The sequence below is a fragment of the Hypanus sabinus genome, unplaced genomic scaffold (genome assembly GCF_030144855.1).
Source record: "Hypanus sabinus isolate sHypSab1 unplaced genomic scaffold, sHypSab1.hap1 scaffold_262, whole genome shotgun sequence".
NCBI lineage: Eukaryota > Metazoa > Chordata > Chondrichthyes > Myliobatiformes > Dasyatidae > Hypanus > Hypanus sabinus.
In genome coordinates, this window is record NW_026780749.1 from 195,580 (window position 1) to 339,758 (window position 144,179).

The 144,179-nt window shown below is 45.3% G+C and overlaps 2 protein-coding genes, 2 long non-coding RNA genes and 3 other non-coding genes across 13 annotated transcripts; 4 read left to right on the plus strand and 3 right to left on the minus strand.

Annotated features, from left to right (window-relative positions):
- The first annotated feature begins 911 nt into the window (after positions 1-911).
- LOC132388071 (zinc finger protein 229-like) lies at positions 912-5,532 on the plus strand. The gene is made up of 2 exons (XM_059960430.1): positions 912-1,048; positions 3,977-5,532. The coding sequence occupies exon 2, from the start codon at positions 4,298-4,300 to the stop codon at positions 5,501-5,503; it is 1,206 nt and encodes a 401-aa protein (XP_059816413.1). The 5' UTR covers positions 912-1,048; positions 3,977-4,297; the 3' UTR covers positions 5,504-5,532.
- Positions 1,044-21,920, minus strand: LOC132388074 (uncharacterized). Of its 2 annotated transcripts, none has more exons than XR_009510136.1 (3): positions 21,829-21,920; positions 17,714-17,881; positions 1,044-3,043 (listed from the first exon to the last, which is right to left on the minus strand). It is a non-coding gene; the product is annotated as an uncharacterized LOC132388074 (long non-coding RNA). The 2 variants fall into 2 exon arrangements; XR_009510137.1 differs by lacking the exon at positions 21,829-21,920 and adding an exon at positions 20,945-21,041.
- A 3,069-nt stretch (positions 21,921-24,989) lies between these two features.
- LOC132388067 (uncharacterized) lies at positions 24,990-63,841 on the plus strand. 6 transcript variants are annotated; one of them, XR_009510134.1, is made up of 4 exons: positions 24,990-25,149; positions 30,407-30,583; positions 39,269-39,558; positions 41,179-41,260. It is a non-coding gene; the product is annotated as an uncharacterized LOC132388067 (long non-coding RNA). The 6 variants fall into 6 exon arrangements; XR_009510133.1 differs by lacking the exons at positions 39,269-39,558; positions 41,179-41,260 and adding an exon at positions 63,717-63,841 and having other exon boundaries at positions 24,991-25,149; XR_009510129.1 differs by lacking the exons at positions 39,269-39,558; positions 41,179-41,260 and adding an exon at positions 51,011-51,178 and having other exon boundaries at positions 24,991-25,149.
- Positions 51,322-54,276, plus strand: LOC132388069 (gastrula zinc finger protein XlCGF26.1-like). The gene has a single exon (XM_059960428.1). It carries the CDS (start codon positions 51,416-51,418, stop codon positions 53,288-53,290), a length of 1,875 nt encoding a protein of 624 aa, XP_059816411.1. The 5' UTR covers positions 51,322-51,415; the 3' UTR covers positions 53,291-54,276.
- A 14,250-nt stretch (positions 63,842-78,091) lies between the features above and the next one.
- Positions 78,092-78,164, minus strand: trnav-cac (transfer RNA valine (anticodon CAC)). Its single transcript has one exon. It is a non-coding gene; the product is annotated as a tRNA-Val (tRNA).
- A 5,248-nt stretch (positions 78,165-83,412) lies between these two features.
- Positions 83,413-83,494, plus strand: trnas-uga (transfer RNA serine (anticodon UGA)). Its single transcript has one exon. It is a non-coding gene; the product is annotated as a tRNA-Ser (tRNA).
- Positions 83,495-85,086: 1,592 nt separating this feature from the next.
- trnae-cuc (transfer RNA glutamic acid (anticodon CUC)) lies at positions 85,087-85,158 on the minus strand. Its single transcript has one exon. It is a non-coding gene; the product is annotated as a tRNA-Glu (tRNA).
- Positions 85,159-144,179: the final 59,021 nt, after the last annotated feature.

Below are 144,179 nucleotides of genomic sequence, written 5' to 3' on the forward strand. Positions count from 1 at the left end.
AAGTTTGTTCCTCTCCCCACAGCTGTTCCTTACCTGCTGAGCATTTCTGGTAATTCCAGCTTCTTTTTATTACATTAATCCTGGACTGGTTTATATTTTCCAATATGGACCTGATTTAACCTGGGAATGGAAATGGCTCGTTCTGTGCTGGTACAACAGTGAAGAAAGCACAACTTTCCCTATCAATTAACCTGGTACCAATTTGTCTGTTTTTCCTGGAAATGTGTTCAGTGCAATTGTTGCCAACAAGGTTCACATGAATGATCGGCTTTATGTATGAGGAGCATTTGATGGTTCTGGACCTGTGCTCAATGGAGTTCAGAGAGACAGTGGGAGTGGTGGAGGGATGTATGCTTAAGTAAAACTACAGAATGCTGAAAAGCCTGGTTACAGTGGACATGGAGAGGATGTTTCCATTAGACAGAGAGTCTGTGATATGAGAGCATAATCTCAGAATAAAGATGCTTCCCTTTAAAACTGAGAAAAACGTTTTGTCCGACAGATGTCTGATCTGTGGAATTTGTTGCAGCAGAGGTTGGTTGAGGTATATTTATGACAGAGATTGATATATTCCAGATGGCTAAGTAGCTGCAGGGTTACAGGAAGAAGGCAGGAATATTGTGTTGGAATAAAAATTAACCATGGTTGAATGGTGGGGCAGACCAGATTGATTGAATCATCTACTTCTGTTCCTGACTGAATGATTGCTCCTTATCCCATATCTTTTTGTGACGTGTAAGGGACAATAAAAGATTGTTTGCTGAGATCATTATATCTGCATTCAACTTTTAACTTTCAGTGAGTTTTGTTCTTAGTAATATTAAGCAGAAATGTTTGGTTCTCCTTTTTATTGTTAATGTGCTTTATTATCTCTCTGGTTAAAGTTCGACCTGCGGTGAGAGGTCTATTGGAAGAAAGGCCCCAACTGGAAGCAAACAACGGCTGAAGACGGGAACAGCAACAAGTGAACCAGCGCGAGGACTGAGAGCATCAACGAGAGAACACTCCTGACTCAGAGTTTCCATTGATTCAGTCAGGAGAAAGTTTGGTGAGTCTCATTTAGTCAAACATTGAAGTCATGGTTGAGCATGGTACGATGAATGTGCTGAGCTGTGTATATCACAATGCAAGAAGCATCGTAGGAAAGCCCGATGAGCTCAGGAAAGGGAATTATGATATTATAGACATTATTGGAACTTGTTTACACCCAATAGTCTGAGGGATTTAGAGGAACAAATTTGTAGAGAGATTGCAGACCATGCCAAGAAAGAAAAGTTGATTCAGTAAGGGATTTTAACTTTTGATATACAGGCAGTCCCCGGGTTACATATGAGTTCCATTCCTGAGTCCGTCTTTAAGCCAGATTTGTACGTATGTTGGAACAAGTACATCCAGTATTATTTAGTGTCAGTTAGTCAAACGTTTGTCTTAGTATACAGTATATATTTTACTTTTCTATGTATATAAAACACTTATAAGTATGTATTCCAATAATTAAACTATTGTGTGGCTTAGTAATAATTATAGCTTTCATCGGGGCAGGGACTTTCACATGCTCCATTATTCTCACTTTATCCATTATCATTTAAAATTGTTACAATAGTTGACCGACTGTAGCCTAATGCTTTTCCAGTGACGGATGGCATTTCACCTCTTTCCAAATGCTTTCTTATTCACACTTTATTTTCAAGTGCGATTGCTTGCTGTCAGTGGAACAGAAACACTGCAGGCGGTGGGTGCTGACCTCTGTCAGCTCCAAAGCTTCACTGGGTCCAAAGAACTGCAACACTAAATTCCCCAGGTCCTAAACTGTACACTGAGACAGGTTAAATGGGACAAGTGGGGGCTGTGCTCGGTTTGGGTATTTGATCCTCCACAATGTTCTGTGTGGGAATTTAAACTGGAGGTGGCAGTGTTTTTTTTACAAGGTCGAGTCGCGAGCTCAACATCAACCCTGCATGGAGGGTACGGGAGTCACTGGATCGACATCAACCCGGCACGGGAGCAGTCTGTCACTAAAACAAACTCGAGAACCTCCGTTCTCTAGCCCAGTGCTGAGCTGACTGCGCCACCAGCTGACAGGAATGGTGGGAGGGGTTTGTGGTGTCAGGGTAAATCTTACTAAGAAAAATTTAAGCCCAATACAAAGTTAAACACTCAACACAGTGTTAGAGGCAATGACTTAAAATGGTGGACTGCATTCTCCTTCCTCGGTTCGTAAGTACAAGTTGCTCGTAAGTCGGACATTTGTAACTCAGGGACTACCTGTATTGATTGGGACTCGAATAGTGTAAAAGGGGTAGATGGGGTAGAGTTTCTCAAATGTGCCCTTAATCAGTATGTAAAATTCCTGACGTAGAAGTGTGCAATAAGCTGTTAGGAAATGATCAGGGCCTGTGACAGAAATTAGTGATCATAATGCCATGAAATTCAAAATAAAGATAGAGAAAGAGAGGTCTGGACCACGGGTTGAGATTCTAAATTGGAGAAAAGTCAATTTTGATGGTATCAGGAAGGATCTGACAAGTGTGGCTTGGGACAGTCTGTTTCCTGGCAAAGGAGTACTTGGTAAGTGGGAGGCATTGAGAAGTGAAATTTTGAGAGTGTAGAGTTTGTATGTGCCTAAAAACATAAAAGTTGAAACGTAACCAGTGCAGGGAACCTTGATTTTCAGGAAATATTGAGGCCCCGGATATTTTGTTCCTCTAAATGCCTCAGACTGTTGGGTGCTGCCAAGACTCATTAATGACTACAAATCATAATTCCACTTCCTGCGCTCATCTGACTTTTTTTTAGTTGTCTTCTGTTAGGTTCTAAAAGCTTCCAAATAATGTTTGCTCTTTTGTTTTCCCCTCTCTTTGGCTTTTATGTTGTTTTTGGCTTCTCATTTCAGCCACGGTTGTGTCCTCCTGCCTTTCCAATGCTTCCACTTCTTTGGGATGCATCGATGACTCAGCTTCCAAAATGCTCCCAGAAACTCCAGCCATTGCTGCTCCGTTGTCACTCCTCCCTTTTCCCTTCCAAACAAGCTTCAACAGCTTCTCTGTCACAGAAACATGGAGAAGTTCAGTAGAGAAATAGGCTATTTGGCCCATCTAGTCAATGCTGAAAAAAACATTTAAGCTGTGCAACTACCTGCACTGGGACCATCGCCCTCCATACCCCTACCATCCACACTCCCATCCAAACTTCTTTTAAATGGTGAAACCGAGCTCATATTCACCACTTGTGCTGACATCTCATTCCACCCTCTCACAACCATTTCAGTAAAGAGCTTTTCCAAATGTTCCCATTAAATTTTCACCTTCTCCACTTACCTATGACTTCTGGTTATCATTGCACCCAACCTCAGTGGAAAATCCTCCTTCCATTTAACCTATCTTTACCCTCATAATGTTGTATACTTCTGACAAATGCACAAAGCAATGTATAATTTAATTTTTTATGTTTAGAGCATTTTTAGGTGTATAAGCTGATGAGGGGTATTGATCATGTGGATATCCAGAGGTTTATTCCCAGGGCTGAAATCACTAACACGAGGGGACATAGTTTTAAGGTGCTTAGAAATATATACCGAGGGGATGTGAGGGGTAAGTTTTTTTACACAGAGAGTGGTGGGTGCGTGGAATGCACTGCCGGCTATTTGTGTGAGAGTGTTTCAGTTACTGTGGGGGAGGAATCCATGCATCTCAGTGGGAACAGGGAATAATACCAATCGAGAGAGTCAAACTGAGGCAGGTCACAGATTGGAGATGGCAGAGATGACCCATTCTTATAGAGACAGGAAGAGCATCAGAGAGTTTAATGGTCATTCCAGATACCTGCACTGTGCCCAGTTAGAAGGTGATTTCTCTCTCCAAATTGGGTTAAACTTCACTGTAACAGTGTGATGTCAGAACACACCTTGACAATTCAAGTGATCTCAGCTGAAATGTTGTTCTACACCAATTGATGGATTTTGTAAATCTTTTCACAGGTTAAAAATGACAAGGAATTTGTCTACGGGAATGTATAACATAACACACACGTTTTGCTGTCTCTTTTGATATTTAAGAAGTGGAGCAAGGGATTCACTCGATTATCCTTCCTGCTCAGACTGTGGCGAGGGATTTACTCGGTCATTTCAATTGAAGGTACATCAGCAAGTTCGCACTGGGACAAGGCCATTCACCAGTTCTGTTTGTGAGAAAGGATTCAGTCGTCTTCCCACCTGTGGACACACTAGTCAGATCACACTGGGCAGAAGCTCTTCATCTGCTGAATTTGTGGGGAAAGATTCATTTTGTCATCTAACCTAATGGCTCACCAGCGAGTTCACACCAGAGAGCGGCCATTCACCTGCTCAGACTGTGGGAAGAGATTCACTTGGTCATTCCAAATGAAGGCACGTCAGAGAGTTCACACTGGAGAGAGACCACTCACTTGCTCAGACTGTGGGAAGGGATTCACTCAGTCATCCGACCTACTCACACACCAGTCAGTTCACACTGGCGAAAGGCCATTCACCTGCTCAGACTGTGGGAAGGGATTCACTCGGTCATCCCAACTGAAGGTACATCAGCGAGTTCACACCGGAGAGAGGCCATTCACCTGCTCAGACTGTGGGAAGGGATTCACTCGGTCATCCCAACTGAAGGTACATCAGCGAGTTCACACCGGGGAGAGGCCATTCACTTGCTCAGACTGTGGGAAGGGATTCACTCGGTCATCCCATCTGAAGGAACATCAGCGAGTTCACACCGGAGAGAGGCCGTTCACCTGTTCAGACTGTGGGAAGGGATTCACTTGCTTATCCCAACTGAAGGTGCATCAGCGAGTTCACACCGGGGAGAGGCCGTTCACCTGCTCAGAGTGTGGGAAGAGATTCACTTGGTCATCCCAAATGAAGGTACATCAGAGAGTTCACACTGGAGAGAGGCCGTTCATCTGCTCGGACTGTGGGAAAGGATTCATTTGCTCATCCCATCTGAAGGTACACCAGTCAGTTCACACTGGGGAGAGGCCGTTCACCTGCTCAGACTGTGGGAAGGGATTCACCCGGTCATCTCAGTTACTGAGACACCAGTCAGTTCACACTGGTGACTGGCTGTTCACCTGCTCAGACTGTGGGAAGGGATTCACTGAATCATCTCAACTGAAGGTACATCAGAGAGTTCACACTGTAGAGAGGCCATTCACCTGCTCGGACTGTGGGAAGGGATTCACTCGGTCATCCGACCTACTGGCACACCAACGAGTTCACACCGGGGAGCGGCCATTCACCTGCTCAAACTGTGGGAAGGGATTCACTCGGTCATCCGACCTACTAGCACACCAGCGAATTCACACCGGGGAGCGGCCATTCACCTGCTCAGACTGTGGGAAGGGATTCACTCGGTCATCCGACCTACTAGCACACCAGCGAATTCACACCGGGGAGCGGCCATTCACCTGTTCAGACTGTGGGAAGGGATTCACTCGGTCATCTAAGCTGAAGGTACATCAGCGAATTCACACTGGGTAGAGGCTGATCACCTGCTCAGACTTCGGGAAAAGATTTCCTCAGCCAAATCAACCAAGTAGGCATCATTGAGTTCTTACCGGGGAGTGTCCGTTCACCTGCTGTGAATGTGGTAAGCAATTAACTCAGTAATCAGACACAGACATACTTTATTGTTCCTGAGGGAAATTGGGTTTTGTGACAGTCGTACCAACCAAGAACAGGAAATATAGCAATATGAAACCATAAATAATTAAATAATACTAAGTAAAGTATGCTGTTACGTACCCAGTAACTGGGTTAACAGACCAGCAGAAATGGACAGATACATTGGTGTCTGGTGGTACTTTAACTAAAGGTGTTTATTAGTAAAATAAGCCAAAGAGTATCAATAATGCAATATACATATAAAACAGGTTAGCAATAATAAACAAGCTCTATCAATATCTAGGGGTAGATGAATAGTCATAAGAGAATATAAAGTTCAGTTCAGTTCGTCCATGCTGAGGTAGCTGTTGCTGTGCTGCAATTGGAGAGAGAGAGGGGGGGGGCAGAAAGCGACCAAGAGATTGGGCAGCTGCAGCAAGCAAACCTTCTGTTGTCTTCTTATTCTGTTGTACCATTGTGGTCATTCGGTTATGACCCCTCCGTTCTCAGCTAGACTGTTCTTCAGTGGTGGACTCATCACCCTGGCATGACTGGACAAACACACAAGTCCCCACCAGCCCTGCCGTCACACTGTGAGCCTTTGTGACCGATCTTCTGATTCGGTCCTCTAAGCCCCCACCTTCCTGTGGGTGCACAACACTCGGTCAGTGTCCACTGGTGTGTTTGAAGAGTGTCTCCCCAGACCCGTCTTTTATCCCCACTGACGGGGTATCAGCCATCCATCAACTCAATATGTCTATGTCCATCAAACTAGGCCACTCCTGCTGTCTCTTCAGGAATGTTAACGAGCAAAGAAGTGTCCCTGCAGCAAAAGGTTTCGTTTACCTGTCCATCAGTGAAGCAGCCATAATACCTAAATCAGTCGTCTCTCTCTTATCTGTAGCAGATATCTCTACCTCTGTTCTTCATCTCTCTCTCACTCTCATTAGCTGCATAGTCCTCAAAAGGTGGGGGGGGAAGGGTCAGCTCTGGACCCCATTTCCATCAGGTCTGTTCAGCACAAATAGCACCCCCACCCTTCAAAGAATCTTCACCGGGTTGAAAATTCACTAGTAAAGCACATTACAGAGTCTAATCTAATACAGAAGTGGTCTTTAACTACAAGGATAACACAGGTATACTTTCAAATCTGCAGATGCTGGAAATTCAAACAACACACACACAATGCTGGTGGAACACAGCAGGCCAGGCAGCATCTATAGGGAGAAGCGCTGTCAGCGTCTCTGGCCGAGACCCTTCGTCAGAACTAACAGAAAGGAAAGATACTAAGAGATTTGAAAGCAGTTGGGGGAGGGGGAAATGCAAAATGATAGGAGAGGACCGGAGGGGGTGGAGTGAAGCTGAAAGCTGGACAGGTGATTGGCAAAAGTGATACAGCGCTGGAGAAGGGAAAGGATCATGGGACAGGAGGCCTAGGGAGGAAGAAAGGTGGAGGGGAGCACCAGAGGGAGATGGAGAACAAGTGGAGTGATGGGCAACTAAGCTTGTCAGGGATGAGGTAAGAAGGGGAGGAGGGGCATTAACGGAAGGTACAGAAGTCAATATTCATGCCTTTCTTTCTCCCTTATCACTATTGCTTTGATTTTTTTTTGTATATGAATTTGTATACAAGTTCCCTCTCTTCAGCAAGAGTCATTCCTTTGCCGCCCGGCTGGCAGTTTCCGCAGCCGCAACCCCCGCATTTTTGCTCGCATGCTGCGGCAATACTATCCCACTTCCGATTTCCATGCTCGATTTCCATAGCGGTTTTCTAGAACACAGAAGATGTCATCTGCAGTTTTATAAGTTTTGAGGCGAAGGTCTCTTCTGACTTTGTCGTCAAGACTGTCCAGCAGTTGAACCTTTTCCACCTCTCTTGAACCGGTTGGCTCTCTCTGCCTCTGGAGTGCTTCCCAGTCCTTTCTCCACCTGTGAAAATCACGTCTGCCGCCAGTAAACTTGGGAAGGGCCGTCGGTTTCAGTCTGATGGCTGGCGTGGGAAAATTGGAGGAAAAGCCCAATGCCGTCGGTGTTAGTCTTTCAGCATCCTCCTTTCTCCTTGCCTGTATGAAGTGGGCCTTCTTGGAAACTAGCTTGGGGATTTGGAGTTCGAGCCCCTTTAGGCGACTCTGAAGGTGCTTCCGATCCCCTGGCCGGTTCCATCGTTCCCACCTCCTTCGCTGTCTTTACCAGTCCTTGCAGATGGTTAAGCATGAAGCCATACGCCTCCTGGTGGCCATCGGGTTGTACAGCAGCGACGTCTTCACATTCATCCTCTGCTGCTTGTAGTGCTATGAGCAACTCAACATTTCCAAAGTTGGTCCAAAGAGTCTCCCGGATCAACCTCTCATTTGCCATCTTTGCCAGGTCGGCTTTTTGCTGTTCAGTTAACACAGCTACTTTCTCTGTGTTCAGCTTCACCTCCCGTTCTGCAGTGAGTCCGGCCTCCGCATCGTCATTGGCTTCCATGACTTTCTCGGCTTCTATTGTGAGTTTATTGAAACTCACTCTGAGCTCCTCTTCAGACATGTCTTCATAGGTCCTGGTAATACTGTTGGCCAGACGAGAAAACAATCGTTTTGCTGTCATTCTCTCTAGCTTGAGTTGCTCAACTGATTTCCCAATAGCTTGATCAGCCATGTCTGATTCCCTCTGCAGGTGAAAGTACAACTTTTTAGTGATGCTTTGATGTTTTTTTATCTCAACTTGATTTCCTTCCTTTTTCAGGACTCCAGGTTATTGCTCTTGCTGTTCCAGCTCAAAGCTCCCAGATTTCTGTTTCCTGGTCAAACAGTTTTGTCAAGTCTGAGCAGGTGAACGGCCTCTACCCAGTGTGAACCTGCTGGTGTTTTTCGAGACCAGATGACCGAGTGAATCCCTTCCCACAGACTGAGCAGGTGAATGGCTTCTCCCCAGTGTGAACTCGCTGATGTACCAGTAGGGTAGATGACTGAGTGAATCCCTTCCCACATTCTGAGCAGGAGAATGGCTTCTCCCCAGTGTGAACTCGCAGGTGTTCAAGTAGGTGGGATGATCGAGTGAATCTCTTCCCACATTCTGAGCAGGTGAATGGCTTCTCCCCAGTGTGAACTCGCTGATGTACCAGTAGGGTAGATGACTGAGTGAATCCCTTCCCACAGACTGAGCAGGTGAACGGCTTCTCCCCAGTGTGAACTCGCTGATGACTCTGTAGTTTGGATGACTGAGTGAATCCCTTCCCACAGACTGAGCAGGTGAACAGCCTCTCACCAGTGTGAACTCGCTGATGTACCTTCAGATTAGATGTGTAAGTGAATCCCTTCCCACAGTCTGAGCAGGTGAACAGCCGCTGCCTGGTATGAACTCGCTGATGTTTCAGTCTGCTGGATGAATCAGTGAATCCTTCCCCACATTGTAAGCAGGTGAACGGCTTCTCCCCAGTGTGAACTCGCTGATGTCTCTGCAGGTTGGATAACTGAGTGAATCCCTTCCCACATTCTGAGCAGGAGAATGGCTTCTCCCCAGTGTGAACTCGCAGGTGTTCAAGTAGGTGGGATGACCGAGTGAATCCCTTCCCACATTCTGAGCAGGTGAACGGCTTCTCCCCAGTGTGAACTCGCTGATGTCTCTGTAGGCTGGATAACTGAGTGAATCTCTTCCCACATTCTGAGCAGGTGAACGGCCGCTCCCCGGTGAGAACTCGCTGGTGAGCCATTAGGTCAGATGACCGAGTGAATCCTTCCCCACAAATTCAGCAGATGACCAGCCTCTACTCAGTGTGAACTGACTGGTGTGTCCACAGGTGGGAAGACCGACTGAACCCGTTCCCACACACAGAATAGTTGAATGGCCTTGCCCAGTGTGTAGCTTCAGTTGAGATTACTGAGTGAATCCATTCCCAGTGTCTGAGCAGGTGAACGGTCTCTCCCCTGTGTAAAATGACGGACGTGTCAGTTGGTCAGATGACCGAGTGAATCTCTCCCCACAGTCTGAGCAGGAATCTCTTGCTCCTTAAGTATCTAAACAGAGACAGCACAACTGGTGTGTTGTGTTTGAATTCCCATAGACAAATTCCTTGTCGTTTTTAACCTGTAAAAAAAATTAAAATCCATCAGTGGGTGAAGGACAACATTTGATATGAGATCACTTGAGTTGCCAAGGTTTGATTTGGTATCACACTGTTACAGTGAAGTTCAACACAAGTTGGAGAGCGAAATCATCTTCGAACCGGGCACAGTGCTGGTATCTGGAAAAACCCACAAACTCTCTGATGCTCTATAAGGGTGGGGTACTTCTGCCATCTCCAATATGTGACGGCTCAGTTTGACTCTCTTCAATGGTATTATTCCCTGTTCCCTCTGAGCTGAAAGGGTATCAGGCCCCACAGTAACAGAAACCCTCTCATGGCGCATCAGCGCCAGACTTTGAGATGAAAGGTCCTGAGTTCGAATCCAGCCGGCTCCCCTGCACGCATTCCATCCGTGCTGGGTTATGAGCTGGTGATCTCTTTGGCCCCTCACCCAGCAGAAGGTAATGGCAAACCACTGCAGTAACTTGCCTCAACGTTAGAGAGACATGGAGAAACTCTGGAATTGAGGATTTCTCCTACTCAGATATATGGTTGGTCTGCACAGCTCTTAAAGGAATTCGAGTGAATGATAGTATTATTTAAGGTTCTTGTCATGGAAAAGTACAACACAGAAACAGGCCCAGTTGGTGTTGAACTATTTAAACTTTCTACTCCCATACCCCTTTCATCCAAGTACCTATGCAAACCTCTTAAATTTTGAAATTGAGCTCGCATGCACCACTTCTGCTGGCTGCTCATCCCACACCCGGATCTGTGTGAAGAATATTCCCCTCATGTTCCAATTAACCTTTCACCTTTCACCCTTAACCCATGGCTTCTGGTTGTAGTCCCACCCCATCTCAGTGGAGAAAGCCAGCTTGCATTTACCCCATCTATAACCCTCATAATTGTGGTATACCTCCATCAAATCTCCCCTCAATCTTCTACATTCCAAGGAATAAAGTCCTGACCTGTTTCAGTCTCTCCTTATAACCCAAGTCCTCCAGACCTGGCATTTCTCTGAAATCTCTGAACCCCTTTTACATCTTTCCTGTAGGTTGATGACCAAAACTGCACTAAATACTCCAGATTAGGCATCACCAATGTCTTGTACAAAGTCAACACAACATACCATCCAGTACTTTGGTTTATGAAGGACTATGTGCCAAAATCTTTCTTTCCGTCCCTATCGAACTGTGACACCACTTTTAGTGAAACATAGGCCTGTATTCCCAGATCCCTTTCATCAACAACACTCCTACATGTCCGACCAGTCACTGCGTAACACCCACCCTGGTAGGTCCTACCAACATGCAACATCTCGCACTTCTCTGCATTGAATTCCATTTTCCATTTCTCAAGCCATATTTCCACCTGGTCCAGTTCGCACTACAAGCCATGATAGTCTTCTCACAGTCCGCTGAATCCCCAGTCTCGGTTTCATCCTCCAATTTGCTGATCCCTAACCATCTTATCATCCAGATTACTGATATAGATGACAAACAACAACAGATCCACCACTGATCCCTTTGGCAACCACCAGTCACAGGTTCCAGTCAGAGAGGCAACCATCTGCTACCATACTGGCTTCTCCCACAGACAGTGTCTCATCCAATTTACTGTCTCATCTTGAATGCTGAATGACTGAACCTTCTTGACCAACCTCCCATATGAGACTTTGTCAAGTGCCTTGCTAAAGTCCATGTAGACAACATCCACTGCCTTGCCCTCAGCCACATTCCTGATAACTTCCTCGAGAGACTCTGTAAGACTGGTTAGACATGACCCACCATGCACAAAACCATGCTGTCTATCCTTAATCAGTCCACATCTATCCAAATACTTATATATCCGGTTCCTGCACATATGTTCTAATAACTTTCCCACTACTGATGTCACGCTTACTAACGTAACATTTTCTCATTTATCCTTAGACCCCCTCTCGAACAGTCGAACAACATTGTCTGTCCTCCAATCCTCCAGTGCCTCACCTGTCACTAAGAATTATTTCAATATCTTTGCTTGGACCCCAAAAATTTCTGCACTTGTGTTCCGCAGGGTCCTTGGGAACAACTAGTCAGGCTCTGGGGATTTATCCATGCTAATTTGCCTTAAGCCAGCAAACACCTCCACCTCTGTAATCTGTCCATGCTCTCTGAATTTGATGCTGCCTTGCCTCACCTCTATCAACTCTGTGTCCATCTCCTGAGTAAATACGGATGCAAAACTACTATTTAAAACCACCCCCATCTATTTTTTCTCCCATATAGATTACCATTCTGATCGGCCAGAGTGGGCATGTTTCTGTTCTGACCTTCTCCATGTTTCTGTGACAGAGAAGCTGGCCAAACCTGACTGGAAGGGGAGTCTGGTAGGAATGACGATGGAGCAGCAATGGCTGGAGTTTCTGGGAGCAACTCGGGAGGTGAGTGATAGACACATCCCAAAGAATTGGAAGCATTGGAAAGGCAGGAGGACACAACTGTGGCTGAAATGAGAAGCCTAAGCCAACATAAAAGCCAAAGAGAGGGCAAATAATAGAGCAAAAAACATTGGGAAGCTTTAAGAAACCAACAGAAGTCAACTAAAGAAAGTCAGATGAGCTCAGGGTGTGGGAGTATGATATTGTAGTCATTAATGTGTCTTGGTAGCACCCAACAGCCTGAGGAATTTAGAGGAACAAAATATCCGGGGCCTCGATATCAGTTGAAAACAAAGGTTCCCTGCACCAGTTACCTTTCAACATTTATTTTGGTAGGTGCATACAAACTCTGCACCCTCAAAATTTCACTTCTGAAGAACCCCCACTTACCAAGTACTCCTTTGCAGAAAACAGCCTGTCCCAGTCCACACTTTTCAAATCCTTGCAAATACCATAAACATTGATCTTTCTCCAATTTAGAATCTCAAGAGAGGTCCAGACCTCTGTTTTTCCATACTTACTTGGAATCTCATGGCATTATGATCACTATACACAAAGTGTTCCCATTCACTAATTTTTGTCACCAGCCCTAGATCGTTTCCCAACAGCTTATTGCACAATTCTACGCCGGATGTTTTATGTACTGATTAAGGAGCATTTGACAAGCTCTACCCCAGCTAGTCCTTTTACAGTATGGGAGTCCCAGTCAATATATGGAAAGTTAAAATCACTTACTATATCAACTTTTTTTTTCTTGGTATAGTCTGTGAACTCTCTACAAATTTGTTCCTCCAGATTCCTCAGACTGTTGGGTGCAACCAATTCCCAGTAATGCCTACGATATCACAATTCCATGCCCTGGGCTCTTCTGGCTTTCCTACAATGCTTCTTGCATCGTGATTTCCACAGCTCAACACATCCATCGCACCAGGCTCAAGCATTTGATGCTGACTCTGTCTGAGCTCTGAACAACAGCTGTCTGGTGTCAAGAAAACAACCTCTCCCTCAGTCAGAAAAACCTCTGACGCTGAATTTTGTGGTGAGGATGCAGGAAAGGTTTTCTTCTGATGACTCTTCCATGAAGGTCATGTTTGTGCAGGTGTCACTGCACAGTAGAACAGTGCACCACCACTCCAGAGTCTGCTAAATCTTCCTGAATGTTTTTTACAGTCAAACGGGGGTTTTGATTTGCCTTTCCAGCAATCCTACGAGTAGCTCTTTCGGAAAGTTTTCTTGGTCTTCCAGACATCAACTTGATGTCCACCGTTCCTGTTAACTGCCAGTTCTTAATTACATTATGTACTGAGGAAACAGCTACCTGAAAATGCTTTGCTATCTTCTTATAGCCTACTCCTGCTTTGTGGGCATCATTTATTTTAACTTTCAGAGTGCTCAGCGGCTGCTTAGAGGAGCCCATGGCTGCTGATTGTTGGGACAAGGTTGGAGGAGTCAGGATATTTATAAAGCTTTGCAATTTGTACAGCCTGGCCTGTCCTAATGATGATTGCAAACAAGCCATAGCCCTAACAAGCTAATTCAGGTCTGAGACCTTGGTAAAATTTAACTGAGAGTTCAAATCTCTTGGGGTGCCCGAACTTTTCCTTGGTGCTCCTTTCCCTTTTTTCTCCCACTCTAAAATTGTACAAAACAGAAATAATACACTAAACTCCTGATGAAGGGTTTCGGCCTGAAACTTCGTTACTACCTCCTCCCATAGATGCTCTCTGGCCAGCTGAGTTCTGCCAGCATTTTGTGTTTTTAATAATACACTAATCTTGCTTAAAATGTTGAATATTTTGTCTTTAATTTTGAGACTTTTGGAGACCAGTTCACCTTCTACTCACTGAACTATTCACAGTAACAGGAAGTTTGACCAGTGGTGCCCAGCCGTTTGCATACCACTGTATGGGATGGGGTGGAAAGCGTGGGGTGTGACGGGAGAGAGGAGGAGGAGGAGTGGGACTGACAGGGAGCGAAGAGGGAGAACGCGTGGGGTGAGTGGTAGATTTAGAGGGTGAGAAAGAGGGGAAGACAGTGTGGGATACGGGAGGCAGCGGGGAGAGTGTTTGAGAGAGGTGGGAGGGTGGGATGTAGGGAGAGAGAGAGAGAGGTTGAGAGCTGGAAATGGAGGTGGTTACAGAGTGGCGGAGGTGAGTGAGTGAGAGACAAGTTTGATTGAGGTGCGTGAGAGAGGAGGAGATGGAGAGGGGAAGACAGAGGGCGACTGATATTGAGAGTGGGATGGCGGGTGATAGGGGTAGGGACAGGGATTGTGGAATGGGAGACAGAATGGAAGAGAAACAGATGGAGAGATGGATAGAAGGGGAGAGAGTGAGAGAGAAATGAAAAGAGGCATGACAGAGTGAGGAGATGAAGAGAAACAAGAGAGAGGAGTACAATTTATTACTAGAGGGGTAGAGAGAGTGGCAAAAAAGGAGAGCGCAAGGAAAGGGGTGAAAGAGAGTGGGAGGCTGGTCAAGTAGCAGTGTAACTGAGAGGGATAGGGAAGAGAGAAGCGGGAGGGAGAGAGGCGGTGAGGAAGCACGGATGATTGAGAGGGGTGATGATAAGGAAGGGGTGAGGGAGAGTTGAGAGTGAGGGAGAGAGGGAGCAGGAAGGGAGGGCTGGAGTAGAGGGCCCTATGAGGAAGACGGACTGTGAGGAGGATGTGGTGAGGGAAATGGGGTAAGTAGCTCGGGGTGAGGGAGAAAGGCAAGGAGATTGGTGTGTATGATCTGAATTGTTAGATTAACTATTTATCCAGTACCCAGTTGCAGGGTCATTAATCACGTATGTTCACAAGTCACCGAACAAATCCACCATGCGATTACGGTTCCATGCTGGGAATTATGAGTGTGAGGGCAGCTTGCTGTTCTCGGTGTCGGATGTGGGAGGTCCTGGAGTCTCCCAGCCTCCCGGACGTTCACATTTGCGCCTGGTGTGTCGAGCTGCAGTTCCTAAGGGACTGTGCCAGGGAACTGGAGCTGCAGCTCGATGACCTTCGTCTGGTCAGGGAGAGCGAGGAGTTGATAGAGAGGAGTTACAGGCAGGTGGTCACACCGGGGCCATGGGAGGTAGACAAGTGGGTCACCGTTAGGAGGGGGAAGGGGAAGAGTCAGGTACTAGAGAGTACCCCAGTGGCTGTACCCCTTGACAATAAGTACTCCTGTTTGAGTACTGTTGGGGGGGGGTCAGCCTATCTGGGGGAAGCAACAGCGGCCGTGCCTCTGGCACAGAGTCCGGCCCTGTAATTCAGAAGGGTAGAGAAAGAGAAGGCAGTAGCAATAGGGGACTCAATAGTTAGGGAGTCAGACAAGCGATTCCGTGGACGCAGTCAGGAGATCTGGATGGTAGTTTGCCTCCCTGGTGCCGGGTCCGGGATACTTCTGATCGCGTCCAAGATATCCTGAAGTGGGAGGGTGAGGAGCCAGAGGTCGTGGTAGATATAAGTACCAATGACATAGGTAGGAAAAGGGAAGAGGTCCTGAAAGGAGAATATAGGGAGTTGGGAAGGGATTTGAGAAGAAGGTCTGCAAAGGTAGTAATCTCGGGATTACTGCCTGTGCCACGTGGCAGTGACAGTAGTAATGGAATGAGGTGGAGGATAAATGTGTGGCTGAGGGATTGAAGCGGGGGCAGGGATTCAAGTTTTTGGATCATTGGGACCTCTTTTGGGACAGGTGTGACCTGTACAAAAAGAACGGGTTGCACTTGAAAGCTAGGGGGACCAATATCCTGGCGGGGAGATCTGTGGAGGCTACTGGGGAGACTTTAAACTAGAATGGTTGGGGGGGTGGGAATCAGATTGAAGAGACTAGGAGAGAAGAGGTTAGTTCACAAATAGAGAAAGCTTGTAGACAGTGTGAGGGAATCTAGGAATAATGGTGCATATTTCCCTGAAGGAGAAAGCTCATGTGGTGATGAAGAAAGCTTTTGGTATGCTGACCTTTGAGCATTGAGCATTGAGCATTAGGATGTAATGTTAAAATTGTACAAGGCATTGGTGAGGCCAGATTTGGAGCATTATATACAGTTCTGGTCACCAAATTATACGTAAGATGTCAACAGAGAACAGAGATTTACTAGAATGTTACCTGGGTTTCAGCACCTAAGTTACAGAGAAAGGTTGAACAAGTTAGGTCTTTATTCTTTGGAGCGTAGAAGGTTGAGGGGGGACTTGATAGAAGTATTTAAAATTATGCGGGGATTGATAGAGTTGATGTGGATAGGCTTTTTCCATTGAGTGTAGGGGAGATTCAAACAAGAGGACATGAGTTGAGAGTTAAGGGGCAAAAGGTTAGGGGTAACATGAGGGGTAACTTCTTTACTCAGAGAGTGGTAACTGTGTGGAACGAGCCTCCAGTGGAAGTGGTAGAGGCAGGTTCAATTTTTTCATTAAAAAAAAAATTGTATAGGTATATGGACAGGAAAGGAATGGAGGATTATGGGCTGAGTGCAGGTCAGTGGGACTAGGTGAGAGTAAGCGTTCGGCACGCACTAGGAATGCTGAGATGGCCTGTTTCCGTGCTGTAATTGTTATGTGGTTTTACCGCGTACGATTCTGGTCTCCATATCCGATAGTGGGGAGTTTTAACTCATATGGGGACCAACTGCAGCTCAACCCCAGCTGATGCGGGTGTTTCCCCTGTTCAGGTGGGGGTGAGGAAGGGGTTAATCTCGGGTTTGTGTAAATCGAGGGCTGGTTGCTGTGGGAAAGGGCCGGGACCGAGCCGGACAGCTGGAGGCTCCGGGCTCTCCAGTCTTGCATCCCTGGTGTTAGTTTTGCACTGTGTCGGGATCGCGGGATCAGTTTGTTGTGGTTCCCCAAGCTGGGAGGGTGGACGTGGGTGAAGGGGGCCTGTCTATGTGTTGGTGTGGGATGAATGGTCAGAAGGGTCTGGGGCCACTGGCGGGACGGAGGGTGGTTGGGGTACTGTGGGTTATCGGAAGTAACATGACCTGGGTGGATGGGCAAGGGGTAAATTACGTTGTCAACGAGGGTGGATCTGGTCCAGTGAATCAGACAGCTCAGCTCGCCTGTCCTTTCAGGAGGCCACAATTCTCTCATCATCTTAATCACTGACTAATCTTCCGGTTAACATTGAGTTTGTTACAGAGCCCCAGAGTCTGGGAATGGCTGGGTGGTAGGAGGCAGAGGGTGATGGTGAGAGGCTGTTTCTTGGACTCGAGTCCCGTGCTTAGTGACGTTCCCTGGGGTTACACCCATTGCTACTTGTCATCTATGTCAATAATTTGGTTGAGAAAGTACAGGGTATGGGTAGAGAGTCTGCAGCAAGTTCAAACAAATACTGTTTTTGAAAGACAGTCAGTAAAAACACTCCCCTCTCTTTCCCTCTCCCCACTCAGATCTGACCAAAAGCTACTTCAGAGGATGCAAGATCTTTTACTGAGTAACCACTGTGAGGGAATGGGAGTGGTTTCAAAGGGCTGGGCTGCTGGAAGCACATTACCAGACCTGGAGTGATTGCAACTGGGTCTGACAGAGGCATAACTGGTTCTGCTGGGCACATTCAGTCTCACTCCCAACTATTTCCTACCTTCCCTTGTACAGGAATGTAATGTCTAAAGGACCAGTGTTTGAGTGAATGAGACTCACCAAACTTTCTCCTGACTGAATCACTGGAATCTCCGAGTCAGATGGGTTCTCTCCAGTCGGTGCTCTCAGTCCTCGGGCTGGTTCACTTGTTGCTGCTCCCTCGTCTTCAGTCGTGGTTTGCCTCCAGTTGGGGTTTTTCTTCAAATAAATCTCTCACCACAGGTCTAACTTTAACCAGAGAGACAATGAAGCACATTAATAATGAAAAGGAGAACTAAACATTTCTGTGTAATGTTATTAAGAACAAAACTCACTGAGATTTAAACACTGAAGGCAGATGTAATGACCTCAGTAAACAATCTTTTATTGTCCCTCACATCTCACAGACGATACGGGATAAGAAGGATCCATCATCCAGTCACGGTAAGACACAAGACACAGGAACAGAATCAGGTGATTTGGTCCAACTGGTCTGCCCCACCATTTAACCATGGCTGATTTTCATTCCAACACCACATTCCTGCCTTCCTCCTGTAACCCTGAGCTGCTCAGCAATCATCAATATGTTAAACTCTGTCATATGTATACCCAAATGGCAGCTTCAACCAACCTCTGTGGCAACAAATTCCACAGATCAGACATCTTCTGGCCATAAATGTTTCTCATCTGAGTTTTAAGGGGAAGCATCTTTATTCTGAGACTGTGCTGTCAGATCACAGACTCTCCGTCTAATGGAAACATCCTCTCCATGTCCACTGTATCCAGGCTTTTCAGCATTCGGTAGGTTTATTAACCATACATCCCTCCACCACCCCAACCGTCCCTCTGAACTCCATCGAGCACAGGTCCAGAACCATCAAATGCTCCTCACACATAAAGCCGATCATTCCTGAGATTATTCATGTAAACCTTGTTAAGAACACTGTACTGAACACATTTCCAGGAAAAACAGAAAAATTGGTACCAGGATAATTGACAGGGAAACGTTGTGCTTTCTTTACAGTTCTACTATCACATGTGCTGGCGCGTGGCCAAGTGGTTAAGGCATTGGTCTAGTGATCTGAAGGTTGCTAGTTCGAGCCTTGGCAGAGGCTGCGTGTCTGTCCTTGAGTGACAACACCGGTGCCAAGCTGTGTGGGTCCTAATGCCCTTCCCTTGGACAACATCGTTGGCGTGGAGGGGGGAGCCCTGCAGAGACTCTAATGGAGGCCTACAAACTATCACAGCCATTTTCATTTCCAGGTTAAAACAGGTCCATTTCATGAAATATAAACCAAGAAATAAAAAGAAACTGGAATTACCAGAAAGACTCTGCAGGTAAGGAACAGCTTACAATACAATTCAATTAATAACATTTCATCAGATTGAGTTCAAACATTTTCAGTTTTTAGTGCAGATCTCCAGCACAGCTGCCTGATTTCCACTGTGTGATTTCCAAACACAGTTTGAACACCAGACTCAGGGTCTATTTCTACTGTTGTAAACATGGAACAGCCCATTTACTCACAGCCTCTCCCTGTGAGGATGGAATGGGAACTCATCCTCTCCTCAGACTGGCAGTCATTGCTTCCAAAGGAACTCCAGAAACAAACATCTGATCCCAGACCAGAAATACTCGATCAACAGCTCACAAGCCCAAACAGCTCGATCCCTGATTCCACTTTAGCTGGATTAAAAACTATGATATCCCAGGACCCAACACAGCTGAATCTGCCACTCACTGACCCTGAGAGTCTCACACATCGTCCCCACATCTCACACTGGATAGTGCAATCTGGGATTTCCCCACAGCCAATGTCCAGCTGCTCGACATTTCTGCTTCATTGCAGGATGACCATCCGGCCCATCTGCAGAAGCTCAAACCAAAGTCAAAGCTAAAACACCAGCAGTTCCATTTGCCTGGAAAGCCGATCACAGGATTAGAGCCCAAGCACCAACTCTCCCAGTACTCTTTGCTGCCAGTAAAATGCTGCAGTGTGTCAGCCCGTCACTGTTCATAAACGAGCACCTCCACACCAATGCACAACAGACCTGGGACCCGATGACCCTCCGGCATTCCAGCTAACAAAAACTGATTCTGGAAATGACTCAGCGAGGCCAAAGGTACAAAAGAACACTTCACAATGAAGACAGAGGTTTGAAGAAAGATTGCTGATATATAACATTGAGCTGGTGGGATACAGGGTGGACCGAAGATGACCCAGATGGGAGATGTAAATCACTGAAGCAGGAAGATGGGTTTAGGAGACTGCACAGAGGTTGAACAAGATGAGCAGAGATAAGCAGATGGAACCAGGTGGGAGAAGGGATCATACATTCAGAGGTGCAGTGCTACCAGAGCTCACCGGACAACCGCTCCGGCACCTCTGTAAAAAAGTCAAAATAAACAAGCGGGTAATTTAACAGCGGCCACATATTAAAAAGAGGGAACTCTACGGAAGCAGGGGTTGGGAAGTGGGGGTGTTGGCTGGTGGGGAAAAGTGCCAGTAATAACATTAGGATATTTGATCGTTTTTGGTGAAATCCTGGAGCTGTGACTGTTTTTTATTTAGGTATTTGTGTAATTCCTTCTCGCTCGACCCGTTGTCCTAGGAAGCTGAGAAATAGCTGCACACAAATGCAAGCATTTTCCCGCTCTTTCCAATTTGTACCGTTGGATACCAGGAAGCAGTTATATTAAGCAAGGTATGAACATAGAAACTCTAGTTTAAAAGTTGAAAACAATGAAAGAAAAATTCACTGCTCGCTCATCTTTGTCCTGATTCTGATCAAATACACAAGCTAATCATCCAAAATCCTCTTCTACACCTGGATAAATTTAGTTTTGTTTTACAAGCTAAATGGAAAAAAAACATTTCTGGGCTATAAGCTAGTTTTACGTCATTTCAACTATCATTAATAGCGGATCAACCCCTTGGCCTCGCTCCACCAACTGTAGCTGATGGGAAAGAGGCTCTTTTTCTCTTTGTGTTGATAGGAAAAAGAGTAACTTAGTGAGGCAATGAACGAGATGAAATGCATTTCCAAAACTCCCAAATGGTTGCTGTCCTCCCCTGTTAACATTTGTCACTTCCAAACTACGAGATTTTCTATTTGTATAAATGCGATAACAATTTATGTAAAGATTCAAACTTCTTTAACTTTTTATATATTTAAAGACTAAACAGGATCTGTAAAGGTCAAACTATGTAACACCCAACGTGTGAGGAGATTGTATCGACACTCACACATACACTTCCCGTCCAACCATTTCTGCGAGAGAAACGGTACGAGGCAGAGTTGCCAACCTACCACTTTTGAGACTAGTATTCAGCAATATTCGTGGCTTTAGCAATAGTTCATCACAGTTTCTTTTTTCATACTTGATTACTTGGTTCCAATTTAGGTGGCTAAAAGTGTAAAAAAATGAATTGCTTTATTTCTGTTATTTTTATACTTCTGAGGAACACTGCTAAGCGCTGCGGGCCCTGCCGTCTGCTCCGAATCAATCGTATTAGTAAGGCTACATCTATGGTGGTCCGTGAATTACCCGCTAATCCTAAAGTAAATTTTTCTCACTAACAACCCTTTGCTTCTAAGCAAAGTTATTTTACTTGCTTGATAATTATATTCTATGATAATAGGTTAAGTGCAACCATGCAATACTTCGTCATATTATTAAATTAAGTATTATATGTTTAATCTTACCAGTTATACACTGAAATGTAATGATAGGCTGTAATCTTGTTAATGTCTTAGCTATCACTATATTTCTGTGGATCTCTGGAATTCATATATTTCTTTCACCTTGGTTTACTGCTTGACATTATAGGAAGCCCTATATATGTCACATCAAATTTGTGCACCTACTCATTGCACGAATGGGGCAAGGCAGTTGCCCAGTAAATGAAATGAGCATGTATACAAATTGGGTTTCACAAACTGGGGGTGATTGATAAGTTCATGGCCTAAGGTGGAAGGAGTCAATTTTACAAAACCTAGCAATTTTCAATTATCTGAAACAAATACCACAAAAGTTATTAACTTCAAACTTTCTGCATAATCACTCAAAGAGTTGAACGAAACGTGCAGGTACCGAGAGCTGTATAAGTTCAGAACTTCCAAATTAGGCCACGAACTTATCAATCAATCTCCCGCACCCCCCACCCCCACAGCTCCGGCAGCTAAAACATTACCACTGCAGCCATGCTCCAGCCGTCCGGCAGAGCTCGGGCCCGGCCCTTTCCCAATGCAACCGGCCCCAGAGTTACACAACACCGGGATCATTCCCTACTCACCCCTGCTCGAATCGGAGAACCGCCAACAACAGCGGCAGTCGGCACCGCGCATGCGTTCAGCAGGCGTTTCTTCGCAGCGCCACCGGCTGCCGGAGGTCTGCACATCGTCGCCGAAGGCCGGAGATCCGCACAGCGCCACCGCTGGCCGGAGATCCGCACAGCGCCACCAATGGTCGGAAGCCGGAAGGACAACGGAGAGGTAAATCACAAACGAGACAAAGTCTGCAGATCCTTGAAATCCAAACCAACACAAACAAAATGCTTGCCGAACACAGCAGGCCGGGTAGCAACGGGAATGGAAATCAGAATGAAAATGTTTGGACACGGGGAACTCCCGCTCGGAGCGGATAGTTCAAAGGTTAGTTTACTATGAAAGCAGGTATCCATAAATAACAGGGAGTTTTTGTTTCTCCATAGAACCACGAAACAAAGAAAGAGCATGAAAGTCGTTCACAGAGAAAAATCAAACTTCCACCCCACCCCCCAGATCAAGAAGAACGGGATCCCAATCATCAAACCCCAAAACCCACACCTCACGCACAAAAGTGAACAATAATATCGACCCCCGATAAAAAAAAACACCCCTACACCGCACAACTGCGGAGGAGACGGTGTCATCACTGTCGAGGCGGCCGCATCGGGAGCAGCGGACACAAGAGGCGACCCCGGAAGATTCACAGGTGAAGTGTCGCCTCACCTGGAAGGATGTTTGGACAATGGAGAGAGTTTGGCCGTCCGGCCCTTTCACTGTGACACCCCGAACTCCACATCAAATCCGTCCAAACGAATCTGGGTGAATTTAATGACCAATAAATATATTTCCTCTCAGCGATCAGCTGTCTGAATGATCCCCTGACTCTGAGAGGAAGGGGTATCTATGGTCCACACTGTCAGGGTGTTGAGTTTACCAGGAGACAAAGACTGCAGGGACGAGAGGTTTTCTGTTGACTAATACACTGTGTGTGGACCCCGCTGGCAATTCTGGTGTTGTGACCCGAATCGAGACAAGCACCACGCTGCCCACTCCACCAACAACACGGCACAGCCGGACACATAACAGGGGACATTACATCCCACAACACTGGATTCAGTGATGAAACCCATGATTAATGTTGTTGTCCCACGGAAAAGTCCATTAAGGTGCTTTTGAATGCCAGCGCTCGCCCACAGGTGACGTCACACAGCTCCTCCCCTCACGCGCCTGACGTCACACGGGCTCCCCACACCGGGATCTGCCCTCACGTGCGCGGTATCTTACGTCACCCACGCGCTGCTGTGCTCGAGCTTTATCGGTTTAACGGCTGGGCTAATAAGCACGTGACCAGCCCCTCCCCCACCGCTGTCAACAGAGGATTCAGGAGCTGCGCTATTCCCATTGGTGAGAAGCGATGTCAATCACTCGTTACAACCAGTCGCGGAGGTGGACAAGCCGAGTGGGCGTTACCCCGCTGAGTTCGTCTCCCGCTCAAGCGCCGACCGCCTCCTCAGAGCGGAAAAAACCTCAAAGTTAATGTCCGCTTTCTGATTTATTTCCATTTCCCTCCGAGGGAATTGGGGGGCGTTTGTGAACCGTCTCCTGCGGCCGGAGTCTGATGTATCGCTGAGAGGTAGGAGGAGACCGCTCGGCCCGTCAGTTTGATGCTGGTTCCCCGGGGAGGTAGACCGGGGATTTTATTGACAGGATGAAGATGGCGTGAGATGCTGAGAGAGGGTGTGGACAGGATGTTTGTCCCGGTGGGGACAGGAGGGGCTCATCTGGGGAAATGTCTGAGCCCACGGTGGTGCCGAGCAGAGGGATTCACCACATTGGGGGCAAACACCGGCAGACTGTTGCCCTGCAAGCGGGGCCAATGGTCCGGGCAAAGTGACAATTATTTGTGCTTTGTTGAGATTGTACCTGGAATATGCTGTAAAATCCCGCTCCCCAAACTAACACGGGTTATACAGACCAAAGAACAAACTGCCGGAGGAACTCAGCGGGTCGGGCAGCATCTGTGGAGGGAAATGGACCGTCAACATTTCGGGCCGAGACCCTCCCTCTGGACTGAGAGTGGTCGGGAAATAGTCAGAGAAAAGAGGTGAGGGGTGGGGATGGGGCAAGAGCTGGGGAGTGAGAGGTGGATCCAGGTGAGGGGGAGGTGGGAAGGTGGAAATAGTGACAGGGGTGCGAGGTGAGTGGTTGGGGCAACACGGGGCTGCAGAAGGTGGAAATTAATTCCATAGATGATTCACAAAGCGGTTAGAGAGTATTTGTTACCGAGAGTGCAATGAATACTCACCTGACTGATCCCTGGGGTGGTGGGGTCATCATGTGAAGAAAAATCAAATGTGATAACCCTTTCATTCAGAGAATCGAGGACTGAGAGGTGAACAAATTGAAATGCACAACATCATTACCAGTTGAACAGGGATCCCAGTATCTGAAAAAAGGGGTGGACTGGCCGGGACTGAGATGAGGGGAAATGTCTCCACTTAGAGGGTGTTGGATATCTGTAAATCCCCTCCACAGAGGGTGGTGAAGACTCGGTGATCGTCCTCACATTAAACAGAGGTCGGCAGATGTGTGGAGACGGAAGGGATCGAGGAAATGAGGATCGGACAGAAACATGTCGCTGAGATGGGAGAGCAGCCGCCATCTTGTTGATGGTTAGAGGGGCTGAATGGCCTCCTGCTGTTTCTCACTTGAGGTCTCTGTGTTCTAATCCAGTCATGCTCCGGAGGAACTTAGTGTTTACAAACATAGACTGATCTAAATGAAACCTGCACATCTCCTGTGTGGGTCTGAATTGTGTGTCGGATCTGGATGGGAATCGAAACTCTAAGGCTGAGAAGTCTGTGACCTGAGAGTGGAGGGAAAGGGATCGGGGAAGATATGGAGGGAAAGAATTAAAACTGTTGCTTTTATAATACGGGAAATAATGTAGGAAACGCGGCGGATGGGTTGGACAGCGTGTGGGGGGCGAGGAGCGGAGTCACCGGGTCACGTGGGAGACCCTCCGGCCATCACGTGATCCAGTTTCACAGCGGATCCGCAGCATCCGCAGGTTCGACTCCTAGGCCCCGCCCACCGCCCTGATGACGGGCTGACGACATCGCGCACGCTCAGTTCTTTCCGTTCTTTGTTCAAGCGGATCGGCATCGGGAGGGGTTCCTCGCCCCCAGGGTGGGGAGCCGGGAACGAATGGTTCTCTGCGGGGCGAAACCTACGATTTTCTATTGGTGAGTGTTGAAGCCGGTCGCGAGTGGCGTAGGGGATCTGATGTTGGGCAGTGAGTCCCTTTAACTGTTCCGAACTCAAACAAGAGAAACCTGCAGATGCTGGAAATGCGAGCAACGCTCACAAAATGCTGGAGGAACTCAGCAGGCCGGGCAGCATCTCGGAAAAGAGTACAGTCGACGTTCCCGGCCGAAAACCTTCGGCAGGACTGGAGAATAAAAGGTGGGGGTGGGGAGGGAGAGAGAAGCACAAGGTGATCGGTGAAACCTGAAAGGGGAGGGGATGAACTTTCCCGAACTGGCGGCCTCGCCTCGCTTCCTTCACAGAATCTGCCGGGGTCGGTCCGGGTTGTGAGACCTTCACAGCGAACCGTCTGAGATGAACCGCCGCTCAGCCCCTGTTGTTCTGGTCCTGTTAGCAGGATGAAGTAAAACATGTTTCCATATTGACACTGACGGAGATTTTGTATAATTTGTGTTCCGTGTGTTATCTGAATGTACTTGCCTGTGATTCTGCTATAAGTCAGTGTTTCTCTGTACCTGTACCTTCCCGTACTTGTGCACTGGGCAGTAAGTTTCGGGGCTTTGGAGCGGGTGCAGAAGAGGTTTACCAGGACACTGCCTGGAATAGAGGGCCTGAACTACAACGGGAGGGTTAGGGTTAGGCCACATCTGGAGTGTTTTATACAGTTGTGGTGGCTATCATTCTCTGAAGGATATCGGGGCTTTGGAGCGGGTGCAGAAGAGGTTTACCAGGACACTGCCTGGAATAGAGGGCCTGAACTATAACGGGAGTTTGGACAATCTTATGTTGTTTACTCTGGAGCCGTGCCGGCTGGGGTGAGACTGAATAGACGTTTAGAAGATTACCAAAGGATTAGAAACAGTGTCTCAGAAAGGCAGCGTCCAGTATTAAGGAACTCCAGCACCCAGGGCATGCCCTTTTCTCAACGTTACTATCAGAGAGGGAGTTAAAGAAGCCTGAAGGCACACACTCAGTGATACAGGAACAGTTTCTTCCCCTCTGCCATCGGATAGCCAAATGGACATTGAGCCCTTGAACACGACCTCACTTTTAAAATATATAGTATTTCTGCTTTTTGCACAATTTTTAATTTATTCATAGAATAATAGAAACTTACAGCACAGTACAGGCCCTTCAGCCCACAAAGTCGTGCTGACATGTCACTACCTTAGAAAATACTATGGTTACCCATAGCCCTTTATTTTTCTAAGTTAGTTTTTTCTCCAGTGCCGCCAGGTTCCTATCCAAAAATCTTTGAAAAGACCCTATCATGCCCACCTCCATAACCGTTGCAGGCAGCCCATTACACCACTCTCCACCACTCTCTGACTAAAAAAACTCACCCCTGATATCTCCTCTCTATGTACTCCCCAGCACCTTAACCCTATTCCCTCTTGTGTAACCAATTCAGCCCTGGGAAAAAGCCTCTGACTATCCACATGATCAATGCCTCTCATAAACTTGTATACCTCTATCAGGTCACCTCTCATCCTCCGTCACTCCAAGAGAAAAGGCCGAGTTCACTCAACCTATTCTCATAATGTATGCTCCCCAATCCAGGCAACATCCTTGTAACTCTCCTCTGTACCCGTTCTAAGGTTTCCGCATTCTTCCTGTAGTGAGGTGACCAGAATTGAGCACAGTGGAGTGTGACCAGGGTCCAATATAGCTGCAACAAAATCTCTCGGCTCCTAAACTCAATCCCACGATTAATAAAGGTCAATGCACCATATGTCTTCTTAACCACAGAGTCAACCTGCATAGCAGATTTGAATGTCCTATGGACTCGGACCCCAAGATCCCTCTGATCCTCCACACTGTGAAGAGTCTTCCCATTAATGCTATATTCTGCTATCATGTTTGACCTAATAAGTTGAACTACTTCAAACTTATCCGGGTTGAACTCCATTTGTGACTTCTCAGCCCAGTTTGGCATCCTTTCGGTGTCCAGCTGTAACCTCTGACCGCCCTCCACACTATCCACAACACCTCCAACCTTTGTGTCATCAGCAAATTTACGAACACATCCCTTCACTTCCTCATCCAAGTCATTTATAACAATTACAGTGAGCAATGGTCCCAGATATACATATACTGTAATTTTAATTATTTTATTTTGTTTTATTTTTCTTCTATATTATGTATTGCATTGAAATGCTGCTGCAAAGTTAACATAGTTTAAACAACATGACAGTGATAATAAACCTGATTATGAATCTGTGTGGACAGATGATATATTTTTCCTGAGAGTTCAAATATCTAATACACTTATGGGGAGACGAAATGTAAATGGCAAGTTTGTCTCTTTCCACAGAATGGTTGGTAGCTGGACTCTCTGCCTGGGGGGGGGGGGGGGGGAGACCCCGCCAGTCACGTGATCCTGTTTGCCCCTCCCATTTATCCACAGATGTAACTAACTCTTCGCGCATGCTCACTGTCTCCGGTTGGGTGGTGTTTTCCTTTCTGCTCAGTGCTGAAGCGGATCGTCTGTGGGATTGGGAAAGGGTCCTCCCCTCCTGGGTCAGGAAGCCAGGGATCGGATCACAGTCTGCGGGCCGAAGATATCGTTTTCCCATCAGTGAGTATTGAGACCGATCCCGAGTGGGGAGATCCAACGTTAGCCATGAGTGCTGAACTGAGGGCCAATTACTCATTTATTTTCCAAATATCTGGGCTCTTCAAAAATATGTAGATGTCACTTAATCTGTATTGAACGATCCAAACCAGGAGCCCAGGCTGTTTATTACCACAGAGTTGAAATGGGAGACCCACCAACAGGACACATGAGCCTGTTTAACACTGATCTACCTCGCCCTCTGGTTTGTGACTCAAGATCATGTGGTGTGCGGTCAGAGTCCCCGGATGTGAGGTGATGCTTCCTCCATGTTGTGTTGGGGAATCTGATGTTGGCCACTGAGTCCCGTTAACTTCCCCCAGCTTGTCTCATTTCCTGAGCCTCCTCGCATTTGTCTTTGAGCTTTATGGCTGGTGTCTTCTCCCGGACTGGGGTGGGTGAGGAAAGAGAATGTCCCAGGCAGTGGGAATCTTTGATTTCACTACCTGCTTTCCTGTGGGACTGAGAAGTCTAGTGTGAGAATGGTTTCTGTGTTGTGCTGATCTGGATCCAAAGGTCTTTGCTGTTCCTCGCAGTCATGGGCAGAGCATTTACCATGAAAAGCATGAAGTGTCTGAACTTTCTAAGATGTGTTGAGAAAAATTTGGTGAGGGTTCAAAGTATATATGGCAAAGTTCTTGTTGTTTGTTCTAACTGTCATTTTAAGATCCTTTATACAGTAGTGTGTACTATTAATTCAGTATCTGTGTATTGCTGGAGAACCTTAATTGATCGTCCTTGATTTCTTCTCCCCCTCATTCTATCTGCTCATTCCCTGCCCATCTTGTTCAGTCTCTCTCCCACCAACTTCAGTGACATGCATCAACTATCTGGGTCAAACTTGGTCCACCCTGTATCACACCTCTTCAATGATATATATCGGCAATCTTTCTTGTCTTCATTGTGAGGTATTCTTTTACACCTTCGGCCTCGTTGAGTTATTTCCAGAATCAGTTCTTGTCAGCTGGAAAACCAGAGGGTCATCAGGTACCAGTTCTGTTGTGCATTGGTGTGGGAGAGCTATTTTGTGAACTGTAACTGCTGACACACTTCATCATATTACAGTCAGCAAAGAGTACTGGGAAAGTTGGTGCTTGGGCTCTAGTCCTGTGATCAGCATTCCAGGGAAATGGAACTGCTGGTGTTTTGGCTTTGACTTTGCTTAGTGCTTCTACAGATGAGGCTGGATGGATGTCCTTCTTCGAGCAGCTGGACATTGGTTGTGGGGAAATCCTGGATTGCACTACCCTGTGTGAGATGGGAGGACAATGTGTGAGACTCTCCGGGTCGATGAGTGGCAGATTAAGCTGTGTGACTCTGTGAGGTTGGGTCCTGGGATATCATAGTTTTCGATCCAGGTAAAGTGGACCCGGGGATTGAGCTGCTTGGGCTTGTGAGGTGTTGATCGAGTATTTCTGGTCTGGGATAAGATGTTTGTTTCTGGAGTTCCTTTGGAAGCAATGACTGCTAATCAGAGGAGAGGATGTTCCCATTCCATCCTCACAGGGAGAGGTTGTGAGTAAATGGGCTGTTCCGTGTTTACAACAGTAGAAATAGACCCTGAGTTTGGTGTTCAAACAGTGCTTCGAAATCCCCCCCTCACTGTCATCTGTCTGTCACTCGGTGGAAATCAGGCAGAATCCCAAGTTGCTGGAGATCTGCAATAAAAACTGAAAATGCTTGGTCATTCTGACAAAACATTATTACCCTGAATTGTAAAGTTTGTTCCTCTCCCAAAGCTGTTCCTTACCTGCTGAGAATTTCTGATAATTCTAGTTTCTTTTCATTACATTTACCTTGGAATGGTTTATATTTCCTGAAATTAACCTGGAAATGGAAATGGCTCATTCTGTGCTAGTAGAAAAATAAAGAAATCTCAACTTACCCTGTAAATTATCCTGGTATCAATTTATCTCTTATTCCTGGAAATGTGTTCAGTACAATTGCTGCTAACATGGTTTACAAAAATAATCTCAGGAATAATCGATGTTATGTATGAGGAGCGTTTGGTGTTTCTGGACCTGTGCTCAATGGAGCTCAGAGGGACGGTGGGAGTGGTGGAGTGATGTATGGTTAAGTAAACCTACTGAATGCTGAAAAGCCTGGACACAGTGGACACGGAGAGGATGTTTCCATTAGACGGGGAGTCTGTGATCTGACATCACAGTCTCAGAACAAAGATGCTCCCCTTTAAAACTGAGATGAGAAGAATTTTTTGGTTAAAGGATGTCTGATCTGTGGAATTTGTTGCCGCAGAGGTTGGTTGAGGCTGCCATTGGGTATATTTGTGGCAGAAATTAATATATTCATGATTGGTGCATAGCTCAGGATTGCAGGAGGAAGGCAGGAATATGGTGTTGGAATAAAAATCAGCCATGGTTAAATGGTGGGGCAGACCAGATGGATCAAATCACCTAATTCTGTTCCTGACTGTATGATGGCTCCTGCTTATCCCATATCGTTTTGTGATGTGTGAGGGACAATAGAAGGTTGTTCACTGAGATCATTATATCTGCCTTCAACATTTAAATTTCAGTGAGTTTTGTTCTTAGTAACATTCAGCAGAAATGTTTGGTTCTCCTTTTTAATGTTAACATACTTCATTATCTCTCTGGTTAAAGTTAGACCTGCGGTGAGAAGTTTATTTGAAGAAAAACCCCAACTGGAAGCAAACCACAGCTGAAGACGAGGGAACAGCAACAAGTGAATTGGCCCGAGGACTGAGAACAGCAACTGGAGAGACCAACTTTGCATCAAGAGACTCGGATTTCCCAGTGATTCAGTCAGGAGAAAGTTTGGTGAGTCTCATTTACTCAAAAACATGTACTTTGGACATTACATACCTGTACAAGGGAAGGTAGGAAATAGCTGGAGTGAAACTGAATGTGCCCAGAAGAACCAGTTATGCTTCTGACAGACCCAGTTGCAATCAGTCCCGGTCTGGTAATGTGCTTCCAGCAGCCCAGCCCTTTAAAACCACTCCCATTCAGTGGAAGTCGAATCTGGATAAAGTCACTCAGAGACCGTACGGTACAAACTCTTTGTTCCAAGCGCCCGGGGCTTACTCAGTTAGTCACTCAGACAGGAACAGACTGTGAATGCTCCCACCCTATCCACCAATTCCCCTTACACATTAGATGTATCTGTCCAGATACTCCCCCACACAAGACCGGATGGAGCCAAAGTTATTTACTGTGACAGCCCCTAAAGACAAATTACAAAATAGTCATAATGGCTTACACACACAGAACAGACTGATGCTGTCCTATCTCTACACATGAGTGCACAAGGAGATAAGCATCCTGAAACCGTAGCTCGCTACCCTCAAAAAGAAATATGGCTCAGCATGGCTTAGTACATCTGTTGATCATCAGGAGTTTCTTTCAGAAAAACAGGCTGTTATAGTTTAACGAAGTGTTAACCCTTTTACATACTTTATCATTCCCTTCTTTAGATCATTACATGATCAACAAAGCAGTAACTTTTTTACAGAGAAAGCAACTGAGTACAGCTTTGACTTCTCAGTGGGGAAAAACAACATACATCAGTAATTATAACAATGATATGTACAACTTTTAGGAAATAGGATTAGGACTTTGCCCCACATATTACCTTACAGGCCTTTGAAGATCACCATTTCAACCCTTCGGTGAACCCGTGTAAATCCTGCCCTACTTTCTTGATGCTGTCAATCTCCTTTGCAGTGTGCTTGGAGAGGGATGTAACGTTAGTAGACTCATCAGGGATATAGGTGCTGCATTCTGTGTCAATAATAGCACAGGTTCCCCCTTTCTCAGCTGGGATAAAATCTAAAGTCGTACGATTCTGTACGACTGTTTGCCAGATTGCAATCATTTCAATGGATGTTTCTGTTACTTGGGCCTGTGTTTCTGTCACAGGGCCCCTGCAGCATTGTGGCCAGCTCCTGAAGTTCTTATAGCCAAATTGATTATCTCTCATGAATTTCTGGCTACGCTATAGGAGAGAAAAACTATCATCAAAAATCGCTCAGTCTCAGTTATTCCTCTCGGCTGCTGGGCTCCTGCAGATATGGCCAGGATGCATGTTTCCCAGCGTAGGAAGTTCCGCTTGGTGGGGCCCTGAGACACCATCCCTCAAAACACTGACAGCCACTGACAGCCACAGACTGGACCACAGTTCCTCACTCTCTTCCCCGGGTGTTATTTGAAAAAGCCCAGGCAGATAGTTCCTCACTCTAGTTGAGCAGGATTACTGACATTTGAATCATACTTTTACCATACCGAGGAATTTCAGCACAAACCCAGCAGGCCCCTGGTTCTACCTGCTTGGCATAGGTGTGACAGAGAGACAGAAAGGTGTTAACATGGGGGCCCCCGGGTGCTGGGGTGAGCCCTCTTAAAGACATAAACACGAGCAGCACTGTTACGTACCCAATTGGTTTAAATGAACCAGCAGCTATAGACCACACCTGGAGTCTGGTTTTGATGTTAAAACCACTCTCTTTATTCGTATCTACTTATAATATAACAAATTAAGCAAAATAATCAAAAGTTAAAAAGTGTTATGAGTACACATACGTGTAAATATAACTCCCAAACCTTTGAGCTCAGGGAATACCAAGCTTAAAGTCTTAAGATGGTGAACTATGAAAGTTCAGTTCAGCCATGGAATAAATGACAGGTTAACAGTCGCTGTAGGTTCTATCCGTCGTCGTTCTAAATCTACATACAAATTATCACTAGAAGCAGCTTATCACAGGCGTACTGTCTTCAGAAGGAACTACCACACAAGCAAGGGTTGACACACAGGTAGATTCCACAAGGTACTCCCAATCCAGATCCAACACACAAAGTATTACCGACAGTGATTTCCACAGAATATCCCTTCTCACAAGTGGTTACCACATAACACACCCGAATCCGGCTAAGGGTTAACAAAAGTGGTAGCCGCGAGATACTCCAACAACATCCCCATATGGATTATACGAATTATCACCAACAGTGATTGGTCACAGGGGTACTCTCTTCAAGTGAATTACCACACCCAGGCAAGGGTCAGCACAAGTGGTCTTCACAGGATACTCCCAAACCAACAGATCCACTCCTATGGATCAAAGTGACAATCACACATTCAGTACACGCTGGATCAATAGTCAACCCACCTTGTGGGCATAGGAGAGTCCAAACAGTGGCCTTTGGCCACTAGGCCCTTTGTTTCGAACCTTCCATCTTCTTTCTTTCTCTCTGCCTGACTGTGTTTGTGACTGTCCTTGCTTAAATAAAACAAACTGTGAGCTATATAAACACAAGTGTAAACATGCTGCATAGTCAAATAGTTCTGCCCCCCTCTCTCTCTTAGTAAGAATCAAACAGGAGAATATTAGTTTCCTTCGGGGTTGATCGGGATTCGAAAGTTGGGTCCCAAAAATATGTCGAAGCTCGTCACATTCGATTTCGGTCATTGTCAGGCCAATCCATATTATTTGTATTAATAATGTTGGCTAACTTAGTTGGTAAGCATTGGAGCAGTAAGTCATTAATAATGGGTATTTGTCCCCCCAGTTTAAAGGCTTGGTCTCCTGTGAAACTGCCGTAGCAGGCCACAAGTCACATCCACCCATTCACGCTCCACTTTTAGCAGCTCCCAACCTTTGGCATTCCTTCTGCAGTACATACCTCTATCCCATTCCATTATTCCTCCAACTTGCTGATAATATACTGTTCCACTTTAAACGTATGTCACATCCGGAGCTTTTTCCAGTTAGCCGAGGATTTCCTTCCACGCCGCTGTGCGGTGTTGGGAAATCATGTACAAGGCAAGTTACAGCAGTAGTTTGCCATTGCCTTCTGCTGGGTGAGTTGTTTTGTTTAAGAGATCACCAGCTCTAACCCAGCACGGATGAAAGTGTGCAAGGGAGTCAGCTGGATACGAACTCGAGACCTCTCGCCTCAAAGTCCAATTCTGAAGCCAGTAGGCCATCAGTGGCATACCTGGCAAACTTCCATTTTACATCTGCCTTTTCCTTCCATTTCCTTTTCAACGATTTCCACTTCTTTCCTCAGTTCTTTTTCCATATCAGATTTACTGCTTGTTCTCATGACGTAATAACCCAGGCTCCCCCCCCCCCCCCCCCCCGTCCGAGGCCACATTTTGTTCCCCAATTTCTTACTCAGTGCTGCACTGAACATTTGAAAATCATTTTCCTCGTCCGGAAAACTCTCACACAAAGTTGTGTAGGGCTGCTCCTGGCACACTCGTATCAATCGACTGCAATTAACCGATTATCTCTAAGTAATTTATCAGGCACAAAGCCTCCAGCTCAATTAACAATCAGATAAATTTACCCAGCAGGCACCTCCTGCTCAATTGATGAATTTACCTGACATGTCTGCTTCCTGCCCACTTAGTAAAGTTTACCCAGTACCGCCTCCTGGCCACTTAGTAAACTTTATCCAATACTGCCTCCTGCCCACCTGGTAAAATTTTTGCCTACCTTATACTAGTCTCCCAACAGATTTTTTTCCCGATCCTGTCAAGGTATGTGATCAGCCTTGGGCAAGGCACCATACATCCAAAGGAACTAACAGTGAGCGACAAATTTAAAATACCTATTGGGCTCCCGGTCAGTCCCCACAGTCCCCAGAGTGGTTCAGCTGCTTACTCAGCCCATCTTCTCAGTGCTCTGTAGATAGAGATCCTGATCATGATGCCAAATGTTAAAGCTGAATCTGAATAAAACTCGAGATACAAGCTTCTTATCGACACCACAGTTTATTGCACATTCTCCTGCAGGAGTTTGAGCCCCAGTTGTCACAGGGAAGGCACTTAAGCACTGCCACTATCTGACAAGTTGACTGACTTAGGTTACAGCCGTGTATTTATACACAGTACACCCCATGCATCACTATTTCAAGATGTTATTTGAACTGGTATGCCCACCAAGTGTGTTGCTGCAAATCTTAATTACTTAGATAACAGAGTTTGTTATATTGAGGTTTTAATTATGGATGGATGTACTGTCCACTTATTCCCTTTGCAAAGCCCTGACTTAATTACAAACAGATGTTCATTCCTGTCCTTATCAGTGAGTCCTCCGCCCCTTACTCAAATGAGGGTAGAATGTATAATGGTATCAACTAACAACGGTACAGTATACAATGTTATCAGCTCTCAGTGTGTCTCTCTGCAAGCCACAGAGAACTGGCAATGAGCCTGCCTTAGCTAACCACTGAAGACAGTGTTTACTTCGGTTCAAATATTCATATTCAGTCCCAATTATTCTTTTAGCCAGAGATTACATAGGTTACATAGGTTTTTTTTTTATATATCCTCAATTCCTCAGGAGGGTTCAGGGGAAATATTTATGTCCAATATAGAAACTGGTGTTACCTGTGTGTATTGAAGAATGAATTGGGAGAAATTGTTATGGGAAACAGGGAAATGGCAACAGAATTTAATGCGTACTTTAGATCTATCTTCACCAGGGAGGACACAAGCAATCTCCCAGATGTATGGATGGGCCATGGTCATAAGATATCAGAGGAATATCAGAGGGGACAGATTGACATTAGGAAAGAAACTGTGATGAGTAGACTGGTAGGACTGAAGTTTAATAAATCCCTGAGTCCAGATGGTCTGCATCCGAGGGTTCTAAGAGAGGTGGCTCAGGAAATTGAGGATGCATTGGTAATCATTTTCCAATGTTCCTTAGATTCAGGATCAGTTCCTGAAGATTGGAGAGTGGCTAATGTTATCCCACTTTTCAAGAAGGGAGGGAAGGAGAAAACGGAGAACTATCGCCCTGTTAGCCCAACGTCAGTCGTGGGGAAGATGTTTGAGTCCATTATTAAGGACGAAATAGTGGCACATCTTGATGGCAGTAATAGGATTAGGCTGAGCCAGCATGGATTTACCAAGGGCAAATCATGCTTGACTAATCTGTTGGAGTTTTTTGAGGGTGTAACAAGGATGTTAGATGAGGGTAAGCCAGTGGATGTTGTGTACCTAGATTTTCAGAAGGCATTCGATAAGGTGCCACATAGGAGATTGGTGAGTGAAATCAGAGCTCATGGCATTGGGGGCAGGGTTTCAACATGGATAGAAAACTGGTTGGCAGATAGAAAGCAAAGGGTAGCAGTGAATGGGTGTTTCTCGGACTGGCTGGAGGTGACTAGTGGGGTACCACAGGGCTCTGTATTGGGACCACAGCTCTTTACGATTTATGTCAACGATTTAGATGAGGGCATGGAAAACTATATCAGCAAGTTTGCTGATGATACTAAACTGGGCGGCAGTGTGACATGCGAAGAGGACGTTAGGAGAATACAGGGAGACTTGGATAGGCTGTGTGAGTGGGCAGATACTTGGCAGATGTCATTCAATGCGAACAAATGTGAAGTTATCCACATTGGAAGCAGGAACAAGAGGGCAGAGTATTGTCTGAACGGTGTAGAGTTAGGTAAAGGAGAAATGCAAAGAGACCTAGGAGTCCTAGTTCGTCAGTCAATGAAGGTGAATGAGAAAGTGCAACAGACAGTGAAGAGGGCAAATGGAATGTTGGCCTTTATTACAAGGGGAATTGAGTACAAGAGCAAGGATGTCCTTTTGCATTTGTACATGGCCCTGGTGAGACCACACCTGGAATATTGTGTACAGTTTTGGCCTCCAGGTTTAAGGAAGGACATTCTGGCAATTGAGGAAGTGCAGCGTAGATTCACTAGGTTGATTCCTGGGATGGCAGGGCTGTCTTACACAGAGAGATTGGAGAGATTGGGCTTGTACACGCTGGAATTGAGGAGATTGAGAGGGGATCTGATTGAAACATATAAGATTATTAAGGGATTGGACAAGATAGAGGCAGGAAATATGTTCCAGATGCTGGGACAGTCCAGTACCAGAGGGCATGGTTTGAGAATTAGGGGTAGGTCATTTAGGACAGAGTTAAGGAAAAACTTCTTCTCCCAGAGAGTTGTGGGGGTCTGGAATGCACTGCCTCAAAAGATGGTGGAGGCCAATTCTCTGGATGCTTTCAAGAAGGAGCTAGATAGATATCTGATGGATAGGGGAATCAAGGGATATGGGGACAAGGCAGGGACTGGGTATTGATAGTGAAAGATCAGCCATGATCTCAGAATGGCGGTGCAGACTTGAGGGGCCGAATGGTCTACTTCTGCACCTATTGTCTATTGTGACAATGCAAGAGGTGCTGGAGAATTTGCAAGTGGAAAGACTTGGAGTAATCTTTGCAAACCTGACTTTTTAAAGCATAATTTAGCAAGCAAACCACATATGAACAATGTGCAAAAGCTCTGGTGAGATGATTCTTCATTACTCGTTACAGGCCTGCTACATAGTTTGTGTGAGAGTGCAGATGAATTCCATCAAACCCGGGGGATATCAAAGTATTTATCGACAGTGATTTGCTCGCTGTGAAAATGATTACCTCTCTGTATAAAATTCACTGTGCACATGTCACTGGGCAAAAAAATGCACGGTACATGATTTATGTGCACACTGGTCATTACAAATTAGGGGGGACATTGTGGGAAAGTGGGGAGACCTCCAGTGTCCCTTATGCCCCCACCTACAAGGTGTGCATCCAGCTGCAGCTTGTAACCCTGCACCTTAAGGAGTTGGAACTGGAAATGGATGAATTCCGGATCATCCAGGAGTTGGAGCAGGAGATAGATATGACATGAAGAAAGGTGAGTTACACACAAGGTGCAGGACACAGAAAACTGGGCGAGAGTCAGGAAGCGGAATAAAGTTAAATAGCCATCACAGAGAACTCTTGTTGTTATCCCACACAACAACAGGTGGAACACTTTAGAAACTGTTGGGGTGGGGAGGATAGATTACCTGACAGAGAAAAGTCAAAGGGGTGATAGTGAATTCATTAGTTAGGGGAACAGAACAGGAGGGGACTGATATCCTCGTGGTAAGGCTTGCTAGTGCTAGTGTGGGTGGAGAGTGTGGTGGTTAAAATAAGTTGCTGGGGAAATGGGAGCCAGAATGACAGAACAGATAGTGGAGAGGGTGAATTGAATTGAATTGACTTCACAATGTACACTAGAAAGGCCACTCGGCCCATCTGGCTCCGGCAGTGTTTCTGTTCCATATCAGTATATCAAAATCTACCCCTGCCGTTCCTCTCTCACTCTCGCTGAGATGACAGGCTGCAACTAGTTACCACTCCGTGGGATAGGAGATTTCTCTTTAATTTCATAGAATCATAGAAATCTACGACACATTACAGACGCTTTGGCCCGCAATGTTCTGCCGACTATGTAACTTACTCTAGAAATTGCTTAGAATTACCCTCCCGCATAGCTCCATGTATTTATTAAAAGACCCTATTGTATCCGCCTCTACCACCGTCGCTGGCGGTGCATTCCACACACACACCTCTCTTTGCTTAAAAATCGTAGCTCTGACATCTCCTCTGTACCTACTTCCAAGCAGATTAAACCTATTCCCCCTTGTGTTAGCCGTTTCTGCCCTGGGAAAAAGCCTCTGGCTATCCACACGACCAATGCCTCTCATCATCTTATACACCTGCATGAATTTCCTGCATGATTTTCTCCAGGCTGAACAAGAGGATGAGCTCACGGTGGTTGTGACGTTGTTCAGGGCTCCGGACGAAGTTGGTTAAACTCCTTCTTCCCCGCTCTTTTCAATGTTTTGGGTCATTTTCAAGAATTTTAAAGGACTGTGCCTCAGACAGCTGGGTTGTTGCAATTGTTACGTACCAGCAGCAACAGATCACTCATGGAGTCTGGTTTCGATGGTAAAAACACTCTCTTCATTAGTATCTACTCCAAATCTAAAAGATTGAATGAAAAATACAGCAATTAACTGTGTTATGCGTATATATAGCTCCTAAACTATCAACCTTGGGATACAATGCTAAAAGTCTTCAGATGGTAAATTGGAAAAGTTCAGTAATCCACGGAATAAGTGAGTGAGAGGAGAGATTTGTAAATCCTCACGAAAACGTAGAGAGAAGGCAATTACGAAGAATTCCACACACATTCCACGCTGGGTAAACGAGAAAACAGTCGCCGAAGATCTTATCCGTCGATTAGTTCCGAAATCCACTTAGAAAGATCACCAGGTGACAGTGACAGTGACAGGAATATCGTCAAGTGGTTACCACAGAACACCCTGATTCCAGGCAAGGCCCAACAAAAGTGATACCACAGGACACTCCAACAAATCCACACATATGGATTATACGAAGTGACATCCAGACATCCGTTGTGCACTGCGTGCCGATGATCAACCCAATCTTTTGGGCGTAGCAGTGACAAGCTGAAGTCTCTCTCACTCTCACTCTCTTCCTCTCCCTCTCGCTCTCTCCCTCACTCTCTCTCTCCCCCCTCCCTCTCCTCCCTCTCTCCCCTCCCCTCTGTCTCTCTGTCTCTGCTGCTGCGCGTTTGTGAAGTCACAGCCGCGCCTCCCTCAGGCACTTAAAGCGACACTCACTCCGCTGTATCTGTCAGTTCACCAGCGCTTGAATGCCGCCGATCCTTGAATGTGGAGGCGGAGATGCTGGAGAAGACAGCGCCCCACTCGCTACAAGGAGAGCTCGAACACGTGTCCATGTCCGTGATCTGATTGGATACATCGCCATGACGTTCAGAGCACTGTGACGTCTTCACTGGCTCTCATTTTGGAACGGATTCAGTCGGCCTTCGCAGATACACCAACAGCTTCCCACTGGGAAGCGGCTGTTCACCTGCTCCGTGTGTGCGAAGAGACTCATTCAGTTAACCCACCTTGTGATGCTCCGGTGAGTTCACAGTAAATAGAGGCCACATTTCTGTCCGGAGTGAGCAAAGAGTTTTACTCACTCATCCCAGCTGCTGCAACACCAGCAAATTCACATCAGGGAGGAAGTTCAAATCAGCTCCGTGTGAAAGGTTTAACCATCACGGTGACTGAAGGCAGCTGCAGGTTCATGAGGGACTGTTACTGTCAGATTCTGCAGTTCTTGCGGCTGCTCATCGCACCCAGGACTGAACCCTGATCACTGAGCATTGGAGGAGTCTGTTCTGCTGATGTTAGCCTTAAACTAGACTGGCGTTTAATATTGTGGATCTGTGACAGATAAATCACTTCTGTATCAAATTCCGTTTCTCACTAGAGAAGTCCCTGCCGATGTTTCTGTTCCATATCAGAATATCAAAATCTACCCCGGCCATTCCCTTCTCACTCACCCTGAAATGACAGGTTGCAACTAGTCACTACTCTGTGGGAGGAAGGATTTCCACTGAATTTCATAGAATCATAGAAATCTGTAGCACATTACAGATACGTTTAGCCCACATGGTTGTGCCGACCATGCAACATACTCTAGAAACTGCCTAGTATTACCATACCGCATAGCCACCAATTTTCCTAAGCTCTGCGTACCTATCTAAGAGCCTCTTAAAAGACCCTATTGTATCCGCCTCAACTACCGTCGCTGGCAGTGCATTCCACACACACACCGCTCTTTGCTTAAACAAAACTTAGCTCTGACATCTCCTCTGTACCTACTTCTAAGTAGCTTAAACCTATTCCCCCGCGTGTTAGCCGTTTCAGCCCTGGGGAAAGCCTCTGTCTATCCACACGACCAATGCCTCTCATGACCTTATACACCTGCATGATTTTCTCCGGTTTGAATAAGACGATAAACCCACTGTGATTTTGACGTTCTCTCCCCCCTCTCCATTCTCCATTCCTCCCCTCCCCCTCTCCCCTTCACCTCCTCCCCCCTCCCCTCCTCCTCTATCTCTCCCCTTCTCCCCTCCTCCCCTCCTGTCCTCCACCTCTCCTCCCTTCCCCTCCCCTCCCCTTCTCTCTCTCCCTCCGTTGGTGTTTCACGTCACAGACCCACCTCACTCAGGCAATTAAAGGGACACTCACAGTAAACGAACCTGCGGTCTCCTAACACAATGCACCTCTAAAGTCTGACAGCAGATTAGCGAGTGAATCTTCGATGGTGTAGAGTCAGAAACCAAAGAGCTGCCAGATTGAGTCAGACTTTAGGGCTGCAAAGAGGAGGAAGAGGAATCAGACCAGCAGGATGTGGCAGCAAAAGAAAGATTAGAAACATTTGGAAACTGGTTGATCGAAAAAAAAGGTGGTTAATTTCTGCAAAATACTGGTGGCAATCAACAGTCAGGCAGCAATTGTGGAGAGGCATAAAAAGGCAACGTTTAGACCGAGCCCCTTCAGCATGCCTAGCCTGTGTACTCCGCTGCCTAGTTGCTGCTTGAACTGCAGAGTTCCTCCAGCATTTTGTATGTGTGCGTCTCTGTATTCCCAGCAACTGCAGAATCTCCTGTGTTTTATAACTGCATTTTACTTAGATACACATTGATATTGAGTATATTGCTTATGGAAACCGCTTTCTGCGTTAAAACAGCTGCAGATTTTTCTATACACACGAAAAAAATGAGGTATGGACTTTGAACCGGTGCTTGCAGAAATGTTTAATGGCATCGTGATTACCCATAGGGCCATGCGTTAAGAATTCTGCCGGCGCTGAAGCGCCGATGAAATGCGCAGGCGTCAGGCTGAGGACGTCCCTGAGTTTCACGCATGCGCGCAGTGCACAGAAGGCCTTGAAAATGTCGGCTACAGGTAAGAGCGATTCTCCGTGTTTTTATCTTAAACACCGACTTCAGAGCGATTCCTGTGAAATCCGGAGACCGTGGCCAACAATCCCGGGACAGTCCTGCCCTCTTCCCTCTCTCTCAGCCCCACGATCCGTACACGGGCCCCGGGGAGCTCCCGGCTGATGAGGGAATGGGAACCGATGGATTCTCAGACAGAGCTGAGCTCCAGCTATCTAAATGCAAGGATGAGGAACTCGGAGAAAGGGAACAAAATCTTTTACATCAGCAGTTGAGAAAATCACCTTTGTTCTACCTCCCATCACAAAGAAGAGGAAATCTGCAGATGCTGGAAATCCAAGCAACACACACAAAATGCCGGAGGAACTCAGCATTAGTACTCTTTTCCATAGATGCTGCCCGGCCTGCTGAGTTCCTCAGCATTTTGTGTGTGTTGCTTGTTCCACCTCCTCTTGTTCTGAACTTTTCTACAGGCGAGAACATGTTTTGACCCATTCGCTCTGGGTACATGATTATATCTGACACCTTTGCCCTGGGCAACAAGTAACTTTCACGTCAGAAATGTGCCAGACTCCAGTGAGACAGACTACTGCCCTTCCCTTCATATTCATTGTCATTGCCATCACAGAGTTCATCACCGTCTGTCATCTGGAGAGGGTTCAGGGGAAATATTTATGTACAACACAGAAACTGGTGTAAAAAAAATACACGGTACATGATTTATGTGCACACTTGTCATTACAAATTAGAGGGGACGTTGGTGGGAAGGAGGGGAGACTTCCAGTGTCCCTGATGCCCTCACCTACAAGATGTGCATCCAACTGCAGCTTGTAACCCGGCACTTTAAGGAGTTGGAACTGGAAATGGTTGAATTCTAGATTATCCAGGAGTTGGAGGGGGTGATAGATATGACAGGAAGAGAGGTGAGTTACACACAAGGTACAGGACACAGGGAACTGGGTGACAGTCAGGAAGGGAAATTAGGTTAAATAGCATCACAAAGTACTCTTGTGGCCATCCCACACAACAACAGGTGGAATACTTTAGAAAGTATTAGGGGGGATTACCTGGCAGAGGAAAGTCAAAGGAGTGATAGGGGATTCATTAGTTAGGGGAACAGAACAGGAAGGGGACTAATATCCTAGTGGTACGGCTGCGAGAGCAAGTGTGGTGGAGGGGGGTGCTGATGTGGTTAAAATGAATTGTAGGGGGAATGGGAGCTAGAATGACAGGACAGATAGTGGAGAGGGTGAATTGAATTGAATTGACTTTCTTACATACATCCTTCATGTAAATGAGGAGTAGAAGTCTTTATGTTACATCTCCATCTAAATGTGTGGTGTAATTTATAGTAATTTATAATAAATAGTTTGTGCATAGAACAGTCAGTATAACATAGATATGCAATTGTATTAGCATGAATTAATCAGTCTGATAGCCTGATAGAAGATGATGTCCCGGAGCCTGTTGGTCTTTTTGCTGTGGTACCGTTTCCTGGATGCAGGAACAGTTAGTGGTTGTGGTGAATTGGGTCCCCAATATCTTTTGGGCCCTTTTTCCGCACCTGTCTCTGTAAATGTCCTGAATAGTGGGAAGTTCAGATCTACAGATGAACTGGGCTGTCTGCACCACTCTCTGCAGGTTCCTGAGATTAGGGGAAGTACAGTTCCCATACCAGGCAGTGATGCAGCCAGTCAGGATGCTCTGTAGAAAGTCCTTAGGATTCCGGGCCCCATCCCCAACTTCTTCAACCATCTGAGGGGAAAGAGGTGCTGCTGTGCTCTTTTCACAACACAGCCGGTATGTACAGACAATCTGAGATGCCTGCTGACGTTTATGCTGAGGAACTTAAAGCTGTTCACCTTCTCAACCCCAGATCCAATGATGTCAAGAGGGGTTAGAGTGTCTCCATTCCTCCTGTCATCCACAACCGGCTCCTTTGTTTTTGTGACAATGAGGGGGAGTTTGTTTTCTTGACACCAGTCAGATATTGTTCAGACCTCAGACAGAGTCAGCAATCAAATGGTTGAGCATGGTGCGATGAATGTGCTGAGCTGTGTATATCACAATGCAAGAAGCATCGGAGGAAAGCCAGATGAGCTCAGGACAGGGAATTATGATATTGTGGCCGATATTGGGGCTTGTTTACACACAACAGTCTGAGGGATTTAGAGATATTTGTAGAGAGATTGCAGACCATGCCAAGAAACAAAGGTTGTTCCAGTAAGTGATTTTAACTTTCCATATATTGACTGGGACTCCCATACTGTAAAAGGACTAGATCAGGGGTCGGCAACGTTAGCCACTAAAAGAGCCAATATGGACCCATTTCCCACAGAAAAGAAAACACTGGGAGCCACAAAACGAAATAACACTGCATACAACGGGTTTTTTTTGCCTTTATGCTATGTATAAACAAACTATAATGTGTTGCATTTTTGAAATTGATGAACTCCTGCAGAGAAAACGAAATTACATTTCTGCATGCAACAAAAACATTTTGAACTCCGAAAAAAAGACGTTGGGTTGAAGGTTACTACATAGGTAGCCTACCTTGGATCGAAGAATTAAAAGAAAGCGCGCACTGGCGGGTGTCAGGCATTGGCAGTTGTGATGTATATTAATAGCGATAAAAAACACGTTGTAGCGATGTAGCGCTACACGCAGCGCTAAAATAAAGACTGCAGTCAAAGGTAACTTTATTCGAACAGCCTTGCTTTAAAGCCTCCCTCAACCCGTCCCCATGGGCGCGGATGCTCCAAAAGACACGTACTCACAAACCCCCGTAGGCTATCTCCCTTAGTCGGAACGGTGGCTAATTGTTCGGATGTGCCAGGAAACGGTGTCTCCGCAAAGTACAAGATCACCATAATCTTCAAATTTCGAATTACATTTCAAAAGCTAACAAACCACGGGGAGCCGCATCACAGAGATCAAAGAGCCGCATGTGGCTCTGGAGCCACAGGTTGCCGACCTCTGGACTAGATGGAGTAAAGTTTGTCAAATGTGCCCTTAATCAGTACGTAGAATTCCCGACGTAGAAGTGTGCAATAAGCTGTTAGGAAATGATCCAGGGCTGCTGTTGACAGAATTTAGTAAACATCATACCATGAGATTCAAAGTAAAGATGGAAAAAGAGAGGTCTGGACCACGGGTTGAGATTCTAAATTGGAGAAAGGTCAATTTTGATGGTATCAGAAAGGATCTGACAAGTGTGGTTTGGGACAGGCTGTTTCCTGGCAATGGAGTACTTGGTAAATGGGACTTGTTCAGAAGTGAAATTTTGGGGATATAGAGCTTGCATGTGCCTGCCAAAGTAAAAGTTGAAAGGTAACTGGTCCAGGGAACCTTGATTTTCAAGAGAAATTGAAGCCCCGGATATTTTGTTCCTCGAAATGCCTCAGACTGTTGGGTGCTACTGAGATCCATTAATGACTACAAATCACAATTCCACACACTGAGCTCATCTGACTTTTTTGTTGTCATCTTCTGTTAGGTTCTAAAAGCTTCCAAATAGTTTTTGCTCTTTTGTTTGCCCTCTGTTTGACTTTTATGTTGGCTCTGGCTTCTCATTCCAGCCACTGTTGTGTCCTCAATGTTTTCACTTCTTTGGGATATATTGATCACTCAGCTCTTGCTTGCATTTGCCCTTTCTATACTCTCATGGTACTATATGCTTTTAACAAGTCGTCAATCCAGTGTATAATTTCTTTGTGTATGTTTGGAGCCTTTTTTAGGTGCATATGATGATGAGGGGTATTGATCGTGTGGATAACCAGAGGTTTTTTTCCCAGGGCTGAAATGGTTAACACAAGGGGGCATAGTTTTAAGGTGCTTGGAAATAGATACCGAGGCAATGTCAGGGGTAAGGTTTTTTTTACACAGATAGTGGTGGGTGCGTGGAATGTATGCCAGCAGCGTTTGTCAAGGCAGATACAATAGGGTCTTTTAACAGCCTCTTGGATAGGTACATGGAGCATAGAAAAATAGAGGGCTGTGTGCGAGGGAAATTCTAGGCAGTTTCTAGAGTAGGTCACATGGTCGGCACAGGATTGTGGGCCAAAGAGCCTGTAATGTGCTGTAGATATCTCTGTTCTATGTGAAGGAGCAAAGCAACTTCGGTTATTCGCCAATCCTCTATTACCACCCCGTCACTAAAGATGACTTAACTATCTCTGCTGGGGCCCCTACAATTTCTGCTCTTGCCTCCCACAGGGTCCGAGGGAGCTCCTGGCCATACCCTGGATCAGGATGGGTGAAAACATGCTTCCACCAATTCTGTCTGGCTACATAATGATATCAAACACCTTTGCCCTGGCCAACAAGTAGCTTTCACATCACAAATGTGCCAGACTCCAGGGAGACAGACTACCACCCTGAAAGGCAGTATTCCTTGGCATTACCATCACTGAGTTCACCACTGTCAGTCACCTGGGTGAGACTTCAGGGGAAATACTTATGTACAATACTGTGTGTATTGTGGTGATGCAAGAGTTGCTGGGGAATTTTCAAGTGGGAAGAAGAGATATTTGGAAATCTGAAATTGAAAGCATCATTTAGCAAGAAAATCACAAATAGGTGGTTTGCAAAAGCTGTGGCGAGTAAATCCTTCATTAACCTGTTACATAGGTTGTGTGAGAGTGCAGATGAACTCAATCAAGACTCAACCAGAGGAGATTAAAGTTCTTACTGACAGTGACTTGCTCGCTGTTGAAATGAATACCTCTCTATATAAAATTCAGTTTGCACATGTTGTTGTCACTGGGTAAAAATTGTACAGCACAAGGTTTTTGCACACACTGGTCATTACAAATTAGAGGGGATATTGGTGGGAAGGCGGGGAGACCTCCAGTGTCCCTGACGCCCTCACGTAGAAGGTGTATATCCAGCTGCACTTTAAGGAGTTGGAGCTGGAAATGGATGAATTCCGCATCATCCAAGCGTCAGAGGGTGTGATAGGTATGACGTGCAGAGAGGTGAGTTGTACCCAGGGTGCAGGACACAGGAAACTGGGTGAGAGTCAGGAAGGGGAATGAGGTTAAATAGCCATCGCCGAGTACTCTTGTTGCTATCCCACACAACAGGTGGACACTTTAGAAACTGTTGGGGGGAATTACCTGGCAGAGGAAAGTCAAAGGGGTGATAGGGGATTTGTTAGTTAGTGGAACAGAACTAGAAAGGGATGAGTATCCTAGTGGCAAGGCTTGCTGGTGCTCCCCCTGTGGGGTGGGTGGTTAAACTAAAGTTGCAGGGAGGATTGGAGCCAGAATGACAGAACAGATAGTGGAGAGGTTGAATTGAATCGAATTGACTTTATTACTTACATTCTTCATACATGAGTTGTAGAAATCTTTATGTTACGTCTCTGTCTAAATGTGCAATGTGAAATTTATAATAGTTTATAATAAATAGTATGTACAACAGGACAGTCAAGATAAATAAAAGTACAATTGTATCAGCATGAATTAATCAATCAGAGGGCCTGGTGGAAGAAGCTGTCCCTGGGCCTGTTGGTCCGGGCTTTCAGGCTGTGGTACTGTTGCCCAGATGGTAGCAGCTGGAACAGTTTGTGGTTGGGGTGACTCTGGTCCCCAATGATCCTTTTTACACAGTGGCCCTTTTTACACACCTGTTTTTGTCAATGTCCTGAATAGTGAGAAGTTCACATCTACATATGCGCTGGGCTGTCCGTACCACTCTCTGCAGAGTCCTGCAACTGAGTGAAGTACAGCACCCATACCAGGCAGTGATGCAGCCAGTCAGGATGCTCTCAATTGTGCCCCTGTGGAAAGTTGTTAGTATTTGGGGCCCCGCCCCACACTTCCTGAACCGCCTGCGGTAAAAGTGGTGCTGTTGTGCCTTTTTCACCACACAGCCAGTATGTACAGACCCGGTGAGATCCTCGGTGTTGTGTGTGCCAGGGAACTTAAAGCTGTTCACCCTCTCAACCCCAGATCCTGGGTCAGCCTGTCTCCATTTCTCCTGTAGTCTGCAGCCAGCTCCTTCGTTTCAGTGACATTGAGGGCAAGGTTCTTTTTTTGACACCAAACAGATGTCATTCAGACCTCAGGACATGAAATTACGATATTGTAGCCATTACTTGGACTTGCTTGCGCCCAACAGTCTGAGGGATTTCAAGGAACAAATCTGTAGAGAGATTGCAGACTATGCCAAGAAACAAAGGTTGATAAAGTGAGTGATTTTAACTTTCCGTTTATTGACTGGAATCCTAGGCTGTAAAAGGACTAGATGGGGTAGAGCTTATTAAATCTACCTTAATCAGTACGTAAAATTCCCGATGTAGAAGTGTGCAATAAGCTATTGGGAAGTGATCTAGGGCGAGTGACAGAAATTAGTGTATGGGAACACTTTGTATCTACTGATCATGAGATTCCAAGTAAATACAGAAAAGCAGAGGCCTGGACCTCTCTTGAGATTCTAAATTGGAGAAAGGCCAATTTTTATGATATTTACAAGGATTTGACAAGTGTGGATTGGGACAGGATGTTTTTTAGCAAAGGAGAACTTGGTAAGTGGGAGATCGTCAGAAGTGAAATTTTAAGGGTGTAGAGTTTGTATGTGTCTGACAAAATAAAAGTTGAATGGTAACTAGTGCAGGGAATCTTGGTTTTCAAGAGATATTGAGGCCCTGGATATCTCGTTCCTCTAAATGCCGCGGACTGTTGGGTGCAACCAAAACTCATTAATGACAGCCATTTCATAATTCCACTCCCGAACTCATCTGACTTTCCTTTAGTTGTCTTCTGTTGGATTCTAAAAGCTTCCTAATGGTCCTTTGCTCTTTTGTTTGCCCTCTCCTCTGATTTTATGTTGGTTTTGGATTCTCATTTAACCCACGGTTGTGCCCTGCTGCCTTTCCAATGCTTCCACGTCTTTGGGATGTATCGATCACTCAGCTCTCGAATTGCTCCCAGAAACTCCAGCCATTGCTGCTCCATTGTCACTCCTACCTTTTCCCTTCCAAACAAGTTTGGCCAGCTTCTCTGTCACAGAAACATGGAGAAGTTCAGTACAGAAACAGGCTATTTGGCCCATCTAGTCAATGCCAAAAACATTTAATCTCTCTAATGCAACTACCTGCACTGGGATCATCACCCTCCGTACCCCTACCATCCAGGTACCTGTCAAACTTCTCTTAATGGTGAAATCGAGCTCATATTCACCACTAGTGCTGACATCTCATTCTACACTCTCACGACCATTTCAGCAAAGAACTTTTCCAAATGTTCCCATTAAATTTTCACCTCCCCCACTTACCCATGACCTCTGGTTGTCATCCCACCCAACCTCAGTGGAAAAAGCTGCTTGCATTTACCCTATCTTTAACCTCATAATTTTGTTTACTTCTAACAAATCCTCAGAGCAATGTATAATTTCCTTGTTTATGTTTGGAGCCTTTTTTAGGTGTATAAGATGATGAGGGGCATTGAGTGTGTGGAGAGCCAGAGGATTTTTTCCCAGTGTTAACATGGCTAACAGGAGGGGGCATAGTTTTAAGGTGCTTGGAAATATATGCGGAGGGGATGTCAGGGGTAGTTTTTTTACACAGAGAGTGTTGGATGTGTCTAATGCACTGCCAGCAGCGGTTGTCGAGGCGGATACAACAGGGACTTTTCACACTCTCTTAGATAGTTACATGGAGCTCAGAAAAATAGAGGACTATGCGCTAGGGAAACTCCAGGCAGCTTCTAGAGTAAGTTACATAGTTGGCACAACACTGTGGGCCAAAGGGTCTGTAATGTGCTATAGATTTCTATCATTCTATGAAATTCAAGGGAAATCTCCAAACCCACGGAGTGGTGACTAGTAGTGAATATTGGGAAAGTTACTGGAACGTATGACCAGGAACCGGAAATATAAGTATTTGGATAGATGTGGAATGATTAAGAATAGGCAACATGGCTTTGCGCAGGATAGGTCATGTCTAACCAATCTTATAGAGTCTCTCGAGGAAGTTATCAGGATAGTGGATGAAGACAAGGCAGTGGATGTTGTCTACATGGATGTTAGCAAGGCACTTGACAAAGTCTCATATGGGAGGTTGGTCAAGAAGGTTCAGTCACTCAGCATTCTAGATGAGATAGTAAATTGGATGAGACACTGTCTTTGGCAGAAGCCAGAGTGTGGTAGCAGATGGTTGCCTCTCTGACTGGAGGCCTGTGACTAGTGGTTGCCACAGGGATCAGTGCTAGATCTGTTGTGGTTTGTCATCTATATCAGTAATCTGGATGATAGTGTGGTTAACTGGATTAGCAGATTTATGACCACCAAGACTGGTGGTGTAGTGGACAGCGAGGAAGACTATCATGGCTTGCAGTGCAATCTGGACCCCCTGGGAAAATGGTTTGAGAAATGGAAAATGGAATTTAATTCAGACCAGTGTGAGCTGTTGCACTTTGGTTTGACCTACCAAGGGAGGTCTTTCACAGTGACTGGTCGGGCACGGAGGAGTGTTGTAGATGAAAGGGACCTGGGAATACAAGTCCTTAATTCACTGAAAGTGGTATCACAGTTAGATAGTGACGGAAAGAAAGATTTTAGCCCATTGGCTTTCGTGAACCAAATCCTGACAATAGATGGATATTATGTTGACTTGTAAAAGAGGCCTAATTTGGAGTATTGTGTGATGTTTTGGTCACCTACTGACAGGAAAGATTTAAAAGAGATTCAAAGATTTCAGAGAAAATTCACAAGGCTGTTGTCAAGTTTGGAGGACTTGGGTTATAAGGAAAGATTGAACAGGTCAGGACTTTATTCTTTGGAATGTAGAAGATTGAGGTGAGATTTGATTGTGGTAGAGGGGCATAGATAGTGTAAATGCAAGCTGGCTTTCTCCACTGAGATTGGGTAGGACTTCAACCAGTGGCCAGGGGTTAAGGGTGAAAGGTGAAATGTTAAGGGGAACATGAGGGGAAGCTTCTGCACACAGATGGTCATCTAGGTTTGGAATGAGCAGCCAGCACAAGTGGTGCACGCGAGCTCGATTTCAACATTTAGGAAGTTCGTGTAGGTACCTGGATTGTAGGAGTGTGGGAGGGGCAATTTAAATAGTTCAGCACAAGACTAGATGGCCCAAAGGACCTGTTTCTGTGTTGTACTTTTCTACAAGAACTTGAAATATTACAAAAATTCACTCTAACCCCTTTTACCAGCTGTGCGGACCAACCAGTCATCTCAGCAGGAATTTTTTTATATGGTGTTAAAGCTGTAGCACTTTAAATTAATAATACATAAAAGAATTCCCAGATGCACATCCACAAAGACAATTTGCGTGAGACTGTTTCAGTTACTGTGGGGCCAGGCACCCATGTAGCTCAGCAGGAACAGGGAATAATACCAATGGAGAGAGTCAAACTGAGCCAGGTCACAGATTGGAGACGGCAGAAATGCCCCATTCTTATAGAGACAGGAAGAGCTTCAGGGAATTGATTGTCATTCCAGATACCAGCACTCTGCCCAGTCAGAAGATGATTTCTCTGTCCAACTTGGGTTGAACCTCACTGTAACCGTGTGATACCAAGTCAAACCATGGCAACTCAAGTAATCTCATCTGAAATGTTGTCCGAAACCCATTGATGGATTTTGTAAATGTTTTCACAGGTTAAAAACGAGAAGGAATTTGTCGCCGGGGATCTCAAACAGAAAACGCCAGTTTTGCTGTCTCTGTCTGGATATTTAAGAAGTGGAGCGAGGGATTCAATCGACTATCCTTCCTGCTCAGACTGTGGAGAGGGATTCAATTGATCATTTGACCAAATAGCAAGCCAGTCATCTCACACAGGAGAAAGGCTGTTCACCTGCTCAGACAGTGGGAATAGATTCACTCAGTTATCACAATTGAAGGTACATCAGCAAGTTCACACTGGGCAAGGCCATTCATCTGTTCTGTGTGTGAGAAAAGATTCAGTTGGACCTGTGGACACACCAGTCAGTTCACACCACACCTGGTAGAGGCTGGTGATCTGCTGAATTTCTGGGAAAGGATTCACTCAGTCATTTGACCTTATGGCTCACCAGCGAGTTCACACTAGGGAGAAGCCATTCACCTGTTCAGTCTGTGGGAAGGGATTCACTCAGTCATCCAACCTACGGAGTCCCCAGCGAGTTCACACTGGGGAGAGGCCGTTCACCTGTTCAGAATGTGAGAAGAGATTCACTCAGTCATCCAACCTACGGAGTCCCCAGCGAGTTCACACTGGAGAGAGGCGCTTCACCTGCTCAGTCTGTGGGAAGAGATTCACTCGGTCATCCAACCTACTGGTACATCAGCGAGTTCACACTGGGGAGAAGCCATTCACCTGCTCAGAATGTGGGAAAGGATTCAGTGAGTTATCCAACCTACTGGTACATCAGCGAGTTCACTCTGGGGAGAAGCCATTCACCTGCTCAGTCTGTGCGAAGGGATTCACTCAGTCATCCAACCTACAGAGTCATCAGCGAGTTCACACTGGGGAGAAGCCATTCACCTGCTCAGAATGTGGGAAAGGATTCAGTGAGTTATCCAACCTACTGGTACATCAGCGAGTTCACTCTGGGGAGAAGCCATTCACCTGCTCAGTCTGTGCGAAGGGATTCACTCGGTCATCCAGCCTACAGAGTCATCAGCGAGTTCACACTGGGGAGAAGCCATTCACCTGCTCAGAATGTGGGAAAGGATTCAGTGCTTTATCCAGCCAACTGAGACATCAGCGAGTTCACACTGGGGAGAAGCCATTCACATGCTCAGAATGTGGGAAAGGATTCAGTGAGTTATCCAGCCTACTGAGACATCAGCGAGTTCACACTGGGGAGAAGCCGTTCACCTGCTCAGAATGTGGGAAAGGATTCAGTGAGTTATCCAGCCTACTGAGACATCAGCGAGTTCACACTGGGCAGAAACCGTTCACCTGTTCAGAATGCGGGAAGAGATTCACTCAGTCATCCCAACTACAGAGTCATCTGCCAGTTCACACTGGGGAGAGGCCATTCACCTGCTCAGACTGTGGAAAAGGATTCACTCTGATATCCCGCCTACAGAGACATCAGCGAGTTCACACGGGGGAGAAGCCATTCAACTGCTCAGTCTGTGGGAAGGGATTCACCCAGTCATCCCACCTACGGAGTCACCAGCGTGTTCACACTGGGGAGAAGCCATTCACCTGCTCAGTCTGTGGGAAGAGATTCACTGTGTCATCCCACCTACAGAGTCATCAGCGAATTCACACTGGGGTGAAGCCGTTCACCTGTTCAGAATGTGGGAAGGGATTCACTCAGTCATCCAACCTACGGAGTCATCAGCGAGTTCACACTGGAGAGAGGCCATTCATCTGCTCAGAATGTGGGAAGAGATTCACTCATTCATCCGCCCTACAAAGACACCAGCGAGCTCACACTGGGGAGAAGCCGTTCACCTGCTCAGAATGTGGGAAGGGATTCACTCAGTCATCCTACCTACTGAGACATGAGAGTGTTCACACCGGTGAAAAGCCGTTCAATTGCACAGAATGTGGGAAACGGTTCACTCTGTCATCCCACCTTCTGGAACACCAGCGAGTTCACACTGGGGAGATGCCGTTCCCCTGCTCAGAATGTGGGAAGAGATTCACTCGCTCATCCGACCTGCAGAATCATCAGCGAGTTCACACTGGAGAGAAGCCATTCCCCTGCTCAGAATGTGGGAAGAGGTTCAGTCACTCACGCTCCCTGCAGAGACACCAGTCAGTTCACACTGGGGAGAAGCCGTTCATCTGCTTAGTCTGTGGGAAGAGATTCACTGAGTCATCCAGATTACTGGAACATCAGCGAGTTCACACTGGGGAGAAGCCGTTCATCTGCTTAGTCTGTGGGAAGAGATTCAATAACTCATCCAGATTGCTGGAACATCAGCGAGCTCACACTTGAGAGAGGCCATTCACCTGCTCAGAATGTGGGAAGAGATTCACTCACTCTTCCACACTACAGAGACATCAGCGAGTTCACACTGGAGAGGAGCCATTTACCTGCTGAGAATGTGGGATAGGATTCACTCAGTCATTCCAACTACAGGCACACCAGTCAGTTGTTATGAATCCCTAGGTTTTGTTTGCTGTGGACTGTCATTTTAAGAGAGAGAGATTAAGAAGGTGAATCAGTCTGACTTGCAGCTTGTTTACATCACTCACAGCTTGTTCAGTTTTAACTGAGGACACAGACACTCAGAGTCAGACGGAGATGAAGGAGGAAAAATGGAAAGATCGATACAAGGGAAATAGGTGCCAAGGGTCACTGTTTGGAATTTTCCTATGCCCGCAAGTATGGGTTAATTATCGATTCATCGTACACCGAATGTGTGGTTGTCACCTTGTTTGATCCATAGGAGTGGATCTGATTTGGGGTATCATGTGAAGACCACCGATGTGTTAACCCTTGCCTGGGTGTGGTGTGGTAATTCACTTGAAGACGATACGCCTTGTGACAAGTCACTTTGGGTGATAATTAGTATGTGGATTTGGAAGGATGACAGATAATATCTACAGTGACTGTTCTCTTGTTTTACCACCATGGAACCTGTGGAATTCGACATAATTGCCTTCTCTCGACATTTACCCTGGATTACATATATCTCTCTCATCACCTATTCTGTGGTTGAACTGAACTTTCATACTTTACCATCTCAAGACTCCAAGCCTTGTTCTCCCCAAGCTCAATAGTTTTGGATTTATATTTACACACATATATACACATAACACTGTTAACTTTTGTTTATCTTGCTTAAGTTACTATATTATAAGTCGATTCTAATAAAGATAGTTTTAAGATCAAAAACAGACTCCTGGTGTAGTCTCCACGAGGAAATCTGCAGATGCTTGGAAGTCAAACACACACAAAATGCTGGTGGAGCACAGCAGGCCAGGGAGCATCTATAAGGAGAAGCACTGTCAACGTTTCAGGCCGAGACCCTTTGTCAGGCAGTCTCAGGCAGTCCTGATGAAGGGTCTCGGCCTGAAACGTCGACTATGCTTCTCCTTATAGATGCTGCCTGGCCTGCTGTGTTCCACCAGTATTTTGTGTGTGTTGTTCCAGGTGTAGTCTATTGGTGCTGATTCGTTTCTAAAGCTTTACGATTCATAACAAAATTGGGGCCTGCATCTGGGATATGAACAGCTATGGGGGCGTAGTCATTAATTATCGATTTCATTGGGGAAGTCCCTTTTGATATATTTGTGTGTAGAAAATCAGCAGCGGATGCTGATTATTGTTTGGAAGCAGGAACCTCTGAGGCATTAGAGGATGCCAGATGGATTGAGTTGTTGAGTCTTGCTAGAAGGTTAAAACTTGCTATGTTGAAATTGACAATGAGGAGGGAACAGATGCAGAGGGTAATAGCTGAACATTATGTATCTGAGGGTGTGTTTAAAGTGGAGGAGTTGGACGTGTTTCCTGGAAGTAAACCTAGTGAGCTTGAGCTCCAGGACAAGTTAGAAAAATTAAAGATGGAGGCTGCGGAAAGGCAGAGGCAATTTGAGGCAAGAGAGGCAGAAAATCAGAGAGGAGGCAGAAAAACAGAGAGGAAGCAGAAAGACAGAGGCTATTCGAGCTGGAAAAGATACAGTGGTTGCAGCAAAGGGGTCTAGCGTTAGACTCTGGTGATGAGTTTGAGGCCAGTCAGGAAATTAAATTGGTACCTCCATTTGATCAGAAAGAGGTTGATAAATACTTACAGCATTTTGAGAAGGTTGCTTAGAATTTAAAGTGGCCAAAAGAGGGTTGGTTCTCTTACAAAGGGGGAGGCTCAGCAAGCCTATTCTGCTTTGACAGTTGATGAAGCAGCTGATTGTGACATAGTGAAACAGGCTGTGCTCAAAGCTTACGAGTTGGTCCCAGAATCATACAGGCAAAAGTTTAGAAATTTGTGGAAATCTGTGAACCGGACATATGTAATTTGCTTATGAGAAGTCTGTGTGTTTTGATCGCTGGTGCACATATATGATGATATATATGATGATGATAAATATATGATGATTTTAATAGCTTGAAAGAGTTAGTTTTAATTGAAGAATTCAAAAAGTGTGTCCCTGATGACATAAAAACATATTTAGATGAAAAGGATGCTGCCACTTTGCAGGAGTCTGCTAGATTAGCAGATGAGTTTGCTTTAACTCATAAGGTTAAGTTTACCCAGAATAAGAGCTTCCAAAAGAGTAGCAGGGGTCACCAGGGTAAACGCGAAATTATAGCTGGAACTAGTGACAAGTGTAAGGATGAAGGGAAGCAGTTGAAAGAGAAATATTCTGGTCTTGCTTGTTACTATTGTAAGAAAGCTGGTCATATGATGGCTAATTGTTCTGTCCTGAAGAAGAAAAAGGAAAAGGTGTCAGTCCCGAATACCTGTGATCAGTCTGTTGAAGCACCTATCAACCCACAGGGTTCTGAACATTCTGTTGAGGCTCAGTTATGGACTGAGAGTTCTGACCGAATTAAGAAGGCTTTTGATCATTTTATGTCAAATGGGTTTGTATTAGTAAAGGAAGGGTGAACCCAAGAACCAGTGAAAATTCTTCAAGTTACTGGCGATTCTCAGTCACTTATATTAGCCAGCGTTCTAAAGTTTGGTGATGAGACTTAACACTGGTGAGGTAAATCTTATTGAAGGCACTGGGGGTGGCATGGTTTCTGTGCCGTTGTACAAGGTAACTTTACTGTCAGGGTTGGTTTTGGGACCTGTTAAAATCGGATTATGCTCCATTTTACCATTGGAAGATGTTGGTTTGCTGTTAGGGAATGACCTAAAATTGTTCCTGCAGTGCTATTGACAACTAAGACAACCGCTGACGACCCACAGATGGATTTTAACATTTATCCTTCCTGCGCAGGAACTCGAAGTATGGCTAAGAAGTCTGCCGATGCAGACGGTTCTGTGCAGCATGATTCTGATACCCATGATAGCCAAAATCGGGATTCAGGTTATGATGTCAGGGAATTTCTGCCTTCATTGTTTTAACAGGATTCAGGTCGTAAGTCTGATGAGAAAGATGTATCCCTGTGTAGGAAGGAGTTTATAGCAGAACAGAACCGAGACCCTGAGATTGAAGCTTTAAAAGAAACAACTTTCTCAGATGATGAGATTAAGAAAGTGCCAGCAGGGTATTATCTCAAGGATGGAGTGTCAATGAGGAAGTGGAGGCCACCTGCTATACCAGCGAGTGAGGAATGGGCAATTGTTCACCAAGTTGTAGTTCCTAAAGTTATATGGCTGAAATTTTAACTTTGGCCTGCAGTATGCCATCAGGTCGACATTTTGGAGTGAATAAAACTGTAAACAGTTATGAAATAATTCTACTGGCCTAATTTGAGGAAAGATGTTGTGACCTTTTGCAGAATCTGTCACACTTGTCAAGTTGTGGGTAAACCGAATCAGGTCACGCTAGTGGCCTCACTCTGCCCTATACCTGCATTCGGTGAACCCTTTTTAAAATTTATAGTGAGGGGTCCTTTGTCCTTGTTAAAGGAACAGTGGATTGATGGGGATGTACATCTTAACTTGTTAGACATTGTGTAGAAGTTCAAGAATAAACTACAAGTCTGTAGTCCAGTGAGACAAAACTTAAAGATTTCTCTAAACAAAATGAAGTGTTGGTTTGATAAGTTGGCTTTGGAAAGAAAATACCAGGTTGGGGATAAAGTGCTTGCTTTATCTCCAATATTGATGAATCCACTTCAGGCTAAGTTCAATAGACCGCATGAAATAGTCTCTCAAATTAATGATCTGAATAATGCTATTAAAACACCTGACCAACGTAAACTAACACAGGTGGTGCACATAAATATGATAAAGGCTTATTTTGACAAGCAGGCTCCATCTGTGAGTGTTGTTGTCAAATCATATGAATCTGGCAACCCTGAGAATGAAACAATTGACTTGTCTGAGACTTTTCACAAGCCAAACATGGTCCCAGATAGGCTAATGAACTCAGTTGTTCCAGAAAACATTGTTAACAAGTCGGCTCATCTGCAGCCAAGGCAACAACAACAGCTGAAGGAAGTAAGCCTGATGTTTAAAGATTTATTTCCCGATGTTCCCAAGCAAACCACGGTCGCAGTACATGATGTAGATATTGGTCAAGCCAAACCGATTAAACAACACCCATATTGTATGAACGTTGAAAAATGTTAAATTGGCTGAGCAAGGAATTGAATATATGCTGAAAATGGTATTATGAGTCCTTCAGCATCAGATTGGAGCTCACCCTGCGTTATTGTGCCTTATCCTGATGGTGGTGTTAGATATTGCACTGATTATGGGAAGGTAAATTCAGTAACAAACAGATTCCTCTCCTATCCCTAGGGAGGATGATTGCATCATTAAGGTTGGAAAAGCTAAATTTCTTACAAAGATTGATCTGTTGAAAGAGTATTGGTGTGTTTCATTGACGGACAGAGGTAGAGAAATTTCTGCATTTGTGACACCTTCTGGGTTGTGTGAATACAATGTTTTCTCTTTTGGAAGGAAAAATGGTCCAGGATCATTCCAGAGAATGATTGATTCTCTAATTCGAGGGTTAGAACATACAGATGCCTATATTGATGACTTAGCCACAGGGAGTGGCACTTGGGAAAAGCATATCACTGCAGTCGAGAAGCCGTTTGACAGGCTTTCCCAGGACAACCTTACAGTTAGCTAAGAGTGAATTTGGCCATGCCACTGTGACCTGTCTTGGCTATGTTGTTGGTCAAAGCAAGTTGGCTCCTGTTCGGGCAAAAGTCCAGACAATTTCTCAAGTTCCTATTCTGACTGCTAAGAAGGCTCTTAGAAGGTTTCTGGGAATGGATGGATATTATCGTAAGTTCTGTAAGAACTTTGCTGCTATTGCTCTTCCTCTGACCAATCTCCTGAAGAAGCGTGAAAAGTATGTTTGGACTGAACCTTGTCGGGAGGCATTTGATCGATTGAAAGTTATTATTTGAGGTTAGGCCAATCAATGTAGTGCTGTCAGCCAATTTCATTAGCAGGTTGGAGCTGTGGGTGGCAACACAAGTCATGGGTGCACAGAGAGTAAAGGAGAGGGCCAAAGAGACAACCCTGTGGGTTATGTGTGCTGAGGGTCAGAGAGACAGAGGAGATGGAGCCCACTCTTACCACCTGCCGGCGATCTGACAGGAAGTCCAGGATCCAGCTACACAAGGCAGGGTGAAGGCCGAGGTCTCTGAGCTCCATGTCGATACTTCACGCCTTCGTCTGGACTCTCCCTACACTTCCCCTCCCTTGGAAAAGCAGGCCATGCACTCAAAGAACCTCATAACCTGGACATTCTCGCTGCAAACCCGCTCCCCCATCGGGGAAGAGATACAAAAGCCTTAAATTGTGTAACACCAAGCTGAAGGATGGCTTCCTGTCTGCAGTTATAAGCCAAATGAATGATAAAATGGACTCGACCTCACAATGTAACTCGACGTGACCCTGCACCATATGTCTATCTGCACTGCACTTTCTCTGCAGCAATAATGCTTTGTTACAGTTATTGTTTTATCGTATATCAGCTCGATGTACCGTTGTAATGTATCGATCTGTGTGGATGGTACGTCAGGGAAGATTTGAACTGTCGTTCAGTACATGATGATAATAAACAAATTCCCCATTTTAATTGTGTGCAAATATTAGACAGACTGAGCTTCTGCTCTGGAACCACAGAAGGAAACTGAACAGTTCTCTTTCTGAGGAACGCAAGTAAATAGAAAAGGCTTTAATCTCTCATTACGATCTGCTGTAAGTGAGATCAGGTGACTGGTGGTGGGTCTCCCATATTAATATCAGAATCAGGTTTAATAGCACCGGCATATGTCATGAAATACGTTCAGAAGTAGAACCTAATTTTTAACCATAGTTTTTAACAATTGTGATTTAATATAAGAATATAAATATCACATTGTTAAATTATATAAATAGTACAAAATGAAAAAAAAGATGTAATAAACTATTTTAACTGTGCCGACTGTTTGACTGACTGGGTTGTTGCTTTGGAAGTAGTGGAGTGAAGCTTAACTGAACTGCACACATTTATGAGAAGCTCAGATAATTATAAAAAGCTAAATTCTCACATAAGTGGGTCAGACACCCAGAAACATCGGCAGCACTTCAGCAGGTAAAAACAGTGGAATGAAACATGGTGAAAATATTGCCGAAAAAAAACCATATTGTCCACCACAACGAGAGGACGTGACAGATCCGGATCTCACCGCCTTGTCTGAACGGGGAAAGATGAAGCTACACGTATAGGTAGAGCAGTGACCCGCAGATGCTGCAGATCTGCAGAAAACGTGAACAGGAAACGGGATCACATGGCCGCTTTGGTCTCTCACCCCCAGACAGATGTCCGTTTACCCACTACTCTGTGGAAAGACACAAACGCCGCTCACATCTCCACTCACCTTAAATGTATTAGACATTTCAACCCCCAGGGAAAATATATCGACTGTCCACTCTATCTATTCCTCTCGTAATCTTATTAACATCCATCCAGTCTCACCCCAGCCTGCGCCGCTCTGGAGAAAACAACACAAGTTTGTCCAGCCTCTCGTTATAGCTCATGCCCTCTAATCCAGGCAGTGTCCTGGTAAACCTCTTCTGCGCCCTCTCCAAAGCCCCGACATCCTTCCGAGAATGTGGGCGACCACAACTGTATGAAACACTCCAGATGTGGTCTAACTAGTTTTATAAAAATGTGTTCCAACTGTGGCGTTTTAGAAACGAACCAGCAGCACTGGAGTTCACACTGGAGTCTGGTTTTGATGTTAAAACCATTATCTTTAGTAGTATCGACTTATAATATAGTAACTTAACGAAATGAAGGGAAGTTAACAGTGTTATGTGTATATGTGTGTAAATATATCTCCCAGACTATCGAGACTGAGGGAACAAAGCTTAGAGTCTTGAGATGGTAAAGTAGGAAAGTTCAGTGTAATCCACGGAATAAATGATGGGAGAGAGATATTTGTAATCCAGGGTGAAACGTAGAGAAACGGCCGTTACTTCAACCAACCGCCGTCGAAGTTCTTATCCGCTGAATCTGTCCAGATACGAGTCATCAGCGAATGTGACCTATCACAGGAATGCCGTCTTCCAGGGGTTACCACAAGAACATGCCCAGGCAAGGGTTAACACAAGATATTCCAAAACCCACTCCTATGGATTATACGAAGTGACAGCCACACACGTTCGTTGCGGTTCTCTGTACCGATGATCAACCCACTCTTGCGGGCATAGGAGAGTTCCAATCCTCAGCTGCGACTAACTGAAGCGATCAGCTTTTCCAGTCTTTCTCTCTCTCTCTCCCCCTCTCCCCCTCTCCCCCCTCTCCCCCTCTCTCCCTCTCTCCTGGCCGACTGCCTGTCTGCAGATCGCTCTCTCTCTCTCTCTCTCTCTCTCTCTCTCTCTCTCTCTCTCTCTGATGGTTCAGTCCACAGTCAGCGCTGTCAGCCTGTGACTGACGTCATAGTCCCGCCTCCTCACGCCGGCGCTCTTAAAGAAACAGTCACAGTACGACCGCAGGCTCGAAACAGCTGCAACACAACTTCCCGACTTTTGAACTCGCTGCTTCAACTAATAAAGACAACCATGTCATTTGCCCTCTTAACCACCCGATCAATCTGTGCAGTCTCTCTCAGGGAGCGATGAACTTGGAGTCTAAGATCCCTCTGATCATCGACAATGCTCAGGGTTTTGCATTCAACAGTGTACTGTCTCATACATTCGACCTACCGAGCTGCCAAGATGATCATCACTAATCAAATCTCACTGAGATTTCTCAGGTCCTGTTGAATTTATTGCCAAGTGCTCAAGTACGGGAAGGTACAGGGACAGAGAAACACTGACTTGTTGCAGCATCACAGGCAAGTACTTTCAGATAATACGCGGAACACAAATTATACGATTCTCTGTCAGTAACAATCTGTAAATATGTTTTATGTCATTAACGATATATAAAATACATTGTGTCATGATCAATATTAAAATGTGCATTTTGTGTCAATAACAGTCTTGGAAATGTTGAATTAAACTTTCCCCACGGTCTGCCCCGCTATCCACACGTTTCCATTTCTCCCTCTCGAACTGTCGCTGTTTTTCTGCTTCGTCCCCCTCCAACTTAATTCTCTCCAGTCGCATCTATTCTAGACGTAACTGGACCTCCCCTTTCCCTGCGGGAAAGTGTTCTAACACCTCCGCCTTGAATATCTGCATCGTGACATAATGTTCAGCTATCTTACGTTGTATCTCAGCCTTCGTCATCCCTTTCTTCACCTCCGTGAGTTCCAAGGACTCCAGCATTCCCCACAACTCAGACTTTTTAGCCGTCTTTAAACCCACAGGGTTCGGACTTGACAGACACTCGTCAACATCCATTTCTGTTGCCTGCCTTTCTGGTTTTTCACACAACCAGATCAGATAAGGGAAATCTATCCAGATTCACCGGCACCCCAATTTGCGAATTCAAATCCCGAGACGATGCACCAATTTGTTACGTACCCCGTGACTGGGTTAACAGACCAGCAGGAAAGGAATGATACGTTGGAGTCTGGTGGTACCGTCACTAGAGGAGTTTGTTAGTAAAATAAGCAAAACAGTGTCAATAATGCAAATATACTTATAAAACAGGTTGGCAATAATAAACATAGAAGTGTAGGAATAATAATCAATAATAAGAAACAAGCTCTATCAATGTCTCGGGGTAAGTGAATTGTCATAGAAGAATATAAAGTTCAGTTCAGTTCAGTTCGTGCTGAGGTAGTTGTTGTTGTGTTGCAATGTTGGAGAGAGAGAGAGAGAGAGAGAGAGAGGGAGAGAGAGAGCGAGAGTTGAGCAGCTGCAGCAGGCAAACCTTCCATAGTCTTCTTGTTCCGTTGTACGGTTGGGGGTCATCGGTTATGACCCTTCCGTTCCGGGCTAGACCGTTTTTCTGTGACGGATTCGTCACCCAGGCAAGGGCGGACGCACACAAGTCCCCACCGGTCTGCCTTCATCCACCGTGCTCCGGACCGATTCTCCTGAACCGATCCTTCAGTCCCCCACCTTCCTGTGGGTGCCCAACACTCTTTCAGTGTCCACTGGTCTGTCTATCTGTGTCTCCGCAGACCCGTCGTTTAACTCCCCTTGATGGTGTATCAGCCGTCCATCAACTCAAATGACCATGTCCATCAAACTCGGCCACTCCCTGCTGTCTCAGCAAGAATGTTAACGAGCAAAGAAGTGTCCTTGTAGCAACTGATTGTTTACCTTTCCATCAGTGAAGAAGCCATAATACTTAAATCATTCGTCTCTCTCTTATCTGTAGCAGTTGCCTCTACCCCTGTTCTTCATCTCTCTCTCTCTCATTAGCAGCATAGTTCCCGGGGGGGGGGGGGGGGGGGGTCAGCTCTGGACCACATTTCCATTTGGTTTGTTCAGCACAAGTAGCAATTGTCCTTCGATACAGACGAATGCCATCGTCATCTTATGGTCTTATTGGTCAGTTATAAAGAAGCCAGTGCAGCCTTTCGGTTTTATTAGACGTTTGCAAAGATTCGGCACGTCATCTAACAAAATTATGTTTGATACGCGGTGGAGTGTATATGATACTCAGGTTCATCAGCAATTTGTACCGCTCAAACCTCAGGACCCAACAACTATCCCTACTGCCCGCTACTAGTAACAGACTTATAAATCAGTCCCCGACTTCTCAATTGGTTTTCATTAGTCTCCGTTCCACGGGCAGACAGCAAAATCGCTCTTCCCCGAATCATTTTGTGCTTGCAGCGTTGGAGGAGATCTTCGGCCGCAGGGAACCTAACCTGGGATTCTTATTCCAAAAGGAGTGGCAGTCGGTAAACAAATTAGCACATAAACGGTGAAATCCCCTGCGCCGAATGTTGTAAGGTGTTGAGGGCGACTACCCCCGGGACACTGGTCAGATACAGTGTGGAGCTTTATTCATCACCCCCAAAGTGTGTCCCCAAACGGGAAATGTTAGGGAGTTGTGGTTACTGTGTCCGATATGCTCAGCAACGGAGAGACTTGTCACCTGATCCGGTTCATTGTGTGATACCAAACCCCACATGGTCACTCCGGGGTGGGAGGGCGGGGAAGGAGTGTGGTATCCATGGAATACGTCCAATAGTGTGATTGTTCCTGACCTGCTACAGAGGCTTGTGGGTCTGCTAATTAAAACCGAACAGGTGTCATTCACCAGTCTTCGTTTAACATGACAATAATACTTATGGATAGACCGCTCAAATGAGAATTTTTTTCCCCAAAAAAAATCATGGCATTTCACCATCGATTGCAAAGGATGACAGATTGGTTATTTCCCTCCTTCAGGTGTCTCCATTACGGGAATGAACAGAACTGTTGCCGCTCCAGTGGTACATCACTGGCCACACTGGTATCATCACTGCTTACTCGGACCTGTCAGCAACCACACAGATAATGTCCCTGCTTGTCCGGTTCGCTCTGTAACGCAATGTTATTGGGTCTCACTGCTGGACACAGAGAGAATGTCACTGCATATTCAGTATCCCCTCTGGCAAAATTTGTACTTTCGTAGCTCGTCCAGTCTGTTGATGGACATAGCGAAAATATCCCTCTTTATAAACATGTTCCTCAACGCAATCACACTGTCAGCGATGATGCCCAGTCATCTGATCACATTGACACTCGATATTGGCACACATTGGTCATGAATTTATTGGTCATTCCCGCTCCGTTGACAGCGAGTAAAAATGCTGGCAATGCCAAAACTCACAAACGGCAGAATCAATACTTCAAAACTACAGCCATACATGGAACTCGTGATCGGCTGCAAAGAAGGAGATGACAGGCAGAATTTCCATCCCGTGGAACGTGTCGATTTCGATTGGAGTTTACCGGTAATATAGTTTAGAGGCAGAGGTGTGAGGACAATGTACCAACGATCGACCAAAATGACAGCAGAAAATAAAGACGTTGAACTTGCATTTTGTTACTATTTTAAAGAATGACCAGGTGGTTAGCGAAAATACTCTTTTTCTTTGTGTCATCATTTTGGGCCGTGCTTACATTTCGAGGCCACCAGGGAAAGAGAGTGATTTTCCGGCAGATTTTTATTTTTGTATATCTAAATGAAATTCGGTGTTATTCATTTATTTTCAAGACGTCTTACGCTCAAATATTTGCGGGCTCCGGGCTCGATGCAAACCGCGGCATTATTCAGTGGATAAAGAACATAATTTAAGAAAATAGGTGCGCCGTGTTGCTGATAATGGAACCATCGGAGAGCATTAGAATATCGAGACGACATCATTTACAACTTTCACCCATGTTTACTAGACGATTAATACAGTTAACATTTGAACAAATGTATATTGTATGCTGCGATAAATATACAAGTTTTTGTGATTCCAAACAGGATGTGTAGCAACAACATCAAGGGAGAATTGTTGCACAATCCTAATCAGATTAATTACAGTCAAGAAGCGACGTAGTTAATTCCTTATAGTATGGATACGTAGAACAAGCGAACAGATTTATTTTAGGAACATAGAAACGAAAAAACTACAGCATCACAAAGTTGTGCCGAACATATCCCGTTAGAAATTACTCGTCTTACCCATAGCCCTCCGTTTCTCTAAGTTCCACGTACCTATCTAAATAACCAAATAACCATATAACAATCACAGCACGGAAACGGGCCATCTCGGCCCTCCTAGTCCGTGCCGAACTCTTAATCTCACCTAGTCCCACCGACCCGCACTCAGCCCATAACCCTCCACTCCTTTCCTGTCCATAGACCTATCCAATTTTACCTTAAATGACACAACTGATCTGGCCTCTACTACTTCTACAGGAAGCTCATTCCACACAGCTATTACTCTCTGAGTAAAGAAATAGCCCCTCGTGTTTCCCTTAAACTTCTGCCCCCTAACTCTCAAATCATGTCCTCTCGTTTGAATCTCCCCTACTCTCAATGGAAACAGCCTATTCACGTCAACTCTATCTATCCCTCTCAAAATTTTAAATACCTCGATCAAATCCCCCCTCAACCTTCTACCCTCCAATGAATAGATACCTAACTTGTTCAACCTTTCTCTGTAACTTAAGTGCTGAAACCCAGTTAATATCCTAGTAAATCGTCTCTGCACTCTCTCTAATTTATTGATATCTTTCCTATAATTCGGTGACCAGAACTGCACACAATATTCTAAATTTGGTCTTACCAATGCCTTGTAGAATTTTAACATTACATCCCAACTTCTGTACTCAATGCTTTGATTTATAAAGGCCAGCGTTCCAAAAGCCTTCTTCACCACCCTATCTACATGAGACTCCACCTTCAGGGAACTATGCACTGTTATTCCTCGATCTCTCTGTTCCTCTGCATTCCTCAATGCCCTACCATTTACTCTGTATGTTCTATTTGGATTATTCCTGCCAAAATGTAGAACCTCACACTTCTCAGCATTAAACTCCATCTGCCAACGTTCAGCCCATTCTTCTAACCGGCATAAATCTCCTTGCAAGCTTTGAAAATCCACCTCATTATCCACAACACCTCCTACCTTAGTATCATCGGCATACTTACTAATCCAATTTACCACCCCATCATCCAGATCATGTATGTATATTACAAACAAATAATGTCTCTTCAAAGACCCTATCTCCACCACCGTTGCCGGCAGCCTATTCCAAGCACTCACCACTCTCTGCGAAACAAATCTTATCCCTGACATCTCCTCTGTACCCACACCCCAGCACCTTAAAACTGTGCCCTCTTGTGCAGCCATTTCGGCCCCGGGAAAAAGCCTCTGACTATCCACACGATCAATGCATTTCATCATCGTTCACACCTCTATCAGGTCACCTCTCATCCTCCGTCGTTTCAAGGTAAACAGGCTGAGTTCACTCAACCTATTCTCATAAGGGATGCTCCCGATCCAGGCAACATCCTTGCAAATTTCCTCTTCAGCCTTTCCACATCTTTCCTGTAGTGAGGCGACCAGAACTGAGCACAAAACTCAAAGTGGGTTTTTACCGGTGTCCAATTGAGCTTCAACATTACCTCTCGGGTCCTAAATTCAGTTCGACGGTTGATGAAGGTCAATACACCTTATGCATACTTAGCCCGAGAGTCTACCTGCACAGCTGGACTCGGACCCCAAGATCCCTCTGATCCTTCATGCTACAAAGAGTCTTACTATTAATACAATATTCTGCCAACATATTTGACCTACCAAAATGAACCACTTCACACTTATCTGGGTTGGACTCCATCTGCCACTTCTCAGCCCAGTTTTGCATCCGATCAACGTCCTGCTGTAACCTCTGACAGGCCTCCACAGTATCCACAACACCCCCAACCTATGCGTCATAAGCAAATTTACTAACCTATCCCTCCACTTCATCATCCAGGTCATTTATAAAAATCACAAAGAGTAAGAGTCCCAGAACAGATCCCTGAGGCACCTCACTGATCACCGACCTCCATGCATTTTGTGAAAGATCTTGAAATAATTTGTAAATATTGCTGTAATTAGAGAAAATGAAAAGAATAAAGTGGTCTCTGCAGATGGGGATTGAAGTGAAACACAATTTGATGAAGGTGCTTAAACTGTCCAGCAAGCGCACTCACCCACATCTGTCTGATTCTCTGGAGTATCACTACCTGGACAGGGATAGCACGACAGCTGACATAAAGCCGACACCCTGACTGTACTATTGAACTGTTTGAATGATTACGTGTCTGGTTTATTGCTCATATAGATACTTCCGTTATATAAGTTGAATGGTCTGCACCGCGCTTTGATTAACACGTCACTTGCCACTCTGATGTTATCACTGCTGCTGCTGCTGCTGCTGAAGATGATGATGAGCTGAGATGATGATATCATTTCTGGCAAAGATGACGGCGTCATTACTAATCCACGCCCATTGTTGACCATTATGATAATGTTTTCTCCTGCACAGTTGCTGACCAAAGTGATGATGTCACAGCGTACGCTGGTCATTCACCGAAATGCAGTCCTAAGAATCCATATTTTAAATTTATCCTCTTTGTAGAATATTCAGCTAGTGATTTATACAAATCCGTGAACGATCGTTGCAGTCAGCTGATCGTCCATGAGCTAGATCAAAGGGATCAACTAAGTTCATACCTGTATTTTAGGCATTTCTGTTTCTCGTTATTGTCTTCGATGGCTTTACTTCTCGGCATTCGCATTGGCATTACTGCCGCAAGCGATAGCGCAAATAACAGCTCAAGTAAGAGTTAGACCAGATGTTCCTGTTCTGCAGCTGCACCGCCAACCACCAGTGCAGGTCATAATCTTTCCCCTACATGGCTTTCCATTCCATGTCTAATTAAGTCGCTACCCCAATGCAAGTAGATTCCAAATTGTCAGAATGCAACTGATCCCATTTCGAGATGGATAAGCCACGTTAATTACAGTCGGCAAAATTTAAAAAAAAAGCTACGAGGGGCCACGAAACAAGAGCGAAATGCAACTAAACACAGCGGTCAACAATGTATACTTCATGTAGGCAGAGTGAGAGCGAGGAATGACCGGTTGCGGACGGCTGTTTCTATGATAGCACAATGACGGTGGTTGAGAGCTGGGGTTGAATAGGCTGTGGATGACGAGTATTCACTGGGTGGCAGGGTAATCCCACTAGCTGCGTTTAGACCTGCATGTGCAGGCTTGGAGATGTCATCGGGAGCAGAATTGGCAGGATCCCCGCAACGAACGACGGCCGATCCTTAACGTTCCAGGATATTCCGGATCCATTCGATGGAAATCATCGTTGAGCGAAGGATCCAAGATGCAACAACGGCACCCAATAAACACCATCCCTTATATTCGATCATCCAACAACCTGTGAGTCGTGTACACTGGAGCACATTTAACCGTCCGAGGTTCCGGAGGTGCGGAATCGGGTAGGTTGGGCCGTCTTGGGGTAGACAGCTGGCTTGGGGTAGACCTTGTGGTTGTTAGGTGTGATCTTGAGGGGCGGTGCCGGCTGGAGACGGTAAGTGACTGGGATGATGCGTTGGATTATCTTCAAACCGGAGAGAGAAAGTAGTTGTGCAGGGGCGGATATCAAGTGGACAGCCAGACAATTCCCCAAGCCTGTTAGGTCTAGATGGGCGGCAGAGCAATTCTCATGGCGGCAGTAGGCATAGATGGCGGCTGGAATGGCCCTCCATGTCTTCATCGAAGTACTGAGCAGCAGCGTACCAGGACTCTGGCTAACGGAACCTCCAACGCGGGCTCCTCCGCAGGGAACAGCGGAGGCTGGTAGCCAGGAAGACATCAAAGGGTGATATACAAGTTTCAGAGTAGGCGTATAGCCTGTGGGACTGCTCGGTGAAGGGAACATACTTCTTCCATGTGAAAGGTCAGAGACGGTATATCATTGAAAAACGCATGCAATTGCTGATTTGTTCATTCTGACTGACCGTTGGTCTGCGGATAATCACCAGAGGAGAACTCCACTGATGTCGGATGAGGAAATAAAAGTTTCTCTAGATCGGAGACGAATTCGGATCGTCGGGCCTGCATACTGTCCTGACGGAAGCAATGGAGGTGTGCTAAATGTAGAGCTAAGATCACCGGCTCATCGGCTGACGGAAGCCTGGGTAGGACAATTAAATAGCCGGTTTGAACGACTGATCTACCACTCTCATGACCACGTGGCCCCATCAGAAGGTGCTAATCCCATTATGAAATCCATGGCGATGAGTGAGTTTGAGCGTCGAGGTAATGCTGGGCACCGCAGGAGGTAACAGAGCCGCTGGTTGGACACACTGAAGGCAGAGATCGATGAACTGACGTACATCTGCGATGATGGAAGGTTACGAGAGCCGGCGACGCATGCTCCAGAGTAAATCGAGAATACGTGGCGAAGTTAAGGAGGCTCTAAACGGCGAATCATTTGCTTGCATCTTCGGAAACAGTTCTATTTCCATCTTTAATGTCTTTATTCTTTTCCTTTCAGAATATTTTGAAGACCCTGCCCTGGAGTTACACGCTGACTTCGGTTCTTCGAGGAATGGGACCCGTTCTCGGCATTTCAGGGCTGACCGTTTCTCAAACGACGCCGACAGGAATTAGTCCTGTTTATTTATTCTCCTTGCTTCCTGTCATTCAGCCAATCTTCTATGCACCATAGCATCTTTCAGTAATACCTATGGCGTTCTACCTTCTTTAGCACTCTCGTGTGTGGCATCTTGTAAAAGGCTTTCTGAAAATCCAATGAAACAACATCCATTGATCTCCGTTTATCTCATCTGCCTTTTGTTGTTGACAAAGAATTCCAACAGCTTTCAGGCCGGACTTTCCGTAATTCGGCCGATTTTATTATGTGTCTCCATGTCACCGAGACCTCATCCTTCATAAAGGTTCGTCTTTTCAACTTCTGAGGTCAGGCTACCTGCCGTATAATGTTCTGTCTATTGACCATCTCTCTTCGTAACAAGTTATGTGGATTGACGTTTCCTATATTCTAGTGATGTGGACTATTCCAAAATCCAATTGGTATTGAAAGTTCGCCGCTAATGCTTCCACAGTCTGGCAGATCCCTGTTTCGGAATACTAAAGTCTCTTCCGTCTGGTCCAGATGACAAATTTAACTCCACATCTGTCAGCCTCCCAGGCTCCTTCTCCTCAGTAATAGCAACTTCTATGGCTTGATAGTCTCGTTCGACTGGCATACTGCTGGCGTCTCTCACGGTGGGAAAAGACAGGAGTTATTGAATTCGTCCGCTATTTCTTTGTTTCCTCATTCAGAGGAACGAGAGGTTATGTTGGTTATTGCATTAACAGCAACATACAAACGCCATATTTCTATTGTTGTCGCCTGTAACAGAAGCAATTTCCGGAGTGAAACAGAGCAAACCATGATGTTACACCTTTGATGACGAAATCGATGGACGGCAAAGCCTTGGAATGGACCAGATGAGCAACAATCATGAAACCGAGAGATGAGCCGGAGAGCGTTTCCCAACAACGTTCACTGACTTCTCGAATCGTCTTATGAGATTTTGCAATTTTGTGTCAAGCTACCCACACCTCATCACAATTGGGATTTCACTTGAATGAAATCATGTTTATTTTTACCCTATCTGTTGGGCAATAAAACGTCAGCCTTGTGCAGTATTGAATATTCAGTGTGCTGGATCGAGTATAAATGAATGACCGTGGAGATTCATCAGCTCAGAGTTTCTTCAGCGAGATCGCGGGCAGCTGGAAGACAGGCTGAATCTCACACAGAATGCTTGAAACATTTTACCGTGTGAGAAAGATATATTACCTGATCGTTTCCGTTATCGGTGTTCCTGGTAAGGACAGAGGCGAACTAACATTTGCAGATTTGTGGGCACAGTACTTGGACTCGGTCAATTACCGACAGCGTTGTGATGCCGGTGTATCAGTGAGTGCGGTGCAGACACTGCGGCCAAACTGCATGTTCGTTCAGCAGTCCCCTTGCAGTGCTCTCGGCTGAAAATAAACCGGTAGCTTAAAGAGATGTAGAGCGGAAGATTTGGCAAGTGGATTCATGCAAGACAGTTTTGATTTATCAATGGAAATTCGCTGGCAAAGTAAACTCTGATAGTTCATCGTGACCGGTACCTTTACGGCCTCCTTGGTGTTATTTCGTATTGATCAAGCACTGTGCTTCAAATTCAATTTTAAATGTATTGCGCTGTTTTTAAGGAATTGCTGCAAGTTTGAATGGAACGGGTAAAGCTAATCACCGGCGGGATTCAGGGGAGACCGGTAAACATCGTTTGTGATTCAAACTCCGAAACATCGGGAGCATAGAAAATTCAAATCAGGGTCTGTGGGTGTTTTACTGTAACAGGGTTAGTTTGCATATTCTATTTTTCGTGTAGTGGGGTGGGAGTTAAGAGCCAAACCAGCGGTGTTTGTTAAAGGTCAGACGGCCTGTGTTACATGTGATACTCGGCTCAAAAACGAAAATAATTTAGAATAATCTGCAGTGTTTTGAGGCAAACTCCAAAGGAGAAACTGCTGCGAAGCATCTACATTGGCGTTGCTTCAGAAATTAGATGCTTTAACCACCAAATGAAAGATGTCTAAAAAGTCCAGAATATTTAAAAAACGAAACTGGGAATTTTCTGATACAATGAGAAGGAACCGCGGATAAGAGCAGTTGTAGAATTTAAAAGAAGCGAGCCTCTGGGTGGGGGAGAAAGGAGAGTCGAGGAGGAGACGAAGACATGCGAACAGGTGAAATCAACGCTTTGAATTTTGTAAATCATCCGAGGCGGAGGGAGAGGGACTCCGCCGTATGGAGAAAGTGTCAGGAAAGGGGGATCTGAACATAACCCCTGAGAAAGTTGCCGAGGTATCCAGCCTTTACACATCAGTCGAAAAACTGATGGCAGGAGATTTATATTTATTTCTCCAACGCACACTCAGCGATCAGTTGACAATGCATCCTTCCCAAACGCAGCTCTTTATCCAGTACAGAAAACTGTTACCTTTCACCCAGCAGGCACGCGTGTGTGGCATCTGCGTCTCCCGCTTTGCAACCTTTAAACGTCCAGAAATGAATAGAGTCCAAAGTTCCAGCTTGTCTCTGCCCTGAGACCCACGGAACGGAGAGACAGTAATTCACTCTTTCTTTTTGCTGTTCCCTCAGTGAATTTAGTGGCGATTGCGATCCTGTCCCGGGGAAAGTGCGGCATCTCTACCTGCACCACTCGCTACCTGGTAGCCATGGCGACGGCGGATCTACTAACCATCATCTTTGCGGTCATATTGTGGCGGATCAGTTATTATTACTTCCCCGGGACTTTCCTGGACATCACCCCCGTGTGCAGTTCAATTTCTGTCCTGACAGAGGCAGCCACTGACTGTTCTGTCTGGTTCACCGTCATGTTTACATTTGATCGGTTTGTCGCCATCTGTTGTCAGAATCAGAAAGCAAAATATTGCACTGGGAAAACTGCCGCTGTGGTTCTGACAACAACCGGCGTCCTGCTCTTTTTTAAGGATGTCCCCTACTTCTTTCGATATCGTCCTTTGATAGTGATCGACAATATACCCTGGGACTGTATTACAAAGCCGGGCTACTATACGGACCCCGGGTGGGTGGGATATGACTGGTTTACCACAGTTCTAACGCCATTACTCCCTTTCCTATTAATACTACTGTTCAACGCTCTGACAGTCAGACACATTTTAGTGACGAGTCGCGTCCGTAAGGGGCTGAGGGGTCAGAGCAAGGCGGAGAACCACAGTGACCCGGAGATGGAGAGCAGGAGGAGGTCTGTGATCTTACTTCTCACCATCTCCGGAAGCTTCATCATCCTGTGGTCGGTGTATGTTGCCGAATTCCTTTATTATACCATCGCCGGATTGGATCAGAATAATTACAACGATTCGGAATACATATTTCAACATACTGGAGACATACTGTTGGTGTTCAGTTGCTGCACAAACACTTTTATTTATGGAATAACTCAGAGCAAGTTTAGAGAGCAGTTCATCAATGCTGCGAAACAGCCGCTCATGTCAATTATTCAACTAATTAATAAACAAGCTATTTAAGTTCTTCTCAGAGGCAATCACAGTGTTGTCCATCTGCACACTGTAGAACGGGCTGTCACAGGAGAGTGGGGTTGCAGGGAGCATAAAACTGGTTTCGTGCCCGAGCGACACAGCACGGGAAAAGACCCACAGCCCGCGACGCCAACCCCCTACGAGTTATTAAACTCATTAAATTTATTTTCCTCATTTTTCCTCATGTTCCCGTTTTCCTTACCGCCATCCTTCTTTTAATAATGTATCCCTCATCCCAACGTAAATACGCAACACTCAACTGACCTACAAAGCCGTTGCATCTCGGCGACGGAAAGGAAACGAGTCTCCGAGCGGAAATACTGCCGTCATCCGGAGATGGGGCGGGATTCACTGAGCGCCCGGTGATCAGATCGGGACCGGCTCGGATTGCTCAGATTGCTCAGGCAGCACCGCAGAGAGAGTTAGCTGATGGTATCCAACATCCGCACGTCTCTCAGTTCTCAGTCCGCTGGCAATATCCACGTCTACCGATATCCTAACTTCAACTGTCGAGTTTACCTGTGTTCAGTGCGATGGTATGAAATTTTAGATGTGTTCTACTCACAATATTCTGCTCAAAGTCGAATTATCATCTGAAGCGAGTCAATTTCTAAAGGTTATTGCCTGAATTTATGAGGAAGGAACCTTCCTTCTTTGTTTCCCTGGGTGTACTTTACTCAATAACAAAGAGGTGTAATGACCGCAATGTAGCAGAAGCCACCGATAGGCAATTTAGTAAGGCTAGGTGTGAAGGCCCGATGGTTGATTCAGACAATCTATTGACATGGGATAAAACAATTAATCCACAGGATATCGGAATAGAAGTAGGCCATTCGTTCCATCGAATTATTTCACCAATCCTTTAGTGGGTGATCTGTTCCTCAACCTCAATCTCCTTTCTCCCATAAACCGTTAGCAACCTTTCCAATCAAAATATTTAAACCCTTTTCTTCACTAGACCCAGTGACTTGGTCTCCACACCTTCCGAGGCAGCAAATTCGAGTCCCCTTGAAGTGAGTGCCCGCATTGCATTTGCCTTTATAACTCCGAAATAACCTGTAAATTAGCCTTCAGGGTATCTAGAACAAAGACCCAAAAATCCTTATGTATTTATCACTTCTGAATTTTCTTCAGTTAGAAACGTTTCGACACATTAACCTTTCGTTCCGAAGTGTATCCCTCACACCTCCATACACTGAATTCCACCTGCACTTTGCTCACTCTGTCAAGCTCACTGCATGTCAGCGATACTACTTCTCTCTGCAGGTAAATCCTGCCAGTCCGAACCCCATCCATTCGCCGACTCTCTACTGCTGTAAAGCTGTCCAACCAGTAGTTCCCTGGCTTGTATCTTGCTTCCCTTATATAAGGACACAACATTAGCTGTCTCCCGCACTTTCAATACATTAGGTTCTGATAAGGATTGGACAAGGATGGACCTCCACGGGAGGATTGTGGGATAGATGGCAGGAATGTTATACCAGGGCACACAAATCCCTGAAATACCCGGCAAGGAGAATTGATTCCAAACAATTTCTTTATTGTTTATTACAGAATATCAGTCCGGTGCTTCCGCTCCTTCCCCACGCCCATCAGCTTTTCCCTGGAATCTCCTCTCACCCTGCCCCCCTCCCCACTCTCAGACTACAATTAAAATCAATGTATGAAACAGGTTTATCATCACACACATATGCCATGATTTATTTTCGGCAGCAGTACAGTGCAAATATTAAATTACTACAGTACGGTGCAAAAGTCGGTGGCACCCTATGTACATATGCTCAAGAATTTTGTACAGTATTTTAAAGGCAGTATTTCACGTTTCTCTTTTATAATTTAAAAAAAAGAAATATTCATGGATCTACTAAAGTGCTGCCATGACCCTTTGACGTCACAAGGACCTGTTTTGTTCCAAGCTGCCTGTATCTTGAAATATCTGTTTATTTCTTCCATGATCATTGCCAAATGAACTGCCCTAATTTTGTCGTCACTGCCCTTGACTCGAACACGAAAATACTTCCACTGTTTTCCTAAAGGTTGTACACTTTTCCGGCGTCATTTGCGATTTCCTTCCCCATGCCACCTAAACTACGGTCCGCGCGTTTAAGGTCTTAGACTTCAATGTCTGCAATCAGTTCTATCTGTTCTCTCTAAACACCTGTAAACCAGCAGAGTGATGGCCATCGGTCCCAAACAACTTCCACGCTAACACATCAGCCAATCGAACAAACTCATTCCTTCAACGGTGATCGAATTCAACCATTTGACTTTTAGTATCATTTTTTATTTAACCTCTCAAAGCATTCCTGGGAACAATTAACGCACTTCAGCGAATCTAAGTTGTTGACGCTTGGGCAGTCCCTCGCAGTATTTCGGAGGACAAATTCATCAAGTATTACACCCTATTATGTTTAATGTATCCCCCCTTACCTCCCTATATACATCTATCTCTACTTCCTGCTAATGATCGGGCGTCCTTTTGCGCTTTTTCGTACCTTAGGCCATTACATGTAAAGAAACAGTATGTTCGTAATGTTGAGATTCACAGCAATATTCATGAGGAGACGGTTCTCGGGATCCAGGTTCACACTGCACTGAAAACGACTACACATGTTGGTAGGGTGGTAGAGAAGGCGCTGTGGGATGATTGCATTTATCAGTCGATGAATTGACTATTAGGTAATCGACAAATTTCTGACGATTCTTTATAAAATTATCATTAGGCTGCATGTGGAATTTTGCATTGAGGTCTGGCCTCTGTATTTCAGACAGGATATGGAGAGTCTGATAACGGCGCAGGTGATGTTTTCCAGATGATGCCTGAATTAGAAAACATGCGCTTTCGATGATTTTGGACAAAATTAGGTTTCATTTTTTTGTATAACCGAGTGGATTTATTGATTTATCAGATTCAGAGTCATAGTTAGACCAGAAAGTCAGTATCAGCCTGACAGGTTTGAAATGACTATCACCAGTGTGCATGCATTGAGGGTTGTAGGAGGAAATTTCACAGATAATTTATGCCTCTCAATCCTCGGTGCCCTCGTCTGTTTTTCGTGGATGTCTACAAACAGTAAAAATTTCAGATTGTATACTGTATACATTCTCTGATATTTAACCAGAACCCCTTGAAGCATTTTGTTAAACATTCTGGATTATGTTCTGCATTTACTTATTTATACTTTCCCGACTGGGATTCTCGTTTCCCTTGACGCAATTCCGAGATCAGCGCGCATGAAACTATTGATACAAAACACCGCACCAGACATGCTGAAGGGAATGGAAAAGGGAAGCCAATGCAAAACAAGGCTGGAGAACAGTGTGATTCATCAGCGCTGGCACAGTCCTGATAGGAAAAAAGAGACCAAACCGGCGAATGAGAGACAATCTTATGACTAGTGACTAGAGATGGGCGACGTGGACTCATGATATATAGAGGCAAGGGTACAGAGGCAGTTCGCTTCGCATAACGATAGTAAAATTCGGGACGTCGGATTTAATTCCGGCTTCCTCCGTGAGAAAGATTTTGTGTTCCTTCCTATTTGGCATGGGATCCTCGGGAGTCTCCGATTTCCTCTCACAATAAAAAGATTTACCTCTTATTAGTTTCATTGATAATTCTAAATGTCCCAGTGGTTAGGCCAGGGTTAATAGGTTGGTTAATAGGTTGGCCAGGGTTAATAGGTTGGTTGCTGGACAAAACGGTCTCAGGGGTGACGTTATATAAGATTTGGTGAGGCCTAATTTGAGTATCGTGCGCAGATTCGGTTATTTCTCTACAGGAAAGGTATACACGGGGTTCAATGAGTACAACAACATTTCACAAAGATATTGACTCGTATGGAATTATTGATTATAGGGCAAGTTTCAATCGGTTAGGACTGCATTCTTTACAAAGTAGAAGTTGGAGAGGAGATTTGGCAGAGGAATTGAATATCATGAGGGCACAGATGTGGCAAATACAAAAAAAAAGTTTTCTCCACTGTGGTTCGTGGGGACTACAAACAGATGTGATGGGGTAAATTTGAAAGATAAGTAGTTCAAGTGGGAAGAAGTGGGGGATGTTCTTCACTCAGAGGATCGCGAGGGTGTGGAATGAGCTGCCGGCACAAGTGGTGTATACATGCTCGATCTCAACGTTTGAAAATTTCGGATAGGTACATGGATAGTAGAGTTGTTCCCAGTGGATGTTAATCAGAGTAGGCAGTCTGAATACTTCCGGCACGGCCTTGTTTTTACATTGTTACTTCTCCATGAATGATGTTATCGGCACAAGAAAGTGGGGTAAAATTAGAGGAGTAACAGGAAAATCATCGCGAAGTTTATATTAGAATCCAAATCTCTGCGGTATTGATAAAGGCGAGAAGGTAACCGAAGATTAATATAATGCCGTAAATACCGGGCGCTGGCAGATTCGAGTCCTGAATAATTTGGGTGTTGATGTTACCAACTGTTTTCACCGCGGCTTAAACTGTAAGAAGCACAAATATTTGCGCGGCTGACGTGGGGCGGTTGTGGTGCTGCTCGCGACAGAGAAAACAAAGAAAAACAGAGAGATTGAATGCGTGTGAGTGTGGGGGGGGGGGGGGGGGGTTAGTGAGAGATAGAGAGAGAGGAGAGGCAGACGGAAAAGGTGGAACCTAGAAGACCGTGGCGGAGAATTTGAACAGAGAGTCTGTATGGTGGGACTAGGAAGGGGTGGAATACAGGGGGTTGGAAAAAGAAAGCAATTTAACATGTTAAAATAGGTTTAAAATTTTGCAGCACACGGTTATTCTTCCTGATGTTAGTCTCAATGACAACATTTGAGATGTGAGCTCCGTTGAAACCACAATGCATCCTCATGCGACAATACATGACAATAGGTTTGAAGGCTAATTCTCCCGTTACGCAGTGTACGTTATCCACGAACCTCCTTAGGTTTAAATCCGTTTATATTCGACTGGAAATTATATATAATTTCTATTAATTCTTCTTTCTTTAAGTTACCTTTGCCAGGTTTGAAATACAATGCGCTACTGCTAGAAAAGCAAATGTTCATTATATTTACACCTGGATGCCCATGACAGTAAACTTGAACACAAACTGAAAAGTTGTATCTCAAGTTCATTTGAAGCAATGAAACCCAAACAATGTTTCTGCCCAGGATTGAACTGGGGACCTTTCGCGTGTGAAGCGAATGTGATAACCACTACACCACAGAAACCGTGCAAAGCGCTCAGTGCTTTGCGCTCTTGAGCAATGACCCGAGGCACCCCCTCCCCGCCCTGCTCTGAAGCACAGCAATAAGAACAAAACATTGCCCACTGTTACTTTCCGTTTTCAGTAACACGTATTAAATAGTTTAGGACTTTATTCCCTGGAATATGGGTATAGGTAGAGTGTTACAAAGACGAGGCTGTGGAACGAACCTAAGTGCTGAACACGGGCGTGGAATGGGTGACAAGGCAGTGTTTACCAAGGGTCTTGGTTTCAATACAGAATTCAGAAACGATGCTCGACTTAGAACTGATCGTCCTAAGAACCATGGGGTGAGGTTACTCAAACACGAGTCAACCAACGATCTGGCAGCTCCTTGTTGTGGTCACAGGATTTTTAAACTGCATTAGCTGATGGAAAGCAGGTGTTCGTAGTTATTGGAACCTGGGAATGATTGGGAACTAAACGAGGTGATTGAGCCACAATTCCTGAGGAACATAGCCAGGTAGGCGATTGCCAGAAGAGATCTAGACAGAACCCCCCCACCCCCCGCCAACAGGAGCCTCCCGGCGATCCTCCAGGCCTGTCTGGATGGTTCCGATTAGAGTCCTGGATGAGGGAAGTGTCTCGGGGAAAGGAGCGGGGGAACCAGGAGCTCTCTTCAGGACCGTACCTTTCCAAGTCCACCAGGTATTGCAGACACCTGCCCCGACGGCGCACATCAGTAGTCGTCGTTCAGTGTATGCCGGATTGTTGTCGATGAGACGGACAGGTGGAGGAGTCTCAGCCGGGGGACACATGGGGCTGACGGAGACTGGCTTTCACTGAGACACATGAAAAGTTGGGTGAATGCGCATGGACCTTGGCAATTTCAGGCGGACCGCTGTGGGATTGATAACCTTTTCAGCCTTGAATGGTCCCAGGAAGCGGGGGGCGAATTTCCTCTGTTCTCTTTTGAGCGGGATGCCCTTGCAGGAAAGCCGCACCCTCTGCCCAGGTTGGTACTTCCGGTGCCGGAGTCCGGTGTCGGTTGGCTGTTTACTTATTTCGATTTGTTGATCTGAGTAGGGCCGAGCGTGTTTTCTTCCAAATCTTACGGCACCGGTCAATATGGTCCCGAAACGACGGTACCGCAATCTGTTCTTCTTGCGCGGAGAACAGCGGGTGTTGGTACCCAAGGGATCACTGGAACGGAAACCTCCCAATGGCAGAGCTCACCATAGAGTTGTGGGCGTACTCAACCCACGGGAGGTGATGGCTCCAGATCTTGGTTGATCCTTTCCGTCTGCCCGTTCGACTGGGGGTGGAAGCCGGATGACAGACTGGCCGATGCACCTAAGGCCTGACAGAAGGCCTTCCATAGCTGCGAGATGAACTGGGGACCTCGATCGGAGACGATGTCCGCGGGGATTCCTGGAGGCGGAAGACGTGGCGGTCGAGAAGATCTACGGTTTCTTTAGAGGAAGGGAGTTCAGGGAGGGCCACAAAGCGCACCGCCTTGGAGAATCGGTCTACCACAATGAAGACAGCTGTGTTTCCGTGGGAGGGGGGGTCGACCGGTGAAGAGGTCTAGGGCGATGTGTGACCAGGGACGACCAGGAACAGGTAGAGGACGAAGAAGACCCGCGGGTCGTCGATGAGAGTCCTTTCCTCGGGCACAGATGGAACAAGCCGAGACATAGGAACGGGTTCCCCCTCCGTGGACGGCACCCAAAAGTGCTTCCTCAGGAGAGCCAGGGTCCGATCACTCCCGGGGTGTCAGGTGAACCGGGATGTGTGCCCCCATTGGAGAACCTGAGACCTGACGGAGACGGGCACGTACAGGCGATCGCCGGGTCCGTTACCAGGGTCCGATCACTCCCGGGGTGGCAGGTGAACCGGGTGTGTGCCCCCATTGGAGAACTTGAGACCTAACGGAGACGGGCACGTACAGGCGATCGCCGGGTCCGTTACCAGGGTCCGATCACTCCCGGGGTAGCAGGTGAACCGGGTGTGTGCCCCCATTGGAGAACCTGAGACCTGACGGAGACCGGCACGTACGGGCGATCGCAGGGTCCGTTACCAGGGTCCGATCACTCCCGGGGTGGCAGGTGAACCGGGATGTGTGACCCCATTTGAGTACCTGAGGCCTGATGGAGACCGGCACGTACAGGCGATCGCCGGGTCCGTTAGCAGGGTCCGATTACTCCCGGGGTGGCAGGTGAACCGGGATGTGTGACCCCATTGGAGAACCTGAAGCCCGATGGAGACCGGCACGTACAGGCGATCGCCGGGTCCGTTACCAGGGTCCGAACACTCCCGGGGTGGCAGGTGAACCGGGATGTGTGACCCCATTGGAGAACCTGAGACCTGACGGAGACCGGCAAGGACAGGCGATCGCCGGGTCCGTTACCAGGATCCGATCACTCCCGGGGTGGCAGGTGAACCGGGATGTGTGCCCCCATTGGAGAACCTGAGACCGGATGGAGACCGGCACGTACAGGCGATCGCCGGGTCCGTTACCAGGGTCCGAACACTCCCGGGATGGCAGGTTAACCGGGATGTGTGACCCCATTGGAGAACCTGAGGCCTGACGGAGACGGGCAAGTACAGGCGATCGCCGGGTCCGTTACCAGGGTCCGATCACTCCCGGGGAGGCAGGTGAACCGGGATGTGTGACCCCATTGGAGAACCTGAGACCTGACGGAGACCGGCACGTACAGGCGATCGCCGGGTCCGTTACCAGGGTCCGATCACTCCCGGTGTGGCAGGTGAACCGGGATGTGTGCCCCCATTGGAGAACCTGAGGCCCGATGGAGACCGGCACGTACAGGCGATCGCCGGGTCCGTTACCAGGGTCCGATCACTCCCGGGGTGGCAGGTGAACCGGGATGTGCGACCCCATTGGAGAACCTGAGGCCTGACGGAGACCGGCACGTACAGGCGATCGCCGGGTCCGTTACCAGGGTCCGATCAATCCCGGGGTGGCAGGTGAACCGGGATGTGTGCCCCCAGTGGAGAACCTGAGGCCCGATTGAGACCGGCACGTACAGGCGATCGGCGGGTCCGTTACCAGGATCCGATCACTCCCGGGATGGCAGGTGAACCGGGATGTGTGACCCCATTGGAGAACCTGAGACCCAATGGAGACCGGCAAGGACAGGCCATCGCCGGGTCCGTTATCAGGGTCCGATCACTCCCGGGGTAACAGGCGAACCGGGATGTGTGACCCCATTGGAGAACCTGAGACCCGATGGAGACCGGCAAGGTCAGGCCATCGCCGGGTGCATTCCCAGGGTCGGGGTCGTCCCGCTAGGCTTCGCGTCCCGTCTAGGGCTGGTCAAGTCGATTAGAAAGGGGAACCAGCAGGGCTAACGGCAGATCCAGCAGGGCTGGTGTTCTAGGGGCAATTGGAAATGCGCAGAATAGATGCATCACAAACAAGAATAAATATTCGGTATGGAGGATGAGGCAACATTGGCTAATACTGGAAAGTAATGACAGAATAAAGACAAAAATATGGGTTTATAATATAGCAAGCATTAGTGGGAAGCCGGAGGTTTGGGATGCTTTCAAAATACAGAAGAACGCAAATAAAATTTGATGAGAGGAAAAAACTAAATGGCTAATAATAGAGAAAACACCATGAAGAATAAAAGGGATGCGAGAGTGGGTATCAGAAAGCTGTAAAATGACGCTGAAGAAGCAGTAATGGGGGAAAAAGTAAAGGGACAAACTGAATGAATATTTTGCGCCAGGCTGCTCTGTGGAAGACAGCAGCATAATGGCACCGAGAAACATGTGTCAGAGGGCATCAGTGAGAGTGGATGTTATCACCTGGAGAAGGTGCCTTTGGAGCTGAAAGGACTGAAGTTAGATGTCATCGGGACCAGTTGGACTACACACAAGGGTTCTGGAAGTGGTAACTGACGAGATTCTGTAGGCCCTCCTTCTCGTATCATTATATATACACAACAGCTCCATAGCAAAGAAAGCCCAGCAACGTCTCTACTTTCTGCGAAGGCTGAGGAAAGTCCATCTCCCAGACCCGCATCTAATCGCATTCTACAGGGGTTGTATTGAGAGTATCCTGAGCAGCTGCATCACTGCCTGGTTCGGAACCTGCACCATTCATGATCGCAAGACCCTGCAGCGGACAGTGAGGTAAGCTGAGAAGATTATCGGGGTCTCTCTTCCCGCCATCACGGACATTTACACGACACGCTGCATCCGCAAAAGAAACAGCATTATGAAGGACCACAAGCACCGCTCCTACAAACTTTTCTCCCTCCTGCCGTCTGGGAAAAAGATACCGGAGCAATCGGGCTCTCACGACCAGACGATGTAACAGTTTCTTCCCCCCAAGCTATCAGAGTCCCCAATACACAGAGCCTGGACAGAGACCTTACTGTCTTGTTTATTATTTATTGTAATGCCTGTACTGTTTTGTGTACTTCATGCAGGCCTGGGTAGGTCTGTAGTCTAGTGTAGTTTAATTCTGTGTTGCTTTTTATGGAGTTCACTCTAGTTTTTTGTACTGTGTTATGTACCACCATGGTCCAGAAAAAGTTGTCTCATTTTTACTATGTACTGTACCAGCAGTTATGGTCGAAATGACAATAAAAGTGACGACTTGATATTCGAGAATAGATCCCGATGACTGGAAAATTATGACTGTCACTCCACTCTGAAAGAAGGAAGTTAGGAGAATAAAAGAAAGGCAGCCTGACTTCAATGTGTTAAATAACTCCAAAGATTCGAAGCACATTGAAGATCAAAGACAGTTGAGGAGAAAGGGCGGAGATTTGTCAAATAAATCATCGTGCACCTTGGAAGAAAGGATAAAAAATTCTCTAAACGGGGAAGGTTTTCTGAAATCAGAGGTGCAGAGTGAACTTGTGCAATATTCCCTGAATGTTTACTTCCAGGCTTAGTCAGCGGTAACGGAAGGCAAATGCAATTTTAACATTCGGTTCAGGAGGGGTAGAATATATAACAACAATGTAATGTTGACATATGTCCTTCGTTATAAACCTGATTCTGATCCTGACCTTTATCCCCAACAATGGAAATCTGCTTCATTTACGATGCTAACAGCAGTGTTATCCTTCCACACTCACGTTCTGACGTAACTGTGTTGAAACAAATTCCAAAGCTGTCGAATTATACTATTTGTATTAGAATGATGAATCACCTTTTCCGTTACCGAAAATAAATCAAGTTCAACCATCACTTCAGTTGTAGTGCTACAGTGTTCATCAATGAACATTGATGGAGCTGCGATGGCCGAGTGGTTAAGGCGTTGGACTTGAAATCCAAAGGGGATTTGCCACGCAGGTTCGAATCCTGTTTGCAGCGCTCAAACTGCAGCGCAATGGAATAGAAACCTTAATGCCAATAAAAATGTAACACCCTGACTATGTACCAGCTGGCAGATTTATAGATTTTTACACTCATTGTGCAAATTTCATTTCTCTTACGACTCTGATCAATCCCCCTCTGGGCAGCTTAAACGCTTTGTAGTTTGCTGCTTTACCGACTTGTAAAAGTAAAAGAATCAAATGCAGAGAACGGATATTTCAGCGTCAGTGTAAAGAAGTGGACTTCATTCTTTCACTGAAGTGGGCAGCACGGTCTCTGAACGTGAAAAGCTTTCGCCGGTTTCATATCCCTCATTGTACAGAGTCCCCATTGCTCTTTTGTCCAGCGAGCGACCCCCCCTATTGCCATAGACAAATCGGTTCGCTGACCTTCCGTCAAAATCACCCTCGCCAATCGTCAGTGAGCGGTGTAATTGTCCGATATCAACAAATCTTGTCAAATGACGTGCAACCTACCTAGCTCCCATTCGTGTATGCAGATGTCAATCCAACGTGTTATCCAGTTACGGAAAGGGTTTCACCCAAGAGTTGTTCCCTCCCACAGACTCTGACTGCTTCTGCCTCCCTAAAGTCCCGTCAATACCGAGCAAAGCTCAGTACAATGTCCCATTATATAACATTAATATCAATAGGCTTCTGATCGAAGCTGGGGGCGCTGTCAGGGCGTCGAAATAAAGGCCGGCGACACAAGTTTATCTCCTCTCTCCTGGGGAGACGGTCGAAGATTTGGTGGAGGTGACCGGCCGACTTTTGACCGGCAACTGCTGTATGGGGGGGAGGGAGGATTGAGAAAAAAGTCTGGGCCAGCCAGATCTTATTGAATGCCAAGGCTGGCTGAAAAGGACTAGACACTCCCCTTCTTTCTGTTGTCTGTCTGTTTAAAGAAAAGGAATAAACAGCCTTTCTTGGGCCTGGATGCTCTCCCGTGGATATAATAGTTCGCAATCTATGGCATCAGTTTGCCTGAGGAATCATTTCCAAGGCTGAAACTGGCACAAGATTGATATCCATCTTTTGTTAATGACGCAGAATTGTACAATATATGTTTTGCGTACTGTCTGTCTTTTCGTGCCTGCAATGATGCTGCAAGTCTTTCATTGTACCTGTTCCTCACCGTCCCTGTGCACACGGCAATAAACCCGGCTGGACCTGACAACACTCACTGAGATTTGAGCAGTGATGACCCCGTGCAGATGAGTCAAGGAGATGTCGGCAAACTGAGTGAGTAGGACCAGAGTCCAATATGGGAAATGTATGGTCACCCTCTTCTACAGAGAGACAGCGTCTCTGAGTGGATTGAGTTGCAGTGAGGAGTGAAGAAGATCAAACCTACATTGTATCGATTGCAAGTTATTGTCTGTAAGACCTCGCACAGTTATTTCCATCTTTATTGAGACTGCACCTGCGATATTTTTCTCAATGCCATGTTCTGCTCGTATATTTTGTGGTTTTATGGTGCTGAATCAGGCGGATGCAGGTAAGCATAGACAGGAATCGGGTTCTTGTGGAAGCAATGAATACACAAAATAATTTAAAATAAGCACATTAAATAAACAGGCAATATCTTAATTCCCTGACCAGGAATCGAACCCGGGCCGCGGCGGTGAGAGCGCCGAATCCTAACCACTAGACCACCAGGGAGACTGGTAAAGTTCTGACTACAACAGTAGACTACTACAAAACCAGCAAAATATGAAACAAAACCTAAAGATGAATAATAATGAATAAACATGATAAATATTGTCACGAATCTACTGCTCAGCACTTTGCAGACCGCGTGCTCACCCAATGCTTCAGTTTAAGAAACACTCTGGACTCTGAATGAATCAGTGGGAAACACTCGTTCTCCAGTGTCTTTATAAAGATGGTAACATTCAGATTCTCTTATGAGCCCTGGTTCGTTTTTGTTTCTGTCTGTCGCCTCGAAGCAATTCAGTACTCTGCCCTCCGATTCCCGTGGCATTGTTGCCGATACATCTGGTGTCTTGTTCCTTACCCTCCGCCTGGGTGGAGGTAGAAGAAAGAAACCCAGACGTTCAGAATGCACGAAATATGGTCTGGGGATGGAATGCTGGGCTTTTTGATCGTGCTCTAACCGTGGTTGAGTGTGCGGGAGCCCCTGGTACTGAGGATGATGTGCTGGTGACAAATAAGCCGAGATTTCTTTAAACAAGCCTGATAGAAACCTCCGCAATGATTTGAAAGACCTCAGGGTAGGCAGTTCCTTCTTTGCTGGTCGCGGCACTCAGTACATGGTATGCTTGCTTAACATCTGCTCTGGCGGGATGTGAAGTGCCGTCCGGATCAATGAGGAGAACCTCTCGGTAAGCAGCACCGACAGAACTCAATCATTGGGTGTTGTGATTGGGAGAACAAGAGTGCGGCAAGACCGCTATATATGGAGAGCATGTAGAGTTAATCATGAAACAACACCGCTCTTCCACCGCCCCCACCCCCAGCACCACAATACCCTCTTATCTCCGAACGGTGGATCGAGAATCCTTCCGGCTGATCCACCGAACTGAGCCATGTCTCCATGAAACAGAGAGGACAGCAGCCCCTCATCTCTCTCCGAAACCGCAATGTTGCGCTGTTTTCAAGTCATTGGCCTTTGGCTAAGAAGATGCCGGGCAGGGGATTCTTCATCGCCCGTCGATTTAGTCTGGCTTGAAGTCTTCCGAACCGACCCCTTTCCCTGCAATGGTAATGTCCGACCTTCGCTGATCGCTGAAAGGTGCCGCACCTGCATTCCTGAGAGTCAAGTCCACCTGGTCTTTCAGCAGCTCGTTAAACTGCCGATTAATTTATACAGTTCAAATGTACGTTTCTTAAAGGGAAATTAGGAGCTTCATATTGCGGCCACAGTGGTTCGGCAGAAATACATCGAGACATTTTGCGATCTGTCAGTAATACGTCGCGTGTATCGCCAGTACCATCGTGGATCTTTGGATTTATAAACAAATCTCAACATTCCTAAAGCCTTATCAATAATGTAGACATCCCGCTCTTACTGGAGCCTACAAAATGCATCACCTAGCACCTCATCTCTCTCCCGTCTATCCCCCTCCCGCTTTCTACCGGCACAAAACACCCGACTCCGATCTTTCTCCCCATCGAAAATCTTTCACCAGCTCCCGATCAGGAACAGGAACATTAGCGATAGACAATATGGACCAGTGCGTAGTAGATCATGTCTAACCAATCTCACAGAGCTTTACAAGTAGTAATCTGGAATGGTGTTGAAGGCAAAGCTGTGGATGCCGTTTACAGGATCTTCGGCAAGAAATCTGCAAGGTTCCGTACGGGAGGATGCTCGGGATGGTTCAGTCGTTTGGCTTTCACAATGAGGAAGTAAATTGGATTCGCCATTGGATACGTTGGGGAAGCTAGAGTGTGGTAATAGATGATTGTCTCTCTGACTGAGGACCTGTAATGAGTGGAGTATCCCAGGGATCGTTGCTGTGCCCCTTGTTCCTTGTCATCCATATCCCTATCTGGATAATAATGTCGTTAAATGGATCAGCAAATTTGCCGATGATAACAGCATTACAGGTGTAGTGGACAGCAGGGGAAGAGTACCGGAGCATAAAGCGGGATCTGGACCAGCTGGAAAAACGGGTTGAAAATTGTCAGATCGGACTTAACACGCACAGTCCTGGACCCTGGCTGGTCCGACACAATGAGAAATAGGGCACTGAGGAGGACGATAGAACAAACGAATCTGGGAATACAGGTCCATAATTCAATGAAAGTTGCGGCGAAGGTAGACATGGTAAAGCTTTTCGCACATTGGCCTTCCCGGACCAAAGGATGGAGTACAGGAGTTCGGAAGTTACGTTGTTACGGTTTACGGCTTTGTTGGGGCCCGAATTGGAATATTGTGAGCTGTTGAGCTCAACTACCTGCAGGAAAGATGCAAATAAAATTGAAAAAATTAAGAAAAATATTACACGACTATTGCCGGAACTGAATGTTTTGAATTAAAAAGGAAAGCTTACATATGTCAGCACTTTATTCCCGAGCGGGTAGAAGACTGAGGGGAGATTTGCTAGAGATATACAACATTATGAGGCGTATAGAGAGTGTAAACGCAAGCGGGCTTTCTCTACTGATGTTGGGCGAGAATGCAACTGGAGATCATGGGTGAAGGGTGAAATGTGAAATGTTTAAGGGGATCATGAGGCGCATCTTCTTCACTCAGAGGGTCGACAGAATGTGGACAGTGCTGCCAACGCAAGTGGTAATTGAGATTCCGATGTCAAAGTTTAAGAGATGATTGGAGAAATACACGGATGAGAGGGATATGGATGGCTACGGTCCGGGTGAGGTCGATGAGAGTAGACAGTTTAAATATTTCATCAAGGCCCGAACTTACTGAAGACCCAGTTTCTGTGCAGTGGTTCCCTGTGGCAGCCTGACTGTATGCCTGGGTTAGAACCTTAGTGTCTCACAGCATCGACCAATCTAGAAAGTCGGTAATACTGTTCGATCCCTCTGTCCTTGCACACACTGAAGCATGGAGATTGAGTTAATGGATGGTTACAGCATGAGGAGATGGAAGCTTTGAAAATTCTGTATTCTCCGACAGTCTGCGATGGTTTTGAAGGAAGACAAGAGTGAGTTCAGGTATTTGCTTTGCCTTCGCTGCGTTTTTAGTTTGTGTAGTTTTGTATGTTTCGTTTATTAATGATTTCAGATGGAGACACGGATTCCACACCGGCCATGTGGATTCAGGGTTATAAAGATCGAAATATGAGCGTATCTACACTCGATGCAATAAAACCACGTTTCAGAGGTAAATTGGCATTACGATAAATTAGTGTGTACTGGGATTGGGATTTTCGAAGGCTGGATCTTTTAATAAGCACTGAAAGCTGCTGCTGATCACTTTGAAATGCTGGTTTCAAGTTGTCGGGCTCCATCAGACTCGCAATAGTGTTGCAAAGTATGCCAGAATTTCAACTCTTCATGCGAAACACGGATGTCCTTTGTCGTCCAGCCAGAATTTACTCTGTCTACTATATCATCTGCCTACTGTTAGGAAGCCAATTCTGAATCAATGCAGCCAGGTTTCCTCGATCCCATGTCTCCTCACTTTCAGAATGAGTCCACTATCGGGAACTTATCAGACACCTGACCAAAATGAAAGGTCCCACATCGACTGCTCTGATTCAACTGTTAGATTTATTTTCACGTTTTCAAATAATTCAATCTGGCCCATTAACGACAGCATGCCATGCTTTCTCTCCGTAGCCAGACTACGTTTCTCCAAATACGCATAAATTCCCTCTTCAATAATCCTCTCCATTAGTTTACCCACTACTGATGTAAGACTCCCCGGTCTATAATTCCAAGAAGTATCCCTGTTATTTTTCGTCAACAAATGAATAACATTTTCCACCCTCCAATCACCTAGTTCTACTTCCGTGGCCAGCGAAGACTCTAATATCCTGTCCAAAAGCACAGCAATATCCGAGATCGCCTTCCGAAATCACCTGGACTATATCCATTCCGGCATCGGGGAATCATCTATCATAATATTTTCCAAGTTTCCAGCGCATGCTCATTCTCAGCGTCGGCATGTTCGAGCATATCTGCCTTTTTTCGCTGTGTTCACATTGATCAATGTATTCAGTGAGGAGCTTCACTGCCTCCTTGGACTCCCGAGACGAGTTTTCCACTGATCTGCCCACATTCACTCCAGCCTCTTCCTGTGCTTCACAGTGCTACTCGCCAAGGCCTTCTCAAGTCCCTTTCTAAATCCTCGAAGTCCATCCTTGTTAAATTATTTCCTATTTACATTCTGACTCGCCATAACCCTTGCTGATCCTTTCTTCCTAATCTGTAAGTTTCGTTCTTTCTTCCTCTTGACGAGTTGTTGCAATTTTCTTGTCACCCAGGGTTACTTCACGTTATCATGCTTTACCTGCGTCAACGAGAGAACCCTATACTCTACCCGATGTCAGTGCTCCCTAAACAATGTCCACATATCTGTTGCGCATTTCCATGAGTACATCATTTCCCAATGTACGTTCCCAAGTTCCTGCCAGGTAACACAATACATTGCAGACCGCCAATTCCAGGCTCCCTGGCCCTACCCCTGTGCAGAGTAAATGTCGGGGACTTCTCCCTATCGTTTTGAAATGCTGACCCGCAGAGAGATCTGTCACCGGCCCGGTTTGCTTTTCTAAGAGTAGATCCGGTATCGACTGTTTGCGAGTCCGCCTTTCTTCTTATAATAGCATGAATCCATCCTGGACACAACTGAGAAGTTATGCCATACCTGAACCTGTTACCGGACCCTGTCCATTTTGAAATATCTTAAACCAGGAAAGTCCTGAAGCCATCCCTGTCCTTGTGACAATCGAGTGTCTGTGATGACTTGAACCAATGTAACACTAACGCCAGCAGCATTGAACGTTTGCATTGCTACCTTTCAGAACAGTATCAAGTAATCAATCTTCCGCCAATTCTGCAATTTCCGGAATATGATTGAATTAATGACATATTTGGCAAACTATTTCATTGTAAAACGGCTTTATTTGAAAACTCCTCTGAATTGTCATTATACACGTGCGTTATCTGCACAGATGTCCATTTAATGTAAACACATACTTCATTCCGTTCCTCAAATCTTCTCTGAATTTCCTCTGTGTCAGTGTATAGATACAAGTATTGGTGCACATGCTGAGCATTTGCAACATGAACCCAAATTGTTGTAGAATGTATACTGGGGAACTCAAATATCTGTTCTCGTAGAAATAGTTTTCCAATTGCCATTTCAGGGAATGGGCTACATTGGGCATCCAAAACAATATGAAATTTGCTGAAATAGAAAACAACAAAATCATCGATTTTCTGCGTTTTTCCACCTCGGCATCTTTCTGATTGTCGCTGCTGTACCGAAGCTTTCTGCGGACTCTATTTGCCACAACGATATGCCTTACGGTTAACCCGTTAAACACCAGGATTAAGCCGATGGGTAGCAATGGTGTTAAAATACAGTCCAGTATTGCGTATCCTCTCCACACGGGTGAAGTAGCGTATTCATATGTGCCGGTGCATCTCCACGGCGTGTTGTCAATGATGACGTAAGGTTCAAAGGCAAAGTAAATCGGGATACATCTCCCGCAGCTCACTATAACCACGGTCACGATAACCGCCGTTGCTGTTCTCTCAGTGCAATATCTCACCCGCAGCTTTCGACAACATATTGCGATGAAGCGATCGAAGGTAAAACTGACCGTCAACCAAACAGAACAGTCAGTCGTTGCGGTCACAAATACAAGTGTCAGAGCGCATACAGGAGTGATGAGCAGGGATCTGGAATAAATGTGGATAAAGTTGGTCTGTTCCACTAAAGCAGCAACGATAACCACCATCAGATCCGCTGTTGCCATTCCAACCAGGTAACGGGTGATGCATTTGGAGAGTCCGCATTTTCCCCGAGATAGGAACACAATCGCCGTTAAATTAACTACATGGAAATTGAAAAAAAAAAGAAATATAAGTAGATCAAATGTAGATAATGTTGGTCTGTTCCACTAAAGTAACATCGATAATCACAATCAGATCCCCTGTGGCCATTCCAACCAGGTAACGGGAGATGCATTTTCCCCGAGAGGGGATCACAGTCGCTGTTAAATTAACTACAAGATAATTGGAATTTAAATAGAAATATTGTTAGCAGCATCTCCGTGAATGCCCCTTTTCTTCCGATGCAATGCAGGGTATGGTCTGTTTGGAAGTGGACAGCGGGAATCCAGTGTGTTCGGTCTCGGTCACTACACTCCGGCTGGAGGACAATGACGGATGTGATTGTCAGTGGAATGGCGACCTTCCCACAGTTTAGAGCGAGGCATCCGAGTTCCACGACTCACGTACCGCTGAGCAGTCGATCGTTCCTGCAAACAACACTATTTCCATTATTAGAGGTGAAATAGCTGAAGGGAAACTTTGTAACCGTGACAAAGTGGAGTCAATGAGATATGAAGCACGAGTGCTCATTTACTAACTTACAGAGGCACAGTCCTACGTTTCATTTAAATAAGTTGCCACGTTGTTATAAGATCGAAGTGTCTGCACAGATAGAGTCTCGTCCCTGGTAAAGCAGAGACCAGTTTCACTTCAGGAAGCTCAGCGAGGTGAAATTGTGAAACAACGACAATATCGGCACCAACCTAATTGACAAAAGAAAGAAAACACTGCAATCAAAGTACGGATAATCAAAATAAAACAATCGGATGCCTGAATCCTCCATTCCGGAAACACGTTTCAGCCGATGGTATCATCTGTTTTCAGTAACAGTGCGGATACCGCAGCAGAGTAACGACGGCACCATACATAAAGTAACCAGCTCCGGCATCTTACCGGGGACACCAACCGCTACAAGTGTGGGATAGAAAACGGCCGCGATGAAGTAAATCGCCGGATATCCCATATTCCGTCAGAAGCAGCGTTCAGTTGTACGGAGCGTTTCAGCTGCTCAGATGGACTGGTGATCGGTTTAGCAGACTTTTATTGAGGAGAGAGCAATTCCACTGAGGCAATTAGCGTGGCGATCACGTCAGGGGCATTAGTGACAACCAAATGCACAAACACCTATGTTAAACTATTTTTACTCACTCTGTCACCGTGCCATGTATTTGACTCCTCAGGGGAGATTGCAATCTACTTACTTTAAAACAAATTATAACGTGAATTTCCCAATTTAAATTCCATGACAACTGACCTCAGCTATTTAAACAGGACATTTTTGTATCAGTGTTTATGGAGGCGTTCGTAATGAAGACGATTTATTTTGCAGTATTCAACGGAGCACATTTGCTTCTGAAATTGAGGGAAGGAGTTTGTTCTGGCTGTTGAAATGGAGAACGCTTCTTTATTAAAGTGGAATATCCGTTAACACTTTTCTTTCGTTCGTTCCAGTCATTCCGGGCGGGTTGAGTGTTGGAAATCACAGTGAGAGCGGACACGTGTTACAATAAAATATACTGCACATGCATTCCACGACACAATTTAAAAGAACCACAGCGATATTCCAGAGTTCTGTGATTAAAAAGGGAACTTGTTTTCGGGAAATTAGCGAGGGCTGTGGGACGTTTGAAGAACAATGTTTTCCAGCGCACACAAGGGCCGTTTGGCATGAACTTGACCTCTGCCAGTGAAGTACTTGACCAATACATACCCGTGATCTATGATGCAGTCTATTTAACTTTAAACATCTTCTCAAACCTGCCACAATTTTACCATTATTTCTCCATCCATTCTCTCTTTGAACAAAAATAGCAAGTGAAACCTGTGAACTATCTGCATGTCGTCAGGCTGTTCTATTATTTGCCACGAAGTTGTATCTTTTTTCTCATGATTTACTGTCAGGAATTTTGTCTTGCGAGCGTCACTATGATTATGTGCAGAACAGCGGATGTGTTCAAGCTCACCTGTCAATCACACTTCTTTCTGCTCCTGCAGTGCACCGCTCCGTGCCGATTGCGGTACTCGTTCCGATAAGCGGCACTCGGCTTATTGGAGAAAGTCTCATGACTCTATTTCCATTGTGGAACTCGTACTAACATGAGCCCATCGGTTGACTCGAGAAAGTATCACCTCTCTGACTTCAAATTCATCCTTCCAAAGTGAATCTTTTCTTACTTTTCTGGGTTGACAACCATCTGTAGCTTCTCAGCACTGCTCTGCGTCCTGTCACTGTCCTGTTGTAAACTCTGATTATCTTCTATTCTATCCATAATTCCTCAAACTTCCACAGCATTGAAAATACAATAATTCACCGTTCCACTTCCTTATTCACATCATTATTAAAGCACAGAAATCCGGGGGTCTCAGAACAAATTTCTGCAGGACACCACAGGGACCAGCATCCAAAGGGAAAACCTTCCATCCACAACTATTCTCTGCCTTCATAGGCGTCTGTCCGGAATCCACAAGCCTATTTTACCAGGATACCAAGTCTTCTAACGTTCTGAAAGTTCCTGCCATGTTTAACCGAAGACTGACCGCCTCATCCTCACAGAAATGAACCAGGCCCGTGAGAGACGATCTACCCCTCACAAAGCCATACTGATTCTCCCAAATCAGGTAATGCTTCTCCAAATTATCCTAAATCCTGTGTCTAAGAATGTTCTCCAATAATTTGCCCGTCACTGAAATAGGACTCACCGCTTCCAGCAGTCACCCAGGGATTTCCCTGACCACACGAGGACTTACCTATCCTAATGTTTTTATCAAAAGTTCCAGCACATCCTCGCTCTTCACTTCGATATGTTGTCGCACATCACCCGTTTAACGCTCTCCTCACAAACGTCCCTCTGACTGGTGAATACTGTACTGAAGACTCCATTCAGGACCTGCCTTTCTTCCCCTGAACTCAGGGGCTTGTTTCATCTTCTATCCCCAACAGGTCCTACACTCACTCCAGTTATCCATTTCTTCACATACATCAAGAATGGCTTGTTGTTTTCCTTAAATTTACTGCAGACTTTTTGTAGATGGTTCTAGTTATCATAATTCCATTCTTCAGTTTATTCCCGGCTACTTTGTAAATCTACAGTCATGTCTGATCCTTGCTTTCAAATCCTGTCAGCTTCCAAAAGCTTCTTTCTTCCTCTTGTCCAGATATTTCACATCTCTTGTCAACCATGGTTCCTTCACCCTACCGACCTTCCCCTGTCTGAATGGGGTAAACCTTTTCAGAACCCCATTTAAGTGCAGCCTAAAATAACTTCACATTTCACTTGTGCAATTCCCAGGACATCTCCGTTCCCGACTGATACTTTGATGTTTCAGCCTAATATCATCATAATTCCACTGACAAGGTTAATTACTTTGGGAACTGACACAGGGCAGTTGGTCGGGAGCGGGTGGTGTGATTAATTTGGACCCTGACACGGGGCAGTGGACAGAGAGTGGGACAATGGAATGGGTATGCGGAATGACACGAGGTTGTGGGGACACAGCGGGGCGTGGAGATTACTTGGTGACAGACCCGGGCCTATTTCAGTCGTGTATGAAACCCTTTTTCGAAAGGAGGGCGCAGGACCACTTATGATATGCCTAATACACCACCGACGCCTTACACATCTGGAGAAGAAGGATGCTTATGTGAGAATGCTGTTTTTGGACTACAGTTCAGTATTCAACACCATAATTGCCTCCAGGCTCGACAGGAAGATCAGAGATCTCGTCCTTGACTCTGTCTCTCAGATCGCCAGCAGGTTGCAAGAGTGGGCTCCCTCACCTCCGCACTTCTGACTTTCAACTCAGGAACACCTCAGGGACATGTACTGAGTCCCCTCCCTTAGTCCCTGTATACCCATTACTGTATCGCAATCCACAGCTCCAATCTGTTAATTACATTTGCCGACGATACTACATTGATTGCACTAATCTCAAAAAAATAACGAAGTGGCCTACAGGGAAAAAGTTATCTATCTGACACAGTGTGGTCAAGTAAAAAAAGCTACTCCGTCAATGTCGCAAATCAAAGGAGCTGGTTGTGGATTACAGGAGGAATGGAGACGTGGTAACCCCTATTGACATCAACGGATCTGGGGTTGAGACGGTGAACAGTTTTAAATTCCTGCCATCCACATCACCGAGGACCTCACGTGGTCTGTACATACCAGCGGTGAACTGAAAAAGCACGACAGCTCAGTTCGAGAGTGTCTGCTGTTTTGGGCAGCTGATCTTAGAAAGGATGGGCTAACACGTGAGCGAGTTTAACAGAGGTCTATGGAAATGATTCCAGAACTGAATATCTTGTCATATGAAGAGAATGTGATGGGTGAAAGAATTTAAATCTACCGAATGTCCCCGATGGGTTGGATGATGTCCGAATGTGTCTTATGGTGGGAGAGTCTAGGACCAGAGGAATATTTTCTGAATAGAGGGTCGTCCATTTGCAAAGCTGATGAGATCAGCCAGAGTGTGGTGAATCTGTGGAATTCGTTGCTTCAGGCAGATGTAGAGGCCAGGACTCTGTGCTTATTTAAGACGGAGACTGATATATTCTTGATAGACAGGACATGAAGGGATACAGGGAGAAAGCCGGCGATTGGGTCTGGGAGGATAATTGGATCAGCCATGATGAAATGGCGGAGCAGACTCGATATCCTAACTCTGCTCCCACGTCCTTTGGTTTATGTTTAAATATCCATCTCTCAGTTGTATTGTACCTGGCTGATCTGGTTCATACACTACCAGCTCTATTGCAACTTTCATAATTTTGCTCTGCACTGATCCTGACTAAAGTTCATGCTTATATCTTTAGAATACAGGTCTACTGTTTAATTAATTCATTTACCTTTGATGATGAAGGGACGATCGACTGTCTATAAAGGGTTTATTAACCTATAATAATTATTATTTTATTTTACTTGTTTCTCAGCTCAAGCTGGTATAACTTGAGGCACAACGGTCGCGAAGCACACTCATTTCTCAGTTTGCTAGGAAATTGTGTGCTCAGATCGCTGGGATGTCCTTGTGCACGGACAGGATTGGTTCACTTGATCTTCCATAGTGACCATTTCTTCATGTTTCTGGATTGTGCTCTCATTTAAGTTCAGTGCTGTGTATTTTGTGTTAGTTTTACACATGCCGGCATGCAGTGCTCAATCTGATTTCGTTAAGAAAAACATATCCTCAGCAGAATTTTTTTTTAATTAAAACCCCTCCCCATCCCCCAGTTTCACCGATGGAGTACCGCTTTGTTATTCTTCCTCCCCTGCCCACTACACCTCTTAATCTGACTTATCATCACCTTTTTCAAAAAGAAGACAATAATTCAAGAGTATCGTGGACAGAAGTGAGTATAGATGCCATTACTAATGAGAAAATGTGCTTTGGAAGCTGGAACGCCTGGAGGCAGGTTAGATTATGTACACCCCAGGGTTCAGAAAGAGGTAGTTGAAGAGTTTGTGAAGGCATTAGAGTCATGGAACATTACAACACAGGACAACGCCATTCGGCCAGTCTAGTCTGTGCCAAGCAATTAATCTGCCTATTTCCAGCAACTTCTAACGGGACAATAGTCATCCATTCCCTCCCATCCATATACCCATCCGAACTTCTCTGAAATGTTGAAAATCGACCCTGCCACTTGCTCTGGCGGTGCATTCCACATTCTCACTGCCTCTGAGTAAAGACGTTCCCCCTCATGTTTCTCTTCAAGAAAGAGTAATGATCTTTCAAGAGTGTCTCGATTTTGAAGTGTTTCTGCCGAAATAGGAAGTTGCAAATGTCACCCCACACTTTAAGAAGGAAGGGAGGCAGAAGAAAGGAAATTATAGAACAGTTAGTCTGACCTCAGTGGTTGGATTCCATTAAGGATGATTTTTCGGGGAACTTGGCGCATGCTAAAGTAGGTCAAATTCAGCACGGTTTTCTTCAGGGTGTATATTGCCTGACAAATCTCTTGGAAATCTTTGACAAAATAACAAGCAGAATAGACAAAGGAGAGGCCGTGGATGATTTTCTCTTGGATTTTCAGATGATTTTAACGACTTGCTGCACATGAGCCTGCCAAACAAGATGACAACTCACGGCATTATAGGAAAGATACTGACACGGATCGAATATTGGTTTACCAGTATGAGGCAAAGAGTTAGAACAATGCGAGCCTATTCTGTTTGCTACCGGTAACCAATCGCGTTCCTCTGGAGTCGGTAATGAGATTGCGTCTGTTCATGTGAAAATCAACGATTTGGATGACAGAGTTGGTGGCTTGGTGACAGACTTTGTAGTTGCTACGAAGGTAGGTGCCGGATAGGCAGCTGAGAGCAAAGTGGGTGTCTGCAGAAGGACTCAGACCGGATTGAAGAACAGACAATGAAGTGGCAGATGGAATACAGTGTAGGGACTGCTGTCTGCAGTCAGGTACTGAGATTCACTCAGCATAATGTTGCACGAACATTATTAGCAAAACACTCCGACACGATACTGGTTTCATATTGTTACAGACAAAAATGCCAGTTTGATACTACAAGTAAGCTACATTTCAACATTGGTGGATAAGTGTGCTGACACGCCTCGCTGTCTGTAAATACTGTGACGAGATCCTGAGGTCCATTCAATGTTTACTGTGCCTTTAAAAAGAGAGAGTGGGTGGATGCCGATTCAGATAGAGAGTGAGCACCGAACAGCTCGTGAGTAGCCATGGTTACGGAAGGGCGGAGCTATATAATGGGCAGCTGACGTTCAGCATGTCTGGGATATATACAAGGACAGCTATCTTCTCAGACAGACACACAGACACATGGAAGACACGGACAGAAATACAAAAGAGATAGACACTGGATGAGATTTCAGTGCCTACGAAAGGGTGTGTTTTGCTCGCAGTGGGGAAAAGGGGGGACCGGTGGAAGGCCATAGGTGTGTTTAACCCATGCCTGTGTTGACAGCTTCACCGTTGTGTGTCACAGTCGGTAACTTTAACAGGACTTCGGGGGACAACGGAAAGATCGACAGCATCGGCTTACTTGGAAAATAAACCACCTCTCTCTCTCTCCACAATACTACTCATCTTTATATCACGAACTGAACTGACGTCATTTCTATACCATCGTTAGACTGTATCATTTACCACCTAAGCTGGAAGAAGTTTGGGGTTTTATATTTGCACACTTATATGTGCATAAACTCTGCTATCCTGTTTGATTTATCTGGTTTTATATTACTACATTACGTGTACTAATAAATAGTGTTTATTAGTAAAGAAATCGATTACTAATAAAAAGTATTTGGTTTGTAGCAGATTTCGGAGAGACATTGATTTGATGCAGAAGTGGGCTGAAATGTGGCAGATGGAGTTCAACCCGGAGAAGTGTGAGGTGGTACACTTTGGAAGAACAACCTACAAGGCAGAGTACAAAGTACATGTCAGGATAATGGTAGTGTAGGGGAGCAGAGGGATCTGGAGGTACATGTCCACAAATCCCTCAATGTTGCCTCACATGTAGATAGGTTAATTAAGAAAGCTTATGGGTGTTAGTTTTCATAAGTCCAGGGATAGAGTTTAAGAGTCGAGAGGGATGATGCAGCTCTAAAAAACTCTGCTTAGGTCACACGGAGTACGATGTCCAGTTCTGGTCTCCTCACTATAGGACGGATGTGGAGGCGTTGGAAAGTGTACAGAGTTGATTTACTAGCTTGCTGCCTCGTTTTGAGCGTGTGCATTGTTATCATAGGGAAAACGTCTACACTCAGAGAGTCGTCAGAGTGTAGACAGTGCTGCCAAGGCAAATAACAAATGAGATTTCGATGTCAAAGTTTAAGAGATGATTGGATAATTACTGGGATATGGATGGCCACGGTCCGGGTGAGGTCGATGGGAGCAGGCAGTTTAAATAATTACTCATTAACTGGACGGGTTGAAGACCTGTGCAATAGTTTCCCATGGCTGTTTGACTGTATGTCTCGGTTAGAGCTTCAGTGTCTCACAGCACCGACCGATCTAGAAAGTCGTTGATACTGTTCAATCCCTCTGTCCTTGTACACACTGAACCATGGATACTGAGTTAATGGATGGTTACAGAATGAGAAAATGGAATCTTTGGAAATTGTTTATTTTGTATTCTCCAAATGCCTGCGATGGTTTTGAAGGAAGACAAGTGTGAGCCCGGATATGTGATTTTGCCTTCGCTGCGTTTTTAGTTCGTGTACTTTTGTGTGTTTCGTTTATTGCTGATTTCAGAGGGAGACACGGATTCCACACCGGCCATATGGATTCAGGGTTGAATGGATCGAAATATGAGCGTATCAACACCAGATACATTGAAACCACAATTTAGAGGTAAATTGGCATTTGGATAAATTGGTGAGTGCTTGAACTGGGAAATTGGAATTGGTATTTTGGAAGAATTGTTCTTTTAATGATCAGCAGAAGCTGCGGCTGAACATTTTGAAATGCTCATTTTTAGTTGTAGGTCTCCACTGGAAAAGATGCTTTGAAGTCATTGTAGCATCTGCCCTATAATATGTAAATTACAGGTCAGTTTCGATAAACTGGCAGTGCAGTCAATAGTTCAGCGATTTGCTTCCGTCGTCAGCCCTAATTCCATAAATGATCCTGCTGCTGCTGGGTGGTCCGATTAAATCCGTTTTTCCCCTCAGCCCTCTTTCTCGGAGCACTGTAACAGCTGACTCAAAATATAGTTGTGAAGTGTGCCGAAATTTCAACCTTCCTTGCGGAACACGGCTGCCCTCTGTCTTCCGGCCGGAATGCACTCTGATCATCTGCCTTCCGTTAGTAAGCCAATCCTGAACCAACCAGTCACGTTTCCCTGGATCCGTTGCCTCCTGACTTTCTGACTGAGTCTACTGTGGGGAGCTGTTCAAACGCCTGACCAAAATTAATACATCCACATCGACTGTTCTGATTCTTCTGTTCGTTTTATTTACTCTCTTTCAAATAATTCAATCTGACTCATAAAGGACAACGTAACATGTTGCCTCTCCGCAGCCAGACTACGTTTCTCCAAATACTTATAAATTCCCTCTACAATAATCGTCTCCAACAGTTTACCCACTACTGACGTAAGACTTGGTCTATAATTCCAAGGAGTATCGTTATTAATTTTCGGCAACAAATGAATACCAGTCATCTGGTTCCGTGTCCAGTGAAGACAGAAATATCCTGTCCAGAAGCTTACCAATCCCTTCACCTACTTTTCCAAATTACATGGAACATAGAATAGTACAGCACCAGGACCTTCGGCCTGCAACGTTCTGCCGACCCTTAAAACCTGCCTTCCATACAAACCCCCAATTTAAATTCCTCTGTATACCTGTCTAGTCGTCTCTCAAATTTCACTACTGTATCTGCCTCCACCACTGACTCAGGCAGTGCTTTCCACACACCACCCACTCTCTGAGTAAAACACCTTCCTCTAATATCCCCCTTGAACTTCCCTCCCCTTACCTTAAAGTCATGTCCACATAGACTGAGCAGTGCTGCCCTGGAGAAGAGGCGCTGTCTGTCCAGTCTACCTATTCTCCTTAATATCTTGCATAACTCTATCATGACTCGTCTCATACTCCCTCTCTCCAAAGAGTAACGTCCTGTCTCTTTTAATCTCTGATCATAATGCATTCACTCTAAACCAGGCAGCATCCTGGTAACTCACCTGGACAATATCCCTTCCGACACCATGGAATCATCTATCACAATGTTTTCCATGTTTTCAGCACATCCTCTTTCTTAGCGTGGGCATGTTCGAGCATATCTGCCATTTGACGCTGTGTTCACATTGATCAATGTATTCAGTGAGGAGCTTCACCGCCTCCTTGGACTCCAGACACGTTACCTCGTTTATCTCTGATTTGCCCACACACTCTCAAGACTCCTGTTCTTCACAGTGCAACTAGCCAAGGCCTTCTCAACTCCCCTTCTACACTTCTAAGTTCATTGTTAAATTCTTTCCTGTCTACATTGTGACTCGCTACAGCCTTACCTGACCCATTCTTCCTAATCTATAAGTCTCGTTCTTTCTTCCCCTTGACCAGTTGTTCCAACTTTCTTGTCTCCCATGGTTAATTTACACCGGCATCCTTTCCCTGCGTCACTGAGACAAGCCTAAAAGAGCTCCTTGTAAGTGCACCCTAAACAATCCCCACACATGTCTTGCGCGTTTCCCTGGATACATCGCCATGTAGCACCATCCTTCGCAGACCCCCATGAAACACATTCCATGCTCCCTAGTCCTATCCCTGCGCCAGGTAAATAACTTGAACCAATGTAACAATCACGTCAGCAACATTGAACGTTTGCATTGCTACCTATCTGAACTGTATGAAACAAGAAATCTTCCACCAATTCTGCATTTTCCGTACGCCCAGGCATATAATTGATTTAATTTATGCCATATTTGCAAACCTGATCATCTAAAACGGCTTTATTTGAAAACTCCGCTGAATTGGCAGTAGACACGACCGTTATCTGCACCGATAGCCATTTAATCTGAACACATACGCCATTCCATTCTTCAGCTCTTCTCTGAATTTCCTCTGTGTCAGTGTATAGATACAAGTATTGGTGCACATGCTGAGAATTTGCAACATGAACCCAAATTGTTGTAGGATGTATACAGGGGAGCTCAAATATTTAAACTCGTAAAAATAGTTCTGTGTTTGCCATTTCAGGGAATGGGCTACATATGGCATCCAAAATAATATGAAATTAGCTGATATAGAAAACAGCAAAATCATCGATTTTCTGCGTTTTTCCACCTCGGCATCTTTCTGATTGTCGCTACTGTGCCGAAGCCTTCTGCGGACTCGATTTGCCACAACGATATATCTTACGGTTAACCCGTTAAACACCAGGATTAAGCCGATTGGTAACAGTGGTGTTAAAATACTGTCCAGTAATTCGTATCCTCTCCACACGGGTGAAATAGCGTATTCATATGTGGCGGTGCACCGCCACGGCGTGTTGTCAACGATGATGTAAGGTTCAATGGCAAAGTATAAGGGCGCACCTCTCCCGCAGCTCACTATAACCATCGTCACCATAACCACCGTTGCTGTTCTCTCGGTGCAGTATCGCTCCCGCAGTTTTCGACAACAAATTGCAATGACGCGGTCAAAGGTAAAACTGACCGTAAACCAAACAGAACAGTCAGTCGTTACTGTGACAAATACAAGTGTCAGAGCGCATACAGGAGTGAGGAGCAGGTATTTGGAATAAATGTAGATATTGTTGGTCTGTTCCACTAAAGCAGCAACGATAACCACCATCAGATCCGCTGTTGCCATTCCAACCAGGTAACGGGTGATGCATTTGGAGAGTCCGCATTTTCCCCGAGAAAGGATCACAATCGCCGTTAAGTTAACTATAAGGAATTTGAACACAAAATAGAAATACGGTCAGCTCCCTCAATGCCCCCATTCTACCGATGCTATGCAGGGTATGGTCTGTTTGGAAGTGGAAAGCGGAAATCCAGTGTGTGCGGTCTCCGTCGCTGCACTCCGGCTGGAGGACAATGACGGATGTGAGGGTCAGTGGATTGGCGACCTTCCCACTGTTTAGAGCGAGGCATCCGAGTTCCACGACTCACGTACCGGTGAGCAGTCGATCGCTCCTGTAAACAACACCATTTCCGTTATTAGAGGTGAAATAGCTGAGGGGATTGTTTGCAGCGGTGACAAAGTGGCATCAAGGAGATATAAAGCACGAGTTCTCATTTACTGACCCACAGAAGAACAGCCCTACGTGTCGGAAATAGACTGGACCGTCATTTAAATAAGCGGCCATGTTGTTGTATGGTAGAAGAGTTTGCACTGATAGAGACTGGAACCTGGAAAAGCAGAGACCAGCATCACTTCAGAAAGCCTATCGAGGTGAAATTATGTGACAATATCGGCATCAATATAATTGACAAAATGAAAAATCATTTCGATCAAAGTAGGGAAAATGAAAATAAAACAGTCAGATGTCTGAATCCTCCATTTCGGACAGAAGTTTCAGCCGATGGTATCATCTGTGCTAAGTAACCGTGTGGATACCGCAGCAGAGTAAAGGCTGATTTATACCTTTGCGTTAAATGATCGCCGTAAGTAAGGCGTATCCGCGTAAACTACACTGTCCCCTACGCCCTACCCTACGCCATAGCCTGACACGCTCTTTTCCAAAAATGTAACTGCGCGTCGCGGTGATGCAGACGACAACAACTGTGAGTGATCCGCTTGGTAGTGTCGCATTTCCTCCTGTCTGTAGACTTACTGTGCGTACACTGGTGCGAAATAAATCGTCGGAGACGATGAACCAAATCGTCAAATCTACCTGCCGACATCCGAAAATATTTGAAATGCGTTTCCTCGTCCATGTCTCTCAGTGACCGGACAAGCACAGAAAATTCACCCTCCTGCCTCACTCCATTAGACGATAACCATAAGACCATAAGACAAAGGAGTAGAAGTCGGCCATTAGGCCCATCGAGTTTGCTCCGCAATTTCTTCATGAACTGATACTGTCTCCTCTTTAGTCCCCTTCAGTGGCCGTACATACCATCTCTTCCGACGTTTTCTCTCTTTTCTGCGTTGCAGTAATTTCAACAAAAGTAACTTTTGTTTAACATTGATCAGCTCCAACTCCAACATGATGCATTCAGTCGCCATTTTTTGAAGTACAAGAAGAAAATCTACAGGGTGCCGTAGAAACTCCATCGCCAACTAGCGTTTTTGCGGTGAATTGCAGAGCGAGGCAGACACTCTAACGCACAGGTATAAATGCTCACAACGGCGCAGGACACTTACGAAGGCTTCGGCGTCGGCCACCAATTAAGGCTACTACGCAGAAGTATAAATCAGCCTTAACAGCGAGACGACGACACCGTACATAATGTAACCAGCTCCGGGATCTTACCGGGGACACCAACCGCTACAAGTGTGGGATAGAAAATGCCCGCGATGTAGTAAATCGCCGGATATCCCATATTCCGTTAGAAGCAGCGTTCAGACGTACGGAGCGTTTCAGCCGCTCGGATGGACTGGTGATCGGTTTAGCAGACTTTTATTGAAGAGAGAACAATTCCACTGAGGCAATTAGCGTGGCGATCACGTCAGGGACATTAGGGACAACCAACTGCACAAACACTTACGTTAAACTATGTTTAATTTGTCTCCTCAAGGGATATTGCAATCTATTTATTTTAAAACAAAATATGATGTGAATTTTCCATGTTATTTATCATGATACCTGGCTTCAGCTATTTAAATCGGATTTTTTTAAAAATAAATCTGTTTAGCTTTCAAGGTAGACATTCATCTTGAAGTCGATTTATTTTGTAACATTTGACGGAGGACATTCGCTTCTGAAATTGAGGGAAGGAGTTGGTTATGGCAGGTGAAATGGAGAACAATTCTTTATGGGGGGGGGCGGTATTCGTCAGTTATTTTCTTTCGTTTGTTCCAGTCATTCCGGGTGGTGCGAGTGATGGAATAAACAGTGACAGCTGACATGTATTACAATATCGCTACACTTATATTCCTCCAAATACGTTAAAAGATCCACAACGACATTCCAGAGACCTGTGGTCAAAAAAGGAGCTTATCTTCGGGAGATTAGCGAGGGCTGAGGACAGTTTGAAGAACAACGTTTTCCAGCGCACACATGGACCGTTTGGCAGGAACCTGATCTCTGCCAGTGAATGACTTGACCACTTCATAGCAGTGACGTGCGATGCTGTCGATTTAAGTTTAAAGATATTTAACTTTAATGACTGTGAAGGTAAAAAAGCCCCCTACCACCAGTGAGAACTTAAACATTTTATGTATTAATTAGTTGAATAATTGACATGAACGGATATCTCGCTGCGCTGGCGAACTGCTCTCTGAATTTTCACCGAATTACCCGCAAATAAACGTGTTTGTGCAGCAGCTTCATACCATCAGCATGTATCCGGAGAGTTGAAACGTTTTCAATGCTTTGCTGGAGTTCGAGCTAAAACGTACGCGGGGGACGCAATGACGGGAGAATGAGAGCACAGTGAACAGCGGAGTGGAGACACACGGGGAAGAGAAAGATGGGTAGAGAAACTTGAGATGAAAAGGAGAGACAGACGGAGAATCAGCGAAGGAAGGGAACGCGAACGAACTAGAGATGGGAGGGGAAAGAAATTTCAAGGGAGCAGACACTTTGGTTTGAAAGTCAATGGCGGAGAATGGTTGGTTGTAGAGAGACTGGGAATAGAGTGAGAGAGGGGGCAGAGGAAAGACTGTGAGAAAAGAACGACTAGTGGAAGAGAGTCTTGCAGAGATGGGGAGAAACACGGGGAACAAAAGACAGAAGCGCAGGAAGAAAGAAAGAGTCTGGGAGAAAGACGGGAGAGAGGAAGAGATTGAGAAGCAAGTGACAAGTACGGGGCCTGAGACAAGAGGGGGATAAGGGTAGAAAGAGAGTGACGAGGAGAGAAACCGGAAGCGTGGCTACCCTTGAAGGAAGAATGATGGGCGATGACAGACTGATAGGGTTGGAGATGTCAGGGTTCAGTCTGAAGTGTGTGGACGCTGTGTTGTCCTGTATCTTCCAGTCCCACAGTGAAACTGTGCGAAGTATCACTTTGTTGAGCGAATTACAAACAACCATAATGTATCCGACTTTTACACCACATGCGGAACTAATTGTATAAAATTAGTTAACACCGTCAACACCGTCGGCAGCAGTCATGTTGACTAAAACAGTCGTCAACACCGTCGGCAGGACCTTTCAAAACTTCTCGTCTTCTCCGAACACAATCCTAAACTAGACTAATCCTATCTGCTCGCACCAAGTCCATTTCATTCTATTCTCAGCTTCTCTGTCAAAACAAACAACAACTCCTTCTAAACAGTAACAGTAAGCTGAAAAAGAATCTTTTCTCCGACCCCATCCCCGGAAACTTGAAAGTACATAACTCCTTTGATTGGCTGCAGTAATTAAATTAACCACAAGATCATCCACCATGGCTAGGATAGGTTGGTGATTTAAGACTTTGTGTTTAAGTCACAGTTTCCACAGGAGAGGTAGTTTCCAATCCCGTCCATGAAAAGTCATCATTCTACCTCCCTTTCGTTCTTTGTTTTCTTCATTTTTCACCCAGTACTGTTGAAGGGAAGTTTTTGTCATTGAGCAAATATCCCCAGTCTGTTGTCTTTCACGATTTCCTCTTTGCCCCTCGCCTTTCAGGAAGATATGAATTATCCTTTACACACTCTCTCTCATTCCAGCTCCATTCCACTTATTACCCAAACAGCAATGTGGTGATGGCATCGGCGGTAACAATCATAGTCGACGTGGAGTGGGGCCATGTGGATGAGAGTTTGTACATTTTGAATGGGAATCCTCTTGTGAGTTTCGACTTAGAAGCACCGAAAAGGGATAAATTTTGATACTAAAGTCGGGAGGTGAGGTGACATGAGTTGGAAGTTCACGTGACGGAACAATGTTTGTCAGTGAAAGGATAATCAAAGTAACTCAGCAGAATGTTAGACGAACTTGCGAAACACGCCCAACATGCTGGAGGAACTCAGTCGGCCAGGCAGCATCTCTGGAAAAGAGTACAGTCCACGTGTGAAAATTCATCCTGGTGTCAGTTCTTATTGTGTGTCATTTATCAAATGTCTCCGCTGCTCCTGAAGCAAATACTTCTGTAAGCCCGCCTGAAATATTTCTAATTATCCAAAGTCGCCGGGGCAGGGGATTGCTGACCATCAGCACCCTGTGCAAGAAAAATATGCTCAGAATTGAGTTTTCAACAAGGGTCCCTTGTTTGGGTCCTTTCCATTGGCAAACGCATTCTGACGTGCATTACATCAGAGTCCGTTATATTCTTATTTTGACTGAATCAAGTAACGATTACTTTTGTAATCTCAAAGGAATACGGGTCCAACATATTTGGACATCAGGGTCTCCTCTCAACAACGGAAAGAACAATAAGTTTCTCACAATTAACTTCAAATGGGTTCAGAGTTCAGTTGTGACGCAATCTGCGAATGCCGGCTTGTTGGTCTAGTTGTATGATTCTCGCTTCGGGTGAAAAAGCATATGCGAGTTTAAATCCCGGACGAGCCCCGTTATTGGATATTGTCAGCGATTTGCTTCACTATCTTTTTGCATTGACACACGAGATAATTGGCTATATCAAACAGAAACACTGAAGAAGGAATTGGAAAAAGTTTTCAAGGCAGGTCAGTTTGAGGTGTCACATTTTGGAATGTCAAACCAGCTGAGTATTTATCCTATAAATGGTAAAGCACCGGGGAGCGCAAATCAGCAGGGAGAGAGAGGTAGAAGGGCATAGTTTGCTGGAACACGTCTCATCTGCAGAGAGACTGTGGAAAAGGTGTTCAGCACGCTGGCCTCAGGAGGTCAGTGTAGGAGTTGGGAGACCGTGTTGCTGTTACACTCTGTTCTGGAAATACGTGTTAAATAGAAACAGCGCAGCTTTGGAAAACGGTGGGTCTGCATGCTGATGAGCGCTTTGGACATTTATGGGGAAGAATATGAAAATGGCAAGTCAACTTATATAGGTTAACCTCTTTCACTTTTTCCGACCAGGACACAAGTGCCTCTAACTTGCATACAATATCGGCCTGAACACTTCAAAGGGTTGTGAATCGGTGCGGGCAGAAATTAGGTGACAAGCGAAACTGCTCACTCCGGTCACATTGTTGTGCCAAACGCTCGGGATTTCGAGAGGCAGGATTTCACCACTGAACTCATTTTCCGCTGATCCGGATTGAGAGTCTCAGTTCCGATCTTCACCAACATCTGTCTTACGGATGTGACTTATTTCAGAATCAGAATCCGATTCTGGTTTAATATCTCGGACCGATGTCGAGAAATCTATTACATTAGCGGCAGCAGTTCAATCAATGCATGATACATATAGAAATAAAAAAAAATCAAACATTCAATTAGAGTAAGTATATGTATATTAAATTGTTAAATTAAATATAGAGAAAAAACAGATAAAAGAGTGATGCAGAGTTCATAGGTTCAATGTCCAATTAGACATTGAATGGCAGAGGGGAAGAATTGGTTCCTGAATCGCTGAGTGTGTGGCTTTAGATTTCTGCACCTCCTTCCTGGGAATGTCCTGGGTGATGTATTCCTTAATGACGGTCGCCGCCTCTCTGAGTCACCGCTACATGACGATGTCCTGGTTACAACGGAGCCCTGTCCCCAGGGCGTAGTTGACTAATTTCATAAGTTATTGCCAGTCTCGCCGCTGGCTTTTCGGGGCAGCAGTGAAGATCCTCCACCCCTGTCAGTCGGCGACGTTCAGGGATTCATTCATCGTGTCAGTAGCGTCCTCTCGGTTTGCGCAATTCCCTGCCAAGTCCCGGGTAGCGATTCAGAAATACCGACGGATTCATATGTAGACGGACTCTTCACTTTCGTTACCCTAAAGTTTTCTCTAACCAGTTCGGCTTGTTAGCTCGAAATTTTAGGATCTGTGGACACTCTCCGTCTGACCTCTTCCATTTGACTTGTTTGGCATGAGTGACCCTACAAAGAGTCAAAGCATTAACTCCTAACTCCATCCAGCTTCGCTCTCCAGGTTACTGAGCCAGGCAAGCCTTCACACCGCGACTAGGTTGTGTTCTGTTTGGAGTCTATGGATGTGATCAGTAATTACAAGCCAACCCTGAGACGAATACCAGGAATATCTGACAACATACCGAGCTGAAACCAATCACGTGAAAGTGACAATCTCAGCCCATCCTGCGTTTGCAGTGAAATGTGCAAACCCTTTCTGAAGTGTGTCGTTCTCCGTGATGCCACTCGCTGCTCCATTCTGTAGACACTGAACCATTTCAGCAACGACTAAGGACTGATTACTCACTGTCACTCGCACCGGGTGGTCCGGAGGAACAGCCATTGCGTTGACTGTACTGCTGATCAATGGTGAAGCATCGAGGAGGCGGTGACTTTCCCTGCTACCCATGCTGCACTGGGAACTTGGAGGAACACATCGTTTACGTTGACTCTGCAGGCAATCCCGTTTCTAATAACACCAACAGGCGTCTCAACATCAGATGGATATGCTGGTTGGGTGGAGTCGAAGCACCAACCTTCTCATCAATTTTAGTAAGACTAGGGAATTAATTGTACTCCAGGGAGAATGCGTCAGGTGACCAAACGCAAATCCTCACTGGAGGTTCAGAACTATGGAATTTGTTGCTTTACTCTTTGTTCGGCTCGACCTATTTGTGTGAACAGGCGTTCAGCGTCATGAACATCAACAAAGCCAGCCACAGGTCCAAGTTAACTGACCAACACCTCAGATCCATCCTGAGAATCGCCACAACAAAACTAATTCCAGACTTTGATGCGCTGGCTAAAAAGGGGGACCAACAACACTGTTCCCACTGAAATTAAAAATAAGTTTCTTCGTTGTGTTATGTAAAAAATGCATTTGAAAATATTTTTTTCAATAAGCCTTACATGTTACATGTCATTTCTGTTAAGTGATGGACATGAGTAGAGCGCAGGTGCACGTACGTTCTCAAAATAAAAAATGCGCTCAAGATCAAAAAACGCGCTCAGCATACTGGCGCGCTGTCACTGTTCTGTCCTTGTGCTGGTCGTTGTTGAGTTTTGGCACAGGGGACAATTGAATAAGAAGGAGCAGGACAAGTAGACCTGCATCTCCTACCGTTCTTGAAATAAAGACAGTCAGGAGGAGAGTGATGATGATACTATCTTGAAGGATAACAGAATTTTCAGTGCTTTAAAATAATAACTGTTACTATTAAAAAAGCTGTATTTTATTCATTTAATTTTCAGTGTTTTAAAAGTCATTTCAATAAACAGCTAAATACCATGGGACTTCAAAGACAGATATTTTGTTGTAATGCATTTGTTCATTTTCAATTAAAATTAAAGCACGTGTTTTCTACATATCCCATGATATTTTATTTTCTCTTATGAGGTGTATTACCAAAACACTCCGTCCATCTGCTCCTGGTCCGGCCCCCCTGTCAAATTTTTGAACCCTTTGTGGCCCACAAGTCAAAAATTTGCCCACCCCGGCTTAAATATTTCTCAACACATGAACGCATGAACTCTCCCTAACAATTCCCTTTTTAAAGTTCTATTTATTTTATTTATTGTAATTTATAGTGATGTACAGAAAATTAAAAAAAAACAAATCCTTAGTGAGAGATAACATAGGATCCGAGGATGGGAGTTATATGCAGGCTTCCAGCAGTCGACTTTGAGTACAAATGACAACGGGAGATACACAAGGCATGTGAAAATGGCAATATTACTATGGTCATTGTAGGATCTCAACATGCAGGTAGTTTGGGAATGCCTACTGAATGTTTTTTTAGAGTACATTGTGGTTGAGCCCATTAGGAAAAAGGCAGTTGTGGATTGTGTGTTGTGTTGTGCTTTGACCTGGTAGATTAGTATACAGGAATGCTTCAGAGGCAGTGATTGTAATGTGATCGATTTTATCCTGCAGTCTGAGAGCAAGAATCTAAAATTAGACGTATGAGTATTCAATGCAGTAAGTGGAACTGCTGTGGCACGATTGAGGAGAAGAGAAAGCTGCAAACGGTTAATATTATCCTCAAAGCCTGCATGTACAATACAACTCTGATATTTGTCTGCTCCGGACAACAATTGAATACAGGCAGGCCATGGGTGTTGATGTAAGGACAGACATCAACCCCGGCAGGAAAAAAGAAATGAAACAAATCTCACAAACCCCAAAATGTCTCCTCCCCCGCAGCAAAAAAAAAATATTGCGACAATAGCAGTCCCCCAAAACATTACTGGCAGAAAAAAGTCAGGGACGATAACAGTCCTCGACCCTGTCACTCGCAAAAAACAACAACGACCTAACTCTAGGGCTGGCCAAGTCGATTGGAAAGGGGAACCAGCAGGGTTAACGGCAGATTCAGCAGGGCTGGTGTTCGCGGGGCAATTGGAAAGGCGCAGGATAGATGCATCACAAATAAGAATAAATATTCGCTAGGGAGAATGAGGCAACAGTGGCTGATACTGGAAAGTAAAGGCAGCATAAAGGCAAAAGTGAGGGCTTATAATATAGCAAGCATTAGTGGGAAGCTAGAGGTTTGTGATGCTTTCAAAATACAAAAGAAAGCAAATAAAATTTGATGAGAGGAAAAAATAAATGTCTAATAATAGAGAAAATAACATTTTTTCAGACATATGAAGAATAAAAGGGATGCGAGAGTGGGTATCAGTAAGCTGGAAAATGACGGTGAAGAAGCAGTAATGTGGAAAAAGAAAAGATGGACGAACTGAATGAATATTTTGCTCTGTGGAAGACTCCAGCATAATGGCACCGAGAAACACGTGTCAGAGGGCATCAGTGAGAGTGGATATTATGGCTCTGGAGATGGTACCCGCGAAGCTGAAAGCTCTGAAGCTATATGTCAACGGGACCAGTTGGACTACAACCCAGGGTTCTAAAAGTGGGAGCTGAAGATTCTCGAGGCAGTAACAGTACTCCTTCACGTATCGTTACATCCTAGAACAGATGCTGATGGTTGGAAAATTAGGATTGTTACTCCACTCTGAAAGAAGGAAGGGAGGCTAAAGAAAAGAAAATATAAGAAAGGTAGCCTCTCTTCAACATGTTCAAAATCTCAAAAGGTTCAAACACATTTAAGATCAAAGACAGTTGAGGGGAATGGGAGAAGATTTGTCAAATAGATCAGCGTGTGGTACGGTGATGCACATTGGAAGGAAGGATACGGTGGCATTCAAATGTTTGGGAACCCCTGGCCAAAATTTCTGTTACTGTCAACTGCTAAGCGAATAAAAGATGACCTGATTTCCAAAAGGCATAAAGTTAAAGATGACACATTTCTTTAATATTTTAAGCAAGATTACTGTTTTTGTACATCCATCTTTTTCAGATTCAAAGTAACAACAAAGGAAAAGGGCCCAAAGCAAAGGTTTGGGCACCCTGCATGGTCAGTACTTAGTAACAATCCCTTTGGCAAGTATCACACCTTGTAAATGCTTTCTGTAGCCAGCTCGGAGTCTTTAAATTTTTGTTAGGGAGACATGCGCCCATTCTTCCGTGAAAAAGGATTCTCGCTCTGTGAGATGCTTGGGCCATCTTGCATGCACTGCTCTTTTGAGGTCTGTCCACAGATTTCTGATGATGTTTAAGTGGGGGGATTGTGGGAGTCATGGTAAAACCTTCAGCTTGTGCCTCTTGAGATAGTCCTTTGTAGATTTTGAACTGGATCATTATCCTCTTTCAATCTTCAGCTTTCTTACAGATGGTTCCAATGCAAACTTCTGACGCTGTATTTTGTGGTAAGGACGCAGGATAGGTTTTCTTCTGTTAACTCATATTTGAGGAGCTGCAGAACAGCGCACCACCACTCCAGAGTCTACTAAATCTTCGTGAAGGGCTTTTGCAGTCAAACGGGGGCTTCGATTTGCCTTTCTATCAATCCAAAGAGCAGTTCTCTCGGAAATTTTTCTTGGTCTTCCAGACGTCAACTTGACTTCCACCGTTACGCTTAACAGCCATTTCTTAATTACATAGCGAACTGAGGAAACGGCTACCTGAAAACACTTTGCTATCTTCTTATAGCCTTCTCCTGCTTTGTGTGCATCATGTATTTAATTTTCAGAGTGCTAGGCAACTGCCTAGAGTAGTCCATGGCTGCTGATTGTTGGGACAAGGTTTGAGGAGTCAGGATATTTATAAAACTTTGAAATTTGCATCACCCGGCCTTTTCTAACGATGACTGTGAACAAGCCATAACCCTAACAAGATAATTAAGGTCTGAGACCATGGTAAAAGTTATCTGAGAGCTCAAATCTCTTGGGGTGCCCAAAGTTAGTATGGTGCTCCTTTCATTTATTTCACTCTAAAAATATACAAAAATAAATGTGATGCACAATCTTGCTTAAACCTTTGAAAAGAATGTTTCATTTTTAACTTTTTGACTTTTGGAGATTACTTCATCGTCTACTTCCTTAACTATTTACAGTAACAGAAATTTTGACCAGAGGTGCACACACTTTGGTATGCCACTGTAAAAAAGTCTCCAAATTAGGATAGGTTTCAGAAATCAGAGGTGCAAAGATACCTTGTGCAATGTTTACTAAATGTTTACTTCTAGGCTTAATCAGTGGTAAAAGAAGGCAAATGCAATGTTCACATTCAGTTCAGGAGGAGTAGAATATAAAAGCAAAACTGTAATGTTGACATATGTCCATCATTATAAACCTGATTCTGATTCTGACCTTTATCCCCAACAGTGGAAATCTCCTTCATTTACGATATTGACGCCTGTGTTATCGCTCCATATTCACATTCTAATCTAACGGGGTTGAAACAAACTCCACAGCTCACCAATTATATTATTTGTATTGCAATGCTGATTCACCATTTCCGTTACCGAAAATAAATCAACTACAACCCTCACTTCTGGTGCAGTGCAGTGGTAGCTGCTGAACATTGATGGAGCTGCGATGGCTGAGTGGTTAAGGCGTTGGACTTGAAATCCAGTGGGAATTCCCCGCGCAGCCGTGAACCATGCTCGCAGCGCTCACAACTACAAGCAGCAGCGTGTAGTTTGACAATAAAATTTAACACCCTGGTTGCTGTCTGAGCGCTGCCCGCAGATGTGTTCAGTTGACAATCTGCAGTTGCCTTGCAAAATACCTGATCCACCCATCGGCTCACCATTTGTTTCGTGAACAGTTTCCTTTGACAGTCTCACCGTTACCGATCGTACTTTATTTTATTCCCAACGAAGTACATAACCTCACACATTCCTGCATTCCTCAGTATTCAAAATAAACACTTTTGTCCAGTTTGTACCCTCACTGAACGAACCAATTGCAGCTTAAATATTCTCATTGCAACCCGCTGTCCGGCTACGTCACGTCATCAGCCTCACACAGGAAGGACAGCTCATTAATGAGGGGCGATAATAAACCGTCATGACACTGTCGATGAAAATTCTTCCAATCTGCAAAGGAGCAACGTCAACACAGATAGCATCGGATAATAGTGTTGACCTTGGGTGTCTAAGGTTATGAGACAGAAACACACATTCTGCGGTTCAGGAACAGCTTCCTCCCCTCTGCAATAATAATCACGAATGGACTTTGAAGCTTAGAACACTACTTCACTTTTTTAATATACAATATTTCCGTTTTTGCATACTTCTCATAATCTATTCAATATAGGTAATTGATTTACTTGTGTATTTATTATTATGTTTTATTTTATTTATTGTTGTTATTATTATTTTCTCTCTCTGCTAGATTATGTATTTCATTGAACTGTTGCTGCTAAGTTAACAAATTTCCCGTCACATGCTGGAGATAATAAACCTGATTCTGATTCTCTGTTCATCGTGTTACTTTCCCGATTCGATTTTCATTAACGACGTGGATTTCGAGGTACTGAGTTCTGGTACTGTATCCAACACAAATCTGGAGCCGGTAACACTTTCTTCAACAGATTGACAGGGGAGATTCGAGAATTTGTGGAATGGACATCCCTTATTTCCGTCGGTTCAATGCTCGCAGCATTTTTAGCTGAGAATATATAGCAGATTAGGAGGTCCTAATTCAGTATTTCAATGCAAAACATAGAAAATTTCTATTTGCACCACAGACCCTCCAGATCCACATATGCTGGTCGACGTCTTGAGTTTCTACTGCGCGAAAATAACTGACAGTAACTCAATTCATCTGTATCTGGTGAGGGATCTAACCGCGGGGATCATACATTATACGTAATTGGTGATTACCTCAAAGTGAGCTCAAATTTATATTTATGCGCACATCTATGTGTACACACAAACGCAATGAAACATGCACTTGCTGATGGGTGGGGACAGGTGGAAACTCGCCAAATCGACATGCCAATACAGCCTTTTTAGCTACGATATTTTCACTTTGCAACCGAGTGTCCAACAATAGATTCTGAGCAGAAACAGGGCGATTGATGCCGGTGTGTTCTACAACTGTACGGATGCAGAGCTCCCCGTTTCGTTCACCAACGTACTTCCTTAAGTTAGACAGCCGACGATTTATCGCACTGAGCAGAATCCTTGTGTCCAAATCAGACAACAACACATACAACTTTTGTGTCTGTTGTTGTTTGAATTGCCAGCATCTGCAGATGTTCTTGTGTTTGCTATCCGAATCAGAACTAACTTTGGAATTTTAAGAATCAATGCAACGAATTTAATGTTAATTGCCTTTATAATTGAAGACACTGGGAGAATGGCATCAATAAGTATAACGTGCTCTTGCTCCCTCTGTTAAAGGGCAATGTGTAAACGCATGAACCATTTCTCCTTCTCAGTACAACCGGTGATAATACTGACGAGTCCTGCAGCGTTCGAGTTTAAGTGAAGGGACGGAAAGATCCACTTCGCTTTGTCGGTGAGGTGAGTTACTCTGGTGGTCAAAAAACACTGGGAGGAAAACAGTGGCCTAAAGTGAACATGGAATTGATAAATTGCCGTGTAACTCTCTCTCTCTACCTGCTTTTCAAATCTCCCTTGATCTGCCTACGATGTGACTCTACCCTGCCTCACTTCCATGTCCCTCTCTCTCTAACACACCCATACACACATTCTCTCTCTTCTCTCTCTCTCTCTCTCTCTCTCTCTCTCTCTCTCTCTCTCTCTCTCTCTCTCTCTCTCTCTCTCTCTCTCTCTCTCTCTCTCTCTCTCTCTCTCTCTCTCTCTCTCTCTCTCTCTCTCTCTCTCTCTCTCTCTCATTCTCTCTACACATCTCACTCCCTCACTCCCACACTTTCCTCACAAGTTGAAGCGAACGCTTAGCTGTCAATATTCGTGTTCAGTGAAAGGACTGCGTGAATGCAGTGGGACGTTTATAGATTTTCCTTTACAAGACAGCTCGGGTGGAGCGCAGGGGAGTGGGTGTAAACTGGTGCTGAAATGTCGGGGCGAACAGGTAATATGACATGAAGGAGCAGCAATTTTTTAAACAAATCTGCTGATGGACTTCGGTTCAGTGCTCCGTTATGACTCGACCACCATGTGAAATTTCGGTTAACTGAAAACACTTGAATTGTCAACTTATAAAAATATTTCCATATTCAATAAGATATGTTGCTCAGCCGCGGCTGGGAGAGGGGAGATTGAGATTGTGACTGATTCGCCGAAGTGGGCAGCACGGTCTCTGAACGCGAAAAGCTTTTGCCGTTTCACATCATCACTGTACAGACTCCCAATTGCTCTCTTGTCTACCGAGCGACCCCGCCGATTGCCATAGAAAAATCGGTTCGCTGACCTTCTGTCAAATCAACCTCGCCAATTGTCACTGACGCGGTGTCATGATCCGACATCAACCAATCCCGTCAAACTACGTGCAACAACCTAGATCCCATTCGTGTATGCAGATGTCAATCCAACGTGTTATCCAATTGCAGAAAGGGTTTCACCCAAGAGTTGTTCCCTCCCACAGACTGACTGCTTCTGCCTCCCCAAAGTCCGGACAATACTGAGCAAAACTCAGAACAATGTCGCATTATACGACATTCATATCCATATGCTTCTGATCGTAGCTGGGGACGCTGTCAGGGAGTCGAAATAACGGCGGGCGACAGGAATTTATCTCCTCTCATCTGGGGAGACGGTAGAAGATTTGGTGGAGGACACTGGCCGACTTTTGTCCGGCAACAGCGGTATGGGGGTTGGGGGAGGATTGAGAAAAAAGTCTGGGACAGCCTGATCTTATTGAATGCCGGGGCTGGCTGAAGATGACTAGAGACTCGCCCTTATTTCTGTTGCCTGTCTGTTTGAAGAAAAGGAATAAACAGGCCTTTCTTGGGTCTGCATGCTCCCCCGTGGATGTAATAGTTCGCAATCTATGTCATCAGTTTGCCTGAGGAAACGTTTCCAAATCTGAAACTGGCACAAGATTTATATCTATCTTTTGTTAATGATGCAGAATTGTACAATTTCTGTTCTGTGGACTGTCTGTCTTTTCGAGCCTGCAATGATGCTGCAAGTGTTTCTTTGTACCTGTTCCTCACCGTCCCTCTGCACACGGCGATAAACCCGACTGGACTTGACAATACTCACTGAGATTTGAGCAGTGATGACCCCGTGCAGATGAGTCAAGGAGATGTCGGCAAACTGAGTGAGTAGGACCAGAGTCCAATATGAGGAAGGTATGGTCACCCTCTTCTACAGAGAGACAGCATCTCTGAGTGGATTGAGGTGCAGTGAGGAGTGAAGAAGATCAAATCTGCATTGTATCGATTGCAGGGTATTGTCTGTAAGACCTCGCACAGTTATTTCCAGCTTTATTGAGACTGCACCTGCGATATTTTTTTTCAAAGTCATGTTTTCGTTGACTAACAAGTGACATACAGAACAAATAACGAATCGCTGCAGAAACAGTGTATAACGGGTCAGGCAGCATTTGTAGACGGAAAGAGGTAGTACACACAGTGGAAAGCAGGAGAATGGGGCTGAGAGGAAATGTCGAAGCAAACCCGATAGGCCAAACGGCCCAATTCTGCTCCTATATTTTGTGGTTTTATGGCGCTGAATCAGGCGGATGCAGGTTAAATACAGACAGGAATGGGGTTGTTGTGGAAGCAATGAATGCACAAAATAATTTAAATTCAACACATTAATTTACAGCAGGAAATGTTTTTATTCCCTAACCGGGAATCGAACCCGGGCCGCGACGGTGAGAGCGGCGAATCCTAACCACTAGAACACCAGGGAAGATGGTGATGCGCTGCATCACAGCAATATTCACTATCAAATCAGAAAAATACGAAACAAAATCAATGGATAAATAAGAATAATAAATGAATGTGATAAATATTGTCACGAATCTACTGCTCAGCACTTTGCATATCTCTTGTTCACCCAGTGCTTCCGGTTAAGCAACACTCTGGACTGCATGAATCGGTGGGAAACACTCGTTCGCCAGTGTCTTTATAAAGATGGTAACATTCAGATTCTCTTATGAGCCTTGGGTCATTTTTCTTTCTGTCTATCGCCTCGAAGCAATTCAGTACTCTGCCCTCCGATTCCCGCGACATTGTTGCCGATACGTCTGGAGTCTTGTTCCTCACCCTCCGCCTGGGTGGAGGTAGGAGAAAGAAAACCAGACGTTCAGAATGCCTGAAATATGGTCCGGGGGTGGAATGGTAGGCTTTCCTGATCGTGCTCTAACAGTGGTCGAGTGTGCGAGAGCCGCTGGTACTGAGGATGACGTGCTGATGACAAATGAGCTTAGATTTCATTAAATAAGCCAGATAGAAACCCCGCAATGATTTGAAAGTCCTCAGGGTAGGCAGTTCCTTGTTTGCTGGTCGCGGCACTCAGTACATGGTTTGCTTGCTTAACATCTGCTCTGGCGGTATGTGAAGTGCCGTCCGGATCAATGAGGAGAACCTCTCGTTGAGCAGCACCGACAGAACTCAATCATTGGATGTTGTGATTGGTGGAACAAGGGTGCGGCAAGACCGCTATATACAGAGAGCATGTAGAGTGAATCATGAAACAACACAGCCGTTCCACCGCCCCTCACCAAACACCCACCCCCCCCCAGCACCACAATACCTTGTTATCTTCTCCAAACGGTGGATAGAGAATCCTTCCGGCTGTTCCACCGAACTGAGCCATGTCTCCATGAAACAGAGAGGACAGCTGCCCCTCATCTCCCTCCGGCAATGGTAATGGCTGACCTTCGCTGATCGCTGAAAGGTGCCGCACCTGCATTCCCGAGAGTCAAGTCCACCTGGTCCTTCAGCAGCTCGTTAAACTGCCGATTAGTTTAGACAGATCAACAGTACGTTTCTTAAAGGAAAATTAGGGGTTTCACATTGCAGCGACAGTGTTTCAGCAGAAATACGTGGAGACATTTTGCGAGCTGTCGGCAATACGTCGCGTGTATCGCCATTGCCCTCGTGGATCTTTGGATTTATAAACAGATCTAAAAATTCCTAAAGCCTTGTCAGTTTTCCGTGTGGGAGGATGCTCGGGAAGGATCAGTAGTTTGGCTGTCACAATGAGGAAGTAAATTGGATTGGCCTTGGGGTACGTTGGGGAAGTTAGAGTGTGGTAATGGATGGTTGTCTCTCTGACTGGGGACCTGTGATGAGTGGAGTGTCCCAGGGATCGTTGTTGCGTCCATTGTTGTTTGTCATCTTTATCAATGATCTGGATAATGATGTCGCTAACTGGATCAGCAAATTTGCCGATGACAACAACCTTACGGGTGTAGCTGACAACTAGGAAGAGTACCGGAGCATGAAACGGGATCTGGACCACATGGAAAAAAATGGGTTGAAAATTGTCAGCTCGGGTTTACCGCAGACAAGTGTTAGATGTGGCATTTGGAAGGGCCAGCCATAGTTGGTCTGACCCAACAAGAAATAAGGCACTGAGGAGTACGATAGAATAAACGAATCTGGGAATGCAGATCCATAATTCAATGTAAGTTGCGGCACAGTTAGACAGCGTCGTAAAAACAACTTTTCGCACGTTAGCCTTCATAGACCAAAGTACTGAATACTGGAGTTCGGGTGTCACGTTGCTGTGCTTTAAGGCTTTATTGGGGCCGAATTTAAAATATTGTGTGCTGTTGTGCTCAACTATCTGCAGGAAAAATGCAAATAAGACTGAAAGAATGCAGAAAAAGAATTACACAGTTATTGCCGGGACTGAATGTTTTTAATTAAAAGGAAAGATTAAATATATCAGCATTTTATTTCCGATCGGGTAGAAGACTGAGAGGAGATTTGACAGAGGTAGACAACATTATGAGGAGTATGGAGAGTGTAAATGCAAGCGGGTTTTCTCCACTGATGTTGGGCGAGAATACAACTGGAGATATTGGGTGAAGGGTGAAATGTGGAATATTTAAGGCAAACATGAGGGGAAACTTCTTCATCCAGAGGGTGGTCAGAGTATATACAGTGCTGACAACACAAGTGCTAATTGAGATTCCGATTTCAACGTTTAAGAGATGATTGGAGAAGTACACGGGTAAGAGGGATATGGCAGTATGCCACTGTCCGGGTGAGGTCGATGGGAGTAGGCAGTTTAAATATTTCCTCACTGACTGGACGAGCTGAAGACCCTGCTTCTGTGCAGTGGTTCCCTATGGATATCTGACTGTATATCTGGGTTAGAGCTTTAGTGACCCACAGCACCGACCAACCTAGAAAGTCATTGATACTGTTTTATCCCTCTCTCCTTGCACACACGAAAGCATGGAGACTGAGTTAATGGATGGTTACAGCATAAGAAGATGGAAGCTTTTGAAATTGGTTATTCTGTATTCTCCAATTGCCTGCGATGCTTTTGAAGGAAGGCCAGTGTGAGCCCAGATATTTGCTCCGCTCTCGCTGCGTTTTCAGTTTGTGTAGTTTTGTATGTTACATTTATTATTGATTTCAGAAGGAGTCACGGATTCCACACCGGCCATGTGGATTCAGGGTTAAATCGATCGAAATATGAGCGTATCTACACTCGATACGATAAAACCACGATTCAGAGGTGCAGTCAATAGCTCAGCCATTTGCTTACGTCATCAGCCCTATATCCATTAATTATCCGGGTGCCGCTGTGTGGTCAGATTAAAAAAGATTAATTACTCAGCCCTATTTCTTGGAGCACTGTAACTGCAGACTCGCAATAGAGTTGTAAATTGTACTGAAGTTTCGACTCTCCGTGCGGAACACGGCTGCCATTTGTCTTCCAGTCAGAATTCACTCTGTCTACAACATCATCTGCCTTCCGTCAAGAAACCAATTCTGAATCAACGCAGCCAGGTTTCCCTCGATCCCATGCCTCCTGACTTTCTGAATGAGTCCACTATGTGGAACTGACTAAACGCCAGACCATAATTAATACACCTACATCGACTGTCCTGGCTCTTCCGTTAGTTTTTTTTCTTTCATTTTTTTCAATTAAATCAATCTGGCTCATTAATGACAACATACCATGCTTTCTCTCCGTAGCCAGACTACGTTTCTCCAAATACTCAGTAATTCCCTCTTTAATAATCGTCTCCAGTAGTTTACCCACTACTGATGTAAGACTCCCTGGTCTATAATTTCAAGAAGTACCCTTGTTATTTTTCATCAACAAATGAATAACATTTTTCACGCTCCAATCTTCTAGTTCTACTTCCGTGGCCAGCGAAAACACAAATATCCTGTCCAAAACCTCAACAATATCTGAGTTCGTTTTCCAAAATTAGCTAGACTATAACTCTTCCGGCACCGGGGAATCATCTATCATAATGTTTTCCCAAGTTTGCAGCGCATCCTCTTTCTCAACGCCGGCACGTTCGAGCATATCTGCCTTATTAAGTAGTGGGCACATTGATCAATGCATTCAGTAAGGATCTTCAATGCTTCCTTGGTCTCCAGACACAAGTTTTCCTCTTTTACCTCTGATTTGCCCACACACTCCCCAGTCTCCTCCTGCTCTTCACAGTGAAACTCGTTAAGGACTTCAAAATCCCCCTATCACTCCTTTAAGTCCATTGTTATATTCCTTCCTGTCTACATTGTGACTCGCTATAGCCTTACCTGATCCTTTCAATCTGTTCTGTAAGCATCGTTCTTTCTTCTTCTTGACGTATTGTTCCAACTTTCTTGTCTCCCAGGGTTACTTTACACTGTCATACTTTCCCTGCGTCACTGAGACAAGCCTATACTGAACCCCGTGTAACTGCTCCCTAAGCAATCCCCACATATCTGCTGCGCAATACCCCGAGTGCATCATTTCCCAATGTACCTTCCTAAGCTCCCGCCAGGCAGCAACATAATTCGCAGACCCCCAATTAAACACACTCCATACTCTCTGGTCCTATCCCTGGGCAAGGTAAATGGAGGAAAGTTCTGTCCTGTCGTTCTGAAATGCTGACCCTCGGAGAGATCTGTCAACTGACCCATTTCCTTTTCCAATATTAGATCCGGTACGGACTGCACGCCAGTGCGCCTGTCAACATATAGTGACATGAATCCTTCTTGGACACTACCAAGAAATTATGCCATAATTAAAACTTTTACCCTGGGGAGATGCCAAAGAACATTCTGGATGTTTCAGTTACTCATGTAAATAACCTGGAAAATGTCCAAGTCCCACTTCCCGATCGGTCCCTCACTGTTCCAGTTGCAGTTACTTTGTTACAGGGCGGCTGTACAGAATACTCCAAATGAGGTGGTTATGTTTCTGTGTTCGTCTCACATTTTATTAACAAACGAACGCTCCACGTTGTACTCCCTTTCTGCGGTTGCGATACTGTCCCTGGTTTCCCATCGAACACCCTTTACATTATGTTACACGACCCTGTTCATTTTGAAACATCTAAAACGCGGAAAGCCCTGAAGCCACCCCTGCCCTTGTAACAGTCGGGTGTCTGTGATAGTTTGGAACATACTTCAACCAGTGTAACAATCACGCCAGCAGCAATGAGCGCTTGTATTGCTACTAACCTGAACTTATGATGTGGGCAATCTTCCGCCAATTCTGCAATTTCCGAGCGACCAGGCACATGATTGTTTCAGTTTATGACATACTTGCCAAACCTGTTCATTGTAAATCGGCTTTATTTGAAAACTCCGCTGAATCGTCCGTAGACACGGGCATTATCTACACAGATGGCCATTTAATGTAAACACATACTTCATTCCATTCCTTAGCTCTTCTCTGAATTTCCTCTGTGTCAGTGTATAGATACAAGTATTGGTGCACATGCTGAGTGTTTGCAACATGAACCTAAATTGTTGTAGGATGTATACCGGGGAACTCAAATATCTGTTCTCGTAAAAATAGTTTTGTGCTTGCCATTTCAGGGTATGGGCTACAGAGGGCATCCACAATAATATGAAATTAGCAGAAATAGAAAATAGCAAAATCATCGATTTTCTGTGATTTTCCACCTCGGCATCTTTCTGATTGTCGCTGCTGTGCCGAAGCTTTCTGCGGACTCTATTTGCCACAACGATATACCTTACAGTTAACCCGTTAAGCATCAGGATTAAACCGATTGGTAGCAATGGTGTTAAAATACTGATCAGTAATTGGTATCCTCTCCACACAGGTAAAGTGGCGTATTCATATGTGACGGTGCACCGCCACGGCGTGTTGTCAATGATGACGTAAGGTTCAACGGCAAAGTAAAACGGGACACATTTCCCGCAGCTCAGTATAACCACCGTCACGATAATCACATTTGCTGTTCTCTCGGTGCAGTATCGCTCCCGCAGCTTTCGGCAACATATTGCGATGAAGCGATCGAAGGTAAAACTGACCGTGAACCAAACAGAACAGTCAGTCGTTACAACCCGAAGTACCACTGTTAGAGCGCATACCGGGGTGATGAGTAGGGATCTGGAATAAATGTAGATATTATTGGTCTGTTCCACTAAAGCAACAAAGATAACCACCATCAGATCCGCTGTTGCCATTCCAACCAGGTAACGGGTGATGCATTTGGAGAGTCCGCATTTTCCCCGAGAAAGGATCACAATCGCCGTTAAATTAACTGCAAGAAATTTGGAAACAAAATAGAAATACGGTCAGCTCCCTGAATGCCCCCATTCTACCGATGCTATGCAGGGTATCGTCTGTTTGGAAGTGGAAAGCGGGAATCCAGTGTGTGCGGTCCCCGTCGCTGCACTCCGGCTGGAGGACAATGACGGATGTGAGTGTCAGTGGATTGGCGACCTTCCCACAGTTTAGAGCGAGGCATCCGAGTTCCACGACTCACGACCGGTGAGCAGTCGATCGCTCCTGTAAACTACACCATTTCCATTACTAGAGGTGAAAGAACAGACCGGATTATTTGTAGCGGTGTCAAAGTGGCTTCGTGGAGATATGAAGCACGAGTTCTCATTTACTGACTTACAGAAGAACAGACTGGACCGTCATTTAAATAAGCTGCCAAGTTGTTATAATGTCGGAATGTCTGCACTGATAGAGACTCGGACATAGAAAAGCAGAGACCAGCATCACTTCAGAAAGCCTAGCGAGGTGAAATTATGAAACAATGTCCATATCAGCACGAACATAATTGATAAAAGACAAATCACTTCGATCAAATTATGAAACAACGACAATATCGACACCAGCTTAATTGAGAGAAAAGAAGAAAACACCGCGATCGAAATATGAAAAATTAAAATAAAACTATTAGATGCCTAAATACTCCATGCTGAAAACACGTTTCAGCCGATGGTAGCATCTGTGCTCAGTAACAGTGCGGATACCACAGCAGAGTAACGACGGCACCGTACATAAAGTGACCAGCTCCGGCATCTTACCGGGGGCACCAACCGCTACAAGTGTGGGATAGAAAATGGCCGCGATGTAGTAAATCGCCGCATATCCCATATTCCGTCAGAAGCAGCGTTCAGTTGTACGGAGCGTTGCAGCTGCTCAGATGGACTGGTGATCGGTTTAGCAGACTTTTATTGAGGTGAGAGCAATTCCACTGAGGCAATTAGCGTGGCTATCACGTCAGGGACATTATTAACAACCAACTACACAAACACTTACGTTAAGCTGTTTGTACTTCCATGTTATTTTCCATGATACCTGGCTTCAGCTATTTAAATGAAGATATATTTTGTCATTGTTGATTTTAACTCAGGCATTCAGCTTGAAGTCGATTTATTTGGAATATTTGACGGAGCACAGTCGCTTCTGTAATTGAGGGAAGGAGTTTGTTCTGGCGGGCGAAACAGAGAACACTTCTTTATTAAAGGGAAACATTTGTTCATTCTTTTCCTTCCTTCGTTCCTGTCATTCCGGGCGGTGTGAGTGATGGAAATCACAATGACAGCTGACATGTGTTACAATAAAATACACTGCACATATTCCTTCAAACAATTTAAATCTCCAGAGCGATATTCCAGAGACCTGTAGTCAAAAAGGGAGAGTGTCCTCCGGAAATTAGCGAGAGCTGAGCAAGGGTTGAAGAACAATTTTTTCCAGCGCACACATGGGCCGTTTGGCAGGAACTTGACCTCTGCCAGTGAAGGACTTGTCCGCCCATACCCGTGACCTGCGATGCAGTCTGTTTAACTTTAAAGATATTCTCAGACCTGCCACAATTCTACCACTATTTCTCCATCCTTTTTCTGTTTGAACAAATATAGTAAGCAAAATCAATGATCAATCAGCAGGTTCTCAAGCCGTTGTATCATTTGCCACGAAGTTGTATTTTCTCCTCCTGATTTACTGTCAGGTATGTTGCCTTTCGAGCTTCACTATGAGTATGTGCAGAACAGCGGATGTGTTCAAGCTCACCTGTCAATCACACTTCCTTCTGCTCCTGCTGTGCACCGCTCCGTGCTGACTGTGGTTCTCGTACTGATGAGCGTCCTCCGGCTTATTGGAGAACGTATCATCACTCTGTCTCCATTGTGGAACTCGTCCTAATTTGCGGCCCTCGGTTGACTCGAGAAAGTATCACCTCTGCCTTCAAATTCATCTTCAAAAAGTGAGCACTCCATAACGTTCCGGGTTGAACTCCATCTGTAACTTCTTAGAGCTGCTTTGCGTTCTGTCACTGTCCTCCTGTAAATTCTGACTGTCTTCTATACTATCCATAATCCCACCAACTTCCACATCATTGGAAATACAAAAACTCACCGTTCCACTTCATTTTTCTCATCATTTTTAAAGCACAAAAATCCGGGTGTCTCAGATCAGTTCTCTGCACAACACTGGCGCCAATATCCAAATGGAAAACGCTCCATCCACAACTACCCTCTGCCTTCTTGGGCGTCAGTCCTGAATCCACAAGCCAACTTTTCCAGGATACCAAGTTTTCTGAAGTTCTGAAAGTTGATACCATGTTTAACAGAAGGATGACCATCACTTCCTCACAGAATTGAATCAAGCACGTGAGAGATGACCTGCCCCTTACAAAGCCACACTGATTCTTCCAAATCAGTTACTGCTTCTGGAAATTCTCGTAAATGTATCTACGAATGTTCTCCAATAATTTTACCGGCACTGAAGTGGGACTCACCGATACCCGCAGTCACGCAGGGGTTCCCCCCACCCACATAAGAAGACGTATTTAACCTACTGTATTTTATTCAAAAGTTCTAGTCCAGCCTCTCTCTTAACCTCGATATGTTGTCGCACGTCGGACCGTGTAACGCTCTCCTCGCAATTATCCCCTCTCATTGGTGAATAATGAATTAAAGTCTTCATTCATTCATCTGCCCTTCTTCTCCCAAACTCAGGGGCTTTTTTCATCTTCTATCCCCGACAGGTCCTATACTCATTCCAGTCATCATGTGCTTCATATACAACTTAATAAAATAGTCTACTCGTTTATTTCTTCAACCAAAGTGCATTCCTATGTACCTCCGGCATTGTATTCTATCTGTCATTTTTATTTGCCATTTCCTAATCCGTGTGCACTTCTTTAGCCTTCCCATGACCTCAATGGGATATGACCCTCATCTGTTTTTGTCCCACCCGTAAATCTGCCATAAAACCATCAACAACTTCATCGAAGTCATTGACATAGAATGCAAAAAAAGTGGTCCCAACCCCCGAGGTTACTGGAAACGAAACATGGGTTAAAACCATTTTATCAAGTTCTTAGAAGTTCCTCGAATCTTCATCCTCAATCATAGTCTATAATGTTGACCCAAACACTGGTCACCTTCACTCACATTGCCCCTAAGTAGAACATATTCTGCTTAAAAGAAAGAGATAAAATATATTGCAAAACAGTCGCCCCCTCGGCCCGGTTTCTGAAACAAGGAACAACAAGAAGCGTTTGTTGTGGTTTGTTGGTCAGGCCAGGATATTCAACACTATTTTTGCACGATTTTAATCTAATGAATATGCATGTATTTATTTGTATATGTATTTCCGTAATTATGTATTTATGCATATCCATATTTATGCATGTGTGTATTTATTTGATTCTTGTTTGTTTGCTTATTTATGTATTTTTCTTCTATATTATGTATTGCATTGAACCACTGCTGCTAAGTTAACACATTTCACCACACATGCCTGTGATAATAAACCAGATTCTGATTCCGTAGTGACGAACTACGTGACGTATATAAAGCAAGGACATGATACACCTTGGCCATTGCCGTGTCCATCGGTCACCACTGGGTGGCTCTCCCCTCTTCGGAATAATTCACCGGTGTATTAGAGAATTCTCGCTCTTGGTCAGCTCGTCGCCAGTCTCCGTCAGTCTCTTCCGTTCTTCTCAGCTCAGGTAAGATGTTTATTGAAGGAAGGGACTGAATATTAGGGCAGTTACATTTAAGGTGAAGAGGAACAATGAAAGCAAGAGCGACGCCTGAGATAACGGCAGCTGAGTGTCGTAACCACTGCTATTCATCCCATCGAGGGGCACTGTCACCAAATACACCATAACACTCATGTTTCATTAATTCCATTTTAATCACAATAGTCCAATCTGCTCCGTTGGTTAAACCAGACCAAGATATCAGCGGCCTACGAAACGACCAGTCGTGAAAGGATATTATTCACAACACGCATAATGAAGCGAGAAGCATATGACAGGAGAGCGGAAATAATTGCATTTTTCAGCAGCACTGAGTCGGTCTGATCAGAGGTCATATTGGAATAATCGCTTTCCAGAGAGAAGGGACATACTATCCAACACGGATGCACATCATCTCCGTAGCTGTGGCGAAGAACTCCCCACTTCAACAGAGGTTTAGTGAAGTGTCAAAATCTGATCATTTGCGACGCGTGGGAACTGATTCATAGTTCTGTCCAGAAGTGGAATTGTGTGCGCTGCAGGTTCAATGTGAAAAGTAGCAAAGAAATTGCCCGGCTCTGGACAATCTGGATTACATTTCGTTCACACTGGCTGGCTACGACAGCTGCACCCGGGTGGCGAAGTCGACAAGTCGAACCCCATGTCAGCGTCCTGGAAGATGGAAACACTGCACTCTCACCTGTGGTTAATCCGTACCATGTCGCACGGTGCCACTGGACAACTGGAGTGGTCTAAATTTTAGTTCCTGTTATCAAGTATCAGAAGTCTTCAAACAACATGCTATTGAAGTTATAAATTAATTTTTAATTTACGCGGTCTAATCAAAACAAATATTTATTGCGTGAATGAAGCGTGGAAGTGGTTCCGGTCAAAACACGGCTAGATGCAGCACAGTGGGGAAATTTTAATGCTATTTGTATCCCACGGGTTATTGAGGGACAGATCCCTATTAAACATGGTCTCTATCACCAAGTTAACAACCGTTATGAACAAGGAAGCGAGCGCCGGTCAGTCTGGTCGGAGTGTGGATGAAGTAAAGGCGCTTTATCCTGTTTAGAATCCTCAAGAGCGGCATTTAGTCAAAAGCCTCCTGAAAATCCACTGTGTATCTTTTATGGAATCTGCCTTTTGATTTCCTCAAAGAATTCCAACAGATTTACCTAGCTACATTTCCCTTTTCGAAACCATGGTAAAATCCGGCCCATTTTATCTTGAGTCTCCATGTACCAGAAATCTTATCATTAACAATGGAGCCCTACATCTTTCCAACCACTAAGGCCAGGCTATCCAGCCTATTGTTCCCTGTCGTTTGCTCAACCCTCTCCTCAGAGTGGAGTGGATTGACATTGGCTACTTTCTACTTCTGCGGACTATTCGAAAATCCAATGATTTTTCAAACTTCACCACTAATGCGGTTCTCAGCCAGGTCTTTCAGAAAACGCAGGCCGTTGTCAGAACCACAGCCCCTCCCCCCCCCCCCCACCCCCTCGGTGCAATACTTTTCATCTGGCAGCAGCTGGCGATAAACGGATCAAACGTGAATGTGACAGTGAACCAGTCAGAACATCCTGGTCTCCTCCATCTGGCCCAGCTGATGCAGTGATTCTAATTTCCCATATTTCAGCCTCTCAGCACCTTCTCCTTAGTAATAACAACTACACTCACTTCTCGTAATGACATCCGCAAACTGTTGTTGTCTTTCACGGTGCAGAATGAAGGAACCTATTGAGTTCGTCGTTATTTCAAAGGGGAAGAGAGATTACACTAATCATTGTATTAATGGCCGTGTGGATGAAGTCCAGACATTAAATTGACAGTGCTTTATTAGTGTGTGGGTTGAGGGAGGACCGAAACCATAATACTTAGTACAGTGTTAAGGGGTGTGTGGAAGTACATTAGGGAATTATATTAGGTGAGAGATACAAGAGAAAATGGATAAAGGGAAGTTTGGAATTCTGTCGGTTCGGGTATCAATTCATGTCTGCGGTGAGGAAGTGACATGATGCAGAAAGAGATATTAATGTGTGTACGGGAGCGAAGTGAGTGTGCGAATCGACGGCGAAATTAATCTTTTTTTTCGAATGGAGGGCTGGGTGTGACAATACTCATTGGCAGTTAATGGGTGCACAGAGGGAGAGGATGTTTTATGACGGGAGATATTAATGAGAGTGTTGGGGAAATTTAGACTGGGTTTGTATCACTGGTATAGAAATCGTTGTGTAGAGCAAGAGAATGTTAGGGGATAGGAGATATTAACCGGAGAGTGGAGGAAGGTGAGAATAGGTTTGTAATAACGATGTAGTAATCATTGTGCAAAGGGAGGAGTGGTTGGTATTTGAGTAGGGATGTTAACGGTTGAATGGATGATTGCATGATGCGGAATGAACTGGTGTGTGATGAGAGGGGAGACTCACTGCTGATCATCAGTAGGTCAGGCAACATCTATGCCAATTAATAAACAGTCTACGTGTTGTATCATGGCCCTTCAGCAGGGCTGGAAAATAAAGTAGAAGTTGTCAGGATATTGAGGTTTGCAGGACGGGAGAAGAGGTATGAGGCCAGAGGGGAGATATCAGGAAGAGGGAAGAAATTAATTTAAAATATCGGAAGTTAGAGGAGTCGGTGTTGATGCTATTAGATTAGATGTTACTTACACAGATTCTGAGGTGTAACTTATCCAAACTGAAAGTGGTCTCATTATGTCACAAGACAAGGCCATGGACAAACACGTCGCAAAGGGAGTCGGCAGATGTACTGAAATAGTTGTCCTCTAAGAATTCCCGCTTTTTTCTGCATAGAGCTGAGGCGCCCGATCAATTGTTAACAATTATTAATTGTTAATGATCAACAGTTTGCTTGCGGTCAGTATCTTCGTAAGCCTGGAAGTTCTTTTATTTTAACTCTCTTCTCAGCATGCCATTTCTTTGCCTTTGATATTTTGTGATTTCGCATCTATACTCATCCCAATTGGGATTTTACATCAATGCCATCGAGTTTATTTTTACTCCAGCTGTTGGAAGACACGTCAGCCTTCCGTAGTGTCGAATATTCAGCTGGTGCGAGTAAAAATGAATGAGCGTGGAGTTTCATCAGCTCAGAGTTTCTTCAGCGAGATCGCGGGCTACTGGAAGAGAGACTGGATATCAAACAGCATTTTTGAAACATTTAATGGTTTTACAAATATACTTTACATGATTATTGCCGTTATTGGTGTTCCTGTTAAGAGTAAAGGCGAACGAACAGTTCTGAGTGCGCGGTCTGTGGACTCGTTTAGTTTAGTTGCCGACAGCGTTGTAAAACGGGTGTCTCAGTGAGTGCAGAGCAAACATTGTGATAAAACCTGGTGTTGGTTCAGAAGTTCACTTTTATTTTAATCTGTGGCCCCGGCTAAAAATAAACCGGCAGTTGAAACAGACGTACATTTGAGGATGGGAGGCATGGATACATTTTGTGGAATCATGGCAAGCACTTTTGCTTTATCAATGCATCTCGCTTCTCGAATTAAACTCGAGTAATGCAGCCTGTTCTGCATCCTTACGGGCTACTTGATGTTATTCTGTATTCAAATATAAGGTTATTCTTTGTGAAAATTTAATGTAAGTTTGAAGGGAATGCGGGAAGCAATCGCCGGCGAGGCTCCGGGGAGGAATGGTAGACATCACTTGTGTATTAGAATCCGAACCGCTGGGAATTTCGAAATTCAGATAAGGGTCGTTGTGCGTTTTAGTGTTTGCCTCCACGCCCTATTTTGTGAGATGAAGAGGGAGTTCAGAGCCAACCCAGCAGAGTCCTCTGGATGTCAGACGGTCATGAGAGGGAGTTCAGAGCCAACCCGGCAGAGTCCGCTGGAGGTCAGACGGTGATGAGAGGGAGTTCAGAGCCAACCCGGCCGTGTCCGCTGGAGGTCAGACGGTGATGAGAGGGAGTTCAGAGCGAACCCGGCAGAGTCCGCTGGAGGTCAGACGGTGATGAGAGGGAGTTCAGAGCCAACCCAGCAGAGTCCGCTGGAGGTCAGACGGTAATGAGAGGGAGTTCAGAGCCAACCCGGCAGAGTCCGTTGAAGGTCAGACCTTCACGCAACACTCTGCTCTGGAACAATAAATACCGAAGCATTTAGAATAATGCCGCAGTTCCTTGGAGCAAACCCGAGGGAGGGGAGGCAGATATTTTGAAGCAATTACATTATCCTTTCTTAAGAAATCGGATGGTTTAAGCATTCTCGTGTGAAATACTTGAAACTTCCGTAGGACAGTCCGTATATTTAAAAACGGAAAAGAGAATTTTCTCATCGGATTCCTTGATGTGGTCTGCTCGATACGCGCCCAAGAATAGCAGCAGAATTTTAAAGAAGCGCGCCAAGCGGGACTTCCGGTGGCGTTTGAGAAACGGGGGAGTCGCAGAAGAGACTAAGGCATGAACTTGGGGGAACTAAATTTGATTCGAACTCTAAACTTTATAAATTGACGAAGCAGAGAGAGTGTTGCTCCATGAACACCTGCCCTGCTGAACACATCAGAAGCTTTCTCAGGTATGTTACCTCCAAAAATGGACAACTGCTTCTGCCATTTTTACAAATCCGCTGTGCAACATGGTGCTCCCTTGGTCTAATATACTTTCTAAACAGGGTCACATATAACAGTTGTTTTTTTAGAGGAGGCCAAACATTTTAATTCCGTTTGCTTTTCCCGTTCCGACATGTCGGTTCCCTTCTCCTGTACCAAGATGAGGAGCAAGAACTTATACACAGTCTGTGTAGCATCCAATCTAATGTCGTTAATACAGATTTCGCCTTTCGTTTAAGAAAAAAATAAGAAACCTGCTTCTCCTCTCTTCTTCTATTCCCCACACTTTACCACTTCTCACCTGCTTATCATTTCCCCGGGACACCTACCTCCGATATCTATCCTATGGCCGTTACTCCTGTCCTATCAGAATTCTTCGTCACCAGACTGTTACCTTTCCAACTAACCTGGCTTCATCTGTAACCTTCTAGTTATTTTACCGTCCATTCACCTTTCATAAGCCCAGCGTCTTCACCCTTCCCTTCCAGTCCATAACAAGGCTCTCGGCCCGAAACTTCGAACTTTTATTCATATGTATAAATAGGTGTTGTAGACCAGCTAGATGGCGCAACATTTTGTGTGTGTTCTTTTACTGACAGCTGATTAGTTCATCAAAACCAGTCTCCTGCCTACTCAGAGTAACAGCTAGCTCCATTGTCCATCGCTATCTTCAATAAACATAATGAGTTCGCTTCCAAGGTCCTCTTTGAAAATACATTCCACAGGTCCAACACGCCATGTCTCAAGAATCTGCATCCTATCTGAGATTTAACGGACAATCTTTTCCAATGGAGCACTACAACTTAAAACCAGCATTTCAAAGTGTTCAGCAGCAGCTCCCGGTGCTTATTAAAAGAGCCTGCCTTCCAAAATGCCAATTCCAATTTCCCAAATTAAGTACACACCAATTTATCCTAATGCCAATTTACCTGTGAATCGTAGTTCTATCGTAACGGGTGTAGATACGCTCACATTTCGATCCATTTAACCCTGAATCCACATGGCCGGTGTGGAATCCGTGTCTCCCTCTGAAATCAATAATAAATGAGGCACACAAAACTACACAAACTGAAAACGCAGCGAAGGCAAAGCAAATACTTGTCTTCCTTCAAAACCATCGCAGGCAATTGGAGAATATGCACTTTCTATACACGTCATAATGTTGTATACCTCTATCAAATCTCCCCTCAGTCTTCTACCCGCTCGGAAATAAAGTGCTAACTTATGCAAACTTTCCTTTTAATTCAAAACATTCAGTCCCGGCAATAGCCGTGTAATATTTTTTTCTGCATTCTTTCAATCTTATTTGCATCTTTCCTGTAGGTAGTTGAGTCCAACCGCACACAATATTCGAAATTTGGCGCCAATAAAGCCTGAAAGCACAGCAACGTAACTTCCCAACTCCTGTACTCAGTACTTTGGTCCAGGGAGGCCAATGTGCGAAAAGCTGTTTTTACGACCCTGTCTAATTGCTCTGGAACTTTCATTGAATTATGGACCTGCATTCCCAGATTCGTTTGATTCTATCGTACTCCTCAGTTCCCTATTTCTCATTGTGTCAGACCAACCCTGGCTGGTCCACTCGAAGTGCAAAATCCAATGCTTGTTTGCGTTAACTCCGATCCGCTATTTTTCAGCCATTTTTCCAGCTGGGCCAGATCCCGCTTCATACAACCGGAACTTTTCCTCGCTGTGGACTACACACGTTATGTTGGTGTCATCGGCAAATTTACTGATCCAGTTACCAACATTATTATCCAGATCATTGATACAGATGACAAACAACAACGGGCACAGCAGCGATCCCTGAGACACTCCACTTATCACAAGTCCCCAGTCAGAAAGACAACCATCCATTACCACACTCTAGCTTCCCCAACGTGCCCAATGGCGAATCCAATTTACTACCTCATCGTGAAAGACAAACGACTGAACCTTCTCGAGCATCCTTCCATACGGAACCTTGAGAAAATCCTTGCTGAAGGCCCTGTTAGACGGTATCCACAGAGTTGCCTTCAGCACCATTCCTGATTACTACTTGTGAGATTGTTTAGACATGACCTGTTTATCCAGATATTTCTTGTCATACCCCGTGACCAAGGTAGTCTGAACACTGAGGGAAATTCACCAGTCCTTTCCAAGCAAAACTATCGCCATCATCCTGCAGGCGGCGCTCACATTTATGGCGGATTGTTGTTAAATTTTCCTGCAGTATTATTAGACACATTGAGAGTAATCTGGAAAAGGAAGGCTTCGTAGCTTTAAATAATTAATTGTTTGGACTTAAATAGCAAGATACGGTATACTGGATAGACCATTGATCAGAGAATATTGCAGCATAATATAGCCCATATCGCATGAGGTTCTGACAGCCTTTCAACTAATTTAAGTTCAAACACATTCCGCTCCGCAACTGAATCAGAATCGGAACCGGATTTAATATCATCGGGATAAGTGGTGAAATTTGTTTACTTTACTGTACAGTACAGCGAAATAAAGAATAAATAAATTTGGAGAAAAAAAACTGAGTTGCGGGTGGCGGAGGGGAAGTGTCTCTTCCTGAATCGCTGAGTGTGAGCTTTCCGGCTTCTGTATCTCCATCCCGGTGGTAACACAGTGCAGAGGGCGGGACCTGTTAGTGGGCAACTTTAATGATGTACACCACTGTTAGAAGATTCACCCCTTGTAATAATGATCGCTGAGGTATAGAGAATCTGCATTTATCAACAAGTAACTTTTATTATTTCAACTAAACAAGCACCTAAACACACACGGCATCTTCACTCCATGACACTCCATGAACGGTCAATGAAGAGAAAAGTTATTACCGGGGAAAAGAGTCAACTCAGGCCAGAGAGACGGGAGAGAGGAACTGAGGAGAAAGAAACCGGGACAGAGACTGGCGAGGTAGCGAGAGATAGAGGAGGGCAGAGAAAGACCATGGGGAGGGAGGCCGGGGGAGCCGAGGGATCCGGCGTGGAGAGAGATCAGGGGTTGGTGAAAGATTTTAGATGAGGAGAGAAATCGGAGTCGGGTGTTTGGTGTCGGTAGAAAGCGGGGGCGGAGGGGGGGGGGTGGTAGACAGGAGAGAGATCCAGTTAACATTATTATCAAGATCTTTGGCATAGAATACAAATAACAATAGACACAGCAACGATCCCTGTGAAACTCCTCTCGTCACTGGCCTCCAATCAAAGAGACAACCATTCATTACCACAGTCCAGCTTCCCCAACATAGCCAATGGCGAATCCAATTTACTACTTCATCGTGAAAGCCAGTCCCGACTGAAACATCCCGAGCATCCTCCCACACAGAACCTTGCAAATTCCTTGCTGAAGTCCCTGTAGACGGCATCCACTGCTTTGCCGTCAACACCATTCCTGGTAACTACCTCGTACAGCTCTGTAAGCATGGTTAGACATGAATCTGCTACGCACTGACCCATCCTGACTATCGCTAATGTTCCTGTTCGTCCGTATACTTCCCTTCAGACCCCATGACCAGCGTAGTCTGAACACCGAGGACAATTCACCATTACATAATACTTGACGAGTCCCTTCCGAGCAAAACTATCAATATCATCCTGTGGCCGGCACTGGTATTTATGGCCTATTGTTGTTAAATGATCCTGCAATATTATCAGACGCGTTGAGAATAGTCTGGAAAGGAAGGCGTCGTAGCTTTAAATAATTAATCGACTGGACTTGAGCAGTGAGATGCGGTACAGTAGATAGAGAATAGAACAGAGAATATTACAGCACAGTACAGCCCTTCGTCGCACGAGGTACTGACAGAGTTTCAACTAATTCAAACTGACACATCCCCGCTGCAACTGAATAAGAATTAGAACCAGATTTAATATCACAGACATACGTTGTGAAATTCATTAATTTATGGTAGCAGTAAAATTAAATACAAGGTAATTAAATTTAGAGAATAAACAAACCTGAGTTGCAGGTGGCGGAGGGGAAGAAGCTGTTCCTGAATCTCTGAGCCTGAGCTTTCAGGCTTCTGTATCTCCTTCCCGATGGTAACACCGTGTAGAGGGCACGTCCTGTTGTTGGGCAACTTTAATGATGGATGCCACTGTTGCAAGAATCATCCCCTATAATAATGATCAGTGAGGTACAGAGAATCTGTATTTACCAGAAAATAAATTTTATTATTTCAACTATAAAACACGTAGGTTCAGAGGCCATCTTCATAACACTCCATGAATTGTCAAAGAAGAGAAAACTTATTACCCGGTAAAGGAGTCCACACTGGCCAGAGAGTCGGGGTGGGGGGCGTTTACTCGGCAGAATGAAACGGGGACAGAGACTGGTGAGGTAGCGAGAGAAAGATGAGGGTGGAGAAGGCGGCGAAGTCGAGAGATCTGGCGTGGAGAGAGATCGGGAGTAGGGAAAAGATTTTAGTTGGGGAGAGATTGGGGAGTCGGGTGTCTGGTGTCGGTAGAAAGCGGGAGGGAGAGAGCCGGGAGAGAGAAACGGGAACGGAGAGGGGACTATGCAGAGACCGGGGGCCGAGAGCGCGATTGGATGAGAAACAGAATGGCGGAGGAAACGCCCGGAGGTAGGGCGAGGGCTTAGGGTAGGTAGAGAGAGAGGCTGGGAAAGAGAGGTCGGGGTTGGGGAGAGACGGGATAGAAAGAATGTGAGAGACGGGTAGGGGGATAAAGAGAGTGGGGAATGTAGACAGACGACTGCGAGAATCTGAGAAGAGGACGGGGAGAGAGAGAGAGAGACAACCGAGATTCTAAGAGAGCAGAAACGGCAGAGGGAGAGGGATACGGAGCCTGACAGACTGGGGGCGGTGTAGAGGGGGAATTATATGACAGAGATAGGGTAGAGAGATGGAGAAGAGACTTGGGAGAGAGACCGGTGTAGTAGAGAGCGACCGAGGGGTCAGAGAAAGACCAGGGGGAGGGAGGACGGGGAAGCCGAGAGATCTGGGGTGAAGAGACGTATTCAGGAAAGAGAGAGATCGATGTGAATAAGGATATTGGATGAGAACTCGGAAGCGGAGACCTCGAGACGGGGTGGGGGGATGTGGGTTGGGGGAGTGTAGGAGTGACGGCGGGTAGGGAGAATAACTCATGCGAGGTTGAGGTGGGAGGGAGAGACCGGGATTGGGGTGAAAGGCGGTAGAGAGAGAGATAGATTTATATACTGGTGGCCGGAGTGGTTGGAGAGACGGGTGGAGAGACGGGTGGAGAGAGAGAGACGTTAGTAAATGATTTTAGGACGGAAATAGACACTGGGATTGCGAGAGAGAGAGCGGGGGTGGGGGAGAGAGAGAGAGAGAGAGAGAGAGAGAGAGAGAGAGAGAGAGAGAGAGAGAGAGAGAGAGAGAGTAGGATGAGGGGTCGGGAGGTATGAGTCAGAGAACACTATCCATAAATGCACGAGGGGATTAGAGGACTTCCCTCCAGCAGGGAATTCTGGGATAACAGCGCTTCCATTCTAAAGTCCCTCTGAAACAAGCAACCCGTGCCATCTCTCTGACCTCTCCAAGCCCGCCTGCCTGACCCCACTCCTTCCCACACTTTTTCTGCGATCTCCATTTCCTCAACCAGTCTTCACCCTCCTTCCACGTCTCTGTGACCACACCCGTTGGCTCCTGTTACTGACGCGTGAAGTAGTATGATGAAACACTTATAATCATTCTTGTTACCAGTGGGACACTCTGGGCAATTTACAGTGTGGGACCGAACCGGACCCACCCGCGACGAAAAACACGAACACTGGAAACTCCGCGCGAAGAGAGCGCCTCATACGTTCAAGAGGTCCAGTCGATACACCCCGCGTTATCAAACAGCGCATGCGCACCTGTCACATTGCTGCAATTGATCTGACAGAGACGTTTACATTCTACCCCTGCAGTTCTTCCCATCTCCACGTCACCTTCTCTTCCTTCCGACCTGACCCTCGCTCCCTCTCTCCACAGGGATCTCTCGCCCTTCATCCGAACCCTGCGCTTCCCGGACGGCACTGTCTGCCTGCCGATCGGCGGGAGGCGAAATTTCTCCAGAAGGATCAAGCCGGGGACATAGCCAGTATCCTGTCCAATCTGGAGTCGCAGATGGTGCTCAGTGCAGACTGGATTCGGCGCGGAATGGAGATCTGGGAGAGTCCCTTGGCGAGGATCTGGCCTGGATCGTGTTCGATCATACCCCGCAGCACCCCAGCTCCTTCCTTTTCCATCTACCTCTCCTGGATATGGAGACCCGCCGGTGTCTAACCTCATTCCCGGCCCAAAACCCCCCAGCCTCCTTAGTGGCTTTTCAGAGCTACCGCAGGCTTCTGGCACAGGCGCTGAGGGAGCGGGAGGAGGGAGCACATTACGGAACTATGTACAACCGTGTCGGGCCCAAGGGGTAGCGAATGCTGCCCGATCTGCTGAGTTCCTCCAGCTTGTTTGTAGGTGTTGATTTGACCACAGCATCTGCAGTGTATTTTGTGTCTGGTGTTCGGGTATTCACTTCGGCTTCAACTTCCCGGGAGGTTCCGGAGGCTTTTACCGGAGGGTGTGCGACCATCCAGACGGCCGGAGGGGTCATAGCAGGCTTTTACTTTCTCTGTCCCGGCGAGAGGGAGAAGCTGATAGTCCCTACAAATACATTCCGGATTGATAATATCCTGAGGCCAGCAGTGTCTAACGAAGTTGATAGAAGGTTGGAGATATATCTGACCTCCGTGAGGCTGATGCATGGCCTCTTCAGAGGCATGGAAGTGCGGGTGGGTTGGGGAATCCCGGATTTCTGCCACCTATGAGGTTGGCGGTGCTCTTGGGCTCAAAGAAACAGAGTGAGAGAGCAGTAATGCGTTATTGGACCGGAAGGGGGAGCTCCTCGATGGAAATAAAGGAGTTCGCTGTGTTGTCGTAAGTTAGCTCGATAGGTCACTTTAACTCTTTATGGAATAACACAAGCAGAGGACTTGTGTAAAATATAATAATATTAATATTTTATTGTGATTCACTCTGTTCCAGCAGCCTCCATTCATAAACGGGGAACACGGACTAATCCCGCAGCCCTGCACCAGTCCTCAGAGTTATCCCACAAACACGTATCAAACCCAAAGTATTGCTAATGCACCATAATTGCCCCACAGACTCGAGTCAGTCTCCAAATTAACACCACTTACCCGGATCATTACCCACAGACGTGTCAGTCCCCAAATTAATCACACTATCCCGCTCTCCTCACAGCACTTGTAAGTCCCTGAACTAATCACACTGTCATACTCTATTCCCACAGTCCGTGTCAGTCCCTGAACTAATCACACTATCCTACTCTATCCCCACAGCCCGCCTCAGTCCCTAAGCTAATCACACTGTCCAACTCTATCCCCACAGCCCGCCTCATTCCCTGAACTAATCACACTGTCCTACTCTATCCCTACTGTTTGTGTCAGTCTCCAAACTAATCACACTGTCCCAGTCTATTCCCACAGACCGTGTCAGTCCCTCAACTAATCACACTGTCCCACTCTATCCCCACAGTCCGCGTCAGTCCCTGAATTAATGACACTGTCGCACTCTCTCTCTTAGACTACATGTCAGCCGGCGAACTAATCACATTGTCCCACTCTCTCCCCACAGCCCGCCTCAGTCTCTGAACCAATCACACTCTCCCGCTCTCTCCCCACAGCCCGTGTCAGTCCCTGAACTAATCGTACTGTCCCACACTCTTCGCACAGTCCGTGGCAGTCTCCAAACTGATCACATTGTCATACTTTCTCTCCTAGACTGCATGTTAGCCGGCGAACTATTCACACAGTCCCACTGTCTCTCCCAACAGTCTACGTCAGTCCCAAAACTAATTCCACTGCCCCTCTCTCTCCACCCATTCTCGTCCTTGTCAGTCTCCAAACTAATCACGCTGTGCCACAACCTCCCCTCAGCCAGTGTCAGATCTCGAATCATACCATCCCACTAACTCCCCGAAGCTCTGTTTGAATTCCTAAAGGAATTGGTTGTGGATGTGGAATTATGATGCTATAAGTCTGGAAACGGACTTTAAATCGGGTCGGATGTGCTCTGGGAAATGAACAACGGGAAGATGGAGGCATTTTAGGCAGCGCTTGCATGGGGTTCTGGATAGGTTTGTCCCATTGAGGCAGGGAAAGGTTGGTAAACTGAAGGAACAATGGGTGACAAGAGATGTGGATCATCTCGTCAAGAGAAAACGTAGCTGATTTAAGGTCTCATCACGGAAAGAACAAGAACATAGCAAACAAAGGAATATAAGCTGGAACCTTGTTAGTGCAAGTGGGTTCGATGGGGTTTCCAGGTGTTTTTTTTTTAGTTTTAATCATTATATACATTGCCCAACAAGAGGAGATGTTGTACTGGATCTGGAGTTGGGTAATGAACCTGGCAGCTGACCGACATTCCAGATCAAACAGTTACCACAAACCCTTAAATTTGAGCATAGCTGCAGAGAAGGACAAGCATGGACCTTGTGAAAGAGTATTAAAGTGGAGCTGGTTAAATTACGAGAGCATCGTGCAGGAACGAGGGGGCGTTAATTGGAAACGCCCTAAGGTAACTTGTACTAAAACGTACACATCCAGGAAACCAATTCCTTCCTTTTTGGATGCACCTGATGTGGTAAAATGGTTTCGCTACTGAACACATGTACCTCGTCAGTGACTTTTAAACATCTGTGTGAAGCCCCTCCAGTTCCTCCGCTTCAAGTAGAGAATGATACATTCTCCGCTGATATCTGAAATGTTCCGCGTTCGGCAACTTCCTGGTGAAATATATCTGCAGCGGCTCCACATCCTTTAATTATTGGAAGCAAAAACGTTCCGATTCTCGATTCATACCAATATTATATATCATTGCATCGTGACCTTTCCCGACAGTGACGGCAGTTTTTCGGGATGTACTGAAAACTACGTTATCAATACACTTCTCCACGTTCATTGATGCTTGGAATGCAATTCCTTGTCCATCTCTACATCAGCACCCTCGAGAGCCCGGTCACTCTTTGTGAATGTCCCAGCCCTACTCACCCATGGAAGGTCATCACCACGTACCTCAATATTGACCCATGTCTGCCCTTCGATGACGATCTGACAAACTGATCAATTTCATCCGATGGATGACTTGTAACTACAACGAGTATCCGGGCACAGTGAAATCTCTTCTTATCAGCCATTCATTTCAGAATATTCAACGCATCAGTTCATCGTGGTAGCACGATAGTAAATAAAAACAAAAAAATATATACAATCTCGTGTTGTATTTACAGTGCAAGTGCAGTTCAGGTTATCAAAGAGGAAAATACGACTCTCTAGCTCACTATCAGTAGCGCTACCAGTATACTCCATTGTCATTGTCATTGTGGTGCAAATATAGTTAATGCGGGCGCTATGTCCATTTCAGGTTTTGAACCAATTCGCTGTTCATTCGTACGATGATTGAATTACATTGCTTCATACCGGTGCGAACCTCGCCGGGAGCTGTTCTATCATGTGAATGACTTCATCAAGCTGATGCACACACACAAAATGCTGGAGGAACTCAGCAAGTCAGGCCGCATCTATGTAGATGAATCAAAAGTGGAATTTTCGTTCCGACCCTCCAACAGAAACGGAAAGGAACAAGAAGATCTCCGATTAAGGAAGCTGGGGAAGGGGAGGAGGACAATCACGAAGCTGATCGCTGAAGTCAGGCGTATGGGGAAAGTGGACCGAAAAGGTGGCTGGAATGTGATAAATAGAAAAGGCAAAGTGCTTTAGAGGGAGCAATCTGACAGGAGAGTGTATCGTGCGAGAACGGGAGGTCGGAGCGGCACCGGAGGGACGTGACAGACAGGTGGGGAAAAGAGCAATAGGTCAGATAAGGGGAAGGAGAATATACCGGAAGATAGACATATCCATGTTCATGGCATAAGGTTGGTTTACCTGGGCATCAGGTGTTTTTCCTACAACCTGAGAGGGGCATCATCATGGTGTCATAAGGGCCGGCCAAAAACCGACATGTCGGCTCGAGAATGGATTTAGGAAATGAAAAGATTTGCCACTGGGAAATTCAGCTTTTCGTTGATGGAACTGTTGTAGTTGGCGAACAAATAATTAATTTGATGAAACGTCTGAGCCAGAAACGTCGACCGTTTATGCATTTCCTGAGCTGAATTCCTCCAGCATTTTGCGTGTGTTGTGTTATAGCAACATATTTTTTAAAACATATTTCTATAGCAAGATCCATGAACGAGACAATTCCCAGAGTGAAGAAAAGCAGCCCAATGATAGCATATCATTAGTCTGTGATGAGTCTGTGGAGTCTCGGAATGGACAAGATCAACAATAGCAATCATGAAACCGAGAGTCGAGCCGGAGAGTGTTTCACAACAACATTCACTGACTTCCCCAATCGTCATTTCTTCATCTGTGAGATTTTGCAAGTTCGTGTCAATCTACCCATACCTCATCACAATTGGGATTTTACTTGAATGACATCATGTTTATTTTTACCCCAGCTGTTGGAAGACACGCCAACCTTGTGTAGTATTGAATATCCAGCGTGCTGGAGAGAGTATAAATTAATGACCGTGGAGATTCATCATTTCAGAGTTTCTTCAGCGAGATCAAGGGCAGTTGCAAGACAGGCTGAATCTCACACAGCATGCTTGAAACATTTTACCGTGTGAGAAAGATATATTACATGATCATTGTCGCTATCGGTGTTCCGGGTAAGAACATTAGCGAACTACAGTTTGTGTGCGTGGACTTTAGACTCGTTCAATTACCTACAGTGTTGTGATGCTGTTGTATCAGTGAGTGCGGTGCAGACATAGCGGCAAAACTCTGTGTTCACTCAGAAGTTCCCTTGCCCATTAATCCGTGACCTTGTCGGAAAATAAACCGGCAGTTGAAACAGATGCAGAGTGCAATATCTCGGAGATGGATTTTTTTTTTTGATTCATATCGTGCAGTTTTGATTTATCAATGCAAAGACGCTGACAAAATAAACTCCGGTAATCCAGTGCGCTTGGTACCTTTACTGGTCACTTGGTGTTTTTCCGTAATAATTGTGAAACATGATTTAAATTCAAATTCATATGTATTGCGCCGTGTATATGGAATTTGCTGCAAGTTTGAAGGGAACGCAGGAAGCAGAACCCCGCTGAGATTCATGGGAGAGCGGTGGACATCACCATTGAGTTAGACTCCGATCCATCGGGAGTTTCAAAAATTCAAACGAGAATCGGTGTGCGTTTTAGTGTGCCGGGTTTTGTTTCTAGGCGCTATAATCCGTGAGGTGAAGTGTCCGTTAGACGGGATAACATACAGGTGAGACTCCGCTCTGGAACAGTAACCATCAAAGCATTTAGAAAGGTGCTGCACCAATTTTGTCCAACCCTTAAACGAAGCAGATGTTTTGAAGTACAGGTACCTACATTGTCTTTCCTTTGGAAATTGGATGGTTGAGTCACGATGGTTCAAGATACCTGAAACGTTCAGCGAGCATGTCAAAATATTTAAAAGCAATAATTGGAAATTTCTGATCGTTTACCTATAAATAGAGTGAATAAATCCCGCCAAGAGTAGTTGCAGAATTCGAATGAAGCGAAAGAAGCGGGGCCGCTGAGGGCGGGTGACAAACGGGTCAGGAGGAGTTCAAGACATGAGAACGGGAGAACTAAATTTGCTTTGAACGTTTTACGTGGACAGAGGTGGGGGAGACGGTGACTTCGCTCTATGGGAAAAACGCAAGAAGGTAGGGGACTAGATCGCGGCAATCACCATCGCTGAGAAGATTGGCGAGGCATCCGATCTTTACACACCAGTCGAAAACCAAATGGCAGGAGATTTATATTGATTTCATCAAAGCGCCTGGGGATCACTTAACAATACCTTTTCCCAATCACTGAATCCGCTCCCAGTACAGAGTGTCGTTACCGTTCGCCCAACATACACGCGTGTAAGGCATCTGAGGCTCTCGCTTTACACCTTTTAAACCTCCAGAAATGAGTTGTCTGCAAAGTTTGTTTACACTCTGTTTCCAACTTATCTCTGCACTGAGTCCCAGGGAGCGGGGATGCAGTAATTAACTCATTCTTTTTGTTCTTCTCCCAGTGAATTTAGTGGCGATTGCGATCCTGTCCCGGGGAAAGTGCGGCCTCTCCACCTGCACCACTCGCTACCTGGTGGCCATGGCGACGGCGGATCTACTAACTATCCTTTTTGATGTCTTATTGTGGCGGGTCAGTTATTACTACTTCCCCGGGACTTTCCTGGACATCACCCCTGTATGTAGTGCGATCGCTGCACTGGGACTGGTAGCCACTGACTGTTCTGTCTGGTTCACGGTTACTTTTACATTT

Excerpts from the sequence above, each read along its gene's own strand:
- LOC132388071 (XM_059960430.1), top strand. The coding sequence starts at position 4,298 with ATGGCTCACCAGCGAGTTCACACCAGAGAGCGGCCATTCACCTGCTCA.
- LOC132388069 (XM_059960428.1), top strand. The coding sequence starts at position 51,416 with ATGGCTCACCAGCGAGTTCACACTAGGGAGAAGCCATTCACCTGTTCA.